The sequence below is a fragment of the Pristiophorus japonicus genome, chromosome 7 (genome assembly GCF_044704955.1).
Source record: "Pristiophorus japonicus isolate sPriJap1 chromosome 7, sPriJap1.hap1, whole genome shotgun sequence".
Classification (NCBI taxonomy): Eukaryota; Metazoa; Chordata; class Chondrichthyes; family Pristiophoridae; genus Pristiophorus; species Pristiophorus japonicus.
The window spans coordinates 190535090-190679268 of record NC_091983.1 but is presented as its reverse complement, the minus strand read 5'-3'; the positions used below and the strand labels follow the sequence as shown (position 1 = coordinate 190679268).

The 144179-nt window shown below is 46.9% G+C and overlaps 1 pseudogene; it reads right to left on the bottom strand.

Moving 5' to 3' along the window:
• Nucleotides 1–74232: 74232 nt before the first annotated feature.
• On the bottom strand, nucleotides 74233–74467 carry LOC139267516 (U2 spliceosomal RNA; annotated as a pseudogene).
• Nucleotides 74468–144179: the final 69712 nt, after the last annotated feature.

Sequence of the window (144179 nt, the reverse complement as noted above, 5' to 3'; positions counted from 1 at the left end):
GTTAAGTGGCCTTCCAGCCCAAATAATTGCCCACCCTGAGCTAGAGTGCTCTCATCCTGAGACAGCCCATGAGGGAGTAGGCAGAATGGATAGGTGGATGCTGGAGGTTTAGGGCAACACTGAAAATGGCACTTCATTTTAAGCATCAGGCTATTATTCCACGTGGAATTTTGCCTTAATGAAGTATCTAGGGTTAGATGTGGACTAGCTGGGGACAGAGAGAGTGAAGCAGGTTCCTGGAAGGTGAGTGCTTTGTGTAGTAACATGGTTTACTGTAAGATTGTTTTATCTTTGTAAAGGGCTCTAATTCTTCAGCTGTTGTTGAAACCTTTTGCAGATTTGCAGACTGAAACTACTGTATATTCAGAAGATTTATGTGCGTGGGTACAGTTCTAATATTTCACTGACTCATGATATGAAAATATATTAGAAGCATTCCTCAAGTTAAGGTATGGTAATGACTATTAATTCAAATTTTAGAGTTGAATGCTCAGTGACATACATTGTGTTATGTATTTTGCATCAAATCATATTTGCATTGTTGGTTATTCAGCTTTTTATCTTTCGCTGTACAATTAAAACCTAATTCTGGAACTGATTTGATGCATTATTTAGCTGACGTTAGGTGCTGTTCATTTTATGAGTCTGTGCTCCTGACATGGAGCATTGCAGTCAGAAGTGTTTATTGGAAATTCAGTCAGAGGCCAGCCGGCCCCACGGGAATTTACATGTATTAAAATGAACAGAGAGTCTTGTGAGAGCTACTGACATGACAATACAGTCCACTGGGTAAAGCTCCATGACGGAAGCATAAATTTGTAAAATTTACTTTTAGTTGTAAAATTAACCTTAGATGTTAAATATCGGAATGCCATGTTGGGTTCCACGACGAAGACCGCTTACTTCCATTGACAACCATCGCCTGCCTATAAATGTATAAAAATGTGAAGTTATACACTTTCATAGGAAAAATAGAAAAGCAAAGTATTTTTAAAGGCAGCGACTGCTGCCAACGAAGTTGAAGTAGTTGCACATGTGCAGTCTCAGTGTTATTTTGGTTGCTTGCTTCGGGACTCATGGGCTCTAGGGGAAAAAGTCTCACGGCAAAAGTGCTGGGGATGGAGGGGGCCTTTGGAACTCAAAGGCACTGAGAAAAATCATCGCCATCACCTGCCAGAATAATGCGCAGAATGCTTCTGAACAGCTTCCGGCCCTTGGCAGCAGTCATTCTCTTTTTTTAAAAAGAGAGATTGGGAAATGTTGGTGTTCAGAGGGACCTGGGTGTCCTTGCACACGAATCACTGAAAGTTAACAAGCAGGTACAGCAAGCAATTAAGAAAGAAAATGGGATGTTGGCCTTTATTACAAGAGGATTTGAGTAAGAGAGTAAAGACATCTTATTGCAATTATATAGGGCCCTGGTGAGACCACACCTGGAGTATTGTGTACAGTTTTGGTCTCCTTACCTAAGGAAGGATATACTTGCCATAGAGGGAGAGCAACGACTGATTCCTGGGATGGGGGGGATTGTCCTAAGAGGAGAAATTGAGTAGACTAGGTCTATATTCTCTAGTGTTTAGAAGAATGTGAGGTGATCTCATTGAAACATACAAAATGTTTTTACAGGACTTGACAGGGTAGATGCAGGGAGGATGTTTCCCCTGGCTGGGGAGTCTAGAACCAGGGGTCACAGTCTCAGGATAAGGATCGGCCTATAAGGACTGAGATGAGGAGAAACGTCTTCACTCAGAGGGTGGTGAATCTTTGGAATTCTCTACACCAGAGGACTGTAGAGGTTCAGTCATTGAGTATATTCAAGACAGAGATCGATAGATTTTTGGATATTAAGAGACTCAGGGATATGGGGATAGTGCAGGAAAGTGTTGTTGAGGTAGAAGATCAGCCATGATCTTATAGAGTGGCAGAGCAGGCTCGAGGAGCTGCTTGGCCTACTCCTGCTCCTATATCTTATGTTCTTATGACACTAAGATCCTCACCCATGCCTACAGCATCTCCCTGCTTGATTTCTCCAATACTCTCTTGTCAAACTCCCAAGCTCTACCTTACACAAATCCCAACACAATCAGCACTCTGCATCCAATCCCAGACCAAATCCCACATCCTTATCACTCCTGTTCTTATCAACATTCATTGCACCCTCCCACCCCTCGTCCCTCTCCACCACCCAACAGCAAATCAACATTAAAACCCTCATCTTCATTTTGGAATCCTTCTATGACCTCGCCTCATCCTTCCTATGGAATCTTCTCCAACTCTATGTCTTCACTTTGTTCTCTGGGTTACTGTGTTTATCCCTGCCATTCTCCATTCCATCACTGGAGGCAGCACCCTTCCACTATCGCACCCTGGCAATTCTCGAATGAAATGCCTCTGCCTTTTGCTATCTCTCTCCCCACCTTCGGAAGCTTCCTCAAAATCCATCTCTTGACTGTCCTTTTGGCTACTTCCCTTACCCCCTTCTTCCTGCTCAGGGCTCCCGAATTACCTTTCGGACACCTAGCAAGTTATAAGAACCTAAGATGTAGGAGCAGGAGTAGGCCATTCAGCCCCTCGAGCCTGCTCTGCCATTCTATAAGATCATGGCTGATCTTCTATCTCAACGCCACTTTCCTGCACTATCCCCATATCCCTTGATCCCCTTAATATTCAAGAATCTATCGATCTCTGCACACTCCACTAATAGACACTTATATCAAGAGAAAATCAGTTAGGCTTTAGAGTGTGTAGGTGTCTCTGGAAATATCGCTATTGTTGAGTGCAATTCACACAATTGGAGAGGTGTTGTAAAGAAACAGAAATCCTATCAAAATCGTGTGATTTCTGTTTTTCAGTTTCATAAATTTGCCAATAAACCACAACAGCAGTAGCACCAAAAAAATGAACTTACAGCACGAAGGAGCAGGCCACTCATCTACCATGCCATGAAATGTGCAGATATGTTCAGCAGAAACTTTCACAATGGCTTATATAAATGAACAACAACGTACTGGTATCATTTGGCGGAGAATTCCTTTTGAAGACTCAGAATAATAGATTCATTAACTGGCCCACTATTCCCAATTGCTTGAGGCAGAGTGCAGTGCAGCCATATACATGACTAAAGCGTGTCACAAGCATTTTGTCCTGACATTAATACATCTACAACAGCGCCTTCCTTTAAGTTATTTCCACAGACACCATGGGCTCTATTTTCGCCACCATTGGGCGCCGTTTTATTGGCGTCTGCTGATTTTTTTGGAGCAATGATGATTTTGCAATTTTCCTCAAGGTTTGAATGCCGGTGGCGACGGTCAGAGACGTTTTTTGTTCGCAACATTTTTTGGCGCAGGTCTGGTTGAAAACTGATTTCCACGCCGTTTTTGGCCGTTTAACTGATTTTGGCCGTCCACAATTTTTTTCTGAAGTGCACACTGCAAAAAAAAAGCTGTTAATTTAAGGAATTGGCGCGGTACACATGAGGGCAGGAGCGAGGCAATAAGAATACAAAATAAAATATATATTTTTTTCACAGGGAACTTTTTTTGGAGCAAGGGAAGATGATTTCCGGGCCGAAAGGACTTCTCGCGGGGCAATCCTGGGTCATAAGACTGCACCCTCCTGCTGGACCCGCTACAATCCTGGGCTGAATGCCGCCCACCCCCTCTCCCCCATACCTCCCTGTGAGTTGAAGTTCGGGAGTGGGAGGGCCATTCGGCTCGGGATTGCAACGGGTTCAGCCTGGGGGTTGGTGGGGGGAGTGGTGGTAGCGAGTCCAGCCGGAGAGGCAGGGGCGGAGAGGGGGGGGGGGGGGGGGGGGGGGGGAAGAGGTCCTTTGTGGCCCTTTCGGCAGTGGTGGGGTAGCAGTCCTTTCAGGGGAGCGGGCTTCAGCTTGTTTCAGCATCTCTGGTTGCCCTGGCAACTTCAGCTTTTCGCGCATGCCCAGGGAGCTTTTAGCGCAGACTTGAAGCTCCGCCCCCTAGACCAACTTCAGAGAATGCTGCGGCAAATTCAAATATTTTTTTGGCGAAAGTCCTGATTTTTTTTTCTGCCGCAAACGTACACAAAAAAATCGGACGTTAACAAGCGCGGGCGCCAAAAATCCAGCAAGTGGAAAATAGGGGCCCTACACACTCTAAAGCCTAGCTGGGTTTCTATTCTATTGATAAGCTTGTCTATTAGTGGAGTGTGCGGAGATATTATCAACGCATGTTGAAATATTAAAAACCGTACAACAATACATCCTGTCCCACACATTGGGCCCAAGTTTCCACATGATTCGCGCCTGATTTTTAGGAGCAACTGGTGGAGAACGGACTATTTTAGAAATCGCAATTCTCCACATTTTTTTTTCTGCAGTTCTAGTCAGGTAGAACAGTTCTAGTTTAGAACAGAATTTTTTCTTCAAAAGGGGGCATGTCCGGCCACTGACGCCTGATTTGAAAGTTTCCACAGTGAAAATGTACTCCAAACTAAAGTAGAATGGCGCCAGTGAAGATTTTTGTAGAACTGAAAAAACCTGTTCTACACATTAAAAAGTCAGGCGCAGGTTACAAATTAGGCGCCCAGAATGAGGTGGGGGGGAAGGGAACTCATTACATTTGACAATAAATCCTTATTTATACTTCTACAAATATTATACAAATAAATCCAACCTGAATAAACATTTATAAGCCAAGAAAAGATTAAATAAACCATCTTCCTACCTGTGTGAAAGTGCTTCAGCCAGAGAGAATTCTGCAGCTGTTCGTGCCGCTGAGCGAGGGAGGGAGAGAGAGAAAGAGGGGAGGGAGGGAGAGGGAGAGAGGGGAGGGAGGGAGAGAGAGAGAGAGAAAGGGGAGGGGGAGGGAGAGAGGGAGAGAGAGAGAGAGAGAGAGGGGAGGGGAGGGAGGGGAGGCGGAGGGGAGGGGTGGGGGTCGGGGGAGCGGGTGTCGGGGGGGAGGGAGTGGGTGTCGGGTCGGGGGGGGGGAGCGGGCCTCGGGTCGGGGCGGGGTGGGAGAGCGGGTCTCGGGTCTCTGTCGGGGCAGGGGGGAGCGGGTCTCGGGTCGGGGTGGGGGGGAGGAGCGGGTCTCGGGTGTCGGGTCGGGTCGGGGCGGGGGGGGGGGGAGCGGGTCTCGGGTGTCAGGTCGGGGCGGGGGGGGGGGGAGCGGGTGTCGGGTCGGGGGGGGGGGGGGAGGAGCGGGTCTCGGGTGTCAGGTCGGGGCGGGGGGGGGGAGGAGCGGGTCTCGGGTGTCGGGTCGGGGGGGGGGGGGGGGGAGGAGCGGGTGTCGGGTCTCGGTCGGGGGGGGGGGGAGCGGGTGTCGGGTCTGGTCGGCGGTGGGGGGGAGCGAGTGTCGGGTCTGGTCGGGCGGGGACTAGGAGCTGGCCGTGGGAGGAGCCTCATTGACGCAGCCCCAGTGAGGCCATTGGGCCAGGGCTAGGGGCTGCGTGCTTCGGGTCCCTCCCACACAGTTCGACGCCTGGAGCTACTGCACTTGCGTGCCGACTGTAGCGCGCATGTGCAGAGGTCCCGGCACTGTTTTCAGCGCCAGGACCTGGCTCTGCCCCACCCACAGCTCGTGCTGGCTGCGCCGAGGGCCACAGGACCTGTAAGTCGGTGGAGACTACCGAGGATTTTTTTAGGCGCCGTTTTAGGCGCGAAAAACGGGCGCCCAGCTCGGAGGGGCGCCCGTTTTTTTTCTTGTGGAAACTTGGGCCCAATGATTGTACAGTTCAGTTTGGTTAGTATATCTCACCAGTGCCTGGCTTTGTACTTCAGGAGAGGATGTCATGTAACAAGTTAGGATGGATGGGTTTGGTCGCTCTTGAATTTAGGACTCGATGAAGATCCATCACAGGGGAAAGGAGGGGCGAGCACATCGAGCCCCACCCTCTACAGCGTCACAACTTATCAGCCACTTGCACTGACATCGACAGCAGAAACTGAGAAGTCCTTAACCCTGAGACAGAAATGGTGATTACCAGGACTGGAAGATAAGAAATGTTATGTATACAATAAAAGTTCAAACTGAGTACAGTTTAACTAAGCAAGGTACAACTTTGCTTTGCTTTATTTTGGCCCAAAGTGTCTGACTCACAAAATGGCTGGCCTTTTATAGCAGAGCAGCACCATGTGCGTGCTGCTCAGTGGCCTCCAACAATAACACCATCTGGTGGCTACAAACAGCATGTACCAGCATGACAATACACTCCTGTGAGATCTTATCACAGTCTTTCACAGGTTGAGACGGTCCGGTGCTTTACGCTCCCGGGTTGACCATCTTAGTTCGATTCCGGCCTTGGGTAAATGTGCGGAGTCTGTTGTGGCTAGTGGCTGGATGGCTGACTTGTTGGGGGTGGTAGTGGCCATGTCAGGAATTGCAAGTCCAATTTATATTGAACAAGTCCGTGATGGAAATTCCAGGTTCACTGATGACCCTTGAGTCCACTGAAGGCTGCTGGTAGGTTGCTTGGTCGTCGACGGTTTCTTCGTCCGACTGCTCTGGCTCATCTGTGTCCCTTGGGTTTGTTTGATCCATGTGTTTCCTGCAAGTTTGCCCATTCTTGAGCTTAATAACAAATACTCTGTTGCCCTCCTTGGCCATGACTGTACCAGCGATCCATTTGGGACCCTGACCATAATTCAACACATATACAGGATCATTAACAGAAATCTCCCGTGACACAGTTGCGTGATTGTGGTACCCTTGTTGACTCTGTCTTCTGTATTCAACATGATTACTTAAATCCAGGTGTACAAGAGATAACTTGGTCTTAAGAACTCTTTTCATCATAAGTTCAGCAGGCGAGACCCCTGTGAGTGTGTGGGGTCTTGTCCTGTAACTCAGCAGTATGCAAGACAAGCGGGTCTGCAGTGACCCTTGGGTTACTCTCCTCATGCTTTGCTTGATAATTTGTACTGCACGTTCTGCTTGCCCATTGGACGCAGGCTTGAACGGTGCTGACCTTACATGTTTTATGCCGTTAAGTTTTACAAACTCCTGAAATTCCTGACTGGTGAAGCACGACCCATTGTTGCTCACCACTTTTTCAGGCAGACCACGTGTCGCGAACATGACATTGAGATTCTCTATAGTTTCCGTGGACGTACTGGATGACATGTTTATGCATTCTATCCACTTCGAATAAGCATCCACCACCACTAGAAACATCTTGCCCAGGAAGGGACCTGCAAAATCTACATGGATCCTGGACCAAGGTTTGGATGGCCATGACCACAGACTCAGCGGCGATTCCGCTGGTGCTTTGTTGAGCTGCATGCAAGTGTTGCACTGATGCACGTGTGCTTCCAGCTCAGAATCAATTTCTGGCCACCAGATGTGGGACCTGGCGATGGCCTTCACCATCACTCTACCAGGATGTGTGCTGTGAAACTCACGCACAAACTTCTCTCTCCCTTTCTGAGGCATTACAACTCGATTGCCCCACAATATGCAATCTGCTTGAATAGACAGTTCGTCCTTGCGACGAATGTACAGTTTGGCCTCCTCGCACATTTGCTGACCAATCCCCTTTGAGGATGCAACCCTTTACCACCGATAATATCGGGTCCTGGCTGGTTCAGGTCTTAATTTGTTGAGTTGTGATAGGGGTACCTTCACTCTCAAAAGCATCCATGATTAACATTAAATCTGCCGGTTGTGGCATTTCCATCTCCGGTGTGGGCAACGGCAACCGGCTCAAAGCATCGGCATAATTCTCTGTGCCAGGTCTGTGGCAAATGACATAATCATAGGCAGATAATGTCAGCGCCCATCTTTGGACGAAGTGTTGGTATTGATACCTTTGCTCTCGGAAAACAACGAAATGACCGGCTTGTGATCAGTCTCTAATTTGAACCTCAGACTGAACAGGTATTGATGCATCTTTTTAACACTGTACACACACGCTAAAGCTTCTTTTTCTACCATACTGTAGGCTCTTTCTGCTTTAGACAAATTTTTGGATGCATACGCGACAGGTTAAAGTTTCTCCGACTCATTGGCTTGTTGTAACATGCAACCAATTCCATAAGACGATGCATCACAGGCCAAAACTAAACATTTACATGGGCCATAATGTACCAGCAGCTTGTTCGAGCAAAGCAGATTGGTGGCTTTCTCGAAAGCTCTGTCTTGCAATGCACCCCAGACCCAGTTGTTGCCTTTTCTCAATAGCATGTGCAGTGGTTCAAGTAAGGTGTTCAATTTAGGTAGGAAGTTACCAAAGTAGTTGAGTAGACCCAGGAATGAATGCAGCTCCGTCACGTTCTGTGGCTTGGGTGCATTCTTGATGACTTTGGTTTTCACGTCAGTAAGTCTGATGACATCAGCAGCGATTTTTCTCCCGAGGAATTCGACCTCCGGTGCCATGAAGACGCACTTCGAGCGTTTAAGTCTGAGTCCCACTTTGTCCAAACGCAATAGAACCTCTTCCAGATTGTTCAGATGTTCCTTGGAGTCACAACCGATGATCAGGATGTCATCTTGGAACATGATGGTTCTGGGAACGGACTTCAGTAGACTTTCCATATTCTCTGGAATATTGCTGCAGCCGAGCGAATTCCAAACAGGCACCGGTGGTAAATAAACAGTCCTTTTGTGCGTGTTAATGCACGTAAGTCTCTTCGACGTCTCGACCAACTCCTGCGTCATATAGGCCGATGTCAAGTCCAGGTTTGTGAATGACTTCCCTCTGGCTAGCATCGCAAACAAGTCATCAGTCTTCGGTAATGGGTACTGATCTTGTTTTGAAACCCTGATTGTTGTAGCCTTGTAGTCTCCACAGATTCTGACTGTGCCATCACTTTTCAGCACAGGAACAATGGGGCTGGCCCATTCATTAAATTCAACCGGTGATATGATCCCTTCACGCTGGAGTCTGTCCAGTTCATTTTCGACCTTCGCCCTCATCATATACGGCACTGCCCGAGCTTTATGATGGACGGGTCTTGCATCTGAGCCTACATGGATCTGCACCTTGGCTCCCGTGAAGTTGCTGATACCCGGTTCGAACAGCGAGGGGAACTTGCTCAATACTTGGGCACATATATCTTCCTCCGACGACAACACCTTTATATCGTTCCAGTCGCATCTGATTTTCTCCAACCAGCTCCTGCCGAACAACGTTGGGCCATTGCCTGGAACAATCCACAGCGGTAACTCGTGAGCCACACCGTTATATGACACATTAATTTGTGCACTGCCAATCACCGTTATCAGTTCTTTGGTGTACGTGTGCAGCTTCGTGTTAACAGGGTTCAGCCACAGTCTTAGTATCCCACAGCTTATTAAATGCCCTCTCGTTCATGATCAATTGACTCGCCCCTGTGTCCAGTTCCATCGATACCGGTATCCCGTTAAACTTCACGTTAATCAAAATTGGTTTACTCTTGGTTATTAAAGAGTACAGTCCATACACTTCCTCCTCTGGCATCTCGGATTGCGTATCCGGATCCGCGTTAGTCTGACTCTCATCCTCCACGTGTCGCAGCTTGCTCATCTGCGGACACTTGCGCTGGAGATGCCCCATTCTCAGACAGCCTTTGCAACTATATTGCTTAAATCGACACTGCTGGTGCCGATGATTTCCTCCACAATGCCAACACGGAGGAGTCGGATACATTCCCTCTGGTGGACTTTGGCCAGCCACAGGTTTTGCGAACGCAGCTGGATAGGCCCTGCCATGTGCCACTCTGTCGAACGCCGAATCAATTGCATTTACAGTATTTGCCGAGGTTCGGTTCTTCACTGATATTTGCTTTAAACTCCTGTCCGTCGTCATACATGATTGAGCGATCTGGATGGCCCTTTTTAAATCCAACTCCTCCACCACCAGAAGTTTGCGCAGGATCACCTCGTGGTTGATACTGATAATCAAGAAGTCCCGCAGCATGTCTGCCAACACCGTCCCGAACTTGCACGGTCCCACTAGACGTCTCAGGTCGGCAACGAATTCCGTTGCGCTCTGGCCCTCCGATCAAACGTCTGTATAAAACCTGTATCTCGAGATGATGATGCCGTTGTCTGGCTTGAGGTGCTCCCTTATCAAGTACACAACTCCTCGTATGTTTTCTCTGTTGGATCACTAGGTATGAGTAGATTCTTTATCAGACTGTCGATCTTGGAACTGCACACAGTGAGGAACACTGCCCAGCGCTGATCGTCGACCCTCTTCATTTTGTTGGCCACGAAGTACTAGTTCAAACGGCTCACAAAGTCTGCCCAATCTTCTCCCTCCATGAATCACTCTAAAAATCCAATTGTGCTCATTTTGCAAACAAAGGTTCTTGTATTCTCGTCGCCAAATGTTATGTATGCAATAAAGATTCCAACTGAGTACTGTTTAACTAAGCAAGGTACAACCTTGCTTTGCTTTATTTAGGCCCAAAATGTCTGACTCACAAAATGGCTGGCCTTTTATACCAGAGCAGCACCATGTGCGTGCTGCTCAGTTGCCTCCAACAATGACACCCTCTGGTGGCTACAAACAGCATGTACATACATGACAGGAAATAAAATACGTTTTATGAATGAATGAATATAAATTAACATCACTTTTTTTTTGGAATATCTGTAACACATCCAGCATGAAAACAAACCAATTAATTCTAAGCTGGCACAGATCGGAAAATCTGATAGAGCGGGGGGAGCTGATTAATCTTGACCATGAAAAGATTAAATATAAATTGCTCTCCTTCCCATAATGGATCAAGAGCTTCCCAATTCCGAGCCCGCTTCGCAGTGGAGACTGGGAATGCTGCCAGCCGCATGCATCAATTTTCTATTAGTGTGGTATACAATAGCGCCGAGGGACTCATCTGTTCCCTTCGTCAGATCAAAGCACTGTCGGCAGCTCAGCGAGGACTTGGCCTGGTTTCAATGCTACGAGATGACTGCTGGTTGCCACTGCTGTCACAGGGGAATGAAGTGAAGACTGCGGAACTTACTGGCACATCAGAACCTATCAGAGAGCCCGTCTCGCTACCAGCTACCAGCAGTTGCATTTTAAAGTTATTAGTTAATCACATGCATGCGCGCATTAATTTCCCCCAGTCTTTTTAGGAACTGTAGCTTTACTAAATTATGTTAAAAACAAAATAATGAAATCGTTTATGACAGACTGGTAAGAGTCTATGCTACTTCAAGACAAAAGTTTCCCTGGGACTGTACAGACACGAATACACTTCACAAAGTCCGCCTGGCTTCTGAATCCATATCTCAAATCACAGCAATACTCCTGATAAGGAACGCACCACCTCAAGCACTGATTACAATGCACGACAATCATTCACTTTAGGCTTTTTCAAAATCTAAAAAGAACCACAAGTGTTTTCCCTCTGTGCAGCTTGTAATCAGCTGAGTTAAGGCCAGGCCAACACTATTTTTGTCATGTATTCAACTATCATTGTAACCCATGTATAAGCTGACCTAAGTTGTACAACTTGAGAACATTGACCACAAGGGGCGAACTTGTAGGAGACACTCCTAACCTGGACTTTCAGATATAAAAGGGGATCTCTACCCACCTTCATCACTTGAGGTCTTGGTAATAAGGGTAACGGGTCACAGAGTGACCTTCTCTCAAGTATGGGCCTCGTGTGCATTTATACTGTATAGTAAGGTCATATCATTGGCGAAGAGAAACTGGGATTTAAACCATGCGAGCATGGCCACTAGCAGCACAGAAGAGAGGTACTGTGTTGGTGATGATTGGGACGACTTGATTGAGAGACTACAACAAAGTTTTGTCACTAAGGAATGGTTGGGACAGGATTCGGCCGACATACACAGGGCTCATCTCCTGACGGTTTGTGGATCCAGGACGTACTCCCTGATGAAGGACCTTCTAGCGCCAGAGAAGCCGGCAGACAAGACGTTCGAAGAGCTCAGTAAGTTGATTGGGGAACGCCTTAAACCGGCGAGCAGCATGCACATGGCGAGACACCGGTTTTACACGCACTGGCGGCGAGAAGGGCAAAGTATTCCTGACTTTGTGGCAGATCTCCGGCGACTGGCGAGCCTATATAAGTTCCCAGATGCATGCAGAGCAGAGATGCTGCGAGACTTTTTTATTGAGGGCATCGGGCATGCTGGGGAATTCAGGAAACTGATTGAGACCAAAGACTTGACCTTGGAAGCGGCGGCTCTGATAGCCCAGACATTTATCTCAGGGGAGGAAAAGATCAGAATGATGTATGACAAAAATCTTGGCTCAAATGCGGCAAACGACCAGGGAGTCAACATTATTAACGCGGCGCGCAGTTCTCTAGGCAGACAAGGACAATCGGACATAGAAACATAGAAACATAGAAAATAGGTGCAGGAGTAGGCCATTCGGCCCTTCGAGCCTGCACCGCCATTCAATGAGTTCATGGCTGAACATGCAACTTCAGTACCCCATTCCTGCTTTCTCGCCATACCCCTTGATCCCCCTAGTAGTAAGGACTACATCGAACTGCTTTTTGAATATATTTAGTGAATTGGCCTCAACATCTTTCTGTGGTAGAGAATTCCACAGGTTCACCACTCTCTGGGTGAAGAAGTTTCTCCTCATCTCGGTCCTAAATGGCTTACCCCTTATCCTTAGACTGTGACCCCTGGTTCTGGACTTCCCCAACATCAGGAATATTCTTCCTGCATCTAACCTGTCCAAACCCGTCAGAATTTTAAACGTTTCTATGAAATCCCCTCTTATTCTTCTGAATTCCAGTGAATACAAGCCCAGTTGATCCAGTCTTTCTTGATATGTCAGTCCCGCCATCCCGGAAATCAGCCTGGTGAACCTTCACTGCACTCCCTCAATAGCAAAAATGTCCTTCCTCAAGTTAGGAGACCAAAACTGTACACAATACTCCAGGTGTGGCCTCACCAAGGCCCTGTACAACTGTAGTAACACCTCCCTGCCCCTGTACTCAAATTCCCTCGCTATGAAGGCCAACATGCCATTTGCTTTCTTAACCGCTTGCTTTATTGCATGCCAACCTTCAATGACTGATGTACCATGACACCCAGGTCTTGTTGCACCTCCACTTTTCCTAATCTGTCACCATTCAGATAATATTCTGTAGTCGAACCCAAAGGGGGAATTCAACAGAGACAATGGCTAGCTGAACATCGATTCATATCATCGCAATGGAAAATGTGGCCAGTAATGGAGCCATCAACACCTGTTAATGGTGCGCTTAAGGACAGTTACAGAGACAGTCAGAGACGATCAACTCGTAATGGACCTTTTGTTTCCAACAAAGTAGCCGCCAGCTCATGCTGGAGGTGTGGAGGCAAATACCCAGCCAGAGCTTACAGGTATCAGCAATATACCTGCAGAAACTGCAACGTCAGCGGTCACTTTGCGCGTATTTGCAGGAAGCCTGCAGACAGGTTGATGTACGAAGAGGACGGGCTCGATGTAAGCCCTACAAGGCCAAATGAATTCTGGGGGAATCGCTGGAAGCTGAAGGTCAGCGAGTTCATGTGGAGCACAGATACAGTTCATATACCATGACGCCACGATAATGATGAAAGTGCTCCTCAATGGCATCCCATTATTAATGGAGCTGGACACGGGGGCCAGCCAGTCCCTGATGAGTATCAAACAGTTCGAAAGGTTGTGGGTGTCCAAGGTCAGGCCAAAATTATTGCCGATTGACGCACTGCTATGGACATATACAAAGGAGATCATTCCGGTGCGAGGCAGTGCCACAGTAGTCGTCACCCAACATAAGAACATAAGAACATAAGAATTAGGAACAGGAGTAGGCCATCGAGCCCCTCAAGCCTGCTCCGCCATTCAACAAGATCATGGCTGATCTGGCCGTGGACTCAGCTCCACTTACCCGCCTGCTCCCCGTAACCCTTAATTCCCTTATTGATTAAAAATTTATCGATCTGTGATTTGAATACATTCAATGAGCCAGCCTCAACTGCTTCCTTGGGCAGAGAATTCCACAGATTCACAACCCTCTGGGAGAAGAAATTCCTTCTCGACTCGGTTTTGAATTGGCTCCCCCGTATTTTGAGGCTGTGCCCCCTAGTTCTAGTCTCCCCGACCAGTGGAAACAACCTCTCTGCCTCTATCTTGTCTATCCCTTTCATTATTTTAAATGTTTCTATAAGATCACCCTTCATCCTTCTGAACTCCAATGAGTAAAGACCCAGTCTACTCAATCTATCGTCGCTCATCTCCGGAATCAGCCTCGTGAATCATCTCTGTACCCCCTCCAAAGCTAGTATATCCTTCCTTAAGGTGACCAAAACTGCACGCAGTACTCCAGGTGTGGCCTCACCAATACCTGCACAGTTGCAGCAGGACCTCCCTGCTTTTGTACTCCATCCCTCTCGCAATGAAGGCCAACATTCCATTCGCCTTCCTGATTACCTGCTGCACCTGCAAACTAACTTTTTGGGATTCATGCACAAGGACTCCCAGGTCCCTCTGCACCGCAGCATGTTATAATTTCTCCCCATTCAAATAATATTCCCTTTTACTGTTTTTTTTCCAAGATGGATGACCTCACATTTTCTGACATTGTATTCCATCTGCCAAACCTTAGCCCATTCGCTTAACCTATCTAAATCTCTTTGCAGCCTCTCTGTGTCCTTTACACAACCTGCTTTCCCACTAATCTTTGTGTCATCTGCAAATTTTGTTGCACTACACTCTGTCCCCTCTTCCAGGTCATCTATGCATATTGTAAACAGTTGTGGTCCCAGCACTGATCCCTGTGGTACACCACTAACCACCGATTTCCAACCCGAAAAGGACCCATTTATCCCGACTCTCTGCTTTCTGTTCGCCAGCCAATTCTCTATCCATGATAATACATTTCCTCTGACTCCGTGTATCTTTATCTTCTGCAGTAACCTTTTGTGTGGCACCTTATCGAATGCCTTTTGGAAATCTAAATACACTACATCCATCGGTACACCTCTATCCACCATGCTTGTTATATCCTCAAAGAATTCCAGTAAATTAGTTAAACTTGATTTCCCCTTCATGAATCCATGTTGCGTCTGCTTGATTGCACTATTCCTATCTAGATGTCCCGCTATTTCTTCCTTAATGATAGCTTCAAGCATTTTCCCCACTACAGATGTTAAACTAACTGTCCTATAGTTACCTGCCTTTTGTCTGCCCCCTTTTTTAAACAGAGGCGTTACATTAGCTGCTTTCCAATCCGCTGGTACCTCCCCAGAGTCCAGAGAATTTTGGTAGATTATAACAAATGCATCTGCTATAACTTCCGCCATCTCTTTTAATACCCTAGGATGCATTTCATCAGGACCAGGGGGCTTGTCTGCCTTGAGCCCTATTAGCCTGACCAGCACTACCCCCCTAGTGATAGTGATTGTCTCAAGGTCCTCCCTTCCCACATTCCCGTGACCAGCAATTTTTGGCATGGTTTTTGTGTCTTCCACTGTGAAGATCGAAGCAAAATAATTGTTTAAGGTCTCAGCCATTTCCACATTTCCCATTATTAAATCCCCCTTCTCATCTTCTAAGGGACCAACATTTACTTTAGTCACTCTTTTCCGTTTTATATATCGGTAAAAGCTTTTACTATCTGTTTTTATGTTTTGCGCAAGTTTACTTTCGTAATCTATCTTTCCTTTCTTTATTGCTTTCTTAGTCAGTCTTTGCTGTCGTTTAAAATTTTCCCAATCTTCTAGTTTCCCACTAACCTTAGCCACCTTATACGCATTGGTTTTTAATTTGATGCTCTCCTTTATTTCCTTGGTTATCCATGGCTGGTTATCCCTTCTCTTACCGCCCTTCTTTTTCACTGGAATATATTTTTGTTGAGCACTATGAAAGAGCTCCTTAAAAGTCCTCCACTGTTCCTCAATTGTGCCACCGTTTAGTCTGTGTTTCCAGTCTACTTGAGCCAACTCTGCCCTCATCCCACTGTAGTTCCCTTTGTTTAAGCATAGTATGCTCGTTTGAGATACTACTTCCTCACCCTCAATCTGTATTACAAATTCAACCATACTGTGATCACTCATTCCGAGAGGATCTTTTACGAGGAGATCGTTTATTATTCCTGTCTCATTACACAGGACAAGATCTAAGATAGCTTGCTCCCTTGTAGGTTCTGTAACATACTGTTCTAAGAAACAATCCCGTATGCATTCTTGGAATTCCTCCTCAAGGATACCCCGTGCGATTTGATTTGACCAATCGATATGTAGGTTAAAATCCCCCATGATTACTGCCGTTCCTTTTTCACATGCCTCCATTATTCCATTGATTATTGTCTGCCTTACCGTGAAGTTATTATTTGGGGGCCTATAAACTACGCCCACCAGTGACTTTTTCCCCTTACTATCTCTAATCTCCACCCACAATGATTCAACATTTTGTTTATTAGAGCCAATATCGTCTCTCACAACTGCCCTGATATCATCCTTTATTAACAGAGCTACCCCACCTCCTTTCCCTTCTTGTCTATCTTTCCAAATTGTCAGATTCCCCTGTATGTTTAATTCCCAGTCTTGGCCACCCTGCAACCTCGTTCCTGTAATGGCCACCAAATCATACCCATTTGAAATGATTTGTGCCGTCAACTCATTTACTTTATTTCGAATGCTGCCTGCGTTTCGGTAGAGTGTTTTAATACTAGTTTTTAAACCATGATTTTTAGTTTTGACCCCTCCTGCAGCCCCTTTATATTCATACATATTGTCCCTTCCTATCACCATGTGGTCTACACTTACCCCAGTGCTACTCTGCTCTGTTGCCTCCTGCCTTTTGCATTCTTTCTTGGGGTCCAGTTCATCTGAGCTCTCACCCACTCTAACTAGCTCAGAGTCCTCTCCTGGGTTCCGAATACTCCTTGCATTAAGGTATCGAGCTTTCATGCTTGCCTTTTTATTACACTTTGACCCTTTAGAATTTTGCTGTATAGTGTCCCTTTTTTCTTTTTTGCCTTGGGTTTCTCTGCCCTCCACTTTTACTCATCTCCTTTCTATCTTTTGCTTCTGTCTCCATTTTGTTTCCCTCTTTCTCCCTGCATTGGTTCCCATCCCCCTGCCATATTAATTTAACTCCTCCCCAACAGCACTAGCAAACACTCCCCTGAGGACTTTGTTTCCGGTCCTGACCCACAAAGATTCGGACAACAGGTTGCCACTCTGGATTGTCCCGGGGAATAGTCCCGCACTACTGGGGAGGAGTTGGCTTGCTGTCATGAACTGGAAATGGGACGATGTCAATGCAATTTCTTCTGTGGAGTGAGTATCATGCTCACAGGTCCTGGACAAATTTGACTCATTATTTCAACCCGGAATCGTCACTTTCATGGGGGCCAAGGTAGTGATTCACCTAAACCCGGATGCCAGGCCAGTACACCACAAGGCCAGAGCGGTGCCGTACGTGATGCGGGAAAAGATAGAATGTGAATTGGACCGCCTGCTGAGGGAAGGCATCATCTCACCAGTCGAATTCAGTGACTGAGCGAGCCCGATTGTGCCGGTGCTCAAGGCGGATGGGTCGGTCAGGATATGTGGCGATTACAAGGCCACCATCAATCGGGTGTCACTCCACGACCAGTACCCGCTACCGAGAGCGGAGGACCTCTTTGCGACGCTATCCGGTGGCAAACATTTTTCAAAATTGGACCTGACCTCAGCTTACATGACCCAGGAGCTGGCGAGTGAGTCGAAGAAGCTGACCACCATCACGACACACAAGCGGTTGTTTGAGTATAACAGATGTCTGTTCGGGATTCGTTCGGCCGCCGTGATCTTTCAGCAAAATATGGAAAGCTTCCTCAAGTCAATTCCAAGGACGGTGGTTTTTCAAGACGACATCCTCATCACGGGTCGCGATACTGAAGAACACCTCCACAACCTGGACACAGACTGGACCAGGTAGGGCTGCGACTGAAAAAGGCGAAGTGCGTCTTCTTAGCTCCAGAGGTAGAATTCCTAGGGAGGAGGGTAGCAGCAGACGGGATCAGACCTACTGCGTCCAAAATGGAAGCGATCCAGAGAGCACCCAGACCCCGCAACACGACGGAGCTGCGTTCGTTCCTGGGGCTCCTGAACTATTTTGGTAACTTTCTTCCCAAATTGAGCATGCTGTTAGAGCCGCTACACGTGCTCCTACGCAAAGATCGTGATTGGGTCTGGGGGGACAGCCAGGAAAGGGTTTTTGATAGAGCACACAATTTGTTATGCTCCAACAAACTGTTAACGTTACATGACCATTGTAAGAAACTTGTTTTAACATGGGATGCGTCATCCTATGGGGTCGGGTGTGTGTTGCAGCATGTGAATGCCAATGGTCAGTTACAGCCGGTAGCTTATGCCTCCAGAAGTCTGTCCCAGGCAGAAAGGGGCTACGGGATGGTAGAAAAGGAAGCGCTAGCATGTGCATATACAGTAAAAAAAATGCACCAGTACCTGTTTGGCAGGAAATTTGAGCTGGAGACAGATCGCAAACCCCTAACATCCCTTTTGGCCGACCACAAGACCATAAATGTGAATGCATCGGCCCGCATACAGAGGTGGGCACTCACGTTAGCTGCCTATGACTACACAATTCGGCACAGACCGGGCACTGAAAACTGCGCAAATGCACTCAGCAGGCTCCCACAAGCCACCCCTGAGGGGGCAACTGAGCATGATGCTGAAATGGTCATGGCTGTTGAAGCTTTTGAAAGAAGAAGGCTGACCTGTGACAGCCCGTCAGATTAAAGTCTGGACAAATAAAGACCCGCTGCTGTATTTAGTTAAGAAATGTGTCCTGAATGGGGACTGGGCAGCCATGTACGGGGCATGCCCTGAGGAATTTAAGCCGTTTCATAGGCGCAAAGATGAACTTTTGATTCAGGCCGATTGCCTACTGTGGGAAAACTGAGTAGTCATGCCCCAGATGGGCAGAGAGGTGTTTATCAGAGAATTTCACAATGAGCACCCGGGCATTGTCGTGATGAAGGCAATTGCCAGGTCACACGTTTGGTGGCCAGGGATAGATGCAGACCTAGAACTTTGTGTTCGCAGGTGCAACACGTGTGCTGAGCTAGGGAACGCACCTAGGGAAGCCCCCCTTAGCCCCTGGCCCTGGTCCGCCAAGCCATGGTCACACATCCATGTGGACTACGCAGGTCCTTTCATGGGAAAAATGTTTTTGGTTGTAGTAGACGCCTACTCCAAATGGATTGAGTGTGCCATTTTAAATTCAAGCACATCCTCTGCCACGGTAGAAAGTCTAAGGGCAATGTTCGCCGCCCATGGTCTACCGGATGTCTTGGTCAGCGACAATGGCCCGTGCTTCACAAGCACTGAATTCCAGGACTTCACGGCAGGCAATGGAATCAACCATGTCCGAACGGCACCGTTCAAGCCGGCCTCAAACGGCCAGGCGGAACGAGCAGTGCAGATAAGCAAACAGGGGATGCTCAGAATCCAAGGGGGTTCCCTACAAAGCCGCTTATCATGCCTCCTGTTGGCCAAAGATCCTGACCACACTCGCTCACAGGGGTTCCACCCGCAGAACTGCTAATGAAAAGGATGCTCAAAACCAGGTTATCCCTTATACACCCTACCATGAAAGAAATTGTTGAGAGCAGGTGTCAGTCACAATGTGACTACCATGACAGGAATGCGAGGGCACGATATATTGCTATCAATGACCCTGTTTTTGTCCGTAATTATGCTGCAGGGCCCAAATGGCTTGCAGGGTCTGTGATTGCCAAAGAGGGGAATAGGGTTTTGGTAGTTAAACTTACCAATGAACAAATCTGCCACAAACACGTGGATCAAACTAAAAGGAGGTTCAGCAACCCCATAGAAGAAGCAGAGGAAGAACATGACGTAGAGTTTACTCCACCACAGGTGTCCGAAGTGGTGGAGAGCCCAGTCACTGTGGGCAGTCCTGGACAGGCCTGAGGCACCGCAAAGAGCAGATACTCAGGCCAGCGCCCAACATCCGGAGCCCCAACTCAGGCGCTCTACAAGGGACGTAAGCCACCAGAGAGACTTAATCTGTGATCCCAATAAGATTTTGGGGGGGGAGATGATGTCATGTATTCAACTATCATTGTAACCCATGTATAAGCTGACCTAAGTTGTACACCTTGAGAACACTGGCCACAAGGGGCGAACTTGTGGGAGATACTCCTAACCTGGACTTTCAGGTATAAAAGGGTAAGCTCCACCCACCTTCATCTCTTGAGGTCTTGTAATAAAGGTAACTGGTCACCGAGTGACCTTCTCTCAAGTATGGGCCTCGTGTTCATTTATACTGTATAGTAAGGACATATCAATCTTTCTGTCGGATGGATACAGCACAAAGTACATGAGGCCTTTGATTACCTGGGCAGGCCGGTGGGCTTTCTGCCCATTGGTCTTGTGAATGACTATGCTCCGGGTCTGTACACACAGCACATTGTGCGGCCAGAGGGCGCATCCACTGAACCTTTCCAGGATTGTCTAATTGTGTGAACCTTCTTGGCCTCAGTTCCTTTATATAATTGCAGCACCCGCTGAAATTTATTGACGTGCCGTTGGGAGTCACTGACAGAGGACATCACAGGACCGATTCCAGAGACCCGGGTGTCGGGAGGGCGCAGGGGCACGTTGAACTGGCAGAGCAGGCCCAGCACCCAATTTGTTTCAGCCCAGCATTTTCATTATGTTCCATTTCTAAATTATCACACATTTCCCACAGGAGCCTCACTAAGGCCCCAGCTTTCAATGCCAAGGTATTTAAATGATGACGCAGCATAATTCAGCTGTTTTTGTTCCCGTTTTTCTCTGTTTCTTTATGTTAGCAAGGGATGCACCATGGGGATGGACACTTGTTAATACCTTTTGGCAGTTTCCGAATTGTTTTCTGTACCTTTATATTGCAGTGTTTTTTTTTGCTCGACATGGTTTCCTTCTTTCTGAAACTTTAGAAACATAGAAACATAGAAAGTAGATGCAGGAGTAGGCTATTTGGCCCTTCGAGCCTGCACCACCATTCAATAAGATCATGGCTGATCATTCCCTCAGTACCCCTTTCCTGCTTTCTCCCCATACCCCTTGATCCCCTTAGCTGTAAGAGCCATATCTAACTATAAGAACATAAGATATAGGAACAGGAGTAGGCCCCTCCAGCTCGCTCACCATTTACTAAGATCATGGCTGATCTGATCATGGACTCAGCTCCACTTCCCTGCCCGCTCCCCATAACCCTTTATTCCCTTATCACTCAAAAATCCGTCCATCTCTGCCTTAACTATATTCAATGACCCAGCCTCCAGAGCTCTCTGGGGCAGAGAATTCCATAGATTTACAACTCTCTGAAAGAAGAAATTCCTCCTCATCTCACTTTTAAATGGGCGGCCCCTTATTCTGAGACTATGTCCCCTCGTTTTAGTTTCCCCTATGAGTGGAAATATCCTCTCTGCATCCACCTTGTCGAGCCCCCTCATTATCTTATATGTTGCGATAAGATCACCTCTCATTCTTCTGAACTCCAATGAGGATAAGGGGTGAGCCATTTAGGACCGAGATGAGGAGAAACTTCTTCACCCAGAGAGTGGTGAACCTGTGGAATTCTCTACCACAGAAAGTTGTTGAGGCCAATTCACTAAATATATTCAAAAAGCAGTTAGATGTAGTCCTTACTACTAGGGGGATCAAGGGGTATGGTGAGAAAGCAGGAATGGGGTATTGAAGTTGCATGTTCAGCCATGAACTCATTGAATGGCGGTGCAGGCTCGAAGGGCCGAATGGCCTACTCCTGCACCTATTTTCTATGTTTCTATGTTTCTATGTATAGGCCCAACGTACTCAATCTATCTTCATAAGTCAACCCCCTCATCTAGGGACTCAAGCTCTGAACAGCCTCCAATGCAAATACATCCTTCCTTAAATACATAAGAACATAAGAACATAAGAATTAGGAACAGGAGTAGGCCGTCTAGCTCCTCGAGCCTGCTCCACCATTCAACAAGATCATGGATGATCTGGCTGTGGACTCAGCTCCACTTACCCGCCAGCTCCCCATAACCCTTAATTCCCTTATTGGTTAAAAATCTATCTATCTGTGACTTGAATACATTCAATGAGCTAGCCTCTACTGCTTCCTTGGGCAGAGAATTCCACAGATTCACAACCCTCTGGGTGAAGAAATTCCTTCTCAACTCGGTTTTAAATTGGCTCCCCCGTATTTTGAGGCTGTGCCCCCTAGTTCTAGTCTCCCCGACCAGTGGAAACAACCTCTCTGCCTCTATCTTGTCTATCCCTTTCATTATTTTAAATGTTTCTATAAGATCACCCCTCATCCTTCTGAACTCCAACGAGTAAAGACCCAGTCTACTCAATCTATCATCATAAGGTAACCCACTCATCTCCGGAATCAGCCTTATGAATCGTCTCTGTACCCCCTCCAAAGCTAGTATATCCTTCCTTAAGTAAGGTGACCAAAACTGCATGCAGTACTCCAGGTGCGGCCTCACCAATACCCTATACAGTTGCAGAAGGACCTCCCTGCTTTTGTACTCCATCCCTCTCGCAATGAAGGCCAACACTCCATTCGCCTTCCTGATTACCTGCTGCACCTGCAAACTAACCTTTTGGGATTCATGCACAAGGAACCCCAGGTCCCTCTGCACCGCAGCATGTTGTAATTTCTCCCCATTCAAATAATATTCCCTTTTACTGTTTTTTTTCCCCAAGGTGGATGACCTCACACTTTCCAACATTGTATTCCATCTGCCAAACCTTAGCCCATTCGCTTAACCTATCTAAATCTCTTTGCAGCCTTTCTGTGTCCTTTACACAACCCGCTTTCCCACTAATCTTTGTGTCATCTGCAAATTTTGTTACACTACACTCTGTCCCCTCTTCCAGGTCATCTATGTATATTGTAAACAGTTGTGGTCCCAGCACCGATCCCTGTGGCACACCACTAACCACCGATTTCCAACCCGAAAAGGACCCATTTATCCCGACTCTCTGCTTTCTGTTCGCCAGCCAATTCTCTATCCATGTTAATACATTTCCTCCGACTCCGCGTACCTTTATCTTCTGCAGTAACCTTTTGTGTGGCACCTTATCGAATGCCTTTTGAAAATCTAAATACACCACATCCATCGGTACACCTCTATCCACCATACTCATTATATCCTCAAAGAATTCCAGTAAATTAGTTAAACATGGAGACCAAAACTGTACGCAGTACTCTAGGTGTGGCCTCACCAATACCCTGTACAGTTGCAGCAGGACTTCTCTGCTTTTATACTCTATCCCACTTGCAATAAAGGCCAACATTACATTTGTCTTCCTGATTACTTGCTGTACCTGCATACTAACTTTTTTGTGTTTCATGCACAAGGATACCCAGGTCCCTCTGCAATGCAGCATTTTGCAATTTTTCTCCATTTAAATTATAAGTTGCTTTTCTATTTTTTCTGCCAAAGTGGATAACCTCAAATGTTCCCTCATTATACTCCATCTGCCAAATTTTTGCCCACTCACTTAGCCTGTCCATATCTCTTTGCGGATTTCTCATGTCCTCCTCACAATTTGCTCTCCCATCTTTGTATCATCCGCAAACTTGGCTACATTACACTTGGTCCCTTCATCCAAGTCATTAATATAGATTGTAAATAGTTGAAGCCCCAGCACCGATCCCTGTGGCACTCCACTAGTTACTGTTTACTGTTTGCCAACCGGAGAATGACCCATTTATCTCGACTCTGTTTTCTGTTCGTTAGCCAATCCTCTATCCATACTAATATATTACCCCCAAACCCGTGAACTTTTATCTTGTGCAGAATCCTTTTATGTGACATCTTATCGAATGCCTTCTGGAAATCCAAATAAGGTTGCCCCTTATACAAACAGCTCGTTACATCCTCAAAGAACTCCAGCAAATTTGTCAAACATGATTTCCCTTTCATAAAACCAGCTGACTCTGTTTGATTGAATCACACTTTTCCAAATGTTGCTTCCTTAATAATGGACTCCAGCATTTTTCAAACAACAGATGTTAAGCTAACTGGTCTATAGTTTCTTGCTTTCTGTCTTCCTCCTTTTTTAAATAGGGTCGCTACATTTACGGTTTACCAATCTGCTGGGACCTCCCCAGAATCCAAGGAATTTTGATAGATTACAACCAATGCATCCACTATCTCTAATACCACTACTTTTAAGGCCCGAGGATGCAAGCCATCTGCTCCAGGGGACTTGTCGGCCTTTAGTCCCATTATTTTACCGAGTACTACTTCATTAGTGATAGTGATTGTATTCAGTTCCTACCTCCCTATAGCCCCTTGATTATCAATTATTGGGATGTTTTTAGTGTCTTCTACTGTGAAGACCAATACAAAATATTTGTTGAAAGTCTCTGCCATTTCCCTGTTCCCCATTATTAATTCCCCAGCCTCATCATCTTAGGGATCAACATGTACTTTAGCAACTCTTTTCTTTTTTATGTGCCTGTAGAAACTCTTACTATCTGTTTTTGTATTTCGTACTGGTTTGCTTTCATAATCTATCTTCCCACTCTTTATTATTTTTTTAGTTGTTCTTTGCTGGCTTTTAAAAGTTTCCCAATCCTCTGGCCTCCCAATATTAATATATTAATATTTTGGAGAAAATAATTGGCAGCCTTTTTAACTCTTTAAGAGAACGTTTTTCTTAAAGCACCTAAAATGGCAGTGTTTCATTGCTGTTGTAGTACAAGGGAGATCAGCAGGCCCCAGTCCTTTGGCCCAGTTCCCTGTCGATGACCCAGGACAACTGCCGCACCTTGTTACAGGCCAGCGGGACTGAGCTTTGTCAACTGCAGCAAGGAGATGTGCAGCAAGCGTTTAACATCAGGGTAGCAGTACTTCATCATCATCATAGGCAGTTCCTTGGAATCGAGGAAGACTTGCTTCCACTCTTAGCATGAGTTCTCAGGTGGCTGTACAGTCCAGTACGAGAACCACAGTCTCTGTCACAGATGGGACAGATAGTGGTTGAAGGAAAGGGTGGCTGGGGAATCTGGTTTGCCGCATGCTCCTTCCGCTGCCTGCGTTTGAGTTCTGAATGCTCTTGGCGACGAGACTCCAGGAGCTCAGCGCCCTCCCGAATGCACTTCCTCCACTTAGGGCGGTCTTTGGCCAGAGACTCCCAGGTATCAGTGGGGATGTCGCACTTTATCAGGGAGGCTTTGAGGGTGTCCTTGTAACAGTTCCTCTGCCCACCTTTGGCTCGTTTGGCATGGGCGAGTTCCGAGTAGAGCGCTTGCTTTGGAAGTCTCGTGTCTGGCATGCGAACTATGTGGCCTGCCCAATGGAGTTGATCAAGTGCGCTCAGTGCTTCAATGCTGGGGATGTTGGCCTGGACGAGGACGCGAACGTTGGTGCGTCTGTCCTCCCAGGTGATTTATAGAATCTTGCGGAGACATCATTGGTGGTATTTCTCTAGCGACTTGAGGTGCCTACTGTACATGGTCCATGTCCCTGAGCCATACAGGAGGGTGGGTATCACTACAGCCCTGTAGACCACGAGCTTGGTGACATCGGGGTGAGCTTGGTGAGCTTGGCAGTACCAATGGCCGACAGGATCACCACTGCCCTCAATTCTTACACCATAATATGGTAGAATTCTTCATTAAGATGGAGAGTGACACAGTTAATTCAGAGACTAGGGTCCTGAACTTAAAGAAAGGTAACTTCGATGGTATGAGACGTGAATTGGCTAGGATAGACTGGCAAATGATACTTAAAGGGTTGACAGTGGATAGGCAATGGCAGAAATTTAAAGATTACATGGATGAACTTCAACAATTGTACATCCCTGTCTGGCGTAAAAATAAAACGGGGAAGGTGGCTCAACTGTGGCTAACAAGGGAAATTAGGGATAGTGTTAAAACCAAGGAAGAGGCATAAAAATTAGCCAGAAAAATCAGTAAACCTGAGGACTGGAAGAAATTTAGAATTCAGCAGAGGAGGACAAAGAGTTTAATTAGGAGGGGGAAAATAGAGTATGAGAGTAAGCTTGCAGGGAACATAAAAACTGACTGCAAAAGCTTCTATAGATATGTGAAGAGAAAAAGATTAGTAAGACAAATGTAGGTTCTTTGCAGTCAGAATCAGGTGAATTTATAATGGGGAACAAAGAAATGGCAGACCAATTGAACAAATACTTTGGTTCTGTCTTCACTAAGGAAGACACAAATAACCTTCCGGAAATACTAGGGGACCAAGGGTCTAGCGAGAAGGAGGAACTGAAAGAAATCCTTATTAGTCAGGAAATTGTGTTAGGGAAATTGATGGGATTGAAGGCCGATAAATCCCAGGGCCTGATAGTCTGCATCCCAGAGTACTTAAGGAAGTGGCCCTAGAAATAGTGGATGCATTGGTGGTCATTGTCCAGCATTCTATAGGCTCTGGATCAGTTCCTATGGATTGGAGGGTAGTTAATGTAATCCCACTTTTTAAAAAAGAAGGGAGAGAGAAAGTGGAATTATAGATCAGTTAGCCTGACATCGGTAGTGGGGAAAATGTTGGAATCAATTATTAAAGATGTAATAACAGCGCATTTGAAAAGCAGTGACAGGACTGGTCCAAGTCAGCATGGATTTTGAAAGGAAAATCATGCTTGACAAATCTTCGAGAATTTTTTGAGGATGAAACTAGTGGAGTGGACAAGGGAGAACCAGTGGATGTGGTGTATTTGGACTTTCAAAAGGCTTTTGACAATGTCCCACACAAGAGATTAGTGTACAAAATTAAAGCACATGGAATTGCGGGTAATATATTGAAGTGGATAGAGAACTAGTTGACAGACAGGAAGCAAAGAGTGGGAATAAATGGGTCCTTTTTAGAATGACAGGCTGTGACTAGTGGGCAACCGCAAGGTTCAGTGCTGGGACCCCAGCTATTTACAATATACATTAATGATTTAGACGAAGGAATTGAATGCAATATCTCCAAGTTTTCTGATGACACTAAGCTGGGTGGCAGTGTGAGCTGTGCGGAGGATGCTAAGAGGCTGCAGGATGACTTGGACAGGTTAGGTGAGTGGGCAAATTAATGGCAGATGCAGTATATTGTAGATAAATGTGAGGTTATCCACTTTGGTGGCAAAAACAGGAAGGCAGAATATTATCTGAATGGTGACAGATTAGGAAAAGGGGAGGTGCAATGAGACCTGGGTGTCATAGTACATCAGCCATTGAAAGTTGGCATGCAGGTACAGCAGGCGGTGAAGAAGGCAAATGGCATGTTGGCCTTCATAGCGAGAGGATTTCAGTACAGGAGCAGGGAGGTCTTACTGCAATTGTACAGGGCCGTGGTGAGGCCACACCTTGAATATTGTGTACAGTTTTGGTCTCCTAATCTGAGGAAGGACATTCTTCCAATGAGGGAGTGCAGCGAAGGTTCACCAGACTGATTCCCGGGATGGCAGGACTGACATATGAAGAAAGACTGGATCGACTAGGCTTATATTCAATGGAATTTAGAAGAATGAGAGGGGATCTCATAGAAACATATAAAATTCTGAGGAGATTGGACAGGTTAGATGCAGGAAGAATGTTCCCGATGTTAGGGAAGTCCAGAACCAGGGGTCACTGTCTAAGGATAAAGGGTAAGGCATTTAAGACCGAGATGAAGAGAAACTTCTTCACTCAGAGAATTGTGAACGTGTGGAATTCTCTACTACAGAAAGTTGTTGAGGCCAGTTTGTTAGATATATTCAAAAATACGTTAGATGTGGCCCTTACGGCTAAAGGGATCAAGGGGTATGGAGAGAAAGCAGGAATGGGATACTGAAGTTGCATGATCAGCCATGATCATATTGAATGGTGGTGCAGGCTCGAAGGGCCGAATGGCCTACTCCTGCAGCTATTTTCTATGTTTCTATGTTTCTATGGATCACTATTGGCTAGCACTGCAATATCAGACATTGGATGGATCAAACAAGGTGATTGATGTGTTGGTTAGTATGGCGAGCATGACCATTGCATTGCTACACTTGCCAAAGTGGAGGCAGGTGACTAATGCATCCAACTGAATTACAGGGTTACTGAGCAGTAATATCTGGAGTGCTATGTAGCATCAACTCCTCCTTCCACCTCTCCCCAGTTTCTCTTTTGCAGACAAATTGGTGCACACTACAGTACTGAAGGGGTGTGTCAGGTTTAATTACACTTCTAATCATTCACACATAGGGTGTTTCAGTATATTTCAAGAGTAACCCATCAGATTGGCAGTGCATTACAGACCCTCGTATTAAAGTAAGGTCGCTGCACAGGTTGCCGTCTGTTTACTTCACTGTTCACTGACAGATGATCCGTTTTAAACTTGAGCTGAAACCTACACCTCTTTTGGATATCATGGGTATTGGATTCAATGCTTCGCTAGCTCTGCAGTTAGCAGAGAGGGGGGCGGGGGATCAATAAAAGGCTTGCTCATGATGCCAGGTGGCACATCTAGCTGACCATCTGGTCCTGCCAGTGCCCAACATTACTGTACCAAGCAGAGCTACCTGGAATGACTGAACAGATCTGCCTAGCAAGACTGAGCCTTAGCAGGGAGGCTGTGATAGAGCTGTGCTAGTTCCTTCAGGAAGACCTGCAGACACAATCTGCCAACTCCCGGTGGCTGTCAGGGTCAATACAAGGTTTAGATTTTGTGTCTGGCTTCTTCTAGCCTAGTCATGGGAGTATCTACAGATCCACCCAAGTTGCTGTCAACAGATATGTCAAGGAGGTCATGAATGCCTTTTTCAGCAGAGCCAACAACTCCATCACTGCCACTACTGACCAAGAATAGCAACGCGATAGGACAACACAATTCCTGAGATCTGTTGGCTTTCTCAGTCTCCGCGGGGTCATCCATTTCATCTGTGTTGCTAACTGGATTGCTGCGCACAATATGGAAACAGGCGATTCAGCCCAACCAGTTCATGTAGCTGTTTATCGTGCACATGGGTAATGTTGTGACTTATATGAATTGAAAGGATTTTTATTCTCTCAATATTCAGCTGGCATGTGACCACCAGCACTGAATCAGGTAGGCAAGTGCCTGTTTCTCCAGCCGCCTTCACTTTAAGACAATCATCTTTACCATACTTACCTGAAAGGAAAGGAAGAGTGGAAGGATGGCTCCCGGGAGGCCAAGACTACCCTCTGCAGACATGGCTTGTGCCAAATGCAGATGGAAGCAGAGCTCAGGTACAGTGAAGCTCATTCCAGAAGTAGAATGATTATCAAGAATCCCACTGAGATCTTAAATAAGCGCTTCAGATGGCCCAAATGATCATGAAGTGCCATAAAATACAACATTCTTTGCCTCTCCCTCTCTGGTTGTCTGCTGCAACTTCTTGCTACAAAGAGGCATCACCATTCAGGAAAAGCCAACACACAGCAAGGAATGAAAGTGATAAGGGGCAGGGTACTGAAGTTGCATGTTCAGCCATGAACTAATTGAATGGCGGTGCAGGCTCGAAGGGCCGAATGGCCTACTCCTGCACCTATTTTCTATGTTTCTATGTTTCTATGTTGCCAAATCAGCAGTGTAGCAAAGAAGGCTGCTGCACCAGTTACTAATTCAAGGGATAGATTTTGACACTGTGTAATAGTGTGTAATGGGTGATAGCGAGTCGGTGGCCTGTTTTACATCTCTCCCGGTTTTTATTTCCATTTGGTTAACAATGCTATTTATATAGCACCTTTAATGTAAGATGCTTCACAGGAGTATTATGAAACAAAACAGTTGACACTGAGCCACATAAGGAGAAATTAGGGCTGGTGACCAAAAGCTTGGTCAAAGAGGTGGGTTTTAAGAAGCGTCTTGAAGGAGGAAAGAGCAGTAGAGAGGCGAAGAGGTGTAGGCCGGGAGTTCCAGAGCTTGGGGCCTAGGCAAATGAAGACACAGCCACCAATGGTTGAGCGATTATAATCAGGGATTCTCAAGAGGGCTGAATTAGTGGAGTGTAGACATCTCCGGGGGGCTTGTGGGGCTGCAGAAAATTACAGAGATAGGGAGGGGCGAGATTATAGAGGAATTTGAAAACAAGGATGAGAATTTTGAAATCGAGGCCAATGTAAGTCAGCAAGCATAGGGGTGATGGGTGAGCAGGATTTGGTGCGAGTTAGGACAGGGCAGCCGAGTTGTGGATCACCTCTAGTTTATGTAGGGTAGAATGTGGGAGGACAGCCAGGAGTGCATTGGAATAGTCAAGTCTAGAGATAACAAAGGCTTGGCTGCGGGTTTCAGCTGGAGATGAGCTGAGGCTAGGGTAGAGTTGGCCGATGTTACGGAGGTGGAAATAGGTGGTCTTAGTTATGCTGCGGATATGTGGTCAAAAGTTCATTTCATGGTCAAATATGACACCAAGATTATGAACAGTCTGGTTCAGCTTCAGACAGAAGTTGGGGAGAGAGTTGGAATCAGTGGCTAGGGAACGAAGTTTGTGGCGGGGACTGAAAACAATGGCTTTGGTCTTCCAATATTCAATTGGAGAAAATTTCTGCTCATCCAGAACTGGATGTTGGACAAGCAGTCTGACAATTTAGAGACCGAGAAGGGGTCGAGAGAAGTGGTAGGAGCTAAAGCTGGGTGTTATCAGTGTACATGTGGAAACTGATGATGTGTTCTCGGAAGATGTCGCTAAGGGGCAACATGTAGATGAGAAATAAGAGGGGCCCGAGGATAGATCCTTGGGGGACACCAGAGGTAACGATGTGGGGGTGGGAAGAGAAGCCGTTGCAGGTGATTCACTGGCTACAATTAGACAGATAAGAATGGAACCACACAAGTGCAGTCCCACCCAGCTGGACGACAGTGGAGAGGCATTGGAGAAGGTTAGAGTGTCAAAGGCTGCAGACAAGTCAAGAAGGACTAGGAGGGATCGTTTGCCATTGTCATAATCACAAAGATGTCGTTTGTGACTTTGATGAGAGCCATTTCGGTACTGGGACAGGTGCGGAAACCGGATTGGAGGTTTAAGTGCAATCCTGAGAATAATATGATTATTCAGTATGGTTCTGTTGTTACACTAATTTCAAAGCAGGTTTGCTAAGGTCTGTATCCTTTTCCAAACTATAAGGGGCATCAGCTTCCCTCTCAACAAGGAGCACCACTCCTACCACTTTATCGCCAGCACTCTGTGCCCCCAGACCGTAGCTTGGTACTTTCCTTAAATTGTGTGATCTTTGCACACCATCCGCAAGTCCGTTCAGTTTTTCTCATCATCTGGGTTATGTATTCCCGTACATGCCTCCTTCCCTGTTTATTGGGGGCCCTTTGAGTTTGAAGTACATTGTCTGGTACGGTAGCATAGTGGTTATGTTACTCGACACGATGAACGACAGACCTTGACTAATAATCCAGAAGACATGAGTTCAAATCCCACCACGACAGCTGGGGAATTTAAATTCAGTTAATTAAATGAATCCATAACTTTAAAAAAAAAGCTAGTATCATGGTGACCACGAAAGTATCGGATTGTTGTAAAAACCCAACTGGTTCACTAATGTCCTTTAGGGAAGGAAATCTGCTGCCTTTACCCGGTCTGACCTATATGTGACTCCAGACCCACAGCAATGTGGTTGACTCTTAACTGCCCTCTGAAATGGCCTAGCAAGCGTACCAAACCACTGCGACAAAGTCAGCACTATGGGAGTAACCTCACCACAAGGACTGCAGCGGTTCAAATAGGTGGCTCATCAGCACCATCTCAAGGGCAATTAGGAATGGGCATTAGATGCTGGCCTTGCCAGCGATGGCCACATCCTGTGAACAAATGAAAAATGGGAGTAACTTTGCACTGCGCTTTTTCTGCCATTCGTCTGTGAAGCTCTGCCCCTAGATGCCTCCCGCCCGAACCGGAAGTGCTGGACCAGAAGTGCTGCCCCGCTCTCATTCCATGCAACTGAGAGCGATGGTGGGGGGCTGAGAGCAGCGGCAGGCAGTGAAGCGACGGGGGGGGGGGGGCGAGAGGGCCCGCGGGGGGCCGAGAGCAGTGGTGGGCAGAGAAGGTGGGGGGCTGAGAGGGGGTGGAAAAGAGAGAGAGAGACTGGGGAGGGAGAGAGTGAATGGGGGAGGGAGAGAGAGACTGGGGTGGGGGAGGGAGAGAGAGACTGGGGGTGGGAGAGAGAGAATGGGGAAGGGAGAGAGAGACTGGGGGAGGGAGAGAGAGAATGGGGAAGGGAGAGGGAGACTGGGGGGAGAGAGAGAGTCTGGGGGAGAGAGTGACTGGGGGAGGGAGAGGAAGAGAGAGACTGGGAGAGGGGGAGGGAGAGAGAGACTGCAGGGAGAGGGAGAGAGGGAGGCTGGGAGTGAGGGAGAGTGAGGCTGGGGGAGAGAGAGAGACAGGGAGGTGGGGGAGAGACATGGGTGGGGGGGGGGGGATTGGACGGGAGAGAGGGAACTCAGGGAAGACGGATCACATTCTTCAAACCCCCTGCAAGGGACATCGTTGGAGATACTTCCAAGTCACTGTGTTCTGTGACTTGGAGGGTAATGTAGAGGTGATGGTGTTCCCATGTGCCTGCTGCCCTTGCCCTTCTAGGTGGTAGAGATCACGGATTTGGGAGGTGCTATCGGAGAAGCCTTGGCGAGTTGCTACAGTACATCTTAAAGATGGTGCACATTGGTTTAACATCTCATCCGAAAGTAGGCACCTCCAACAGTGCAGCACTCCCTCAACACAGCATTGGACTGGAGTGTCAGCCTAGATTTTCTTGTGCTCCGCTCTCTGGAGCCGGTACCGAGCTCGATGCCAGGTGGTCCGTCCGGTTTTATTCTTCTTATTGTTTTCTGTAGTGGTTTGTTACAACTGACTAGCTTGCTAGGTCATTTCAGAGAGCAGTTAAGAGTCAACCACATTGCTGTGGGTCTGGAGTCACATATAGGTCAGACCGGGTAAGGGTAGCAGATTTCCTTCCCTAAAGGACATTAGTGAACCAGGTGGGTTTTTACAATAATCCGGTAGTTTCATGGTCATAGCTTTTTTATTCCAGATTTATTTAATTAACTGAATTTAAATTCCCCAGCTGTTGTGGATTTGGACACTTCTGTCTGGATTATCAGTCCAGGCTCTGGATTACTACACCAGTAACATCACCACCATACTACCCTTGCCCTTGTATTGCCCAGCTTTGGTTCTGACGAGTTAGCCGATATATGACGCTTCTACTTCATGAAATGTGATTTGCAAGTTAATTTGGTTACTTGCATCATCAAAGCAAATTTCCTGGAAGTTATCGTAATAAAATTGACAACAAAGGTTAAGTACATTTTTTTAAATTTTCCTGGGATATGGGCGTTGCTGGCATTTCCTGGGATATGGCCCGAATTGCCCTCGAGAAGGTGGTGGTGAGCCACCGCAGCTCAAGTGGTGAAACAACATTGGGAAGACTGAAGCCATTATCTTTGACTCCCGCCACAAATTCAGTTCCCGGGATTTCCCAGTTAGCCTTCTAAGGTGTGGAACTGCAGTGCCCCTCCCCCCTCTTTACAAAGGTCATGATGCTGAGGCGCTGGAGGCAGGAAGTTCCCACTTCCCGGTCAGAAGGAAACTTGCCTATTATTGTAGGTCAGTGCACTGAGAGAGATGAGATAGATCGGCATCCAGGTGGGCAAAGGTGGTTTCCATAGTTGCATTGCTGGCCAGCTTCCCTAGAAAAAAAGGAATTAAAAAAAATAATTGTATCAGCCCCTTTGAACAAGGGACGAAGGATTTGGCAGGGGAGGGGGACAGAGGGGAAGGGCCCCTGCCGCTCCCCCCAGTGGAGGGCAGGTGCCGGGTTTTCTGGCTGCATGAAGCAGACAGGTGCCGGAGAGCTGTCTGTAGAGGCATGGAGTAGCGTTGGAAGGTATTGGTCGGTAAAATCCCCACATAGCCGACAGGACCTGGCCTGCGGATTTTAAGGGCCAGGGAGGTTAAAGCCTTTAAAGGTTGTTAACTGGGAATGGAAAGAGCAGGGCAGGTCTGGAGGTTCCTGAAAAGTGAGAGTGTTGTATGGTACCCTAAGACCTTTGGTAAAGTGCTTTGATTCTCCAACTGTTGTTCAAACATGATGCAGCAGTCAGTTGTCCTCAAGTACAGTATATACAGAAGATTTGTATACAAGGGCACAGTTCTAACATATCAAGATATTAAAAATACATTAGCTGCTTTCCTCAGATTATGGTAATATTAATTACAATTTTAAATTAAATTCTCAGTGGCATACACTGTGTTGCTATTTTGCATCAAAGCATATGTACATTGCTGATTATTAATGTTTTTTTTATTTTGCTATAAAATCAAAGTCCAACTGAGGAACTGTTGTGGTGTCCTATTTAGCTGAGACTAGGTGGGGTTATTTACTACTGACAGCAACGGAAACCTCAAAAGGCAAAAAGGCCAGAGTTTTCAGCAAAAGCAAATAATGCATGGAGCAACATGCAGAGACTGTGGCTTCCTGTGTCTCCCTTCTGAATATGAGCATCAGGCTGGCCAGTTTCCAATCTCCTGGTATCTCCCCAGTGTCGATTGTCAGAGCCTCAATAATCGTCACTCTAGTCTCTCTCAGTGCCCTGTGATAAATACTCTCTGTTCCCTGGAGTTTATTTATCTCAAACCCATTTAGACTGCCTGGGGCTTCCATCTCATGGTAACGGTGTTGATTATATTCAGGATGTTACCAATGTTTCCCCCTGATGTTTTTTAGTGCGTGGTCCCTTTAACTGATGCATGGCCCATTCAAATTTTCGGGCATGTGCATTTTCTTTCCTGTGGAGGCTGGTGAGTGGCCAGCGGGTACCTCCAGTCCGCCACATGACTGCGCTTGCTGGGACATTGGACCTTACTGTTTATCGAGAGCCTGGTTCTCATGTCATTTCCTAGTGAATACGTGGAGGAAGTGTTCATTCATAATATTACTACTTTGTGCTCATCCTGTGTTTCAAATACATTTGGGTCTTTTATGTTTCCACCACTTCTCTCGCAGCCCTGTTACTTTTGTACCATTGGAGAGGAATTTTTCCTGTTCCCCTGAATCTCAGCTGTTATGCCTTTTCCAGGTTTTTCGTTGCCCCCTGATCATCCTTTGAACATGTTTCTTGATTTTCTTGTATTTATTCCAGTAAGCCCCTTCTCCTTTCTCCCTGCAGGATTCGTACAGACCATTTTTCCTCATTATCTCATTTTTAATATAGTTTGGTAATCCATTTTTTATATTTGTTTAAGTTGGTGTTATCAGCAAGGCCAGCATTTAATGCCCATCCCTAATTGCCCGAATTAAAGATCAGCCACCTATTTGAACCGTTGTTCTTTGTAGCAATTGTGTACAACTGAGTGGCTTGCTAGATCATTTCAGAGGCAGTTAAGAGTCAAACACATTGCTGTGGGTCTGGAGTCACATATAGGTCAGACCCAGTAACGACAGCAAATTTCCTTCCCTAAAGGACAGTAGTGAACCAGATGGGTTTTTACGACAATCCAGACAGTAAGGGGCCGAAATTGCGTATCACCCCGTTTGGGGGGCGGTAACCGTGGCGGGGCGGGACTTCCAGTGCCATGTGCAGAAGTCCCACTCCAGAAGCGAAATTAGCGTTACCACCCCCGAGAGGCAGTGGAGCATAATCGTCTGTACACTGGCAATAATGGACTCCATGGTGTGCGCAGAGCTGTGTACAATGCAGGACACAGACTCCTCCATGCCCCTTACCACTGCCGACAGGCTCTCGGGCACCCTTACCATTGCACCTATCATGTCGGAGTGCATGGCCATTGCCCTTTGTGTGAACATATCCCCATCGAGGTCCTCATCTGAGTCTTGTGCAGCAGAGCTCGCGTGCGAACTTGCCCTCTGTGGAGATTGCGCCCGATGTTCTATTTCCCTTTGACCATGCTGCAGCCCGCTAGGCCCCGGTGCATCACCCAGTGCAGACCCCTGTACTAACCTAAACTCTAAGGACTGCGTGGTGCCAGTATCTGAGCTGGTGCCTGCGGTTGAGAGAAGCAGTGACACAGTGCTTGGCTCCTCCTCCTCCTCACCCTCCTCATCCTTATCCCCCTCTTCTTCCCTGTGACTCATTTGGGGGGGGCTCAGGGAAATGCTGGTCATCTGCTACATGGTTATCTGAAAGCATAAATGGCACATGAGTTGTGTTAAGGTGAGGGCAGGGGGGGCAGGACTGGAGCGAGGAAGGCAGGCGGTATGAGGAGCTGGAAAGTGATGAGGTCTTCTGGTTTAACAGGGAAGTGAGATGTGAAGAGGAGACAAAGATATCATTGTTCTTCCCAGCGGGCTCGACGTCTCCGCCGTACACGGCGCCCACCACCTGCGAGAAAATGAACCCCGTACTCGCTCCTCCAGGTCAGTCAGCTGGCGCAGTTCAGCTCTCCCGCCCAACCCCCCCCCCCCCACCATGTCCGCTACTGCTGCTTTTTGTTATGTGCCATCTTGGCCTGCAAAAGAAAGGAAGCTGTGTGAGTAAGAGTCCAGTTATGTATGTGGAAGATATGCCTGATGTAGTTGAATAGCTAAGAATGTAAGCAAAATGTGAAATGAGGATGTAACTGTGGGTTGCCTGTTGGGTTAAGTGCTGGTTTGCAGAGTGTGCACAGACAGAGGATCAGAGGCTGGTATGTAAGAGTTGTACAAACATGTACTCACCTTGACCACCCGACTGAGATCATTGAATTTCTTCCGGCACTGTGTTGGGCTTCTGTTGACCATGGTGTTGGCCGACACCTCCGTGACCACCTTTGCCCACATGGCCCTAAAAACCTGCGGCGTTGGCCTTCTTCCAGATGGTGGGAACAGCGCATCCCTCCTTCTCTCCGCTGCCCCTACCTATGTCTCCAATGCCAGGTCACTGAACCGAGTGGCCCTTCTAAGAGGAATTGGAGCAGCCACCTTCTTTCCAGCTCTCAGCGAACTCCAGCAATGTTGAAAATGACTGGGTGCTGCCTGAAACGACATCCCCTTTAAGAACTGGAATGAGCAGGAGGCTGATTATCATTGAATGAAAGTCACCTGAAATTGAGTGCAACTCTGGTAACAGTGCCAATGCAACGGTACCCCACGGAGGCCATTAGCACCTCAGATATCGTCTCCCTTCATTTCTGAGGTGGGTGCCCAATTTTCCACGATTTTGTAGCCCATCTCACCAGGTGCTAAATGTTCAACAGGTTAAAAATTAACACCCCAAATGGAGAGCTACCAAATTTTGCCCCCATACCTTTAAAGTTGTTCATCTACTGAAGTGCTGCTGAACAACCTCCTCCAATTTAGGCATTTTAAAGTTATATACCTGGCTGTTGGACTTGTGAACTTCTGATCTCCAGATCATGTTCTGTGGTTGCAGTTCCCCAGGAGTGCTGAGACATTCAATGCATGGATATTTTCTGGGTCATTTATGAAACCCAGATAGAGACAGACTGGGAAATTTTCATGTGTGGCATATATTGTGTGTGCGACTTTGGGTGGGCATTGGGGGAGGGGTGTGTGGTGGGTGGGGAGCGGGGGGTGACCGCTCCACCTGCACAATGACCATAGGAAGCCCAATCAATTTTCATGATCAGGCCGCATTTGAATTAGATTGCCGATCTGACAGCACTCTTTTGGAGGGCGAGAAAGCTGATGGGACTGTTGCTTCCCTAAAGCCAATCTGCACCTCATAAAGGGGAGGTGGTGTTTTCATTGGCAATGTATATAAGCTGTGCTTCTGGAGCAGCAGGCACAATGTTAACGGCCAGGGTCCCATGAGCTTTGAATACTGCCATGGAGGTGCTCATTAAAACAAGTCAGAGATCGGACGGAGATGCTGCTTCCCTCAGATGGCAGATAAATGCCATGCAAAATAAGTTGGCAGGTATTGAGAGAGGTGACTCTGCAGGTCAGTGGTGGCAGCATCATTCCCAGGACCTGGCCGCGGTGCTGGAACAAATCTTGCTGATTCCGAATACTCGGAAGGTGCCAATCACTGAGGCCAGACACACGGCTACAGAGCTGAGAGGTATGCAAGTGCTCCTATCATTCATAACACTACCACAGACACTAGACCCTGCTGGAAGACAGGCCTTCCTTAGGGCCTCCTCTGAGCCATGTAATTGCTGGCAATTCTGGAGCTGGACAGGAGCGGTGCTCTTTAAATGTCCAGGATTGGGGAAAGTAGAGGGGGAAAGTCGCAGCTTCCCTTGGGAAATAGAGTCTCTGCACGCATTAATCCGATGAGAAAGCAAGCTATGTGCCCCTGACTGAAGATGTGGATGTGGAGTACCAGCAGGTTAGCAATAGACACCTGTGGGTGCAGCTTGGTCTGCCTGGGATCCTTTGTAGGGCCTCCTTTTCTTCTTCCAAAAAGCTCACGTGCAGAGAGATTCCTGCTGGGAAATCCATTGTGGTGTCACAGAAAAACATAGGCCACAGCACAACAATTGCCACAGAGGGTTGGCATTCCAATGGCCTTAAAACTGTCCAATGAATCTTCTTTGTATAAACATGTGTATATTGCTTTATGTAGGCATACATTGTGATAGGGGTAACTGAGATGGAACTAATGTGAATTCTGACAGATAATGTCGTTCCACCAGTGCCGCCTCATTTTGTGATGCCTGCACAGAAGGAGTGGGACACATGGATGGGGATGAATCCAAGAAGCTCCTGCCTCCAATTCCAGTGGGAATTTGAATGCTGCACAACAGGATGGGGACTAACAGAACTAGGTTCCTCCCCCAAATCCATCCCCAGCTGCCCTGAACACAACATTTTTACGTCGAAAAAAGGCAAATAAATTTGGGGCTCAGGGTTAATGAAGGGCAAATTATGACAAAGGGTGTTCTTTATATAACAGGTGTAATGGGTTGTTAGGAATAATGATTGAGGTGCTGTAGTGTGAAGTTGGTTTGGTATTCTGCAAGGATGAGATCAAATAGTCTGAAGGACCTTCTTGGTCAAACCTATCTTGGAATCGCAGATTCCACGGCTAATCAGATTGACCATCATCTAAATGAATGGCGGAACAGACTCGAGGAGCCAAATGGCTTACTCCTGTTCCTATGTTACTAATAGTTACTTCAGCAGAACTGAAATATTCAAAATCTTTTAGCTCAATGGTAGGTTTATATATGTGACCAGTTGGCTCTGAAGAAGAGAACATCTTGGCAACATTGCAGCATACTCTTTATCAAATAAACTGGAAGTCACTTTGAAACATTTATTGATTTATTTGCCATAAAACCTACTTGCTAACCACTCAAAGAAAAAGCTCTACTCAGAAATCTGTTGGAAGAGATCTTTCTTCCCTGGGATTTGTTTTCAGTAAGACTAGCACAGCATCCATTAGAAAATGCAGCGGGTTGCTCTCCACTGCTGGCAAGCAGTCCCTCAGGAAAATCCAGATACTTTTTGCAAAGAATGGTAACCCTTGCACCTGTTCTTCCTTCATATGCGCCTCATGCTGTAACCTCTAAAGATCCAAATCCATCATATGCTGTGGTGCTAAACCACTGTTACAGGACACTTAAAACCTAAGTTAAATGCGAGGCTTCCAGTTTCATTATAATATTTAAATGGCCAACCCGTTCCTGGGAGGAGGTTGGCTGCCTGCCCCCCCCATCCTGTCTTTGTTAAACCCGGAAATGATCGTTTTGGAGGCAGGTTGGGGTTGGGTTTGAGATTTTAAAAATGTTAACATCTCACCTGACCCCAACCCACTTTTGTGGGTTAAAATGACCCCCTTGATCACCTGTTTTAATGTCTCCTTCCTTGTCTCTGTGTCACTTTTTGTCTGATTACGCTCCTGTGACGTGCCTTGGGACATTTTACTATGTTAAAGACGCTATATAAATGAAAGTTGTTGTTGTTGATCACGTTATGTAATGGTTCAACGCTATGTAAAAATTGCAGTAAGATTATAAGTAACACCTAAGCATGCACTTGGAAAAAGTCAAGAGAGATCTTAGGCAGTGCATGTCCCATACACTTTAGATTCTACTAATGTCTTTCATGGATATCTGTATGCAGGTACAGCAAGTAATCAGGAAGGCAAATGGAATGTTGGCCTTTATTGCAAGGGGGATAGAGTATAAAAGCAGAGAAGTCCTGCTACAACTGTACAGGGTATTGGTGAGACCATACCTGGAGTACTGCGTACAGTTTTGGTCTCCGTATTTAAGGAAGGATATACTTGCATTGGACGCTGTCCAGAGAAGGTTCACTAGGTTGATTCCAGAGATGAGGGGGTTGACTTATGAAGATAGGTTGAGTAGGTTGGGTCTATACTCATTGGAGTTCAAAAGAATGAGAGGTGATCTTATCGAACCATATAAGATAATGAGAGAGCTCGACAAGAAGGATGCAGAGAGGATGTTTCCACTCATGGGGGAAACTAAAATTAGGAGGCATAGTCTCAGAATAAGGGGCCTTCCATTTAAAACTATGAGGAGGAATTTCTTCTCTCAGAGGGTTTTAAATCTATGGAATTCTCTGCCCCAGAGAGCTGTGGAGGCTGGATCTTTGAATATATTTAAGATGGAGATCGACAAATTTTTGAGCAATAAGGGAATAAAGGGTTGTGGGGATCGGGCAGGGATTGAGTCCATGATCAGATCAGCCATGATCTTATTAAATGGCTGGACAGGCTCGAGGGGTCAAATGGCCTACTCCTGCTCTTATTTCTTGTGTTCTTGTGTAATACTCTACCACCATACCTACTGATGCATTTAAAAGCGACTGAGCTATGTACAGTGTCTGGGATCTGATGGCCCAGGGAGACATATTTCCATTTAAATTTTTCTGACAGTTTGGAGAGCACTGTCACAACTGATATAAGATCCTTGTCAAACACAAGTTCAGGTGCTGACAGGTAAATCAATAATACTTCCAAACAGTAAATTGATATATTCAGTCAGTGCATCTCCAGGGTATGCCTCAGAGTTCCTCTTACAGACAGATAGCAATCATATCTACTTTTCAAGTTAAAATATCCCAAGCAAGGTGCACTCCTTTGAAGATAAAATATGTGCATTGATATTAAACTTTGAGCATATTGTTTGGAGCTGTCAAGTTTTTGTTGCTGTCAATTTGCTAATTTTGTTTTTTTCTTTCCACATTCGAACCCTTGAAGTTCAATGATGGTGCCATCCCATTACTCAGTACTAAACAGTATAATTGCACACTACAGTGAATAAAAATTACAGGCACTTTTAACTCTGATTTACCCCAAATTTAGTCATTTTAACTTTCAAAATACTTTCCTACCAGACAGGGTTAGAAGAGAAATAACCTTTTGCCTTTTTGTAACCTTTCCTATAGACTGTAAAATTCATCTGATGATGTGGCTGCGAGCAGGAGATAACTCAGGATGTGATTTCAATATGGATGCCAACTGGTAACAAACTAAGGACATGCCATAAGGATCAAAGAAGCAGCATCAAAGGAATTGCCCCTGAAAAGGTGCCGAGGTCAGCCAGGTCCAAACTAACTGTCATGTACGTATGCTTGGGGTTACTAGCCACCAGGTGGCGCCACTGTTGGAGGTCATTGGGCTGTACACACGTGTGTGCGGCCCGGGTATAAAAGGCAAGCCATCATGTAATGTAATCACTTTGGGCCCTAATAAGGCAGAGCCAGGTTTGTACCTGTGTTAGTTTACAGTATTCAGTCTATCGAGTTATTACATACATAACATTTGGCGAAGAGGTAACTAAAGAACCTTCGCATGCAAAAATGAGCACAATTGGACTTCTGGAGAGATTTGTGGAGGGAGAGGACTGGGTAGATTTTGTAGCTCACCTGGACCAGTACTTCATGGCCAACAAAATGGGAGGAACCCACTGACACAGTTAGGCGCAGGGCGGTCTTCATCACTGTTTGTGGTCTGAAAATCTATGGACTCAAAGAATCTTCTCTCACCTGCAAGTCCAACAGACAAGGACTATGAGGAATTGTGTGCTCTGGTACATGACCATTTCAAAGCAGAAGGAGGCATCATCATCTCACGATATCGATTCTACACGCACATTCGTTCTGAGGGCCAGGATGTGTCGGAATTCGTTGCCGACCTATGACGCCTAGCTAGACTGTATAAGTTTGAAAACGCGTTGGGAGACATGCTGTGGGACTTCTTTGTAGTCGGTATCAACCATGAGGTGATCCTGCGTAAGCTACTGGCGGCGGAGACACTGTATTTGAGCAAGGCCATCACGATTGCCGAGGCATGCATGACAACTGACAAAAACTTAAAACAGATATCATTGAAAAATCGGAACTCGGCAAGTACTGTAAACAAGATTGTATCGTCGTTTGGCAAAGCTGCATAAGGCAGGGCCTACTCGACTGCGTATGCGAAACCTATGGCTGCCCAAAGTCCGCCAACGGGAATGAATCCGATTTCACCATGTTGGTGTTGTGGGGGCAATCATCGGCCTCATCAGTGTCAGTTTAAACAGTACATTTGCAAAGACTGTTCGAGACTGGGGCATCTCCAGCGCATGTGTCCGCAAATGAGCAAGCGTGCTGTGACACACCATGTGGAGGATGATGACCAGTATAGCGCGGATCCGGATATGCAATCCGAGATACCAGAGGAGGAAGTGTATGGAATGTATTCGTTCCTAATAAAGAGCCAACAGATAATGATTAATGTGAAACTGAACGATGTGACGGTACCTATGGAATTGGACACGGTGTGAGTCAATCAATAATGAGCCAGAGGACATTCGACAAGCTATGGGATTCTAAGACTGTGAGGCCTAAGATGTGTCCAGTTAATGCCAAGTTGCGTACGTACACTAAAGAATTAATAACGGTGATTGGCAGTGCAGTTCATGATTTACCGTTATGGATTGTTCCAGGCAATGGTCCAACGCTGTTCGGCAGGAATTGGCTCGAAAAAATCAAATGGAATTGGAACGATATCAAAGCGCTGTCGTCAGAGGATGATACTCCATGTGCTCAAGTGCTGAGCAAGTTCCTCTCGCTGTTTGAACCAGGCATCGGCAATTTCACGGGAGCCAAGGTGCAGATCCACGTGGACTCGGATGCAAGACCCGTCCATCATAAAGCTCGGGCAGTTCCTTACATGATGAGGGAGAAAGTCAAAATCGAATTGGACAGACTGCAGTGTGAAGGGGTCATATCACCGGTCGAATTTAACAAATAGGCCAGCCCCATTGTTCCTGTGTTGAAGAATGATGGCACTGTCAGGACTTGTGGAGACTGCAAGGTTACGATCAACCGAGTTTCGAAACAGGATCAATACCTGTTTGCAAAGCTAGCTGGGGGGAAATCGTTCACCAAACTGGATCTGATGTTGGCCTACATGACACAGGAGCTGGTCGAGACGTCGAAGAAACTTACGTGCATCAACACTCAAAGGACTGTTTATCTACAACAGGTGTCCTTTCGGAATTCGCTCGGCTGCAGCCATATTTCAGAGGAACATGGACAGTCTACTGAAGTCCGTCCCTAGAACCGTCATGTTCCAAGATGACATCCTGGTCACAGGTTGTGACACCGCCGAACATCTGAACAACCTGGAAGAGGTTCTACATCATCTGGACAAAGTGGGACTCAGACTGAAACGTTCGAATTCCTGGGGAGGAAAATTGCTGCTGACGGACTCGAAAACCAAGGCCATAAAAAATGCACCCAGGCCTCAGAATGTGACAGAGCTGCGTTCGTTCCTGGGTCTACTCAATTACTTCGGTAATTTCCTACTTAGATTGAGCACTTCATTAGAGCCACTGCACATGCTGCTAAGAAAAGGCGACAACTGGGTTTGGGGTGCGTCTCAAGATAGAGCTTTTGAGAAAGTTACGAATATGCTTTGCTCTAACAAGCTGCTGATACATTATGATCCATGTAAGTGTCTAGTATTGGCCTGTGATGCTTCGTCATATGGAGTTGGTTGCGTGCTCCAACAAGTTAATGAGTCGGGTAAACTACAATCTGTTGCGTATGCTTTTAAAAGTTTGTCAAAGGTGGAAAGAGCCTACAGCATGGTAGAAAAAAAAGCATTAGCCTATGAGAATGGGGTTAAAAAGATGCATCAGTACTTGTTTGGTCTTCGGTTTGAACTGCAAACAGATCACAAGCCACTCATTTCATTGTTTTCGGAAAGCAAAGATATAAATACCAATGCATCGTCCCGCATCCAGAGGTGGGCGCTGACATTATCTGCCTATGATTATGTCATTTGCCATAGACCTGGCACCGAGAATTGTGCCGATGCACTGAGCCGTCTGCCGTTGCCTACACCGGAGATGGAGACGCCACAACCTGCAGATTTACTGTTAGTTATGGTTGCTTTTGAGAGTGAAGGAACCACTGTCACGGCTCAACAAGTTAAGACCTGGACAAGCCAGATCGCGATATTATCGGTTGTGAAACATTGTGTCCTTAGTGGTGATTGGTCTGCCATACCCAAGCAAATCGGTGATGAGACCAAATCTTACAACCGTCGCAAAGACGAACTATCCATTCAGTCAGATTGTTTACTGTGGGGTGATCGCGTTGTTATGCCTAAGAAAGTCAGAGAGAACATTGTACATGATCTACATAGTCTTAGGATACGGAGTAGGCCACTTAGGACTGAGATGAGGAGAAACTTCTTCACACAGAAAGTTGTTAACCTGTGGAATTCCCTGCCGCAGAGAGTTATTGCTGCCAGTTCATTGGATATATTCAAGAGGGAGTTAGAAATGGCCCTTACGGCTAAGGGGATCAAGGGGTATGGAGAGAAAGCAGGAAAGGGGTACTGAGGGAATGATCAGCCATGATCTTATTGAATGGCGGTGCAGACTCAAAGGGCCGAATGGCCTACTCCTGCACCTATTTTCTATGTTTCTATGTTTCTATGGCACTTATCCCGGTATTGTCATGATGAAAGCCATTGCCCGGTGTCATGTATGGTGGCCTGGAATTGACACTGATCTGGAATTATGTGTGCATCAGTTCAACACTTGCATGCAGCTAAGTAAAGTACCAGCGGAATCGCCGCTGAGTCTGTGGTCGTGCCCATCCAAACCATGGTCCAGGATCCACATCAATTTTGCAGGTCCCTTCCTGGGAAAGATGTTTTTAGTTGTGGTGGATGCATATTCCAAGTGGATAGAGTGTATAATCAAGTCATCCAGTAAATCCACAGCTACCATTGAGAGCCTTTGTGTCATGTTTGCTACTCATGGTCTGCCCGACATCGTTGTAAGCGACAATGGACCTTGCTTTACTAGACTGGAGTTTCAAGAGTTAATGAAACTCAATGGTATCAAACACGTGAGGTCAGCGCCATTCAAACCCACATCTAATGGTCAAGCAGAGCGAGCTGTCCAAACCATCAAGCAGAGTATGAAACGTGTAACTCAAGGTTCACTGCAAACTCACTTGTCGTGCATATTTTTTAGTTACAGGACAAGACCCCACACACTTACCAGGGTCCCCCTACTGAACTATTGATAAAGAGAGGTCTCAAGACCAAGCTCGCTCTTGTCCACCCTGACTTAAACGATCATGTTGAATACAGACGTCAAAGTCAGCAGTGGTATCATGATCACGCTGCTGTGTCACACGACATTTCTATCAATGATCCTGTGTATGTACTAAATTATGGTCAAGGTCCTAAGTGGATCGCCGGTCCTGTTACGGCCAAGGAGGGTAACAGAATGTTCATCGTTAAGCTCAAGAATGGGCAGACATGCAGGAAACATGTTTATCAGATAAAGCTGCGGCACACAGATGAACCAGAACAGTCTGAGGAAGACACAATCAGTGACCAGCCAACCTACCCTCAGTCATCAGAGGACTCTGCTGTCATCAGTGAATCTGGACTTTCAATCACTGACATGGTCAATGAATCTGGACTTTCAATCCCTGACATGGTCATTGCCACTCCCATCAGATCGGCTACCCAGCCCCCAGTCATAACAGACTCAGAACGCTGGAGTTGAACTGAGATGTTCAACTCTGGAGCGGAAAGCCCCGGACCATCTCAATTTGTAAAAAGACTGTTACTAATATCTTAAAGGGGGATATCGTCATGGGGTTAATAGCCACCAGGTGGCGCCACTGTCGGAGATCATTGGGCTGTGTGCGCGGCCCAGGTATAAAAGGCAAGCCATCATGTAATATAATCACTTTGGGCCCTAATAAAGCAGAGCCAGGATAGTACCTGTGTTAGTTTACAGTATTCAGTCTATCGAGTTATTACATACATAACACTATTAATTTTTAAACAAACACTTCAGTGTGAGGTTTGTTTTCTCCATAACACACTGTTAGTGATTGTCCCTAATGAGGAATTGTTGGCACATATTGTGCTCAAATCATGCCACATGCTAATGCATTCGTGTGAAATTAGTCTCTGCTATTTTTATAATGGTGTTAACCTTTTTAAAATAACATGTTCATGACTTTGTTAAATAGCAGAGAAAGGAATTTCAATGAACCACTAACTCATTTGTTGCTAATATTGCCTAGAGTCCCAGTCATCCACTGTCATGAATAGATAAGGAAGTGAGAAGTAGGTGACTCAGAAAGGGAAGTCTGGGCAGAGCAAGATCCATCAGCGTAGCTGACTGGAATACGGCGATCACATGATAGAATTACATAAATATATGCTACCACGGTGGTTATGTTACTGGACTAATAATCCAGAGGCCTGGACTAATGATCTGGAGACATGGGTTCAAATCCCACCACGGTAGCTGGGGAATTTAAATTCAGTTAATTAAATAAATCTGGAATAAAAAGCTAGTGTCACTAATGGTGATCATGCAATTACCGGATTGTCGTACAAACCCATTTGGTTCATTAATGTCCTTTCGGGAAGAAAACCTGCCGGCTTTACCCGGTCTGGCCTATATGTGACTGCAGATCACCGCAATGTGGTTGACTCTTAACTGCCCTCTGAAATGGCCTAGCAAGTCACTCAGTATGTACCAAACCGCTACAAAGAAGAAAACCAGACGGATAAGCCGGCATCGACCTAGACACCAGACATGACAAAGGCACACCCAGCCCAGTCAACCCAGCAAGGTCCTCCTCACTAACTTCTGGGGACTTGTGCCAACATTGGGAGAGCTGTCCCACAGACTAGTCAAGCAACAGCCCGACATAGTCATACTCACAGAATCATACCTTTCAGCCAATGTCCCAGACTCCTCCATCACCATCCCTGGTATGTCCTGTACCATCGCTGAGACAGACCCACCAGAGGTGGTGACACAGGGGTAAACAGTCAGGAGGAAGTGGCCCTGGGAGTCCTCAACATTGACTCCGGACCCCATGAAGTCTCATGCCATCAGGTCAAACATAGGCAAGGAAACCCTCCTGCTGATTACCACCTACCGCCCTCCCTCAGCTGATGAATCAGTACTCCTCCATGTTGAACACCACTTGGAAGAAGCACTGAGGGTAGCAAGGGATCAGAACATACTCCTCTTGGGGGACTTCAATGTCTATCACTAAGAGTGGCTCGGTAGCACCACTACTGACTGAGCTGGCCGAGTCCTGAAGGACATGACTGCCAGAGTGACACGTGGCAGGTTGTGAGAGAACCAACACGAAGGAAAAACCTACTTGACCTTGTTCAACCAATCTACCTGTCGCAGATGCCTCTGTCCATGACAGCATTGGTAGCAGTGATCACCGCATAGTCATTGTGGAGACAAAGTCCCATCTTCACACCGAGGACACCCTCCATCGTGTTGTTTGACACTAACGCCATGCTAAATGGGATAGATTCAGAACAGATCAAGCAGCTCAAAACTGGGCATCCATGAGGCGCTGTGGGCCATCAGCAGCAGCAGAATTGTATTCCACAACAATCTGTAACCTCATGGCCCGGCATTTCCTTCACTCTACAATTACCATCAAGCCAGCAGACCAACCCTGGTTCAATGAGGAGTGCAGAAGTTGAAACATGATGAAGCTACAACATGGTGTAAACAGCGGAAATAGCATGTTATTGACAGTGCTAAATGAATCCACAACCAACAAATCAGATCAAAGCTCTACAGTCCTGTCACATCGAGTCTTGAATGATGGTGGGCATTTACACAACTAACGGGAGAAAAAGGTTGCATGAACATCCCCATCATCAATGATGGTGGAGCCCAGGAAATGAGTGCAAAAGCCAAGTCTGAAGCGTTTGCAACCATCTTCAGCCAGAAGTGCCGAGTGGATGATCCATCTCGGCCTCCTCCTGAGGTTCCCACAATCACAAAAACCAGTCTTCAGCCAATTCGATGCACTCCATGTAATATCAAGAAATGGCTGAGCGCATTGGATACAGCAAAGGATATAGGCCCTAACAACATCCCAGATGATGTGCTGAAGACTTGTGCTCCAGAACTAGCCGCGCCACCAGCCAAGCTGTTATCCCACAACTACAACACTGGCATCTAAGTGACACAGTGGAAATCTGCCCAGGTATGTTCTGTCCACAAAAAGCAGGACAATCTAATCTGCCATTTACTGCACCATCAGTCTATTCTCAATCATCAGCAAAGTGATGGAAGGTGTCATCGACAGTAGGTACAACGTCCAAAATTCGGACTCCTCGGGACCGAATCCATGCCAGTTTTTGAGTTTTTCCAGATTTCAGACAAGAAAATCAATTGTCTGAAATCCGGAATCCTCGACAAAGTCCATGCCGGGTTTTGAGCGGCGAGATGAGAAATCCGTCAAAGCCGGATTTTGGGCTTTGCCTCAAAAATCTCCGGTTTTCAGACAATCCCGGTTTCCGGAGTTCCGGATTCGGGACGTTGCACCTGTACTATCAAACAGCACTTACTCACCAAAGCCTGCTCATCGATGCTTAGTTTGGGTTCCGCCAGGACCACTCGGCTGCAGACCTCATTGCAGCCTTGGTCCAAACATGGACAAAAGAGCTGAATTCCAGAGGGGAAGTGAGAGTGACTGCCCTTGCCTTCAAGGCAACATTTGACCAAGTGTGGCATCAAGGAGCCTTAGTAAAATTGAAATCAGTGGGAATCAGGGGGAAAACTCTCCACTGGCTGGAGTCATACCTAGCACAAAGGAAGATTGTTGTGGTTGTTGGAGTCCAATCATCTCAGCCCCAGGCCATCGCTGCAGGAGATCCTCAAAGCAGTGTCCTAGGCCCAACCATCTTCAGCTGCTTCATCAATGATTCTTACCTCCATCATAAGGTCAGAAGCGGGGATGTTTGCTGATGATTGCGCAATGTTCAATTCCATTCGCAACTCCTCAGATAATGAGCCAGTCTATGCCCGCATGCAGCAAGACCTGGATGACATTCAGGTTTGTGCTGATAAGTGGCAAGTAACATTCGTGCCACACAAGTGCCAGGCAATGACATCTCCAAGAGGAGAATCTCTAACCACTGCCCCTTGACATTCAACAGTATTACATTGTTGAATCCCCCACCATCAACATCCTGGGGTCACCATTGACTAGAAACGTAACTGGACCAGCCACATAAATATTGTGGCAACAAGAGGTCAGACGCTGGGTATTTTGTAGCAAGTATCTCACCTCCGAACTCACCAAAGCTTTTCTACCATCTACAAGTCACATGTCAGGAGTCTGATAGAATATTCTCCACTTGCCTGGCTGAGTGCAGCTCCAACAATATTCAAGAATCTCAACATCAGCCAGGACAAAGCAGCCTGCATGATTGGCACCCCATCCACCACCTTAAACATTCACTCCCTCCACAACTGGCATACCATGGCTGCAGTGTGTACCATCTAAAAGATGCACTGCAGCAAATCACCAAGGTTTCTTCGACAGCACCTCCCAAACCCGCGACCTCTACCACCTCGAAGGACGCGGACGAGGACAGCAAGCGCACGGGAACACCATCACCTTCAAGTTCCCCTCCAAATCACACATCATCCTGACTTGGTAGTATAGCACCGTTCCTTCATCGTTGCTGGTTCAAAGTCCTGGAATTCTCTCCCTAACAGCCCTGTAGAAGTACCTTTACCACACGGACTGCAACGGTTCAAGAAGGCAGCTCATCACCATCTTCTCAAGGGCAATTAGGGCAATATTTATTGGCCATGCCAGCAATGCCCACATCCCATGAACGAATAAAAAAATAATATTGAGAGATATATATATATATGGCCTACCCTGCCACCTTTTAAGAGACAAGTCTTTTGATGCTGTTTATGATATATTTCTGGAGCACAGTGAAAGTGTCTCTTTAACATCTGGGTCTCACTACATTTACCTAGATATTTTATAGGAAAGGTCCCACTCTGCTGAGGGATGGAAGGTCTATTTACAGGAGTGGGTGGTCACAAGGAGAATATCTTGTGCAAAAATTTTAAAATGTAATAAAAATGCAAGGGACATACAAATATCTGGAGAAAAAATTCCCGTATATAATTTAAATTTCTACTGCTAAGAGGGATACAGTGAGATATAGAAAGCAGTTAAGTAACTTCGAAGCTGAAGATGGCCCACTGTAAAGTTTTGCAAAGCAAAGGCTAAAGTGAATCCATGTTATAATTAAAAATATATTTTTGTAGGAAGGTAAGTGTTCCTAATTTTCCGTCTCTAGAACAAAGAGGAGATCAGTTTGATGCAGTCATCTGATTGTAATAACCTATTAATTTAATAATGTATATAATAATGCCATTCAGCAATTAGGAATATTAATGTAATTAGGCTAATATAATATAGATGTTAAAAATACATTACTAGTCACATGGCAATGTATCTAAAAATTCATTATCCACTTTTATCTGCAGTCTATCCTGTTTGCTTATGCAAAAATAATTCAATACGATGAGGGTTAAAAATACATTCTAGGATGATACAGAGTCCCAGTTCATATATATTCATAGATTTATTTTGTTTCTACATGAATGTTTTATTTACACCTAAAACAACTTCTGATTTCTCTGAAGAATGCTCCAACAGTATATCTAAGGCACAAGTGGGATGATATTGAAATTGATTAAGCATGCAATTTTGTGCACCCCATTCTGGGAAGATTACCAAAGTCAGGGAAAGACTTGCTACTAGCATTGAAATTTAGTGGAGAAAGGCTCGAAACTTGAGTTTGTTGCTAAACAGAAAATGTTAAAGAGCTTTGCAAAAACACCAAAAATTTTGAAAGGTAAATAGTTGCACTGATGTGCGAATCAGTAACATGGAGGCATAGATTGAGGATTATCATTGAGAAAGAAAGAAAGACTTGGATTTTATAGTGCATTTCACAACCATCAGACATCTCAAAGTGCTTTAGAACATAAGAACATAAGAAATAAGAGCGGGAGTAGGCCATACGGCCCCTCGAGCCTGCTCCGCCATTTAATATGATCATGGCTGAGCCATTCATGGGCTCAGGTCCACTTCCCTGCCCGCTCCCCATAATCCCTTATTCCCTTATCGTTTAAGAAACTGTCTATTTCTGTCTTAAATTTATTTAATGTCCCAGCTTCCATAGCTCTCTGAGGCAGTGAGTTCCACAGATTTACAACACTCTGAGAGAAGAAATTTCTCCTCATCTCAGTTATTCTAAGATTATGCCCTCTAGTTCTAGTCTCCCCTATCAGTGGAAACATCCCCTCTGCATCCACCTTGTCGAGCCCCCTCATAATCTTATATGTTTCGATAAGATCACCTCTCATTCTTCTGAATTCCAACGAGTAGCGGCCCAACCTCCTCAGCCTTTCCTCGAAAGTCAACCCCCTCATCTCCAGAATCAACCTAGTGAACCTTCTCTGAACTGCTTCCAAAGCAAGTATATCCTTTCGTAAATATGGAAACCAAAACTGCACGCAGTATTCCAGGTGTGGCCTCACCAATACCCTGTATAGCTGTAACAAGACTTCCCTGCTTTTATACTCCATCCCCTTTGCAATAAAGGCCAAGATTCCATTGGCCTTCCTGATCACTTGCTGTACCTACATACTAAACTTTTGTGTTTCATGCACAAGTACCCCCAGGTCCCACTGTACTGCAGCACTTTGCAATCTTTCTCCATTTAAATAATAACTTGCTCTTTGATTTTTTTTCTGCCAAAGTGCATGACCTCACACTTTCCAATATTATACTCCAACTGCCAAATTTTTGCCCACTCACTTAGCCTGTCCATGTCCTTTTGCAGATTTTTTGTGTCCTCCTCATACATTGGTTTTCTTCCCATCTTTGTATTGTCAGCAAACTTGGCTACGTTACACTCAGTCCCTTCTTCCAAGTCGTTGATATAGATTGTAAATAGTTGGGGTCCCAGCACCAATCCCTGCGGCACCCCACTAGATACTGATTGCCAACCCAAGAAACATAGAAACGTAGAAACATAAAAATAAGTGCAGGAGTAGGCCATTCAGCCCTTCGAATGTGGTTTAATTTTGCACACCAATCTCTTGTGTGGCACCTTGTCAAAAGCCTTTTGTAAGTCCAAATACACCACATCCACTGGTTCTCCCTTGTCCACTCCACCAGTTACATCCTCAAAAAATTCTAGAAGATTTGTCAAGCATGATTTCCCTTCCATAAATTCATGCTGACTTGGACTGATCCCGTCACTGCTTTCCAAATGTGCTGCTATTTCATCTTTAATAATTGATTCCAACATTTTCCCCACTACCCCCAAGAATGAACCATTTATCTTGACTCTCAGTTTTCTGTTAGTTAGCCAATCCTCTATCCATGCTAATATATTACCCCCAACCCCGTGAACTTTTATCTTGTGCAGTAACCTTTTATGTGGCACCTGGTCAAATGCCTTCTGGAAGTCCAAATACACCACATCTACTGGTTCCCCTTTATCCATCCTGTTCGTTACATCCTCAAAGAATTCCAGCAAATTTGTCAAACATGACTTCTCAATGAAATACTTTTGAAGTGTAGTCACTGTTGTAATGTGGGAAGCACGACAGGCAATTGGGGGTATGATTAAGAAATTTGCAGATGACACTAAAATAGGCTGTGTGGTTGATAATGACGAAGAAAGCTGTGGATTGCAGGAGGATATCAATGTACTGGTCAGGTAGGCGGAACAGTAGCAAATGGAATAAAATCTGGATAAGTGTGAGGTACTGCATTTGGGGAGGTCTAACAAAGCAAGGGAATACACATTAAATGATATGACACTGAAAAGTGTAGAGGAACAAAGGGGCCTTGGAGTGCATGTCCACAGATCCCTGAAGGTAGCAGGCCAGGTAGATAAGGTGGTTAAGAAGGCATATGAAATACTTGCCTTTATTAATCAAGGTATGGAATACAGGAGCAAGGAGGTTATGCCTGAACTGTATAAAACATTGGTTAGGCTGCAGCTGGAGTACTGTATGCAGTTCTGGTCACCACAATACAGGAAAGATGTGATTGCACTGGAAAGGGCGCAGAGGAGATTTATAAGAATGTTGTCTGGACTAGAGAATTTTGGCTATGAGGAAAGATTGGAGATGCTGGGTCTGTTTTCTTTGGCACAAAGGAGGCTGAGGGTAGACCTGATTGAGGTGTATAAAATTATGAGGGACCTGGCTAGAGTGGATAGGAAGGACCTGTTTCCCTTGTCAGAGGGGTCAACAACCAGGGGCATAGATTTAAAGTAATTTGGAGGAGATATGAGGTGAAATTTCTTCACCCAGAAGGTAGTGGAGGTCTGGAACACTCTGCCTGAAAGGTGGTAGAGGCAGAAACCCTCAACACATTTAAAAAATACTTGGATGTGCACTTAAAGTGCCATATCCTACAGGGCTAGGGACCAAGAGCTCGAAAGTGGGATTAGGCTGGATAGCTCTTGGTCGGCCGCACGGACACGATGGGCCGAAATGGCTTCCTTCTGTGTTGTAAATTTCTACGATTCTATGATTTGCACACAAGCAACCTCCCACAAACAGCAATGACCAGATAATCTTCTTTTTTGTTACGTTGATAGAGGGATAAATATTGGCCAGGTCACCGGGGATAACTCCCCTGCTCTTCTTTGAAATACTGCCATGGGATTTTTTATGTCCACTTGAGAGAGCAGATGGGGCCTCAGTTTAACATCACATCTGAAAGACGGATGAACAGTGGGGAAAGTTTGGAGAATTGTTTTCACACTACAAATGGCTATTGAAGCAGATTTCTAATATCAATTTAAATAGAATTAGATAAGCACTTCAAAAGAATATAGAAGGATATAGGAAACAGGATGGGAAATGGGATTACAACAACAATTTGTATATTTATATAGCGCCTTTAACGCAATGAAATATCCCAAGGCACTTCAAAGGAGTATTATGCGATAAAAATTTGACAGTGAGCCGCATACGTAGAAATTAGCGTAGGTGACCAAAAGCTTGGTCAAAGAGGTATGTTTTAAGGAGTGTCTTGGAGGAGGAAAGAGAGGTAGAGAGGCAGAGAGGTTTAGGCAGGGAGTTCCAGAGCTTGGGGTCTAGGCAACAGAAGGCACGGCCATCAATGGTTGAGTGATTACAATCAGGAATGCTCTGGAGGGCAGAATTAAAGGAGCGATAACATCTCGGGAGGTTGTGGGGATGGAGGAGATTACAGAGATTGGGAGGGGTGAGGCCATGAAGGGATTTGAAAATAAGGATGAGAATTTTGAAATCGAGGCATTGTTTAACCAGAAACCAATGTAGGTCATCAAGCACAGGGGTGATGGGTGAGCGGGACTTGGTGCGAGTTAGGACATGGGCAGTCGAGTTTTGGATCATCTCTAGTTTATGCAGGGTAGAATGAGGGAGGTCAGCCAGGAGTGCGTAGGAACAAATAGAAAGCTCCAGTGGAAGAGCTAACATCAGCACAGGCACAATTATTCTGTTATTTCTTTGATTCTAAGGAGTAGGATGGAAAATATGAAGAGGTGGAAAGGCCAGCATTGACACCACAGGATGCCGTCCAACCTGTAAGGGGCTTAACAAAGCTGTAAAAAGGGAAAGTCTAGCAATTAAGACATGTCTTATAGGTTTCTCCACTCCCAGGTCCGTTAAGAATTAGGTTGTTTTTGCTTGAAGCTGTGTTGGCTTCTCTATCTTGAGGCTGCAGGAGATGGGGTGAACCCTGATTTCTCAGATCACTGACCCATGCATTGGATATTATACTGACCAGCTTCAACCAGACACACATGCACATTATATCCTTGTCTTGTGGTGCACAGGTTGGCTGGGCATATTTATCTGAGCAAGTGTGCTATCTCTCTCTCATCTCTTGATAAGAGTAGAAAAAGAAAGACCTGCATTTATATAGCGCCTTTCACATCCTCAGGACATCCCAAACTACCAATGAAGTACCTTTGAATTGTAGTCACTTGTGTAGTATAGGAAACATGCTCACAGCAAGCTCCCACAAACAGCAATGTGGTAATGACCAGAAATCTGTTTTAGTGATGTTGGTTATAATCTGTGGCCTGCTACCTTCCAATTCGCTCAGGTCTGTTGCTAGTCAGTCATGTTCTCTGATGCCAGGCTGGTAGAACTGTTTGGGGAGCCTTGGATGCCACTGAAACTGATGCTGTGGAACATCCTCATATTCATTCCTCCGTTCAAGAAGCATTTGGCTTTTGTTCAAAGTTAATCGGTAATGTGTAAAAATGTAAATATTCTTTTTCTTGTTTGATAAAACTATTGCTTCTCATTGTAGATATATAGGGCTGGAAATTCCAATATCGCCCAGTTTGGGACGATAACTATTGAAAACTCGAAAAAGTAGTGCCAGGGGACAATGATTTTCTGCTCCCGGAAAATTCAGCTTTAACGCTCCAAGAGGGAAGTGGAACACTAAATCAAGCGCTAACCTCTCCTCTTAGGGCGCTAAATTGCGAGAGCCATTATCATAGGCACTCCTTCGAAATCGAGGAAGACTTGCTTCCAATCTAAAAGTGAGTTCTCAGATGACTGAACAGTCCAATACGGGAATTACAGCCTCTGTCACAGGTGGGACAGAGAGTCGTTGAGGGAAAGGGTGGGTGGGACTGGTTTGCAGCACACTCCTTCCGCTGTCTGCGCTTAGTTTCTGCACGCTCTCGGCGTTGAGACTCGAGGTGCTCAGCGCCCTCCCTGATGCACTTCCTCCACTTAGGGCGGTCTTTGGCCAGGGACTCTCAGGTGTCGGTGGGGATGTTGCACTTTATCAAGGAGGCTTTGAGGGTGTCCTTGAAACGTTTACACTGCCCAGCTGGAGATCGCTTGCCGTGTAGGAGTTTCGAGCAGAGCGCTTGCTTTGGAGTCTTGTGTCAGGCATACGGACAATGTGGCCTGCTCAGCGAAGCTGATCGAGTATGGTCAGTGCTGGGGATGTTGGTGTGATGGAGAATACTGACGTTGATGCTCCCAAGGGATTTGCAGGATCTTGCGGAGACATTGTTGGTGGTATTTCTCCAGTGATTTGAGGTGTCTGCTGTATATGGTCCATGTCTCTGAGCCATACAGGAGGGCGTGTATCACTACAGCCCTGTAGACCTGTAAGCTTGATGCTAGATTTGAGGGCCTGATCATCGAACGCTCTCTTCCTCAAGCGACCGAAGGCTGCACTGGTGCACTGGAGGTGGTGTTGGACCTCGTCGTCGATGTCTGCCCTTGTTGATTGTAGGCTCCCAAGGTATGGAAAGTGGTCCACATTGTCCAAGGCTGCACCGTGGATCGGTAGCAGCAGAGCTCTGAACACCGTGCAGTGCAGTGCTGCCGGCATTGGAGGATCCTTCCCTCGTTTAAAGGGAAGGGCCAATGATGGTGCATACATAGTTCTGCTCAGTTCTGTGCTGCCAGACAAGCTGCACAACTGCCATTACAGCTGCAAACACTCTGAGTGTGGAGGGCAGTAATGAAGCCTCAATGTCTTTCAGCAGGCACCAGACGGTTTGGCCTACTTGAGAACCACTGCCTTTAATTAGCATTCCCCAAGTGACCAACCGAGGTGACAGCGCCTTCTCTTCCTGCCATTGTTGACGCCCGGCGATACAGCAGGGGGCGGGAGCCACTTTCACATCCGGGACAGTAATGGCGCTGTGCACTTTATGATGTCACGATCTACAAGGCGCTAGAGACCGGGACAGTAAGTATTAGCTCCAGCGCGAAACCGCAGGGAAGTTGACGGGCGTCGCTGAATTAGCCGCGTTCCCTTAGGGTCCCATTACCACCCCCCAGGAGCTAACAGAAGGTGCAAAGCAACCAAATTTCTTCCCCCGAGGGTTTTGCCTATACCCTACACTTTCACTTTCTGGAGTGTTGTGACAAAATTGCTGTAGATTTGGGTCTAAAAGCAAAATTGAGTAAAGTTCCCTCAATGTTGTGATGGCAGACCTTATTGTACTGTTGGCCCATGTTGAGATGGGGTTAGGTGTGGGTTTTACGAGCAGAGGTGATAAAAGACAGTTTAAGAGCCAGTCATGTTGTGGCATACAAAGAAATTTCTATAGTATATGTCTTGTGATCAATGCCCTATTTTAACATCGTGGCGGAGGTGCGGCGAATGTTTGTGGCGGAAGAGCGCCGAGAGATCGTGGTGGAGGTGCGGCGAATGAGGGTACGGGGCCCAGAAGAGCCGAGGGTCCAGGGGCAGCACGGGTCTGCCCACACTGCGATATGTGTGTGCGCTAGGTCCGTGCAGCAGAGCAGGTCTCCAGTCATCCTGGTTCAACCCTTGCCGCTGGATAAAGGCCTAGCTCTGTCGCGTCCGTGTGGTGGCTGATGTGCAACGGTCACCACATGTTAAAAAAATCCACGCACAGGCATCTTCCACCCCCTCAACTGGAGTTCAGGACTGGAGCATCGGGTCCTTCATTAAAACATCTGTGAACTCATGTGGAAGCAAGTCATCCTCGTTCGAGGGACCGCCTCTGATGATACAAAGTAGAAGTTGATGGCATTTAATTATTAATTGGAGTCATAAATAATGCATTTGTTCTTTATTTAATCAAGGTTACAGAGCTAAGAAGCATGTGTCGCACTAGAGAAATAAGTGAATTAAGAATGAAGGAAACATCCACAATAATTCTTCTTAATAGTTTGTTTATTTGTCCAACAGTATTTATTACAGTTCTGGAGCTGCTCAGCAGAGGATTTCGCTCTTCTGTATCTCTCCCCGTGCATCATAGTCAGATTTAAATCTACTTTCAAAGTAGGCCAGTGGTCTATTATTGTTGTGTTATGATAATGCAGTGGTCCTCCTATGCTCAAAAATATTCTTGTGTCACTGAGAAAGCAGTGAGTGTGGCTGTTTAAGGGTCTTCTTCTTAGCCAGTCCCTCAGAGTCAAGGATAACTTGCTCCACAGTAATATGCGTTCTCGGGTAACTGATGAGTCCAATGCGAGACCTACAGTCTCTATCACAGGTGCAGCAGACGTTGGTTGGAGGGACGGGTGGCTGGGGTGCTTGGGTTGTCGTGCGCTCATTCCGCTATTTGCTCTTGGCTTCCGCGTGCTCCCAGCGAAGAGACTCCAGGTGTTCAGCGTCTTCCCACATGCTTCTTCTCCACTTTGAGCGGTCTTGGGCCAGGGATACCCAGGTGTTGGTGGGGATGTTGGACTTTTTCAAGGAGGCTTTGAGGGTGCCCTTGAAGCGTTTTCACTACCCACCTGGGACTTGTTTGCCGTAATGGAGCTCTGATTAGAGCACTTGCTTTTGGGAGTCTAGTATCGGACATGTGGATGATATGGTTCGTTCATCGGAGCTGATCGAGCGTGGTCAATGCTTCGATGCTGGGGATGTTGGCCTGTCGATCACCCTGGCATGCCCACTGAGAACATGAAATACTGTGATTGGTGTACTTCTGTCACAAATAATGTCACTCCACTGCCTGCCTTACATTTCCCAAAACTAAACAAAACGCTCCAGGTTAATTCCCCAATCATACGATTTCATCCAGCTTTCAGTCACTCCTATGTCTATTTCCTCCCTATGTACCAGCATTTCTAGTTCACCCATTTTATTCTCTATACTTCTTGCATTCATATAAGCACAATTCAGGTTATCTTTTAATATCCTTACTCCCTCATTCCTAACTATTCTTAACCTACACACTGATTGCCTTGTTAAACAATGTTAAGAAGGGGTTCGATAGGATAGATGTGGTGAAACTTTGTGGCTGAATCCAGAACAAACGTGCATAAATATAAGACAGCGACGAACAGATCAAATAATGAATTTAAGAGATATTTCTATTCTGTGAGTAGTGCTGAGAATGTGGCACTCGCTGCCACGTGTAATGGTGGATGCAGGTAACATTGATGTATTTAAGGGGAGGTTTGAGGCATACACGAGGGACAGGGGGGAGGAGGGAAGAAGTAATTAGAATAGCAGAAGGCTTGTGTGGACCATAGACCGTTTGGGACAAATGGCTTGTTTCTGTATGGATTGCTTTTGAGTTGACAGCCCATTTGGGGCTATGTTAGCATTTTAGAAGCGCTGCCCTGTGGATTCTAAGTAATTCCACGGAGGGATTTTCTCACTGACCACACAAGCCATTGTTATGGGCTCTCTGTGTGAATTTGACAATCTAGTGCAGTTTTGAGCTGCAGGACCAGCATCACTAAAAAGTGCATTGATGCTGCCAAAATCCATTTCATTGACTCATAGAAATTACAACACAAAAGAGGCCATTCAGCCCCTTGTGCCTGTACTGTTACTAGCCTTTAATCACCCATTTCAACTTCATTTTCCTGCTCTTGCTCCTTTATGTTATATATGTAAACTTGTATTTACTCTGTACAGCCACCAGAGGGCTCATCCTCTGGCGTCCCAAGGGATCCCATAATCCTTTGGGAGCATAGGTATTTAAGGAGGCTTCACAGGTTGGAGAGGCACTCTGGACACCTGCAGTAAAAGACTAAGGTCACACTTTACTTTGAGCTCACAGTGTTCAGTCTGACTCTTTCTCCATACACAACAACAGGCGACGAGATACATAGAAACATAGAAACATAGAAATTAGGTGCAGGAGCAGGCCATTTGGCCCCTCGAGCCTGCACTGCCATTCAATAAGATCATGGTTGATCATTTAACCTCAGTACCCCTTTCTTGCTTTCTCTCCATACCCCTTGATCCCTTTGGCTGTAGGGGCCATATCTAACTTCCTTTTGAATATATCTAACGAATTGGCCTCCATAACTTGCTGCGGTAGAGAATTCCACAGGTTAACCACTCTCTGAGTGAAGAAGTTTCTCCTCATCTTGGTCCTAAATGGCTTACCCCTTATTCTTCGACTGTAACCCCTGGTTCTGGAACTCTCCAGCAACGGGAACATTCTTCCTGCCTCTAACCTGTCCAATCCCATCAGAATTTTATATGTTTCAATGAGAACCCCTCTCATTCTTCTAAACTCCAGTGGATACAAGCTCAGTTGATCCAATCTCTCCTCATACGTCAGTCCAGCCATCACGGGAATCAATCTGGTGAACCTTCGCTGTACTCCCTCAATAGCAAGAACATCCTTCCTCAGATTAGGAGACCAAAACTGAACACAATATTACAGGTGTGCCCTCACCAAGGCACTATACAAGTACAGTAAGACCTCCCTGCTCCTATACTCAAATCCCCTTGCTATGAAGGCCAACATACCATTTGCCATCTTCATTGCCTGCTGTACCTGCATGCCAAACTTCAATGAAGATGTACCATGACACCTAAGTCCCATTGCACCTCCCCTTTTCCTAATCTGCCGCCATTCAGCTAATATTCTGTCTTCCTCTTTTTGCCCCCAAAGTGGATAACCTCACATTTATCCACATTATACTGCATCTGCCATGCATTTGCCCACTCACCTAACCTGTCCAAGTCACCTTGCAGCCACTTAGCATCCTCCTCACAGCTCATACCGCCACCCAGCTTAGTGTCATCTGCAAACTTGGAGGTATTACATTCAATTCCTTCATCTAAATCATTGATGTATATTGTAAATAGCTGTGGTCCCAGCACTGAACCCTGCGGCACCCCACTGGTCACTGCCTGCCATTCTGAAAAGGACCCGTTTATTCCGACTCTCTGCTTCCTGTCTGCCAACCAGTTCTCCATCCATGTCAATACATTACCCCCATACCAAGTGCTTTAATTTTGCACACTAATCTCTTGTGTGGGACCTTGTCAAAAGCCTTTTGAAAGTCCAAATACACCACATCCACTGGTTCTCCCTTGTCCACTCTACTAGTTACATCCTCAAAAAATTCTACACAGATAGCGAACCAAAAGATGCAGAGAACAGTGGGCATCCTGGAGGAATTTTCGGAAGGAGATGATTGGGAAACTTTTGCGGTGCGACTCGACCAATACTTCGTGGCCAACGAGCTAGATGGGGAAGAGAGCGCTGCCAAACGAAGGGCGATCCTCCTCACCGTCTGTGGGGCACCAATGTATGGCCTCATGAAGAATCTACTCACTCCAGCGAAATCCATGGAGAAATCATACGATGATTTGTGCACACTGGTCCGAGAGCATATGAACCCGAAGGAAAGCATTCTAATAGCGAGGTATCGGTTCTACACCTACAAAAGGTCTGAAGGCCAGGAATTGGTGAGCAAAGACGCCTTGCAGGACATTGCGAATTTGAAGGACATTTGGAGCACATTTTTGGAGACTTTTTCATACTTGGCACTGGCCACGAAACCATACTTCGCAAACTTTTGTCTGTAGAGACCCCAACCTTGAGTAAGGCCATAGCGATAGCCTAGGCGTTCATTGCCACCAGTGACAAGACAAAGCAAATCTCTCAGCACAAAAATGCTGCTACAAGTACTGTGAACAAAGTGATGTTGTTTTCAAATTGTAACGTACAGGGCAGGTCACACATACCTGCAGCTGCACGTCCACAGATGTCTCAGAATCCACCATCAAGGGTGATGAATGCAAAGCCATGAACTCCTTGATGGCGCTGCGGGGATGATCATCGTTTCCATTTATGCCGATTCAAAGAGTACGTTTGCAAGGGCTGTGGAACAATGGGACATCTCCAACGAATGTGCAGGCGAGCTGCAAAGCCTGTTAAACCTGCAAACCACCATGTCGCAGAGGAGGATAGATCCACAGAGGATCACGATGAACCAGAGCCTCAGATCGAGGAGGCCTAGGTACATGGGGTGCACACATTCAACACAAATTGTCCCCCGATAATGCTGAATGTTGAACTAAATGGACTCCCAGCGCGAGCCAGTCCATCATGGGCAAAAAGACGTTCGCAAGGTTGTGATGCAACAAGGCCTCAAGGCCAGTATTAACTCCAGTTCGCACGAAACTAAGAACTTACACGAAATAACTGATTCCTGTCATCGGCAGTGCTACCGTAAAGGTCTCCTACGATGGAGCGGTGCACAAGCTATCACTCTGGGTGGTACCGGGCGATGGTCCCACGCTGTTCAGCAGGAGCTGGCTGGGAAAGATACGCTGGAACTGGGACGACTTCCGAGCGCTATCGCCCGCTGATGGCACTTCATGTGCCCAGGTCTTAAACAAATTTCCTTCGCTGTTCGAACCAGGCATCGGGAAATTCCAAGGAGCAAAAGTGCAGATCCATCTAATTCCGGGGGCGCGACCCATCCATCACAAGGCGAGAGCAGTACTGTACATGATGAGAGAAAGGGTAGAGATCGAGATAGACTGGCTCCAAAGAGAGGGCAATTTCCCCGATCGAGTTCAATGAATGGGCCAGTCCTATCGTTCCAGTCCTCAAGGGAGACGGCACCGTCAGAATCTGTGGCGATTACAAAGTAACTATCAATCGGTTCTCCCTGCAGGATAAATACCCAGTACCAAAGGCCGACGACCTCTTTGCAATGCTGGCGGGAGGAAAGATGTTCACAAAGCTGGATCTGGCTTCAGCCGACATGATGCAGGAACTGGAGGAATCATCGAAGGCCCTTATTGTGTTCCTAACACAGATGAGGCTGCACACAGGGCGGTTAAAGTAATAGTGACCTCAGTCTTTAATAAGACACACCAGAGTGAGGAACAGGCCTTAGGGGCTGGCTTATATTCAGTGCTCCCAAGGAATGCTGGGATCCCTTGGGACTTCAGGGGATGAGCTCCCTGGTGGTGGAACATGGGAGTGCATGCTTTACAGATACAAAACATCACTCCCCCACAAAGTCAAAGTGAAAACTATTTACAAGGTGAGGCAGTCGGGGCCCTTTCTTTCCCTGGTGGACCGCCTCGGTACAAATGTCTGTTCTGGTGTGTTGGCTGTGCCCTCACTGGGCTGGTGTGTTGTTGGCCCTGCAGGGCTGCTAGGTGAGCCTGGCCTTGCTGGGCTGTTGGGCGTGATGGATTCGATTTCCTGGTCCGGCGTGGTGTCGTTGATCCTTTGGGTGTGTGTTGTGGGCTCGAAAAAGGTGGTGTCTGCTGTGGGTTGTTCAGGGCAGTCTGTGAACTGCAGCCTCATTTGGTCCAGGTGCTTTCTGCAAATGTATCCATTGTCTAGTTTGACTACAAACACCCTATTCCCTTCTTTAGCTAACACCGTGCCCGTGATCCATTTGGGACCATGTCCATAGTTTGGCACATACACAGGGTCATTCAGATCAATTTCCCGTGACACAGTGTCGCGACCATCATTTACATTTTGTTGCTGCCGCCTGCTCTCTATCTGATCATGCAGGTTGGGGTGAACCAGCGAGAGTCTGGTTTTAAGTGTTCTTTTCATGAGTAGCACAGCTGGGAGCATCCCTGTGCGCGAGTGGGGTCTCGTGCGGTAGCTGAGCAGTACTCGGGACAGGCGGGTTTGGAGTGAGCCTTCTGTGACTCGTTTAAGACTCTGTTTGATGGTTTGTACTGCCCGCTCTGCTGCCCATTGGAGGCTGGTTTAAACGGGGCCGAGGTGACATGTTTGATCCCATTACGGGTCATGAATTCTTTAAATTGGGCACTGGTGAAACATGGCCCGTTGTCACTGACCAGTATGTCAGGCAGGCCATGGGTGGCAAACATGGCCCTCAGGCTTTCAATGGTGGCGGTGGCGGTGCTTCCCGACATTATTTCACATTCAATCCATTTTGAGAAAGCATCCACCACCACCAGGAACATTTTACCGAGAAACGGGCCCACATAGTCGACATGGATCCTCGACCATGGTCTGGAGGGCCAGGACCACAAACTTAGTGGTGCCTCTCTGGGCATGTTACTCAACTGAGCACATATGCTGCAATGCCGTACACAGGACTCTAAGTCAGAGTCGATACCGGGCCACCACACGTGGGATCTGGCTATCGCTTTCATCATTACTATGCCCGGGTGTGTGCTGTGGAGATCCGAGATGAACGTCTCCCTGCCCTTTTTTGGTAGCACTATGCGGTTACCCCACAACAGGCAGTTGGCCTGAATGGACAGCTCGTCCTTTCGCCACTGGAACGGCTTGATTGGCTCGTGCATTTCAACGGGGATGCTGGCCCAGCTCCCATGCAGTACACAGTTTTTTACTAGGGACAGCAGAGGATCTTGGCTGGTCCAAGTCCTAATCTGGCGGGCCGTGACAGGTGATTTATCATTTTCAAACGCTTCCATGACCATCAACAAGTCTGCGGGCTGCGCCACCATCAACAAGTTTGCAGGCTGCGCTATTTCCACATCTGTGGTGGGCAATGGTAGCCGACTGAGAGCATCCGCACAGTTCTCGGTACCTGGCCTGTGGCGGATGGTATAGTTATACGCTGATAGCGCGAGTGTCCACCTTTGTATGCGGACTGAGGCATTAGCATTTATCCCCTTGTTTTCAGCGAACAGGGATGTGAAGGGCTTGTGATCGGTTTCCAGCTGAAATTTGAGGCCAAACAGGTACTGATGCATTTTCTTTACCCCGAACACACACACTAATGCCTCTTTCTCAATCATGCTGTAGGCCCTCTCGGCCTTAGACATGCTCCTGGAAGCACAGGCGACAGGTTGCAACTTCCCCGAAACGTTAGCTTGTTGTAATACACACTCGACTCCGTACGACGATGCGTCACATGCTAGCACAAGTTCTTGTACGGGTTATACAATACAAGCAGCTTGTTGGAGCATAAAATGTTTCTGGCTTTCTCAAAAGCAATGACTTGTTTTTTTTCCCCATGCCCAGTTCTCACTTTTGGGCAATAACACATGTAGGGGCTCTAAGAGGGTGCTTAACCCCGGTAGGAAGTTACCACAATCGTTGAGGAGTCCCAGGAACGACCGCAGCTCCATGACATTCTGTGGCCTGGGCGTGTTCCTGATAGCCTCTGTCTTGGCGTCTGTGGGCTGAATGCCGTCCGCCACGATCTTTCTCCTCAAAAACTCCACTTCTGTTGCCATGAAGATGCATTTCGACCTCTTCAGCTGCAGCCCTAAGCGATCCATTATGGAATCAATTATTAAGGATATCATAGCAGCGCATTTAGAAAGAGGTGACATGATAGGTCCAAGTCAGCATGGATTTGTGAAAGGGAAATCATGCTTGACAAATCTTCTGGAATTTTTTGAGGGTGTTTCCAGTAGAGTGGACAAGGGAGAACCAGTTGATGTGGTATATTTGGACTTTCAGAAGGCTTTCGACAAGGTCCCACACAAGAGATTAATGTGCAAAGTTAAAGCACATGGGATTGGTGGTAGTGTGCTGACATGGATTGAGAACTGGTTGTCAGACAGGAAGCAAAGAGTAGGAGTAAATGGGCACTTTTCAGAATGGCAGGCAGTGACTAGTGGGGTACCGCAAGTTCTGTGCTGGGGCCCCAGCTGTTTACATTGTACATTAATGATTTAGACGAGGGGATTAAATGTAGTATCTCCAAATTTGCGGATGACACTAAGTTGGGTGGCAGTGTGAGCTGTGAGGAGGATGCTATGAGGCTGCAGAGTGACTTGGATAGGTTAGGTGAGTGGGCAAATGCATGGCAGATGAAGTATAATGTGGATAAATGTGAGGTTATCCACTTTGGTGGTAAAACCAGAGAGACAGACTATTATCTGAATGTTGACAGATTAGGAAAAGGGGAGGTGCAACGAGACCTGGGTGTCATGGTACATCAGTCACTGAAGGTTGGCATGCAGGTACAGCAGGCAGTTAAGAAAGCAAATGGCATGTTGGCCTTCATAGCAGGGAGGTATTGCTACAGTTGTACAGGGCCTTGGTGAGGCCACACCTGGAGTATTGTGTACAGTTTTGGTCTCTGAACTTGAGGAAGGACATTCTTGCTATTGAGGGAGTGCAGCGAAGGTTCACCAGACTGATTCCCGGGATGGCGGGTCTGACATATCAAGAAAGACTGGACCAACTAGGCTTGTATTCACTGGAGTTTGGAAGAATGAGAGGGGATCTCATAGAAACGTATAAAATTCTGATGGGTTTAGACAGGTTAGATGCAGGAAGAATGTTCCCAATGTTGGGGAAGTCCAGAACCAGGGGTCACAGTCTAAGGATAAGGGGTAAGCCATTTAGGACCAAGATGAGGAGAAACTTCTTCACCCAGAGAGTGGTGAACCTGTGGAATTCTCTACCATAGTGCAAGGAAGGTAGTGCAGGGGTCCCCTGCGGTCATCCCCCTGCAAAACAGATACAACGCTTTGGGTACTTTTGAGGGGGATGACTCATCAGGGGAGAGTAGTAGCAGCCAGGTTCATGGCACCGTGGCGGGCTCTGCTGTACAGGAGGGCAGGAAAAAGAGTAAGAGAGCAATAGTGATAGGGGATTCGATTGTAAAGGGAATAGATAGGCGTTTCTGCGGCCGCAACTGAGACTCCAGGATGGTATGTTGCCTCCCTGGTGCAAGGGTCAAGGATGTCTTGGAGCGGGTGCAGGACATTCTGAAAAGGGAGGGTGAACAGCCAGTTGTCGTAGTGCATATAGGTACTAACGATATAGGTAAAAAATGGGATGAGGTTCTACGAGACGAATTTAGGGAGCTAGGAGTTAAATTAAAAAGTAGGACCTCAAAAGTAGTAATCTCAGGATTGCTACCAGTGCCACGTGCTAGTCAGAGTAGGAATCGCAGGATAGCTCAGATGAATACGTGGCTTGAGCAGTGGTGCAGAAGGGAGGGATTCAAATTCCTGGGACATTGGAACCGGTTCTGGGGCAGGTGGGACCAGTACAAACCGGACGGTCTGCACCTGGGCAGGACCGGAACCAATGTCCTAGGGGGAGTGTTTGCTCGTGCTGTTTGGGAGGAGTTAAACTAATATGGCAGGGAGATGGGAACCTATGCAGGGAGACAGAGGGGAATGAAATAGAGACAGAAGCAAAAGATAGAAAGGAGAATAGTAAAAGTGGAGGGCAGAGAAGCCCAAGGCCAAAAAACAAAAAGAGCCACTTTACAGCAGAATTCTAAAGGGTCAAAGTGTTTTAAAAAGTCAAGCCTGAAGGCACTGCGCCTCAATGCGACAAGTATTTGGAATAAGGTGGATGAATTAACTGCGCAGATAGCAGTTAACGTGTATGATGTGATTGGCATCACGGAGACATGGCTCCAGGGTGACCAAGACTGGGAACTCAACATCCAGGGGTATTCAGCATTTCAGAAGGATAGACAGAAAGGAAAAGGAGGTGGGGTAGCGTTGCTGGTTAAAGAGGAAATCAATGCAATTGTAAGGAAGGACATTAGCTTGGATGATGTGGAATCGGTATGGGTGGAGTTACGGAATACCAAAGGGCAGAAAACGCTAGTGGGAGTTGTGTACAGGCCACCAAATAGTAGTAGTGAGGTTGGGGACAGCATCAAACAAGAAATAAGGGATTTGTGCAATAAAGATACAGCAGTAATCATGGGCGACTTTAATCTACATATTAATTGGGCTAACCTAACTGGTAGCAATGCGGTGGAGGAGGATTTTCTGGAGTTTTTGGGGATGGATTTCTAGACTAATATGTCGAGGAACCAACCAGAGTGCTGGTCATCCTAGACTGGGTGATGTGTAATGAGAAGGGACTAATTAGCAATCTTGTTGTGCGAGGCCCCTTGGGGAAGAGTGACCATAATATGGTAGAATTCTTTATTAAGATGGAGAGTGACAAAGTTAATTCAGAAACTAGGGTCCTGAACTTAAGGAAAGGTAACTTTGATGGTATGAGGCGCGAATTGTCGAGATTAGACTGGCAAATGATACTTAAAGGGTTGATGGTGGATAGGCAATGGCAAACCTTTAAAGATCATATGGACGAACTTCAACAATTGTACATCCCTGTCTGGAGTAAAAATAAAACGGGGAAGGTATCTCAACCGTGGCTAACAAGGGAAATTAAGGATAGTGTTAAATCCAAGAAAGAGGCATATAAATTAGCCAAAAAAAGTAGCAAGCTGGAAGATTGGGAGAAATTTAGAATACAGCAGAAGAGGACAAAGGGTTTAATTAAGGGGGGGGAGGGGAAATAGAGTACGAGAGGAAGCTTGCCGGAAACATTAAAAATGACTGCAAAAGCTTCTATAGATATGTCAAGAGAAAAAAATTAGTGAAGACAAACGTTAGTCCCTTGCAGTCGGATTCAGGTGAATTTATAATGGGGAACAAAGAAATGGCAGACCAATTGAACAAATATTTTGGTTCTGTTTTCACAAAGGAAGACACAAATAACCTTCCCAATGTACTAGAGGTCCAAAGGTCTAGTGAGAAGGAGGAACTGAAGGATACCCTTATTAGGCGGGAAATTGTGTTCGGGAAATTGACGGGATTGAAGGCGGATAAATCCCCAGGACCTGATAGTCTACATCCCAGAGTACTTAAGGAAGTGGCCCTAGAAATAGTGGATGCATTGGTGATAATTTTTCAACAGTCTATCGACTCTGGATCAGTTCCTATGGACTGGAGAGTTGCTAATGTAACGCCACTTTTTAAAAAAGGGTGAGAGAGAAAACGGGTAATTATAGACCAGTTAGCCTGACATCAGTAGTGGGGAAAATGTTGGAATCAATCATTAAGGATGAAATAGCAGCACATTTGGAAAGCAGTGATAGAATTGGTCCAAGTCAGCATGGATTTATGAAGGGGAAATCATGCTTGACAAATCTTCTGGAATTTTTTGAGGATGTAACTAGTATAGTGGACAGGGGAGAACCAGTGGATGTGGTGTATTTGGACTTTCAAAAGGCGTTTGACAAGGTCCCACACAAGAGATTGTTGTGCAAAATCAAAGCACATGGTATTGGGAGTAATGTACTGACGTGGATAGCGAACTGGTTGGCAGATTGGAAGCAGAGAGTCGGGATTAATGGGTCCTTTTCAGAATGGCAGGCAGTGACTAGTGGAGTGCCGCAGGGCTCAGTGCTGGGACCCCAGCTCTTTACAATATATATTAATGATTTAGATGATGGAATTGAGTGTAATATCTCCAAGTTTGCAGATGACACTAAGCTGGGTGGCGGTGTGAGCTGTGAGGAGGACGCTAAGAGGCTGCAGGGTGATTTGGACAGGTTAGGCGAGTGGGCAAATATATGGCAGATGCAGTATAATGTGGATAAATGTGAGGTTATCCACTTTGGAGGCAAAAGCACGAAGGCCGAATATTATCTGAATGGGGGCAGATTAGGAAAAGAGGAGGTGCAGCAAGAGCTGGGTGTCATAATTCATCAGTCATTGAAGGTTGGCATGTAGGTACAGCAGTCGGTGAAGAAGGCAAATGGTATATTGGCCTTCACAACAAGGGGATTTGAGTATAGGAGCAGGGAAGTCTTACTGCAGTTGTACAGTGCCTTGGTGAGGCCCCACCTGGAATATTGTGTTCAGTTTTGGTCTCCTAATCTGAGGAAGGACGTTCTTGCTATTGAGGGAGTGCAGCGAAGGTTCACCAGACTGATTCCTGGGATGGCTGGACTGACATATGAGGAGAGACTGGATCGACTGGGCCTGTATTCACTGGAGTTTAGAAGGATGAGAGGGGATCTCATAGAAACATATAAAATTCTGACTGGACTGGACAGGTTAGATGCAGGAAGAATGTTTCCGATGTTGGGGAAGTCCAGGACCAGGAGACATAGAAACATAGAAACATAGAAAATAGGTGCAGGAGTAGGCCATTCGGCCCTTCTAGCCTGCACCGCCATTCAATGAGTTCATGGCTGAACATTCAACTTCAGTACCCCATTCCTGCTTTCTCGCCATAGCCGTTGATCCCCCTAGTAGTAAGGACCTCATCTAACTCCTTTTTGAATATATTTAGTGAATTGGCCTCAACAACTTTCTGTGGTAGAGAATTCCACAGGTTCACCACTCTCTGGGTGAAGAAGTTCCTCCGCATCTCGGTCCTAAATGGCTTACCCCTTATCCTTAGACTGTGACCTCTGGTTCTGGACTTCCCCAACATTGGAAACATTCTTCCTGCATCTAACCTGTCTAACCCCGTCAGAATTTTAAATGTTTCTATGAGGTCCCCTCTCATTCTTCTGAACTCCAGTGAATACAAGCCCAGTTGATCCAGTCTTTCTTGATAGGTCAGTCCCGCCATCCCGGGAATCAGTCTGGTGAACCTTCGCTGCACTCCCTCAATAGCAAGAATGTCCTTCCTCAGGTTAGGAGACCAAAACTGTACACAATACTCCAGGTGTGGCCTCACCAATGCCCTGTACAACTGTAGCAACACCTCCCTGCCCCTGTACTCAAATCCCCTTGCTATGAAGGCCAACATGCCATTTGCTTTCTTAACCGCCTGCTGCACCTGCATGCCAACCTTCAATGACTGATGTACCATGACACCCAGGTCTCTTTGCACCTCCCCTTTTCCTAATCTGTCACCATTCAGATAATAGTCTGTCTCTCTGTTTTTACCACCAAAGTGGATAACCTCACATTTATCCACATTATACTTTATCTGCCATGCATTTGCCCACTCACCTAACCTATCCAAGTCGCTCTGCAGCCTCACAGCATCCTCCTCGCAGCTCACACTGCCACCCAACTTAGTGTCATAGTCTAAGGATAAGGGGTAAGTCATTTAGAACTGAGATGAGGGGAAACTTCTTCACTCAGAGGGTTGTTAACCTGTGGAATTCCCTACTGCAGAGAGTTGTTGATGCCAGTTCATTGGATATATTCAAGAGGGAGTTAGATATGGCCCTTGCGGCTAAAGGGATCAAGGGGTATGGAGAGAAAGCAGGAACGGGGTACTGAAGGAATGATCAGCCATGATCTTATTGAATGGTGGTGCAGGTTTGAAGGGCTGGATGGCCTACTCCTGCACCTATTTTCTATGTTTCTATGTTTCCTCAAAGCCCCTTTCACCCTCACATCCAATACCATGCAAGAAGCTTATAGATTCCTTCATCTCAAAGAGTGAGAGCACCTGAGCATCTGCGACTGGTGCCATTGCTTCCTCCTCTCACCAACCTACTTCTCAACCTCGCTAACAACAACAACTTGCATTGATATAGCGTAGTGAATTTATATTAACCTAGTGAAACATCCCAAGGCGCTTCACAGGCGTATTCTGAGACAAGACAATTGACACTGAGCCGCATAAGGAGAAATTAGGGCTGGTTACCAAAAGCTTGGTCAAAGATGTAGGAAAGGAGAAAAGAGAGGTCGAGAGGTGGAGAGGTTTAGGCAGGGAGTCTCAGAGCTTAGGGCCTAGGCAACAGAAGGCATGGCCACCAATGGAGATTACAGAGATAGGGAGGGGCGATGCCATGGAGGAATTTGTAAACAAGGATGAGAATTTTGAAATCGAGGCGTTGCTTAACCAGAAGCCAATGTAGGCCAGCGAGCACAGGGATGATGGGTGAGCAAGACTTGGTCCCTCCCCAAGATCATCTCTTCTCTTGCAGCAATCTCCTGCCCCTTTGATCCCCTTCTCGCTCAACTCCTGACTGATCAACTACTTTTCCTTCTTCCAATGCTCACCAGCTGTTGCTGTTGACTCTATCCATTCTCTGGCTGGCTCAGGCTGAACCAGACTGCATACAACTTCAAAAATCATTGTGACCCAAAGCTGAGCTTCGAGCCCAATATCCTATCCACTTCCACAAATGCTTGCCTCTGCCCAACATCATTGCTTGCCTCCGCACCTACCTTTCCCCTACTATCACCGAAATCCATATCCACATCTTTGTGATCTCATCTTTCAACATCCTCCTTGTGGCCTCCCAACCTCCACTCTCCATAAACTTCATAATATCATCCAAAACCCGGCTATCTGCATCCTCTCCTCCAACCTTGCAGATATACAGTGGCTTCCTGTCCCTTAATGGATCAAATTTTAAATGCCCCACTTTACCTTTGCATCATTTTCCAACCTTACATTCCTTCCCTGATACTCTAGTCCTCTACTTGTGGTCTCATGTACATCCCCCTCCACATTCCAGTCCTTGGTAAGAGAGCTTCAGTTGCCTCGACCCTACTCTTTGGAACTCCCTCCCAAACCCTGTCCCTCCTCTAATACAAAAGTAAAATACTGTGGATGCTGGAAATCTGAAATAAATACTCAACAGGTCAGGCAGCGCCTGTGGAGAGTGAAACAGAGTTTCAGGTCGATGATCCTTCGTCAGAGTTCTGAAACGTTAACTCTGGTTCTCTCTCCACAGATGCTGCCTGACCTGCTGAGTATTTACAGCATTTTATGTTTTTATGCCTGTTCCTCCTCTACTGCACTCCCTACCTTTATATGCCTTCTCAAAATACATCTCATCCAAGTTCTCAGTCACCTCTCCTAATTCTCCCACAAAGCCTCAACACTTGCACTTTTTCTCCTCTGTGAGCACTTTGAGACATTTTTCTACGTTAAAGGCACTATATAAACGTTGGAAGGGTTGCAAATATTTTAAGGATGTAAATAAAAATAGTTGTAGCGACTTTAATACAGCTTCGCAGGTTGAAGTTCCTTTCATGGGATTGCACCGCAGTAAGATTATGTTAATTTGTAAACTAAATCCTTTTACAAGACACATCGACAGTGAGCTGAGCTGCAGTGCTTTCTATGTTCACAATGAAACACTGTCTCACTATCACATCTGCTCCTCTCCTGCACCACAGGGAAACCCAGAAACAGGTGGGAAGTTGATCGATTCTGGTTTAAATGCTGATTTAACTCTTGCAAATAAACTGGGGATAAAATCTGCGGCCCTTTTCTGGCACAGTTCCATTGTAACTCCGTTGGGAATGTGGAAGGGCCGGTTATTAGGCTGGGATTTGGATACGTTGACTCTCAGTTTCATATTGGGAATTTCACAGGGTCTTGCCAGAGGCTGAGGCACTGCCCATCCCTGAGGAGGTGAGGATCAGGGCTGGCAGCATTGGCTCCCCACTCCGAGGGTTCCCATGCTCTTGGCTTCCCTCAGCGGGAGTTATTGTCAGCTTAAAGCATTGACCGTTGTCACACTTACAGCATGATACAGTATCCCCAAATGAGTGGACATAAGGAACTGCTCTTAGGCCTTTGCGAATGCGACTCTGCAATAAGCTCCTCCGAAGGCAGGATGAATATTCCTGATGACATTTGCTGCAATTTGTCCTCACTCCTAAGGAACGATCCTGGTCCCTGCTTGACTCGCACTATGACAGCGAGATTAGGAACTTAACTTGTAGGGCATCACACCTGTGCACTTGTGTCTTAAAACTCCAATCATTAGATCTCCAGTGCAAAGTCCGAACATATACTGAATACTGGTGAGGGCAATGGTTCCTCTGGGGAGTATAGCCAGAGCCAAGTCCATGACACCACGGGTGGCTCAGCTGTATGGGGGGATGAGGAGGAAGATCGTAAAAGCAATGGCCTAGAAATCCCGGCCTCCCGGGTCTGTACTGAGTGTGTATGGACCTGGGAAGGCATTGCAAAAGCCGGTCTTCAATGCACAATGCACTGCGCTGAAAATCGGCTTTTCAGATCTGTCAAGTTCTGGCTTGACAGATCCAACGCAACATGGCAACCAGGACATTCGCATGGGCAAGATTGCAGGATTTACCCATATCTTGCCCAGCGGGTGTCCTGAAAACTCTCGCGCCTGATAAAAGCAGGCACATAGCTTACTTTTACAGGTGTAAGAGTTTTAAAACATACAAAAACATAGTAAAATAAAATTTTAAAAACACATTTTAATGTTCAAAACCCTGCCCACTAAAGTAAGTTACGAATGAGAAAATACTGTTCCTGGATTGGCTGCCCAGTGCCATGTGACTCCAGCTCCAGCATACGGATGTCCCGATGTGCACGAGTTCCGATGCGCAGGGAGAGGAGGCCTCAGGACCGGGATCGCTGGAGGGTGCAGCAGGATAAGGTAGGTGCGCATCTTTTTTACCTTTTTCTGTCGAGCGCCGCGGGAAGCTGAGGACCAAGATTTCAGGGCCAATAGTTTTTTTTTTATTCGTTCATGGGATGTGGACATCGCTGGAAAGACCAGCATTTATTTTCTTTTTTTTTTTTTTGAAATTCGTAGCCAATCGTTCCAATTCTTTGTCAAACGCCAGAGGTCACCTTGCACATGCCAAGGATCACTCTGCGCCAATGCTCTTAGCCAAAAGGCCTAGAGCCACTGCACCGTTCCTGGAAGTACTGCAATACCAGGTTCGTGCCATGGAGGTGGATGGGTCAAGCCACCCACACACCTCCGTGGAGGTGGATGGGTCAAGCCACCCCACCCACCTCCTGTTTCCAAAAAAGCAAGCATATACCTTCCTGACCAGGGAGAAACCACCCGGAGGTCATGGTGGCTGGTCAGAAACGGTACTACACTTGATCTTAGCCAAAAGGCCGAGAAGCTGGAAAGACCAGCATTTTTTTTTTTTTTTATAAATTCGTAGCCAATCGTTTCCAATTCTTTGTCAAGTCACAAACGCCAGAGGTCACCCTGCACCAGTCAAGGATCACTCTGCGCCAATGCTCTTAGCCAAAAGGCCTAGAGCCACTGCACCGTTCTCGGCCTTTTGGCTAAGATCTGCATAACTAACCTGACCAGCCACCATGACCTCCGGGTGGTTTCTCCCTGGTCAGGAAGGTATATGCTTACATTTTTGTAAACAGGAGGTGGGTGGGATGGCTTGACCCATCCACCTCCACGGAGGTGTGTGGGGGACCTGACCCATCCACCTCCATGGCACGAACCTGGTATTGCTGGAAAGACCAGCATTTATGGCCCATGTCTAATTGCCCTTGAGAAGATGGTGGTGAGCCGCCTTCTTGAACTGCTGTAGTCCATGTGGTGAAGGTCCTCCCACAGTGCGGTTAGGGAGGGAGTTCCAGGATTTTGACCCAGCGATGAAGGAACGGTGATATAATTCCAAGTCAGAATGGTGTGTGACTTGGAGGGGAACGGGCAGGTGGTGGTGTTCCCATGCGCTTGCTGCCCTTGACCTTCTAGGTGGTAGAGGTCGTGGGTTTGGGAGGTGCTGCTGAAGAAGCCTTGGTGAGTTGCAGCAGTGCATCTCGTAGATGGCAAACACTGCAACCATGGTACGCCGGTGATGGAGGGAGTGAATGTTTAAGGTGGTGGATGGGGTGCCAATCAAGCGGGTTACTTTGTCCTGGATGGTGTCGAACTTCTTAAGTGTTGTTGGAGCTGCACTCATCCAGGCAAGTGGAGAGTATTCCCTCACACTCCTGACTTGTGCCTTGTAGATGGTGGAAAGGCTTTGGAGAGTCAGGAGGAGAGATATTCGCCACAGAATACCCAGCCTCTGACCTGCTCTTGTAGTCACAGTATTTATGTGGCTGGTCCAGTTAAGTTTCTGGTCAATGGTGACCCCCCCAGGATATTGATGGTGGAGGATTTGAACATAAGAACAGAAGAACATAAGAAATAGGAACAGGAGTAGGCCATACGACCCCTCGAGCCTGCTCCACCATTTAATAAGATCATGGCTGATCTGATCATCGACTCAGCTCCACTTCCCTGCCCACTCCCCATAACCCCTTATCCACTTATCGCTTAAAAAACTGTCTATTTCTGTCTTAATTTATTCAATGTCCCAGCTTCCACAGCTCTCTGAGGCAGCGAATTCCAAAATTTACAACCCTCTGAGAGAAGAAATTTCTCCTCATCTCTGTTTTAAATAGGCAGCCCCTTATTCTAAGATCATGCCCACTAGTTCTAGTCTCCCCCATCAGTGGAAACATCCTCTCTGCATCCACCTTGTCAAGCCCCCTCATAATCTTATATGTTTCGATAAGATCACCTCTCATTCTTCTTAATTCCAATGAGTAGAGGTGATGGTAATGCCATTGAATGTCAAGGGACGAGGATTAGACTCTTGTTTGTTGGAGATAGTCATTGCCTGGTACTTGTGTGGCACGAATGTTACTTGCCACTTATCAGTCCAAGCCTGAACGTCGTCCACGTCTTGCTGCATGCGAGCAATTAGGCTTATAGAGCTGTGCTTGGTCTCCAGTTGTCTTGGACGCCCTTGCCACTGGACCAAGTCCTTTCTCAGCTAAGCCCGTGTGGCTGCCGGTGTGCAGCGACCACCTCACATTAAAAGAACTCACGCACAGGCATCTTCCACTTCGTCAGTATGAAGTTCGGGACCTGGACACGTGAGGACCTTCATGGATAATTCCAACAGCAACAGGCTGGAATGCCGCACCATCATAGTTGCCCAGGAACTCAGACGTTTTGACATTGACATCGCCGCCCTAAGCGAGACCCGGCAGGCAGGGCAAGTGACAGCTCAAGGAACATGGTGGAGGTTACACCTTCTTCTGGAAAGGGAAACCAGAGCCAGAACGCCACCTTCATGGAATCGGCTTTGCCGTCAAGAATGAGCTGGTCGACCGCCTCAAAGACTCCCCCTGTGGGGTTAATGAATACCTCATGACTCTTCGTATTACCCTATCCCGGAACCAATGCGCCACAGTTAACAGTGCATACGCCCCTACAATCGATGCAACAGATGAGGCTAAAGAGGGTTTTTCTTCCAACCTTGAGACATCCTTGTCCCGCGTCCTCATGGGCGATAAATTGATCCTGCTGGGTGACTTTAATGCCAGGGTCAGCAAAGATACAGCCCGATGGGGAGGCATGATTGGCAGACAGAAGGTAGGGAAAGCCAACTTCAGTGGTACCCTACTCCTGACAAAATGTCTAGAACATGAACTCCTCATCACCAACACCCTGTTCCGCCAGAGGGACAAATACAAGGATCGGGACAACACCCTTGCTCCAAACACTGGCACTTGCTCGACTATAAGAACATAAGAACATAAGAATTAGGAATAGGAATAGGCCATCTAGCCCCTCGAGCCTGCTCCACGACTCAAAAAGATCATGGCTGATCTGGCCGTGGACTCAGCTCCACTTACCCACACGCTCCCCATAACCCTTAATTCCCTTATTGGTTAAAAATCTATCTATCTGTGATTTGAATACATTCAATGAGCTAGCCTCAACTGCTTCCCTGGGCAGAGAATTCCACAGATTCACAACCCTCTGGGAGAAGAAATTCCTTCTCAACTCGGTTTTAAATTGGCTCCCCCGTATTTTGAGGCTGTGCCCCCTAGTTCTAGTCTCCCCTACCAGTGGAAACAACCTCTCTGTCTCTATCTAGTCTATCCCTTTCATTATTTTAAATGTTTCTATAAGATCACCCCTCATCCTTCTGAACTCCAATGAGTAAAGACCCAGTCTACTCAATCTATCATCATAAGGTAACCCCCTCATCTCCGGAATCAGCCTAGTGAATCGTCTCTGTACCCCCTCCAAAGCTAGAATATCCTTCCTTAAGTAAGGTGACCAAAACTGCACGCAGTACTCCAGGTGCGGCCTCACCAATACCCTGTACAGTTGCAGCAGGACCACCCTGCTTTTGTACTCCATCCCTCTCGCAATGAAGGCCAACATTCCATTCGCCTTCCTGATGACCTGCTGCACCTGCAAACTAACTTTTTGGGATTCATGCACAAGGACCCCCAGGTCCCTCTGCACCGCAGCATGTTGTAATTTCTCCCCATTCAAATAATATTCCCTTTTACTGTTTTTTTTCCCAAGGTGGATGACCTCACATTTTCCGACATTGTATTCCATCTGCCAAACCTTAGCCCATTCGCTTAACCTATCTAAATTTCTTTGCAGCCTTTCTGTGTCCTCTACATAACCCGCTTTCCCACTAATCTTTGTGTCATCTGCAAATTTTGTTACACTACACTCTGTCCCCACTTCCAGGGCATCTATGTATATTGTAAACAGTTGTGGTCCCAGCATCGATCCCTGTGGCACACCACTAACCACTGATTTCCAACCCAAAAAGGACCAATTTATCCCGACTCTCTGCTTTCTGTTAGCCAGCCAATTCTCTATCCATGCTAATACATTTCCTCTGACTCCGCATACCTTTATCTTCTGCAGTAAACTTTTGTGTGGCACCTTATCGAATGCCTTTTGGAAATCTAAATACACCACACCCATCAGTACACCTCTATCCACCATACTCGTTATATCCTCAAAGAATTCCAGTAAATTAGTTAAACATGATTTCCCCTTCATGAATCCATGTTGCGTCTGCTTGATTGCACTACTCCTATCTAGATGTCCCGCTATTTCTTCCTTAAGGATAGCTTCAAGCATTTTCCCCACTACAGATGTTAAACTAACCGGCCTATAGTTACCTGCTTTTGTCTGCCCCCTTTTTTAAACAGAGGCGTTACATTAGCTGCTTTCCAATCCGCTGGTACCTCCCCAGAGTCCAGATAATTTTGGTAGATTATAACGAATGCATCTGCTATAACTTCCGCCATCTCTTTTAATACCCTGGGATGCATTTCATCAGGACCAGGGGACTTGTCTACCTTGAGTCCCATTAGCCTGTCCAGCATTACCTCCCTAGTGATAGTGATTGTCTCAAGGTCCTCCCTTCCCACATTCCCGTGACCAACAATTTTTGGCATGGTTTTTGTGTCTTCCACTGTGAAGACTGAAGCAAAATAATTGTTTAATGTCTCAGCCATTTCCACATTTCCCATTATTAAATCCCCCTTCTCATCTTCTAAGGGACCAACATTTACTTTAGTCACTCTTTTCCGTTTTATATATCGGTAAAAGCTTTTACTATCTGTTTTTATGTTTTGCGCAAGTTTACTTTCGTAATCTATCTTTCCTTTCTTTATTGCTTTCTCAGTCATTCTTTGCTGTCATTTAAAATTTACCCAATCTTCTAGTTTCCCACTAACCTTGGCCACCTTATACGCATTGGTTTTTAATTTGATGCTCTCCTTTATTTCCTTGGTTATCCACGGCTGGTTATCCCTTCTCTTACCGCCCTTCTTTTTCACTGGAATATATTTTTGTTGAGCACTATGAAAGAGCTCCTTAAAAGTCCTCCACTGTTCCTCAATTGTGCCACAGTTTAGTCTGTGTTTCCAGTCTCCTTTAGCCAACTCTGCCCTCATCCCACTGCAGTCCCCTTTGTTTAAGCATAGTACGCTCATTTAGAAACATAGAAACATAGAAAATAGGTGCAGTAGTAGGCCATTCAGCCCTTCTAGCCTGCACCGCCATTCAATGAGTTCATGGCTGAACCTGCAACTTCAGTACCCCCTTCCTGCTTTCTCGCCATACCCCTTGATCCCCCTAGTAGTAAGGACATCATCTAACTCCCTTTTGAATATATTTAATGAATTAGCCTCAACTACTTTCTGTGGTAGAGAATTCCACAGGTTCACCACTCTCTGGGTGAAGAAGTTTCTCCTCATCTCGGTCCTAAATGGCTTACCCCTTATCCTTAGACTGTGACCCCTGGTTCTGGACTTCCCCAACATTGGGAACATTCTTCCTGCATCTAACCTGTCTAAACCCGTCAGAATTTTAAACGTTTCTATGAGATCCCCTCTCATCCTTCTAAACTCCAGTGAATACAAGCCCAGTTGATCCAGTCTTTCTTGATAAGTCAGTCCCACCATCCCGGGAATCAGTCTGGTGAATCTTCGCTGCACTCCCTCAATAGCAAGAATGTCCTTCCTCAAGTTAGGAGACCAAAACTGTACACAATACTCCAGGTGTGGCCTCACCAAGGCCCTGTACAACTGTAGCAACACCTCCCTGTCCCTGTACTCAAATCCCCTTGCTATGAAGGCCAACATGCCATTTGCTTTCTTAACCGCCTGCTGTACCTGCATGCCAACCTTCAAAGACTGATGTACCATGACACCCAGGGTCTCGTTGCACCTCCCCTTTTCCTAATCTGTCACCATTCAGATAATAGTCTGTCTCTCTGTTTTTACCACCAAAGTGGATAACCTCACATTTATCCACATTATACTTCATCTGTCATGCATTTGCCCACTCACCTAACCTATCCAAGTCACTCTGCAGCCTCATAGCATCCTCCTCGCAGCTCACACTGCCACCCAACTTAGTGTCATCCGCAAATTTGGAGATACTACATTTAATCCCCTCGTCTAAATCATTAATGTACAATGTAAACAGCTGGGGCCCCAGCACAGAACCTTGAGGTACCCCACTAGTCACTGCCTGCCATTCTGAAAAGTACTCATTTACTCCTACTCTTTGCTTCCTGTCTGACAACCAGTTCTCAATCCACGTCAGCACACTACCCCCAATCCCATGTGCTTTAACTTTGCACATTAATCTCTTGTGTGGGACCTTGTCGAAAGCCTTCTGAAAGTCCAAATACACCACATCAACTGGTTCTCCCTTGTCCACTTTACTGGAAACATCCTCAAAAAATTCCAGAAGATTTGTCAAGCATGATTTCCCTTTCACAAATCCATGCTGACTTGGACCTATCATGTCACCTTTTTCCAAATGCGCTGCTATGACATCCTTAATAATTGATTCCATCATTTTACCCACTACTGAGATCAGGCTGACCGGTCTATAATACCCTGTTTTCTCTCTCCCTCCTTTTTTAAAGAGTGGGGTTACATTGGCTACCCTCCACTCGATAGGAACTGATCCAGAGTCAATGGAATGTTGGAAAATGACTGTCAATGCATCCGTTATTTCCAAGGCCACCTCCGTAAGTACTCTGGGATGCAGTCCATCAGGCCCTGGGGATTTATCGGCCTTCAATCCCATCAATTTCCCCAACACAATTTCCCGACTAATAAGGATTTCCCTCAGTTCCTCCTCCTTACTAGACCCTCTGACCCCTTTTATATCCGGAAGGTTGTTTGTGTCCTCCTTCGTGAATATCGAACCAAAGTACTTGTTCAATTGGTTTGCCATTTCTTTGTACCCCGTTATTACTTCCCCTGATTCTGACTGTAGGGGACCTACGTTTGTCTTTACTAACCTTTTTCTCTTTAAATATCTATAGAAACTTTTGCAATCCGCCTTAATGTTCCCTGCAAGCTTCCTCTCGTACTCCATTTTCCCTGCTCTAATCAAACCCTTTGTCCTCCTCTGCTGAGTTCTAAATTTCTCCCAGTCCCCGGGTTTGCTGCTATTGCTGGCCAATTTGTATGCCACTTTCTTGGCTTTAATACTATCCCTGATTTCCCTTGATAGCCACGGTTGAGCCACCTTCCCTTTTTTATTTTTACGCCAGACAGGAATGTACAATTGTTGTTGTTCATCCATGCGGTCTCAAAATGTCTGCCATTGCCCATCCACAGTCAACCCCTTAAGTATCATTCGCCAATCTATCCTAGCCAATTCACGCTTCATACCTTCAAAGTTACCCTTCTTTAAGTTCTGGACCATGGTCTCTGAATTAACTGTTTCATTCTCCATCCTAATGCAGAATTCCACCATATTATGGTCACTCTTCCCCAAGGGGCCTCGCACAATGAGATTGCTAATTAATCCTCTCTCATTACACAACACCCAGTCTAAGATGGCCTCCCCCCTAGTTGGTTCCTCGACATATTGGTCTAGAAAACCATCCCTTATGCACTCCAGGAAATCCTCCTCCACCGTATTGCTTCCAGTTTGGCTAGCCCAATCTATGTGCATATTAAAGTCACCCATTATAACTGTTGCACCTTTATTGCATGCACCTCTAATTTCCTGTTTGATGCCCTCCCCAACATCACTACTACTGTTTAGAGGTCTGTACACAACTCCTACTAACGTTTTTTGCCCTTTGGTGTTCTGCAGCTCTACCCATATAGATTCCACATCATCCAAGCTAATGTCTTTCCTAACTATTGCATTAATCTCCTCTTTAACCAGCAATGCTACCCCACCTCCTTTTCCTTTTATTCTATCCTTCCTGAATGTTGAATACTCCTGGATGTTGAGTTCCCAGCCCTGATCATCCTCGAGCCACGTCTCCGTAATCCCAATCACATCTATTTGCACAGTTAATTCATCCACCTTATTGCGGATACTCCTTGCATTAAGACACAAAGCCTTCAGGCTTGTTTTTTTTAACACCCTTTGTCCTTTTAGAATTTTGCTGTACAGTGGCCCTTTTTGTTCTTTGCCTTGGGTTTCTCTGCCCTCCACTTTTCCTCATCTCCTTTCTGTCTTTTGCTTTTGCCTCCTTTTTGTTTCCCTCTGTCTCCCTGCATTGGTTCCCATCCCCCTGCCATATTAGTTTAATTCCTCCCCAACAACACTTGCAAACACTCCCCCTGGGACATTGGTTCCGGTCCTGCCCAGGTGCAGACCGTCCGGTTTGTACTGGTCCCACCTCCCCCAGAACCGGTTCCAATGCCCGAGGAATTTGAATCCCTCCCTGCTGCACCACTGTTCAAGCCACGTATTCATCTGCGCTATCCTGCGATTCCTACTCTGACTAGCACGCGGCACTGGTAGCAATCCCGAGATTACTACTTTTGAGGTCCTACTTTTTAATTTAGCTCCTAGCTCCTTAAATTCGTTTCGTAGGACCTCATCCCTTTTTTACCTTTGTCGTTAAGACACTACTTCCTCACCCTCAATCTGTATTACAAATTCAACCATACTGTGATCACTCATTCCGAGAGGATCTTTTACTCGGAGATCGTTTATTATTCCTGTCTCATTACACAGGATCAAATCTAAGATAGCTTGCTCCCTTGTAGGTTCTGTAACATACTGTTCTAAGAAACAATCCCGTATGCATTCTATGAATTCCTCCTCCAGGCTACCCCGTGCGATTTGATTTGAACAATCGATATGTAGGTTAAAATCCCCCATGATTACTGCCGTTCCTTTTTCACATGCCTCCATTATTCCCTTGATTATTGTCCGCCCCACCATGAAGTTATTATTTGGGGGCCTATAAACTACGCCTACCAGTGACTTTTTCCCCTTACTATCTCTAATCTCCACCCACAATGATTCAACATTTTGTTTATTAGAGCCAATATCATTTCTCACAACTGCCCTGATATCATCCTTTATTAACAGAGCTACCCCACCTCCTTTCCCATCTTGTCTATCTTTTCGAATTGTCAGATATCCTTATATGTTTAATTCCCAGTCTTGGCCACCCTGCAACCACGTTTCTGTAATGGCCACCAAATCATATCCATTTGTAATGATTTGTGCCGTCAACTCATTTACTTTGTTTCGAATGCTGCGTGCGTTTAGGTAGAGTGTTTTAATACTAGTTTTTAAACCATGATTTTTAGTTTCGACCCCTCCTGCAGCCCCTTTATATTCATACATATTGTCCCTTCCTATCACCTTGTGGTTTACACTTACCCCAGTGCGACTCTGCTCTGTTGCCTCCTGCCTTTTGCATTCTTTCTTGGGGTTCTGTTCATCTGCGCTCTCACCCACTCTAACTAGCTCAGAGCCCTCTCCTGGGTTCCCATCCCCCTGCCAAGCTAGTTTAAAGCCCTCCCAACTGCACTATCAAAACCACCCGCGAGAACATTGGTCCCGTTTCTTTTGAGGTGTAACCTGTCCGACTTGTACAGGTCCCACGTACCCCAGAAGCGGTCTCAATTGTTCAGGAAACTAAAGCCCTCCCTCCTACACCAATGTCCCAGCCACGTATTTATCTGATTAGCCTTCCTATTTTTACCCTCACTAGTACGTGGCACTGGAAGTAATCCCGAGATTACCACCTTTGAGGTTCTGGCTTTCAATCTTACTCCTAGCTCCCTAAACTCCACTTTCAGGACCTCACCCCTCTTTCTACCTATGTCGTTGGTACCAATGTGGACCACAACCTTTGGCTGTTTCCCTTCCCTCCCCAGAATGCCCTGCAGTCGCTCAGTGACATCATTGACCCTTGCACCAGGGAGGCAACACAACATCCTAATGTCACTTTTGCTGCCGCAGAAGCGCCTATCTGCTCCCCGAACTATTGAATCTCCTATCACTATAGCCCTTCCCGTCTTCTTCCTCCCCCCCTGTGCAGCTGGCCCTGGCTGCATTCCCCAGAGGCATCACCGCCCTCGCCAGTAGTCAGAATAGAGTACCGGTTGGAGAGCGGGATAGCCTCAGGGGACTCCTGCACTACCTGCCTCGCCATACTCTTGTATGCGACGGTCACCCATTCCCTATCCTCCTGTATCCTTTTAATCTGTGGGGTGACCAACGCCTGAAACGAGCTATCCACGTACCTCTCGTTCTCTCGGATGCTCCTCAGTGCCTCCAGTCCTCGCTCAAGCTCCGAGACTCGGCGCTCGAGTTGGAGGAGCTGGAGACACTTCCTGCACATGTGGTCATCCCCGTTGCGGGAAGCATCCAGGAATTCCCACATGGCACAGGTGTTGCATTCCATTTGAATGAGCTGCCCTGCCATCCCACTAATTACCCTTAAATTACCCAGCAAAAACACTGACTCCCACTACACACACTAAACAGCTATTTAGTAATTTATCCTGCTTGACTATGTCATCGTCCGAGCCAGGGATCGCAAGGATGTGCGCATCACCCGCTCCATGACAGCAGCTGACGACTGCTGGACGGGCCACCGCCTAATCTGATTCATCATCAACATTAACATTGCCCCAAAGCAGAGGGGACAGCAGAAGATTTTCCGCAAAAAAGTTAATGCCGGGGCATTTAGAGACCCAGCTAAGAGAGCCCTATACAGCCAGCGCCTCACAGCCAATCTGGCGTGCCTTGATGAGCCTGAGATGCTAAATGCCCACAGCACTTGGTCTGCCCTCCAGGCCTCTATAACCAGTGCCTGTGAAGAGACACTTGGTCACTCAACCAGAAAACATCAGGACTGGTTTGATGAAAATGATCAGGAGATCAAAGAACTAATAGATCGCAAGCACAAAGCATTTCTGAGCCTCAAGCAACAACCCAACTCGGGAGCTGCAAAACAACATTACGGATGGCTCAAAGCTCAGGTCCAACATAAAAACCCGGGACCTAAAGAACAGGTGGTGGATAAAGAAAGCACAGGAGATACAACAACTGGCCGACAGCCACGATATGCGAGGATTCTTCACTGCAGTCAAGGCTACCTATGGTCTAAACTCCCAAGGCCCCACCCCACTCCTTGCCAAGAACGGGGAAACACTCATCAAGGACACTGAGGCTGTCATGGCCTGATGGAAGGAGCACTTTGAAGATCTCTAATCGAGACTCTGCCTTTGACTCGAGTGTTCTCGTCTCCATCCCGCCACCAACTCAGTGAAACTCCAACGTTACACAAGGTAGGCAAAGCCATAAAACAGCTCAAGAATAACAAGGCTACGGGTGAGGATGGAATCCCTGCTGAGGCGCTAATGTATGGTGGAGAGGCGCTGTTGGCGCGGATACATGACCTCATCTCTCTCATCTGGAGGGAGGAGAGCATGCCGGGAGATCTCAGAGATGCGGTGATTGTGACTATTTTTTTAAAAAGGGGACAAGTCCGACTGCGGCAACTACAGGGGAATCTCACTGCTTTCAACCACTGGGAAAGTAGTCGCTAGAGTTCTCCTCAATCGTCTTCTCCCTGGACCGAGGAGCTCCTCCCGGAATCACAGTGCGGATTTCGTCCCCTATGGGCACAACAGACATGATCTTTGCAGCGTGACAGTTTCAGGAAAAGTGCAGGAAGCAGCGCCAGACCTTATACATGGCCTTCTTCGATCTTACAAAGGCCTTTGACACTGTCAACCGTGAGGGTCTATGGAGCGACTTCCTCCATTTCGGATGCCCCCAAAAGTTTGTCAACATCCTTCATCTGCTTCACGACGACACGCAGGCTGTGATCCTTACCAACGGATCCATTACAGACCCAATTCACGTCCGGACCAGGGTCAAACAGGGCTGCGTCATCGCTCCAACCCTCTTCTCAATCTTCCTCGCCGCCATGCTCCACTTCACAATCAACAAGTTCCCCGCTGGAGTGGAACTAAACTACAGAACCAGTGGGAAGCTGTTTAACCTACGTCGCCTCCAGGCCAGGTCCAAGATCACCCCAACCTCTGTCGTTGAGCTACAGTATGCGGGCGACGCCTGCGTCAGTGCACATTCTGAGGCTGAACTCCAGGATATAGTCAATTTCACTGAGGCATATGAAAGCATGGGCCTTACGCTTAAGATCCGTAAGACAAATGTCCTCCACCAGCCTGTCCCCGCCGCACAGCACTGCCCTCCAATCATCAAGATTCACGGCGCAGCCCTCGACAACGTGGGCCATTTCCCATATCTCGGGAGCCTCTTATCAACAAAGGCAGACATTGATGCGGAGATTCAACATCGCCTCCAGTGCACCAGTGCAGCCTTCGGCGTCTGAGGGAAAGAGTGTTTGAAGACCAGGCCCTCAAATCTACCACCAAGCTCATGGTCTACAGGGCTGTAGTAAGACCCACCGTCCTGTATGGATCTGAGGCATGGACGATATATAGAAGGCACCTCAAGTCGCTGGAGATATATCACCAACGATGTCTCCGCAAGATACTGCAAATCCCCTGGGACAACAGGCGCACCAACATCAGTGTCCTCGTCCAGGCTAACATCCCCAGTATTGAAGCACTGACCACACACCATCATCTTCGCTGGGCATGCCACATAGTTCACATGCCAGATACGAGACTCCCTAAGCAAATGCTTTATGCGGAACTCCTTCAAGGTAAACGAGCCAAAGGTGGGCAGCGGAAACGTTATAAGGACACCCTCAAAGCCTCGCTTGTAAAGTGCGACATCACCACTGACATAGAAACATAGAAACATAGAAAATAGGTGCAGGAGTAGGCCATTTGGCCCTTCGAGCCTGCACCGCCATTCAATAAGATCATGGCTGATCATTCCTTCAGTACCCCTTTCCTGCTTTTTCTCCATACCCCTTGATCCCCTTAGCCGTAAGGGCCATATCTAACGCCCTCTTAAATATATCCAATGAACTGGCATCAACAACTCTCTGTAGAAGAGAATTCCACAGGTTAACAACTCTCTGAATGAAGAAGTTTCTCCTCATCTCAGTCCTAAATGGCCTACCCCTTATCCTAAGGCTATATCCCCTGGTTCTGGACTTCCCAAACATCGGGAACATTCTTCCTGCATCTAACCTGTCCAGTCCCGACAGAATCTTATACGTTTCTATGAGATCCCCTCTCATTCTTCTAAACTCTAGTGAATAAAGGCCCAGTTGATCCAGTCTCTCCTCATATGACAGTCCAGCTATCCCTGGAATAAGTCTGGTGAACGTTCGCTGCACTCCCTCAATAGCAAGAACGTCCTTCTTCAGATTAGGAGACCAAAACTGAACACAATATTCCAGGTGAGGCCTTGTACAACTGCAGTAAGACCTCCCTGCTCCGATACTCAAATCCCCTAGCTATGAAGGCCAACATACCATTTGCCTTCTTTACCGCCTGCTGTACCTGCATGCCCACTTTCAGTGACTGATGAACCATGACACCCAGGTCTCATTGCACCTCCCCTTTTCCTAATCTGTCGCCATTCAGATAATATTCTGCCTTTGTGTTTTTGCCCCCAAAATGGATAACCTCACATTTATCCACATTATACTGCATCTGCCATGCATTTGCCCACTCATCTAACCTATCCAAGTCACCCTGCAGCCTCTTAGTGTCCTCCTCACAGCTCACACCACCATTCAGTTTAGTGTCATCTGCAAACTTGGAGATATTATACTCAATTCCTTCATCTAAATCGTTAATGTATATTGTAAAGAGCTGGGGTCCCAGCACTGAGCCCTGCGGCTCTTCACTAGTCACTGCCTGCCATTCTGAAAAAGACCCGTTTATCCCAACTCTCTGCTTCCTGTCTGCCAACCAGATTTCCATCCATGTCAGTACATTACCCCCAATACCATGCGCTTTGATTTTGCACACCAATCTCTTGTGCGGGACCTTGTCAAAAGCCTTTTTGAAAGTCCAAATACACCACATCCTCTGGCTCTCCCTTGTCCACTCTGCTAGTTACATCCTCAAAAAATTCCAGAAGATTCGTCAAGCATGATTTCTCTTTCATAAATCCATGTTGACTTGGTCCGATCCTGTTACTGCTTTCCAAATGCGCTGCTATTTCCTCCTTAGTGATTGATTCCAACATTTTCTCCACTACTGATGTCAGGCTAACCAGTCTATAATTACCCGTTTTCGCTTTCCCTCCTTTTTTAAAAAGTGAGGTTACATTAGCTACCCTCCAGTCCATAGGAACAGATCCAGAGTCGATAGACTGTTGGAAAATGATCACCAATACATCCACTATTTCTAGAGCCACTTCCTTAAGTACTCTGGGATGCAGACTATCAGGCCCCAGGCCTTCAATTCCATCAATTTCCCTAACACAATATCCTTCAGTTCCTCCTTCTCACCAGACCCACTGTCCCTTAGTACATTCGGAAGGTTATTTGTATCTTCCTTCGTGAAGACAGAACCGAAGTATTTGTTCAATTGGTCTGCCATTTCTTTGTTCCCCATTATAAATTCACCTGAATCCGACTGCAAGGGATCTATGTTTGTCTTCACTCATCTTTTTCCCTTCACCTATTTATAGAAGCTTTTGCAGTCAGTTTTTATGTTCCTTGCTAGCTTCCTCCCGTACTCTATTTTCCCCCTCTTAATTAAACCCTTAGTCCTCCTCTGTTGAATTCTAAATTTCTCCCAGTCCTCAGGTTTGTTGCTTTTTTTAGCCAATTTATATGCCTCTTCCTTGGCTTTAACACTATCCTTAATTTCCCTTGTTAGCCATGGTTGAGCCACCTTCCCCGTTTTATTTTTACTCCAGACAGGGATGTACAATTGCTGAAGTTCATCCATGTGATCTTTAAATGTTTGCCATTGCTTATCCACCATCAACCGTTTAAGTATCATTTGCCAGTCTTTTCTAGCCAATTCACGCCTCATACCGTCGAAGTTATCTTTCCTTAAGTTCAGGACCCTAGTTTCCGAATTAACTTTGTCACTCTCCATCTTAATAAGGAATTCTACCATGTTATGGGGAACACTTGGGAGACCCTGGCCGAAGACCGCCCGTGCATCCGAGCCTCAACGCAAAGAGCATGAAGAGGTCAAGTGCAGGCAGCGGAAGGAACGCACGGCAACCAGTCCCACCCAACCTTTCCCTCGATGACTGTCTGTCCCACCTGTAACAGGGTCTATGGCTCTCGTAATGGACTATTTAGCCATCAAAGAACTCACTTTGGGAGTGGAAGCAAGTCTTCCTCGATTCCGAGGGACTGCCTATGATGATGATGATGCATGCGAGCATGGACTGCTTCATTATCTGGGATTTGTGAATGGCACTGAACACTGTGCAGTCACCAGCGAATATCCCCACGAAGGAATTGAGAGTAATATCTCCAAGTTTGCAGATGACACTAAGCTGGGTGGCAGTGTGAGCTGTGAAGAGGATGCTAAGAGGCTGCAGGGTGACTTGGACAAGTTAGGTAATTGGTGAGTGGGCAAATGCATGGCAGATGCGGTATAACGTGGATAAATGTGAGGTTATCAACTTTGGTGGTAAAAACAGGAGGGATGATTATTATCTGGATGGTGACAGATTGGTAAAGGGGCAGGTGCAACGAGACCTGGGTGTCATAGTACATCAGTCATTGAAAGTTGGCATGCAGGTGCAGCAGGCGGTGAAGAAGGCAAATGGCATGTTGGCCTTCATAGCGAGTGGATTTGAGTATAGGAGCAGGGAGGTTTTACTACAGTTGTACAGGGCCTTGGTAAGGCCACACCTTCAATATCGTGTACAGTTTTGGTCTCCTAATCTGAGGAAGGACATTCTTGCTATTGAGGGAGTGCAGCGAAGGTTCACCAGACTGATTCCCGGGATGGCAGGACTGGCATATGAAGAAAGACTGGATCGACTAGGCTTGTATTCAATGGAATTTAGAAGAATGAGAGGGGATCTCATAGAAACATATAAAATTCTGACGGGACTGGACAGGTTAGATGCAGGAAGAATGTTTCCGATGTTGGGGAAGTCCAGAACCAGAGGTCACAGTCTAAGAATAAGGAGTAAGCCATTTAGGATCGAGATGAGGAGAAACTTCTTCACTAAGAGAGTTGTGGACATGTGGAATTCTCTACCACAGAAAGTTGTTGGGGCCAGTTCGTTAGATATTTTCAAAAGGGAGTTAGATGTGGCCCTCACGGCTAAAGGGATCAAGGGGTATAGAGAGAAATCAGGAATGGGGTACTGAAATGCATGATCAGCCATGATCATATTGAACAGTGGTGCAGGCTCGAAGGGCTGAATGGCCTACTTCTGCACCTATTTTCTATGTTTCTATGTTTCTTCTACCTTATGATGGAGGGAAGGTAATTGATGAAGCAGCTGAAGATGGTTGGGCCTAGGACACTGCCCTGAGGAACTCCTGCAGCAATGTCCTGAGGCTGTGATGATTGACCTCCAACCACCACAACCATCTTGCTTTGTGCTAGGTATGACTCCAGCAGGTGTAGAGATTTCCCCCTGATTCCCATTGACTTCAGTGTTACTAGGGGCCCTTGATGCCACACTCGGTCAAATGTTGCCTTGATGTCAAGGGCAGTCACTCTCGCCTCACCTCTGGAATTCAGCTCTTTTGTCCATGTTTGGACCAAGGCTGTAATGAGGTCTGGAGCCAAGTGCCCCTGGAGGAACCCAAACTGGGCATCGATGAGCAGGTTATTGGTGAGCAAATGACACCGTCCATCACTTTGCTGTTGATTGAGTTGTGGCTGTCATTGGCCGGATTGGATTTTTCCTGCTTTTTGTGGACACGACATATCTGGACAGTTTTCCACATTGTCAGATAAATGCCAGTGTTGTAGCTGTACTGGAACAACTTGGCTAGAGGTGCAGCTAGTTCTGGAGCACAAGTCTTCAGCAGAACAGCGTGGATGTTGTCGGGTCCCATAGCCTTTGCTGTATCCAGTGTGCTCAGCTGTTTCTTGATATCATTTGAAGTGAATCGAATTGGCTGAAGACTGGCTTCTGTGATGCTGGTGACCTCAGGAGGAGGCCGATATGGATCATCCACTCGGCTCTTCTGGCTGAAGATGGTTGCAAATGCTTCAGCCTTTGTCTTTTGCACTGACGTGCTGGGTTCCGCCATCATTGAGGATGGGGATATTCATGGAGCCTCCTCCTCCCGTTAGTTGTTTAACTGTCCACCACCATTCACGACTGCATGTGGCAGGACTGCAGAGCTTTGATCTGATCCGTTGGTTGTGGGATCATTTAGCCCTGTCTATAGCATGTTGCGTTGTAGCTTCCCCAGGTTGGCACCTCCTTTTTAGGTACACCTGGTGCTGCTCCTGGCATGCTCTTCTACACTCCTCATTGAACCAGGTTGGTCTTCTGGCTCTCCTAATTTAGGCACAAGACCCCAGATGTTAGTGAGGAGGACTTTGCAGGGTCATCTGGGTTGGTTGTGCTGAGATCGATGCCAGGTAGTCTGTCCAGTTTTATTCTTATTCTTGTTTCTTGTAGCAGTTTTTTTTACAACCGAGTGCCTTGCTCGGCTATTTCAGAGGGCAGTTAAGAGTCAACCACATCGCCTCCCTGATGCCAGGGTCAAGGATATCACTGAGTGGCTGCAGAACATTCTGAGGTGGGAAGTTGAACAGCCAGAGGTCATGATCCATATCGGTACCAGCCACATAGGTAGAAAGAGGGATGCGGTCCTGCAGACAGATTTTATGGAGCTAAGAAAGTTTTAAAAAGCAGGACCTCAAAGGTAATAATCTCCGATTACTCCCAGTGCGACTTGCTAGTGAGTATAGGAACAGGAGGATAAGAGCAGATGAATGTGCGACTGGAGGGATGGTGCAGGAGGGAGGGCTTCAGATTGCTGAGACATTGGGACCAGTTCTGGGGGAGGTGGGACCTGTGCAGGCTGGACAGGTTGCGCCTCAACAGAGTCAGAACCAATATCCTTGCGGGGAGATTTGCTAGTGCTGTTGGGGAGGGTGTGAACTAATTTGGTAGAGGGATGGGCACCAGGATGTAGCATTAGAAAGCAGAAACAAAGTGCGCGAAGGATGGGAGGAGACAGGTAGCACTAGAGTAAGAGTTTCCGGGTTCCAGTGATGGGGTGCAGCGAGGCACACCCAGGGCCCCACCGTCCCAGGCTGCGATTTCCAGTGGTGGGGTGCGAGTCACACCGTGGGGAGGAGGGAAAGGAGAGCTCGACCGCGTACTCCTGAGGTGCAGGATCTAACAGATGTGGTTCAGATGATGTCATTGAGTGCGGAGAGCATTGGCCTTACGCGATCACTCCTGGACACCATCAGTGGGGTAGCGGGACTATCGGGAGAAGTAACAACGCTCTCACGAGAAATGGGAACGATATCCGAGAACAACAGTGAGGGAATAGTGGCCAACATTCAAATCACTAGTCACAGAAGGGGCTGGCACCTCCATGAGCGGCACCTCCTCCATATTAAGTACAACAGGGGGAGCTTCATCCAGCTTCATTCATCCCCCTCCCCCCCATGTTCTTGGTCTGGAGGGTTGGATTGGAAGATGTTCTCCTCTTCAGGTTCATCCTCGTCTGAATCTTCTTCTGCCTCATCAGTTTGGCCTCAAGTTCTGCAAAATATAACAGGTTAGCAGCAGAGGAGGGGGGCAGGGTGGGCTGCATGAGTAGGCTCACACATCGCAGGCCAGGCAGCAGGTTGACTTGAAGGACCACAATGAATTTGCAGGACTTACCCTCTCCCTCGAGTGTGGGCCCAGCTTGTGCAGTACTGATTGCTTTTTTCCAGGCAGCACCCATCAAAGCAGCGACCCTCTCTTCCAAGGGTGTCAGTGGGTGCAGATTTGCTGGGCCTCCTCCTGTTCGAGTTCATTCCCTTTTGTTGTGGGCCACCTTCCACTGCAAAGATGAAAATACAACTTTTTAGAGAGGGTGTCTTTCTGCTGGGTGGGACATATGCAGTTGGTCACATTTACAATTGCATTGAATAAATTAAAATATTACTTACACTAATTACTTGACCAAGGTCCTGCCATTTCTTTTTACACTGGCTTCCAGATCTCGTGGTTTTGACCACTGCGCAGTAATCTTCTGCAACTTGGTCCCAGCGTTCTTCATTTCTTTTGATGGAACTTTTATGTGACCTCTGCTGGTATCCAGCTCCTGCCATCTGGTCTCAATCACACTCACATCTTCCAGCAAGAAATTCTTGGTCCTTGGTCCGCGTTGCATCTTGTACTGCTGCAGCTGCGATTTTTCCAATGCTCTCACACAGCACTCCTTCTCACACACACACAACTGGCTCTTTAAAAATGGCCGATTGTCAAATCCGAGCTGCACTGCGTATGCGCGTCCATTGGAACGATGTCAAAAAGGTCACTTTTTCCCCCCGCGCATGCGCAGAAGGTACGGCATGGTTTTTTGGCACAGACAGCAGGCTCCCCCCGCCCCCCCCCCCCCCCCCCCCCCCGAGGAGACTGGACATGCTAGGGGCTCCAAATTCGATTTATAGATCGGGGAAACTTTGGAAAAATATTTATGGCGCATTTCTGGCCTAGAAAACCCGGCGTAACTCTGGCAATACGCCAGAAAACGGGCTTGGGGAAAATTGAACCCCCATGTGTGTAAATGCACGAAGCCTAATAAATAAGGTTGGTGAGCTGCCGGCACAAAGAGCCACATGGAAATATGATGTTCTGGCGATAACGGAGACCCGCCTCAAAAAGAGTCAGGATTGTGCATTCAATATTCCTGGATATAAAGGGGGAGAAATTTGGGAGCACTCCACTCGGGGCGCTAACTTTTAAAAGTTGAAAAAGATTAGCTAATGATTGTCAACTTAAAAAAAAATTCAGGGTTTGCCCTCCTCGAAGAAGGTAGGGCGCTAAATTCAGTACCTCAACAGGCAGCAGGTAGGTGCTGCACAGTGGGCCGTGCTGCGTTGCTGCGTTGGAAGGTTCCTTCCCTCCCTTAAAAGGGAAGGGCCATCGCTGTGGGCGCTGCAAGGCAAAAAACGACTGTTATGTATTTAACCCTTTGCAACCTGTATCACACCACCACCAGAGGGCCTACCTGTTGAAGTCCCAAGGAATCCCAGCATCCCTTGGGGGCACGGTATTTAAGCAGGCCACCCAGGCTGTACCTGCACTCTGGAGTCTGATTAAAGGAGCTAAGGTCACACTTGCTCATTGTCCACAGTACTCAGTTTCATCCTTTATTATGAGTGTACCATCTACCTGGTCCCCGACTGCAGCCGCGATCCAGCCCGATCAGCCTGATGTGACTGCAGCAGAGTGCCGGCCTGATCGATCGCTGGTGAAGACAAATGTAAAAGAAAGAGAAAGAGCATTGCAGAATTTTTTTTTTTACTTACCTTCACCAAGTCGCCTTTAAGTGTGGCCCCTGAAGCACCCGGCCTCCCGGCGAACACCTCCAGCAGCTGTCGGTGTTTGCAACCGGCGATGCTGCAGGGGCAAGAACCGACGTTAGGGTCCGGGCTGTTACCGCGTTAATGTGCACGGCCCGCCCGGTTGGTAACTGCTTTGCACCCCGTGGGTGATAACAGGAGGCGCTGAGGAGGCCCATTTCTCGGCCCTGGTGTTCAGGAAAGATAGGGAAGGAAAAAAAAATGAGGTGGGGAGGCAATATTGGTCAAGGAGAATCTTACAGTGCTGGAGAGAGAGGATGTCCTGGAGGGGTCAAGGACAGAATCTATATGGTCAGAGTTAAGAAATAATAGAAGTGCTGTTGCACTACTAGGTGTATTTTATAGGCCATCAACTAGTGGGAAGGATATAGAGAAACAAATTTGCAGGGAAATTACAAAGAGGTGCAAGAACTATAGAGTAATGATAATGGGGGACTTCAACTATCCTAATATATACTGGGATAGTAATAGTGCAAAGGGCAGAGAGCATCCGCCGACTTCCGGTCCAATGGCTGTCACGATCGAAATTCACTTTGGGGATTTTTCTGCCGGTCCCCACTTCAGCCCCGCTGCAACCCACCGTCCTAAACGTGTCATCAAAGCACGCACCGCCGATCGCCCACACCTCCATCGCACCCCCGCGACATTTATGTGAACAAATCCACGATCCGCCGCTCGGTGCCCCCGACAGCTTTTTCTGTCGGTGCACTTTGTATTCTGCATGTGAGCCATGGCTGCGCGGCAGCCCTTCAAGGGGAGGGTGCACTGCCGTGGCAGCCATGTTTTTTTTTTTTTGCCGGCCCACTTCCTGGTCGGCCGGACAATTATGGCCCCGGGTTCGGCTGGGCCACCAACAGGCAGCCTGGCACCCGCTCTTGGGTGCCAGGCCACTGGCCCAGCTGAAACCCTCCCTGGGTGGCCCAGTGGGCCGAACCTAAACAATCGCTGCTTCTCTCCCCTTTAAATGAGGGGAGAGACGTGGGGACGCGCACGCACGCTGATGTCATCACCGCTCCGCCGCTCCCCAGGGAGTGCTAACGGGGCACAAACGACTTTTCACCCGGACAAGGCCGTAATAACGATTCCCACGAAATTCCGCGGGAGTTTAGCAGTGGCGGTAACCAGGAACACCCCATTCCATTGCACTGGCGATGACAACATCATCACCGTGCGCAGCGACACATTTTTGTCCCGTAGCAAAAATTCAGTAGCGCCCCCTGAGGCTGAACGGGGCGATATCAGCAACAGCTTCGGGGGGGGCACGTACCGTGCTGTTGGCCACTCACAGGGCGAACTTTTAAGGGCAGGTGGCAATTTGAAATTAAAAAATGGCTCACTTACTGCTGAATGTTGAATCACGTGATCCGTACTGCGATCTTCCAGCCCAGCACTCCTCTTGTTGCCATGGCACCCCGCTCACCACAGAGTCAGCGGCTTGGCCCTCTCCTTTAATGAAGGGGACGGCCCTGTCTACGTGGCAGCGTTACGCGTCCCACCCACATAACGCTGCGTCCCTCCCTGAACCCTTCCGCCCCGCTCCCGACCCACAGTGCAAGTGGAGAGTGATGTTTTGCGCTGCACTTGCTCTCAGGGATGGTAACCTGAATTTAAGTCGTGGGGTGGGACTTCCACATCTGACGCAGGAAATCCCGCCTCACGGCTGTTACTGCCCCCCAAATGGGGCGCTACGTAATTTCCCCCGCCCCCGGATGTGGGTGTACAGGGCACCATTTCAAAATTTGCAGATGACACACAACTTGGAACTTATAGTGAACAGTGAGGAGGATAGTGATTGACTTCAAGAAGATATAGACAGCTGGTGAAATGGGCGGACACATGGCAGATGAAATTTAAGGCAGAAAAGTGCCAAATGATACATTTTGATTAAACGAATGAGGAGAGGCACCATAAGTTAAAGGGTACAATCCTAAAATGGGTCCATGAACAGAGAGACCTGGGCGTATATGTGCACAAATCGTTGAAGGTGACAGGACAGGTTGAGAAGGAGGTGACAGGGATCCCGGGCTTTATAAATAGAAGCATAGAGTACAAAAGCAAGGAAGTTAAGATGAACCGGTATAAAACAGTGGTTCGGCCTCAACTCGAGTATTGTGTCCAATTCTGGGCACTGCACTTTAGGAAGGAGGTGAAGGCCTTAGGGAGCGTGCAGAAAAGATTTACGGGAATGGTTCCAGGGATGAGGTAATTCAGTTACATGGATAGACTGAAGAAGCTGAGGTTGTTTTCCTCACAGCAGAGAAGGTTGAGAGGAGATTTGATAGGAGATAATCAAAATCATGAGGGGTCTAGACAGAGTAGTTAGAGAGAAACTGTTCCCATTGGCGGAAGGTTCGTGAACCAGAGGACACAGATTTAAGGTGATTGGCAGAAGAACTAAAGATGACATGAGGAAAAACTTTTTTACGCAGCGAGTGGTTAGGATTCGGAATGCACTGCCTGAAAAGATGGTGGAGGCAGATTCAATTGTGGCTTTCAAAAGGGAATTGGTAAGTATCTGAAGGAAAAAAATTGTAGGGCTTCAGGGAAGGGCAGGGGAGTGGGACTAACTGAGAGTGGGACTTGCAGAGAGCCAGCACGGGTTCAATGGGCTGAGTGGCCTCCTGTGCTGTAACCATTCTATGATTCTAACATGCTGGCCTGAAATCGGATGATGCAAAGTTGAGCTTATTGTTCCTCATGCAGGTGTTCCAAGAGCAAGTCCCATAGAAATAATATTCCTTTGGCATTTTCCAAATGTGTTTTTATTTTTTGCATTTCAGCGATTACATTATAGCAAAACTCCGGGCTGTAAATGAGTTGTAGATTTTCAAGTACTTATTCTGATAGATTAATTTAAAGAAAATGATGCAGAAAATCCTATACTGAGTGTTAGCATAGAAGCTAAAATGTGAAAAATGGAAGATAACTCTCATGGGGCTAGAACCTTCACTTTTTTTGCATGTTTAAGGTCCACTTAATGTCTATTTTACTGCTGAAATTATGTATAACGCCCATATAGCGCCCATTTTGGCACAAAATTGAAACTGACGGGCTTTTTTAGGAGACTTATCACCCAGCGTTATTTTCCCAATGGGCTTAACGCCGAGATTCAATATGAACACCCGCCCACTGTTTTTTGTCATAAAGAGCATATTTACCCAAACTAGCGACCATGGAGATCGTCCATCGTCAATTTCACCACCTTTCACACATATCGCCCAGAATATTGCTCACTCAAAAAAAAAAGGCTCACAAAAAAGTGGAATTAACCAGGACGAATGCCAGTGGTGTGGCTGGCATTTGTTAAATCCCACTCTTATGTGAAGAGCTGATATCGGAAAGATTTGCCTGAAAGAGCGTTGATATGAGTGACAACGCTGACACACTGCTGCGTGTGTGCAGCTCAGACATCAATGGTGCCCATCACCTTGGTGCCAGTTAAAGTTTACGTTGATTGTCTTTAACCATTTCATGGTAAGGAATCACCAGTGTGTAATGGTCCAGCTATCTGAGACAATGCGCAACAAGGTTATGTTCAATAACAAAAGTTTATTACCAACATTGATCTGAAATCATAAGTATCATAGCCAATAACATCCAACCCCCGCCCACACTCCACTTTTTCCACCATTGACATAAATAACATGTTGAACATGGCCACCAACACAGAATACAAAGGCAAAGCAGAAGCGTGGTCACCAGCCCCCATACATTGCAACAAATTGCATACACCCAAATGGAGATATAACACAGCCATCACCTGCGCACATGCACCTACTTTCCTTCCCTCCTCCCCTTCTTCTTCTCACCTCTATCCCTTCCCCTCCTTGCTCCATGGTACCTGGCCGAGGAGCTCCTCAGGCGGTGCCTCATTGGGGGGATGAAGGCAGATGCGGTCGTTGCATGGGTACGGGAGCGGGGGCTGCCGAGGGGGAAAAATTCTCTGATATAGAAGTAGGAACTTGGTCCTAGCTCTTATCTGTTGTTCGCAGTGGTGGTGCGGAACCTAGGGGTGGAGTGCCGCGCTCGGGGACCCCTGGGAGGCCTGTGGCAGCAGCGTTCCTGGCTATTGCATCCAGGGACTCCGCCATGAGCAGAATGAACTCGGTCATGGTGGCTAGCTGTCGGGATATGCCCCCCAATGCCTCGATGAGCTGGTCACCAATGTCCACAGTCCTCCTGGACAACTGTACCATCTCTCCGCTGTCATGTCGCGCTGGTGGAACAGACCTGCCGTGTCCACGAGGCCTCCGCGGGTTCACTGCTGTCCTGAGGACAAATGGGATGCCCTGTGGGGAGGTGCTAGGGGCTGGCACCTCCAGAGTGGAGGCGGGAATGACCGGAGAACCACTCGATGGCCTTGGGGTGGAATGGGTTCTGGAGTGTGTTGATGCAGATTCTTCGAAGTCCGCGCTTTCATCTGTCGAGAACAGACCAAGCGGATTGACGGGCGAGAATTGGAGCTCCTCAGCATCAGATGTAGTAGGATTGTCCACCAACTCCTGCCCCGCGCCCCCACCTTCTGGCCTCTGTGGCCTTGCCTGGGGCCACGCTGCTGGCTGAGCTGCAAGACACAAATGAGGTTATTAGAGGAGAATGGGTTGTTAGGGTGACAAGGTGAGTGCAGCGGTACACACAGCATATGCACGACAAAAGCACACCGCTCTCAAAATCATCGCAGACATCACATTTCATGACCATCAACACATTGTGTATTGCAATGATTTTCATTAGGCCAGCATTATTTCTGTGACACTTTTAGAAATCATCTATCATATATGATTGTTCGGATATGAGTGGGTGTGGCATCTATTGACTTTACATCATGCAATGGTGTAAGCTTTACTCACGTGGCATCACGTCAGGGTCTGCAGATGCGTCCGTGGCTGTCCAGGAGTGCTTCCCCACGAGTGTGAGCACTCGCTCCTCCATCTCAGTGATGTTGCTGGGGACTGATGGCCCCCCACCTGTTTGCCTCTGCACGGACCTCATTGTCGATAGCTTCTTCTGTAAAAGGTGACAGGATGACATGGCATGAGATCATTGCATGATATCATTAATAGGTACTGTCACAGTGACTGATACAACACATAACCGACAGATGTAATCATGATTATTATGATTATTATCATTCTTGACCTAAAGATGCACACCGTGACCGCAGGCTTTGAGTAAAACATGCTGATAGTCACTCATGACTGTTACAAATCAAATGATATAAATACATAAGTACATGTAAATAAATGTAATACTTACTCTTGCGGATTCCACAAGGTTGTTCCATCGTTTGCGGCATTGGTTGCCGACGAGACCACCTTTGCTATCTCGGTCCCTATCCTCTGGTAGGCCTTTGGGGTGGGCTTCCCACACCCTCCCTGTGTCAAATCACCCCAGCGTAACTCGGCCTCCTGTAGGAGGAAGACATTTGCCTCATCCGAGAACCTCCTGGTTCTTTTGCAGCCTCCAATGTGCTCCTCTCCCACCTCACTGTTCTCTCCAGCATCAGTCTCCACAACGTGCTGTGATGCCTCCTCCTCTCCCTCCATTATAGGGCAAATTCGGTCAAATATGTGGCTGGTAACAGCTAATTTTTGTTTGCCTACATGCTGTGAAGCTCTAAAGTCTCCCTCCTTCCTCCCAAAGCAGCCACACCACACCAAGACATGCCTTCAGTCTCTCTGAGCTCCCTCTCTCACTGTCTCCTCTTCTGCACTTGACCTCCTGAATCTCGGGAATCGAGTGTTGCCATGCCGTTGCTAAGGACAGCTACACTTTACGGCAGAAGGTCAAAAAAATTTAACACTATCGCCCCTTTAGTATCGCTCACGGTAACGCCCATTTTCAAAAATGTAAACTAGGTGTTTTGAGAATGGACAAGAAGCCGGTGATCTGAAAACCCTTTTTTACCGCCCACACCAGAAATAATGTCTATTTTTGGGTGATAAGCACAAAAGTGGAGGTTCTAGCCCATTAACTCTTGTTACATGGCCATGTGGAGCCAAAGCGTTTATGGTATTTCTGGAAGAAAATATAATAGCTTGTTAAAAAAAAAACCTTCCCTGTTTTGGTTCTTATTGCATGAATGAAGGTGATGCAGCTTGTAATGCTTGTATTTTACTTTGTGGGTGTCTCAGTAATTGGAAATATAGGAATTCATAGATTTGAATCTTTTCTCTTCAGGGACATTCAGAAGAAAGATGATAGTACCAGAGAGTGAAAAACTTTCCAGTTCCAGCACCTAGTGGGAACATCAAGAAAGAAAGGCGTGCATTTTTATACATAGAAACATAGAAACATAGAAAATAGGTGCAGGAGTAGGCCATTCGGCCCTTCTAGCCTGAACCGCCATTCAATGAGTTCATGGCTGAACATGCAACCTCAGTACCCCATTCCTGCTTTCTCGCCATACCCCTTGATCCCCCTAGTAGTAAGGACTACATCTAACTCCTTTTTGAATATATTTAGTGAATTGGCCTCAACTACTTTCTGTGGTAGAGAATTCCACAGATTCACCACTCTCTGGGTGAAGAAGTTTCTCCTCATCTCGGTCCTAAATGGCTTACCCCTTATCCTTAGACTGTGACCCCTGGTTCTGGACTTCCCCAACATTGGGAACATTCTTCCTGCATCTAACCTGTCTAAACCCATCAGAATTTTAAACGTTTCTATGAGGTCCCCTCTCATTCTTCTGAACTCCAGTGAATACAAGCCCAGTTGATCCAGTCTTTCTTGATAGGTCAGTCCCGCCATCCCGGAAATCAGTCTGGTGAATCTTCGCTGCACTCCCTCAATAGCAAGAATGTCCTTCCTCAGGTTAGGAGACCAAAACTGTACACAATACTCCAGGTGTGGCCTCACCAAGGCCCTGTACAACTGTAGCAACACCTCCCTACCCCTGTACTCAAATCCCCTCGCTATGAAGGCCAACATGCCATTTGTTTTCTTAACCGCCTGCTGTACCTACATGCCAACCTTCAATGACTGATGTACCATGACACCCAGGTCTCGTTGCACCTCCCCTTTTCCTAATCTGTCACCATTCAGATAATAGTCTGTCTCTCTGTTTTTACCACCAAAGTGGATAACCTCACATTTATCCACATTATACTTCATCTGCCATGCATTTGCCCACTCACCTAACCTATCCAAGTCGCTCTGCAGCCTCATAGCATCCTCCTCGCAGCTCACACTGCCACCCAACTTAGTGTCATCCGCAAATTTGGAGATACTACATTTAATCCCCTCGTCTAAATCATTAATGTACAATGTAAACAGCTGGGGCCCCAGCACAGAACCTTGAGGTACCCCACTAGTCACTGCCTGCCATTCTGAAAAGTACCCATTTACTTCTACTCTTTGCTTCCTGTCTGACAACCAGTTCTCAATCCACGTCAGCACACTACCCCCAATCCCATGTGCTTTAACTTTGCACTTTAATCTCTTGTGTGGGACCTTGTCGAAAGCCTTCTGAAAGTCCAAATATACCACGTCAACTGGTTCTCCCTTGTCCACTCTACTGGAAACATCCTCAAAAAATTCCAGAAGATTTGTCAAGCATGATTTCCCTTTCACAAATCCATGCTGACTTGGACCTATCATGTCACCTCTTTCCAAATGCGCTGCTATGACATCCTTAATAATTGATTCCATCATTTTACCCACTACTGATGTCAGGCTGACCGGTCTATAATTCCCTGTTTTCTCTCTCCCTCCTTTTTTAAAAAGTGGGGTTACATTGGCTACCCTCCACTCGATAGGAAATGATCCAGAGTCAATGAAATGTTGGAAAATGACTGTCAATGCATCCGCTATTTCTAAGGCCACCTCCTTAAGTACTCTGGGATGCAGTCCATCAGGCCCTGGGGATTTATTGGCCTTTAATCCCATCAATTTCCCCAACACAATTTCCCGACTCATAAGGATTTCCCTCAGTTCCTCCTCCTTACTAGACCCTCTGACCCCTTTTATATCCGGAAGGTTGTTAGTGTCCTCCTTAGTGAATACTGAACCAAAGTACTTGTTCAATTGGTCCGCCATTTCTTTGTTCCCCGTTATGACTTCCCCTGATTCTGACTGCAGGGAACCTACGTTTGTCTTCACTAACCTTTTTCTCTTTACATATTTATAGAAACTTTTGCAATCCGTCTTAATGTTCCCTGCAAGCTTCTTCTCGTACTCCCATTTTCCCTGCCCTAATCAAACCCTTTGTCCTCCTCTGCTGAGTTCTAAATTTCTCCCAGTCTCCGGGTTCGCTGCTAATTCTGGCCAATTTGTATGTCACTTCCTTGGCTTTAATACTATCCCTGATTTCCCTTGATAGCCACGGTTGAGCCACCTTCCCTTTTTTATTTTTACGCCAGACAGGAATGTACAATTGTTGTTGTTCATCCATGCGGTCTCAAAATGTCTGCCATTGCCCATCCACAGTCAACCCCTTAAGTATCATTCGCCAATCTATCCTAGCCAATTCACGCCTCATACCTTCAAAGTTACCCTTCTTTAAGTTCTGGACCATGGTCTCTGAATTAACTGTTTCATTCTCCATCCTAATGCAGAATTCCACCATATTATGGTCACTCTTCCCCAAGGGGCCTCGCACAACGAGATTGCTAATTAATCCTCTCTCATTACACAACACCCAGTCTAAGATGGCCTCCCACCTAGTTGGTTCCTCGACATATTGGTCTAGAAAACCATCCCTTATGCACTCCAGGAAATCCTCTTCCACCGTATTGCTTCCAGTTTGGTTAGCCCAATCTATATGCATATTAAAGTCACCCATTATAACTGCTGCACCCTTATTGCATGCACCCCTAATTTCCTGTTTGATGCCCTCACCAACATCACTACTACTGTTTGGAGGTCTGTACACAACTCCCACTAACTTTTTTTGCCCTTTGGTGTTCTGCAGCTCTACCCATATAGATTCCACATCATCCAAGCTAACTATATTCCTAACTATTGCATTAATCTCCTCTTTAACCAACAATGCTGCCCCACCTCCTTTTCCTTTTATTCTATCCTTCCTGAATGTTGAATACCCCTGGATGTTGAGTTCCCAGCCCTGATCATCCTGGAGCCACGTCTCCGTAATCCCAATCACATCATATTTGTTAACATCTATTTGCACAGTTAATTCATCCACCTTATTACGGATACTCCTTGCATTAAGACACAAAGCCTTCAGGCTTGTTTTTTTAACACCCTTTGTCCTTTTAGAATTTTGCTGTACAGTGGCCCTTTTTGTTCTTTGCCTTGGGTTTCTCTGCCCTCCACTTTTCCTCATCTCCTTTCTGTCTTTTGCTTTTGCCTCAATACACCTTTCAGAGCATTTTAAAAAGCTTCACAAACAATGAATTATTTCAAAGTACTCTGACTGTTGTTATGTAGGTAAATGCAGCAGTGATTTTGCTCGGGGCTATTCAGTTCATCGGAAATTCTGGAGATACTTAGCAGGTCAGGCAACTCCTGTCAATGGAAGACAAATCAGTTGATGTTTCAGGTATAGACCCTTCCTTAGAAATGAAAGATATTATAGATAAAACTGGCTTGGTTATTTGAAAAGAAAAGTCAGTGGTAATAAATAAACTCTTATTTGGTGGCTTCACAGAAACCTAACTGCGATATTAATATACATCTTTTGAAAAGTGAGGATAATGGGACCCGGCAGTATCCAATTTAGAAATTAATAAATCATGTTTGGTATGATGATGCACAGCCTCTGTTTCCTATTTAGTATTGAGATTATATTCAAATCCTACACTAGTTCATCCCTGAGACCATCAATCTCTATCTTAGTCCCTGGCTCAATCCACTCTTAGTAGCCTCCAGCCTTCAAATCTCTCCATGGGTTCACTCTATTCTGTCTCTGTCACCTTTTCCAGTCCTACATCCTTTCCTGACTTTGGTATAGTGTTCCTCCCACTCTCCACTTCATCATTGGTAGCAGAGCCTTCAGCCATGTTGCCCCGACACTCTGAAGTTCTCTTCCTAAAACCCATTGTCTTGCTACATTTCTCCTCACCATCAACAACCTTTTCAAAACCCAACCTGCTCAACTACATCTCCAGTTGCCTTTCCTAACTGCAGTCCCAATCCCTACCGAGTTTCTGATTCACCTTAAGAAACACCTTTGGCATGTTCAGCTACATTAAAGATAAGTTGATACTGTTGGTGATGTTGTCATGTCATTGGAACTCTTTGATTGTTACTCAGAGAGCAGACAGATATGAGGGAAGAGTGAGTTCACGACAATACTTGCATCAACTCTGGTTCCTGAATCCAGTCTTGTAATAAGTCCCATTCACTTCTCACTACTGTCCTCCCAGTTCCACTGGCTTCCCATTCCCCAGTGCAGTGGCTCCAAAATCCGTATCTTCGTTGACAAATACTTGTGCAACTAGCAACATCTTATCTTTAAAACCTTTTCCAGCTCAACATTCTAGTTTGCACCTTCTGGCCTTCCAATTCTGGTCTAAGTTACTCCGCCCCACTTCCTTCCACCCTACAATTGGAGATAGAACCTTCAGCCATCGTGCCTTGCATTCTGGAATCACTTCTTTAATATATAACTAGGAATGTATATTGATTGATATTTGGCGCATTGATGCCAGTTTTATTGCTAGAATGAGGATTCACAAAGAAAGATCAACCCTAAGGTGTAAATCATGTACTCTTATGACACAACGCAGTTGTTTTCATACTCTATTTATTTGTTACAGTTCCCTGGACGGGCATTAGGACCCTGCGGCAGCTATTCACAGTTGCTGTAATCATACTGGTTCATGCCGGTTTGGGACTCCATTTTGGGTTTTTGTATAAAGTACATGGTTTAAGTTACATTTCTCCTGGCTCAGTTTGTCAGTTATTTACGCGTACACAACCATCGCCTTTCAAATATTTAATTAAAACATTAAACATGTCAGTGGTTTACATAAGGATCCTTGAGTCTGCAAGTGCAGCTCAGCAAGAATGACGATTATTTGTTTAGCTAAGCCTCAAGCAGCTGCTGTTCATTTTCAAGTTGCTAGTGTTAAATGACAGAAGACAACATCAAATGCTCAGCTGGGTTGTCACCTGGGTGATAATCACGTTATCACCTTCACTGGGTTGAAGAACGCTGCTGGTGCTCTATGTATCAGTAAAGGCAACAACACCCGAGATTTAGCACTTTGGGGGAAAAATTTGTGTGGTTTGTGCCACACATTAGTGTCAGGAGATGGCGTTGAAATGCCACTGACAGCTGTAATGACAGCTGATGCCGGTTCCAGCGCCGCATGCCATATTGGTGGTGCCGGTAACGCTGCCGGTAAATCCTAGCACCAGGGAGCTCGCCATCATGGAGATGGTGACATCAGTGAGTGTGAAACGCTCACTGGACGCCCGATCTCCAACATTGGATTTAGACACTTACCTTAATGGCAGCTCAGAACAACAACAGGGAGAGCCGGCGTCTGCAAGCAGGAAGTAGGCTGCAGCAGTGACATTTAAAAGCACCATCCCCAATCGCTGTACCTGACCGGGTTTGGCAGTTTCAGTGCCTGTTTTCTACTTCCTGCAACTGAAACAGCTCTCTTTAGTTATTTCAAGATTTTTTGGCCACAGGGAGTGTTCATTCAAGAGCAGAATTCACTCATTATTTGTTAAAGGCTTCTGCTCACAGCACTTCCTCACAGTCTTGGGACTGAGGGATTGTGAGATTACCTCAGGAAGATGACGAGGCAGAGGAGGACAAGGAGGAAGAAGACGAGGAGGAGGAGGATGAGGAGGAGGAGGGGGTGGACGAGGGAGGAGGAGGAAGACAAGGAGGAAGAAGACGAGGAGGAGGAGGATGAGGAGGAGGAGGGGGAGAAGGATGAGGGAAGAGGAGAAGGATGAGGGTGAGGAGGAGGACAAGGAGGAAGATGATGAGGAGGAGGAGGATGATGATGGGGACGAGGACGAGGAGGAACAGGAGGGAGGGCGGAAGCAGCGAGACAATCAGCCTTCTGGCCGTCCGTGTCCGGCTTATTAGACTCCGAGTCACATGAAAGAAACCCCAGATCCCCATAGCTCACCACACTTCCTGTCTCACGTCATATCACAGCATTCTCCTGAGCACAAAGATGAAATGAGAGAGACCACAAAATATTCCAAACACCATTAATAAATGTATCTATAAACACATCACACATATGACATGAATTCTAATAACTAATGACCCTTGTGCCTGCCACAGTTGAATCGCTGTAATTGTGTGCAAGATAATTGTGTGTGAGATGTGGGTGTGAGTGTCGGTAGGTACAGATTGTTGGTGGGTGAGTGCTGGGGGTGTGATGCATTGAACAGTGTGTGAAGCTTGTGGTACAGATGGTGGTATGTGGCATTTGTTGAAGGCTTCTGTTATGTAATGATGCGTGTATCGTCCCAGTACCTTAAATGTAATGTAAGTACTATGCCACACCACAGAGGGCGCTGCGGTGGGAAACCCTGGTAGTACCTGTAACAAAGGCTATATAAGGCTGTCCACCACACCTGGGAGGCACTCTGGAGCTGAACAATAAAGGACGAAGGTCACAGCAGTTAGACTTACACCAGACCGTGTGGAGTCAGTGATTTGTGTGCTACATACACCACATTGGCAACGAGGAAGCGGACGAACTCCACGCAACCATGGCTACTCTGGGCTCGCTAAAGGATTTTACCGTGGGCAATGATTGGGAGGCCTTTACGGAAAGGCTCGAGTACTACTTCACAGAAAATGACCTGACGGAGGACACATACGCAATGAGAGATAAGCGTAAGGCGATATTGCTCTCCAGTTGTGGAGATGAGGTTTACTGTCTCGTCAGGAATTTGCTGGCACCTGGGAGCGCCAGGGACAAGTCATACGAGGAGCTGACTGAACTCATTCGTGACCAGTTGAAACCGAAGGAGAGCATCCTCACGGACAGATACACATTTTACCATCACTGCAGACCTGAGGACCAGGATGTCACCAAATATGCTGCGGACCTCAGGAGACTCGCGGCGCCGTGTGATTTTGGGGCACAACTTGACGAGGCTTTGCGGGACGTTTTCGTTATGGGGATTGGCCACGAGGGCCTCCTTCACAAGCTGCTAGGCACGGAACCCACAGTCACCCTGACAAAGGTCATCACCATCAGCCGGGCACATATGACCTCGACTTGCAGCACCAAGCAAATAATCCACAGTCTCGAACCCGGCAGGCACTGTCCACAGGATAGCGCCCACCACGGACAAAACTGCAGAACGTGGCTCTGCCCGGGGCAGAGAGCACGGACCTCGGGGTCCTGGAGCTCAGAGTCCGCTGAGGGGGGCTAATCAAGCAGCACCATGCTGGCGCTGTGGAGGAAGCCATGGGGCTCACCGGTGCAGGTTTGCGGAGTATATGTGCAATACCTGCCACGTTAAATGCCACCTTCAGCGTATGTGTAAAAGAAATCAGACTCACCGTGTGGCTGAGGAGATGGGAGATGATCCACTGTTCAGCGAGGAGCAGGTAGAAGATGAGGTGCTTGGACTGTATACGTGTACCGACGATTCGCCCCCAGTGATAAGGGAAGTAAAAATCAACGGAGTCCCAGTGAGTATGGAAGTGGACACGGGCTCAGGTCTGTCGTTGATGAGTCGGAGAACTTTTGATAAACTGTGGATTAACCCAGCTACACGACCCAAGCTGGTCCTGGTCACGGCGAAGCTGCGTACCTACACCAGGGAACTAATACCTGTTCTCGGCAGAGCGATGGTGCAGGTATCCCACGGGGACGAGACGCACACTTTACCTCTGTGGGTCGTTGCAGGTGATGGGCCGACGCTCCTCGGCCGGAGGTGGATGGGGAAGGTCCGTGGGAGCTGGGAAGACTTCATTCCTCCACAGGCTGCTGCTCCCCGGGGTGCTGCCGTGCCCCGGGTCCCCAGAGAGCAGCGCCGACCGAGCTGGAGCTGCAGCCTCAATCCACCCACAGGCAAGTCCCAGGCCCGGGCCTCACACAGAGACCCTGCAGCCTTAATCCCCACAGGCAAGTCCCAGGTCCGGATCTCACACAGAGACCCTGCAGCCTCAGCCCCCACAGGCAAGCCCCAGGCCCGGATCTCACACAGAGACCCTGCAGCCCCAGCCCCCACAGGCAAGTCCCAGGCCCGGATCTCACACACAGATCCTGCAGCCCCAGCCCCCAGAGGCAAGTCCCAGGCCCGGACCTCACACAGAGACCCTGCAGCGTAATCCCCACAGGCAAGTCCCAGGCCCGGACCTCACACAGAGACCCTGCAGCCCCCGCCCCCACAGGCAAGTCCCAGCCCCGGACCTCACACAGAGACCCTGCAGCCCCCGCCCCCACAGGCAAGTCCCAGCCCCGGACCTCACACAGAGACCCTGCAGCCCCCGCCCCCACAGGCAAGTCCCAGCCCCGGACCTCACACAGAGACCCTGCAGCCCCCGCCCCCACAGGCAAGCAGCCCTGCACAGAGGGGCCTAGTGGGGGGGGGGGAGTGAGCTGGCGGGGCGCTGCGGGCGGGGTGCTGAGGGATCCAGGGGCCGGCGGTTCGGAAGGGCCCCGCAGAGGAAGAGGCCGTTGGGCGGGCCCCGCCGAGGAGCTGGTAGCGTCGGGCGGCGGCAGCTTCAGGGGAGGCCGCTACGGAGGCCGCGGGGGATGCAGCAAGTGAGCCGCTGGACAGGCCACGACGGCCGCAGGAGAGGCGACAAGTCAGGTGGCAGAGGAGGGGAGCGGAGGCTGCGACGGCGGAGGGCATTCGGAGCGGCGGAGAAGAAGATGGCGGCGGCATCGTGTCGGAGCTGCAGAGCATCAAAGATGGCGGCACCCAAGAAGAAGCCTCGTGGAATCATCCTGCATCAAAGATGGCGCCTTAAAGAGGAAATGCACCCGGGAGTCTTAAAAGGGCCTTACAAAGAGGTGGTTCCCACAAAGGACTTCTGTTTGGCAGAGCGAGTCTAAAATGAGCTATGTTAATGTGAGATAGTTAAATTATAATAAGAATTACTTTTTTTATGCTGAATGGCCACTGTATTTGTGTAAAATAATGGATGAAGTACAATTAATGATAACGGTTAACAAGGAAATCAAGGTTCCGCTACCAGTCAATAACCAGTTAATGTACCAGATAATATGTACCATACTAACGCACTGTCTATGCCCACCTGCCTTCCGTTGGACAAGTGTGATGTTATGTAATGATGTGTGTATCGTTGTCCTGCGTCCAAATGGGGGGGGGGGGGGGAAGGTGATGTAATGTAATGATGCGTGTATCGTCCCAGTACCTTAAATGTAATGTAAGTACTATGCCACACCACAGAGGGCGCTGCGGTTGGAAACCCTGGTAGTACCTGTAATAAGGACTATATAAGGCTGACCACCACACCTGGGAGGCACTCTGGAGCTGAACAATAAAGGATGAAGGTCACAGCAGTTAGACTTACACCAGACCGTGTGGAGTCAGTGATTTGTGTGCTACATACACCACAGCTTCACTCACCTTGACCACCTGTGTGACCTCGTTAAACTTCCTCCTGCACTGGGTGTGGGTCCTGCAGAGCACAGTGCTGTCCATGACGTGGTGTGCCACCTCCCTCCACATCGTCCGGCAGACTTGTGGCGAGGACCTCCTGCCAGTTTGCTACAGAACCGCCCGGCTTCTCTCCATCGCTAAAACCCTGCAAAGCTTCCTTGGAAAACCCTTGATCTCCTTCTCCTTGTCCTTCGAATGGTTGTTGAGGCAGCTGTACACCCAACAATGCTGAGAATGAGGTGCTGCAGCATCAATGAACCTTCCCTTTAAGCAGTGAAAAAAGTCTGTGGCGATCATTACTTGTGTTTGGACTATTCCCGATATTGCACGGCCACCGATGGTGGAGTGATTATAATCAGGGATGGTCAGGAGGGCAGGATTGGAGGAGTGCAGAGATATGAAGAAAGACTGGATCGACTAGGCTTATATTCACTGGAATTTAGAAGAATGAGAGGGGATCTCGTAGAAGCACATAAAATTCTGACAGGACTGGACAGGTTAGATGCAGGAAGAATGTTCCCGATGTTCGGGAAGTCCAGAACCAGGGGACACAGTCTAAGGATAAGGGGTAAGCCATTTAGGACCGAGATGAGGAGAAACTTCTTCACTCAGAGAATTGTGAACCTGTGGAATTCTCTACCACAGAAATTTGTTGAGGCCAGTTCATTAGATATATTCAAAAGGGAGTTAGATATGGCCCTTATGGCTAAAGGGATCAGGGGGTATGAAGAGAAAGCAGGAATGGGGTACTGAAGTTGCATGATCAGCCATGATCATATTGAATGGCGGTGCAGGCTCAAAGGGCCGAATGGCCTACTCCTGCACCTATTTTCTATGTTTCTATGTTTCTATGTTTCTATTGGTCCAGCTTTTCAGTGTAATGCGAATGAGCTTGGATTTTAGACTAGATTTATGGCTCCATTTATTTTAAAGAGGTGTAAGGACGAATTTTGCGTGCAGTCGAGACGGTTTTCACCTGGCACTAATTCACCATTTTTAGCCTAAGCACTGACCATTCCTTGGCTAAAACAAGTTGGGAAAGCAAATTGTGAGGAGGCTGCAGGGATATGGTTAGGCTCAGTGAGTGGGAAAAAATTTGGCAGATATAGTATAATGTGGGAAAATGTGAGGGTATTCACTTTGGTACGAAAAAATAAAAAAGCAAATTACTATTTAAATGGGGAGAGATTACAAAATGCTGCAGTACAGAGAGGTCTGGGGGCTCCTTGTACATGAAACACAAAAAGTTAGCATGCAGGTACAGCAAGTAATCAGGAAGGCAAATGGAATGTTGGTCTTTATTGCAAGGGAGATGGAGTATAAAAGTAGGGAAGTCCTGCTCCAACTGTACAGGGCGTTGGTAAGACCATACCTGGAGTACTGCGTACAGTTTTAGTCTCCTTATTTGAGGAAGGATATACTTACATTGGAGGCAGTTCAGAGAAGGTTCACGAGGTTGATTCCTGAGATGAAGGAGATGTCATATGAAGAAAGTATTGAGCAGGTTGGGCCTATACTCACTGGAGTTTAGAAGAATGAGGGGTGATTTTATTGAAACAGATAAGATTCTGAGGGGTCTTGACAGGGTAGATGCAGAGAGGATGTTTCCCCCCGTGGAGGAATCTAGAATTAAGGGGCACAGTTTCAGAATACGGGGTCGCCCATTTCAGACAGAAATGAGGAGGAATTTCTTCTCTCAGAGGGTCGTGAATCTTTGGAATTCTCTACGCCAAAGATCTGTGGAGGCTGGGTCTTTAAATTTATTTAAGGTGGAGATAAACAGATTTTTGAATGATAACGGAGTAAAGGGTTATGGGCAGCCGGCGGGGAAGTGGAGTTGAGTCCATGATCAGCCATGATCTTATTGAATGGAGGAGCAGGCTCAAGGGGCCAAATGGCCTACTCCTGCTCCTATTTCTTATGTTCTTATGAATTTCTAGCCCTAGGGGGCAAAATTGGGTTCCTTTGTATCTCCCATTAGCTCCTCCGGGAGCGCTAACGGAGCGCAAATGGTTTTGCGACCGGGTGCGGCTAGATCAGCGATTACCGCTAAATTTGACGGGAGGTTTTGCAGCTGCTGTACGGCGTTTCATCCAGATCTCCTTCGTCCAGAGTGCATGACGTCATCACCTTGTGCCCCGGACCCGAAATTGTATACCGCCCCCTGCAGTATCGGCAGGCGAAAAACACCAACAGTGCATCAGCCGGCCGGCCGCTTCGGGGCAATGCTTAAAGGCGAGGTGGCCGAGGTAAGTAAAAAAAAAAAATAATGACCTTCTCTCTTGTTGCTTTTTTTGCGGGTTCCTGCCCACAATCGATCAGCCTAGCACTCTGCTTGATTGCTGGGCTGATCAGGCGAGATCGCGGCTGCCGTCGTAATCCAGGTAAGTTGGGTTTCCTTTGTAGATCCTGCAGCGATGGACCTTTGCTTCAAGGGAGGGGAGGAGGCTTTCAACTCGGCAGTGCTGCACAGCGCAGTGTGCAGCGCTGCTCCACTCACTGCCTGCTGAAGATTGCACTCCAGGAAGGAGGTGGAGCACCTGATTTAATGCTCCACTTCCTTCTTGGAGCGCAAATGTCGAATTGCCTGTTAACCTGTTAACAATCCATACACAATGCCTGCCCCATCTATGGTGGGGTTGGGGGGGGGGGCCGCGGAAGGATGCACTTGCGCTGGGGTAAGGCACTTTGGCTTGGGGAGGGATGCACTTGGACTGGAGTAAGGCACTTTGGCTGGGTGTCATGTATGTATGCTTGGGGTTTCTAGCCACCAGGGGGCACCCCTGTCGGAGGTCATTGAGCTGTACGCACGTGTGTGTGGGCCAGGTATATAAAGCAAGCCACCATGTAATGTGGGCACTTTGGGCCCAAATAAAGTTGAGCCAGGTTTGCACCTGAGTGAGTTTACAGTATTCAGTCTATTGAGTTATTACATATATAACATTTGGCGACGAGGTAATTCAAGAACCTTCGCATGCAAAATGAGCACCATTGTAATTCTGGAGAGATTCGTGGAGGGAGAGGACTGGTCGGATTTTAGCGATCGCCCGGACCAGTACTTCATGGCCAACAAAATGGAGGAAGCTACTGACACAGTTAGGTGCAGGGCAGTTTTCCTCACTGTTTGCGGTCCGAAAATCTATGGCCTCATAAAGAATCTTCTCTTGCCTGCTCGTCCAACAGACAAGGACTATGAGGAATTGTGTGCTCTGGTACGTGACCATCTCAAACCAAAAGAAGGCATCATCATCTTATGCTATCGATTCTACACGCACCTTCATTCTGAGGGCCAGGATGTGTCGGAATTCATCACCGACCTAAGACGTCTTGCTGGGCCATGTAAGTTCGAAGACACTTTGGGAGACATGTTATGAGATTTCTTCGTAATAGGAATCAACAAGGTGATTCTCCGGAAGTTATTGGCTGCAGAGACGCTAGATTTGAGCAAGGCCATCGCGATTGCCCAGGCATGCATGATGACGGATGATAATTTAAGGCAGATATCATCGAAGAGTCGGAGCTCCACACCAAGTACTGTAAACAACATTGTATCATCGTATGGCAGAGCTGCTTATGGCAGGGCCTACTCAACTGTATATGCGAAACCTGTAGCTGCTCAAAGTCCGCCAATGGGTACAAATCCGATTTCACCCTGTCGGTGTTGTGGGGGCAATCATCGGCAGCATCAGTGTCGTTTTAAACATTACATCTGTAAAGGCTGTTCGAAAGTGGGGCATCTTCAGCGAATGTGTCCACAACTGAGCAAGCGTGCTGCGACTCACCACGTGGATGAAGACGAACAGTACAGCACAGACCTGGATATGCAACCCGAGATACCCGAGGAGCAAGTGTATGGACTGTATTCATTCCTGACATAGAGCCAACCGATAATGGTTAATGTGAAACTAAATGGCGTGCCGGTATCGATGGAATTGGACACCTGTGTAAATCAGTCGATAATGAGCCAAAGGATGTAAATGTAGATTCTTTTCTCTCAATCTGGTTCAGTAAAATTACTGAGTTGAATACCTCTTGTGCTTTGAACAAAGCAGTCTTTATTTTACCGGCCGGCAAGACTTATCAGACAGAAGATATACTTTCTCGATCGAGCGTACACACTCCCTACGGATAAGTGACGTTACATTGTCAAGGCACGATGGTTATACATTTTCGGCAAAAGATAACAAGATAGGGCTAGAGTGACATCCCAGCTCAGCCCATCTCTTTTGATCCCTCCTTCCCTTTGTCCACTCATAAGCTGACCCAAGCATGGTCCGATTTTAAACAAAGACCTTCTGTCAATGTTTCAGGTTAATAACATGATTTAATAAGACCTTGAGGTTTTTCTGCAAGCTGTGGGTTTTGTTTCAATATGTGTTAGTGTTGTAACATTTCGCAGTCTCGAGTCTGAGATGTCATGGCTATTCCTCCATGAATTGTTTGTTAGCTTATACTGTCCCTATACAATTCCCACGTTCTCAACTTCAATGTCTCTATACATTTTTAAACATTCACATTCCCCCCTTTTATCATTCCATGATAACACTTAGGATCATTCTAGGAGTAAAATGTATAGGGAATGTGAACACACCCAACATCTAGAAAAGTTCCCATTTTGCGCATAAACATAAGACATGTAGCTCTCGTCTCTGTCTCCCCTCCCATGCGCCGAAACTGTCATATATCAACACTATTATACAGACTGTGGCATACAGACAGTTTCATCTTATGGCTCAGGATTCAGATAAATAGTCCAATTATTTTGCTGATTAAAAGAGTTCAGTTTTCCCGTCTCTCTTCTCAGGTCACCGTCGGTGTAGCTGGCTGTCTATCACTACGGGTAAAAGTTCAAACTGGTCCACGTTCCAATTAGGATGCCAACGGCCTTGTTCAGCTATGGAGAAGAGGAAGTCTGGAACAGAAACAGGAGTTAGAATAACCAGTAAAATAGGTTCGTTAGAGGGTGGTGAGCTTGCAGTGGTGCAGGTGAACCCAGGCACTTTTCCCCTCAACCTTGGCTGCAGTGGGGGTAGTGAGTAACACCTGAAAAGGCCCCTCCCATTGTGGCTCTAATCCCTTCCGAATCCATACTTCCCTGGTGCCACGAGGGACAATTCGGGTAAAACTGGGAGGTCGAGGTGAGCATCTTGAACCTGGTTGTGAGCTAGTCGCAGAGCCTGAGTCAGAGAAAGAACATAGGTGGTCATCAGTCGAGCTGAGATACCATATCTAGGAACAATTTCCCTCATTAACACCTTAACAACAGTTTGAGCCTTATTGTCCAGGGTAGGGTAGGCTTCAATCCATCTGCTCAACACATCTACTATTACTAACACATATTTGTAACACTGAACTTTTTGCAACTCAATGTAGTCCAACTGAAATGTCTCAAAGGGACCTTCAGGTAGGGGCGTTTTACCCCAATCACAGGGGACTCCTTCCCTGGATTATGTTGCTGGCGAGCGCCTGGAGTCTAGGGTGCCACCAAGTAGCCAAAAGTGTATCACTCGTGGTTCTTGCTCCACAATGAGTAGCAAAATGCATACAATCAATAACCCATAGAGCCAACTCGTCAGACATGCAAGTCTGTTCCGCGGGAGTGGTCCAGAGTTTAGAAACATTGTCATTAATGTTTACACTGTACATTAATGATTTACACGAGGGGATTAAATGTAGTATCTCCAAATTTGCGGATGACACTAAGTTGGGTGGCAGTGTGAGCTGCGAGGAGGATGCTATGAGGCTGCAGAGCGACTTGGATAGGTTAGGTGAGTGGGCAAATGCATGGCAGATGAAGTATAATGTGGATAAATGTGAGGTTATCCACTTTGGTGGTAAAAACAGAGAGACAGACTATTATCTGAATGGTGACAGATTAGGAAAAGGGGAGGTGCAAAGAGACCTGGGTGTCATGGTACATCAGTCATTGAAGGTTGGCATGCAGGTACAGCAGGCGGTTAAGAAAGCAAATGTCATGTTGGCCTTCATAGCGAGGGGATTTGAGTACAGGGGCAGGGAGGTGTTGCTACAGTTGTACAGGGCCTTGGTGAGGCCACACCTGGAGTACTGTGTACAGTTTTGGTCTCCTAACCTGAGGAAGGACATTCTTGCTATTGAGGGCGTGCAGCGAAGGTTCACCAGACTGATTCCCGGGATGGCGGGACTGACCTATCAAGAAAGACTGGATCAACTGGGCTTGTATTCACTGGAGTTCAGAAGAATGAGAGGGTACCTCATAGAAACGTTTAAAATTCTGATGGGGTTAGACAGGTTAGATGCAGGAAGAATGTTCCCAATGTTGGGGAAGTCCAGAACCAGGGGTCACAGTCTAAGGATAAGGGGTAAGCCATTTAGGACCGAGATGAGAGAGTGGTGAACCTGTGGAATTCTCTACCACAGAAAGTTGTTGAGGCCAATTCACTAAATATATTCAAAAAGGAGTTAGATGAAGTCCTTACTACTAGGGGAATCAAGGGGTATGGTGAGAAAGCAGGAATGGGGTACTGAAGTTGCATGTTCAGCCATGAACTCATTGAATGGCGGTGCAGGCTAGAAGGGCCGAATGGCCTACTCCTGCACCTATTTTCTATGTTTCTATGTTAAGTACATCCATAATATTTCCACAACAGTTTATCTTTTTCAGGAGCGTCCTCCTGTGCTTTTATACCATCTTGGATGGTTGGCATTGGTTTTTCCGAGGCTAACTTATCCTTCGCAGGATTTTTAGTCTGACACATAATTTTGGGCACTACCATCTGTTGGTCACGAGAGGCCTGTTTGGCCTCTTGGTCAGCACAACGATTCCCTATATCAACCAGAGAATTTCCGGTAGTGTGGGCGGTACATTTGACAATGGCAATGCGTTTGAGGAACATGAGGGTTTGCAACAAATCAGATACTAGCTGTTTATGAGATATCTCATTCCCCTGTGAGGTTAGGAATCCCCTATTTTTCCATAATTGTCCGAAATCATGGGCCACCCCAAAGGCATACCTAGAGTCGGTATAGGCAGTTTCAAAAGCGGCAGATTCCAAGACCTGATTCTCCTGGTTTACTATGGCGTATCCTGAGATTCGTGTACCTTCTGGATTAATTCCGTCAACATACATAATACAGTCTGGATCTTCAATTGGTACATCAACAAAATCTTCCCTGACTGATGTGGCCTCTTAAATTAAAGATAAACAATCATGACTGGGTTCTTCCTCATCTTGGGGTGGCTCAGTAAGAAAACAGGCCGGATTAATTGCAGTACAGTGCCGAAAGGTCAGCTTAGGATTGTTTAGTAAGTAGATCTCATATCTGCTTTGCCTGGCCATGGTAAGGTGTTGAGTCTGCAGTTGGCCCAGGAGGGCAGCTACGGAGTGAGATGTGTTAAGACAACGGTAGCACAGTCTTTCAGAATTGTACAATACAGTTGAAAGGGCCGGTCATAGAGGGGCCGGCCCAAAGCCGGAGCTTGCAGCAGGGCTGTCTTTAGTTCCTTAAAGGCTTGGACGTCTACGGTTTCTATTTGTATACGGGGTGAAGTGCTTAGTCATCAGGGCAACATTAGGGATCCAGGATCTGCAGTAATTGATCATCCCCAAACAGTGTCGCATTTGTTTAGCCGTGCTAGGGACTGGAAACTGGCAAATTGGTTCGACTCGGCTAGCCTCCAAAGCTCAGTGGATACTCGGTATTGCCTGTGATAACCCACTTGGGAGGGGTCCTCTGCCCACACATGAGGATCCACATAGTCAGGTATGTCAGAGCCAGTATGATGCTGCAGAGTCGTTAAGACCTTCTCGGGGTCCCCGTGGAATTTGCACATCCCGGCTGGTAGGGTCAGCCTCGTCTATAGCCTGGCGCACCATAACTCCCAAATCTTTAGCGTGGTGGGGAGGTAATACTTCACGAGTAATATGTGGTGCCACCGTTGGGGGCTGTCCATTTCCACAAAATCTACCTTCCCTTCCGGTCCAGTCACTCTAGCCCTTAATAGAATTTCCTTCACTTCCCCTTCGTGATCCTGATAAAAGTTCTGCAGGTCCTGATTCTTTCCACTGGAATCATATGCTAGGGTCACGTGATAGGGTGCCTGCGGCAGGTCCAGAGACCACCACTGAGGGGTTCTAGTGGTATAATACTGCCGCTTAAGGGTTCCCTGTTTTACAATAATCCCATCATCTCCACACTCCAAATGCAACTGGAATTTGCAGAGGAGGTCTCTAGCCATCAAGTTACAGTCCAGATTGGTTGTGATAACAACTCGATGTTCCACCGATTCTTCTTGGTAACCCATTTTAACCGGTTCTGACACTGGGAATGTCGAGATTTGTCCCAGGAATCCTGAAAGTTCCTGTGTTTCAGTAGAGGCAGGGAGTTTAAGCTTTGATTGTACAGAAGACATGAAGGCTCCCGTATCTATCAAAAAGGGTTGCCACTCATTCAGAATTTTTAACAATATCATTGGTTCGTCGTCCGGGGAGGATCCCTGCACAATCAAGCTGCGTAGTCAATCGGGGGACAATTGACCAAAGGGGTTGTTCTGGGAGAAGTTAGTGTAAGATCCTCCTCTCCCCCCTTGCCCCCTCCTCTTCCTCCTCTTCCTTTTCCATGCTGACGGTAGGGGCAATTTTTATTCCAATGTCCTTCCTGCCCACAATTAAAACAGCCAATTCCTCTTACCCAGTCCCGGCCTCTTTCCATACCATGCCGGGGACAATAGGGAGGTTTATTAGCAGGGCTCGGGCCGTTTGGTTGTTTAGTATAACCAAATCCTTGCTTATCCATCCAATCCTGTATGCAACACTGCGGTTCTATTGATCCTTCCTCCCGAGATGGCTCTTCCTTTCTAGTCACGTATTCAGTCGTGACCCGGGTTGGGGGCGCACCTCCCCCGTCCCCTTTCTTTTGTTGCCAATAATATCTAACTGCCCTTTCCATTTGTCCGGATAGCGTGAGCAATCAAATAGTTGTTCGAAGATCACATAGACATCTATAGTGGGGTGGTCTGCAGCTTGTTGTGCATCAGGGTTTGGCATTGGTCTGACAGGGAATTGGTGTCAGGATTTTGGGATCTTGGAAATCATTCCTAGGTCGGAGGATGTTTCGGAGCTGTCTGACTGCTTGACAGTTCTGCGTCTCGATCGGCGGGGGTGTTTGCTATGTCTTTCACAACTTGGACTGGTAGATTGACTAGAAGATTTACGGGACTGTCTGCGATATCGAGATATAGTTCTGCCCTTTTGAGTGTGAGATCTTGTCCTTTCGGCTATACTGCTTGTGAACTGGGGATCCGAATCACTATCAGAGGATGAGGAGTCAGTTTGGGTTTGTTGCTTTGGTGGTATGGGGTTATTTTTAACTCCTCTTGCCGGAGTGTAAGGTGGAGGGTGTTTGGAAGAGGACTGGAGCAAGGGGCCAGGGGGTTCCGGAGGCGCCGTTGGGCGTTGAGTCAGTGACCACTCATCAATTTCATCATCAGCCTTGGTTAACACAAAGCCAGCCATTTTACTACGTAGTCGGTCAATACCTTTCTCAGAGGTCCCAGAGGATCTCTTAGTAAGTTTCTCGTGCGCACATTCTTTTTTTAAGACGTCTACAGTTTTAACATGTGTTCCCTCTGTCAATGAGAGTCCCAATTTAATAGCATTTATTTGCCAACTTGACAGAAGTGATGCATCTTTTAATTTCTGACACTCCCTGTGCTTTTTTTCTACCTCTACACTTCTAGTGCCACCTAGAGGCCACTGGTCATCTCCTAATAATTTGTTCAGGTCTCCTGATAATTTTCTAAAGTCTTCAGCTCTCTCAGGGAATTCCTCACATAACTTTTGTAGCGGACTATCCGCATCCGTTGTTTTATCCAACTGATTACCCATTTTCACGCTGTCCCTCGTATTACCGTGTCGTTACGCGTTCACGTCGTCGTGCAATTTGAACAAACTTAAAACAAACAGACTTTACTAAAACTAACACAAAGCCACGTCGCCCCGCGGCTCATGTCGCCGCGCGATTCCAACTTGAACAGACTTAACAAACTTACTAAACTAACACAAAGCCACGTCGCCCCGTGGCTCGCGTCGCCACGCGATTCCAACTTGAACAGACTTAACAAACTTACTAAACTAACACAAAGCCGCATCGCCCCGCGGCTTGCGTCGCCGCGCGATTCCAACTTGAAACAGACTTAACAAACTTACTAAACTAACACAAAGCCGCGTCGCCCCGCGGCTCACGTCACCGCGCGATTCCAACTTGAAGTAAACAGACTTAACAAACTTACAATAAACGGACTTACAAAAATCAGCACTGACATGATATTATTTTGTGGTTCGCGTCGCTGCGCGTTCGCGTCGGCCCACGTTCACTCGGGCGTGCGCTCGCGCCGCCGCACGTCTCGCGTCACCACGCGTTCCACGCTGCTGCGCGTCTGCGTCAGCCCTCCTTTACTCGGCCGCACGCTCGCACCGCCGCACGTCTCGCGTCGCTACGCGTTTGCGCCGCTGCGCGTCTGCGTCAGCCCTACCTTCACTCGGCCGCATGCTCGCGCCGCTGCACGTCTCGCGTCACCACGCGTTAGCGCCGCTGCGCATCTGCGTCAGCCCTCCTCCACTCGGCTGCATGCTCGCGCCGCTGCACGTCTCGCGTCACCACGCGTTAGCGCCGCTGCGCGTCTGCGTCAGCCCTCCTCCACTCGGCCGCACGCTCGCGCCGCTGCACGTCTCGCGTCGCTGCGCGTTCGCGCCGCTGCGCCTTCGCGTCGGCCCTACCTTCCGAGTTGCTGCATGATTTAAATTCAATCAGTGCCTAGACGGGCCAAGTGATATACAAGGTCGACGTCACACCTGGTTTGAACACCTATCCTCTATTTAATTCCCCATAAACCTTAATTAATTCCCTGTGAGCCTAATTTTCTAAATTTGATTTCTTATGAGCCTTACTTAATTTCTTTTAGTCTCCAAATTTCCCTATCCTTTCGCGTCACTGCGCAGTTTAAATCCAATCAGTCAATGAAAGCCCTAATTTAATGGAGTTTAAAGACCCATCCATCACAAAGCTCGGGCTGTTCCGTACATGATGAGGGAGAAGGTCGAAACTGAGCTGGACAGTCTCCAACATGAAGGGGTCATATCACTGGTCGGATTTAATGAATGGGCCAACCCCATTGTTCCTGTGTTGAAGAGTGATGGCACTGTCAGAATTTGTGGAGCCTACAAGGTTACGATCAACCTATTTTCGAAACAGGATCAGTACCCGTTATCGAAGGCTGATGATCTGTTTGCAACGCTAGCCGGTGGGAAGTCGTTCACTAAACTGGATCTGACGTCGGTCTATATGATACACGAGCTTGTCGACACGTCGAAGAAACTTATATGCAACAACACTCATAAAGGACTGTTTATCTACAACAAATGTCCTTTTGGAATTCGCTCAGCTGTAGCCATATTTCAGAGGAGCATGGAGAATCTTCTGAAGTCCGTCCCAAGAACCGTTGTGTTTCAAGATGACATTCTGGTCACAGGTTGTGACACTGCTGAACATCTGAACAACCTTGAAGAGGTTCTACATCGTCTGGACAAAGGAGGACTCAGGCTGAAACTTTCGAAGTGCGTCTTCATGGCACCGGAAGTCGAATTTCAGGGGAGGAAGATTGCTGCTGATGGCATCAGGCCTACGGACTCAAAAATCAAGGCCATAAAAAATGCACCCAGGCCTCAGAATGTGACGGAGCTGTGTGCGTTCCTTGGTCTACTCAACTACTTCGGTAATTTCTTACCGAGATTGAGCACTTCATTAGAGCCACTGCACATGCTGCTCAGAAAAGGCGACAACTGGGTTTGGGGTATGTCTCAAGATAGAGCTTTCGAGAACGCTACAAATCTGCTTTGCTCTAACAAGTTGTTGGTACATTATGATCAGTGTAAGCGTCGAGTATTGGCCTGTGATGCTTCATCATATGGGGTTGGCTGCATGCTCCAACAAGCTAATGAGTCGGGTAAACTACAACCTGTTGCGTATGCTTCAAAAAGTTTGTCAAAGGCGGAAAGAGCCTACAGCATAGTAGAAAAAGAAGCTTTAGCCTGCGTGTATGGGGTTAAAAAGATGCATCAGTACCTGTTTGGTCTTCGTTTTGAACTCGGAACGGACAAACCACTCATTTCATTGTTTTCGGAAAACAATAATATCAATACCCATGCAGCGTCCCACATCCAGAGGTGGGCACTGACATTATCTGCCTGTGATTATGTCATTCGCCATAGACCTGGCACCGAGAATTGTGCCAATGCACTGAGCCATCTGCCTTTGCCCACACCGGAGGTGGAGATGCCACAACCTGCAGACCTACTGTTCGTTATGGATGCTTTTTGATAGTGAAGGAACCCCTGTCACTGCTCAACAAGTTAGGACCTGGACCAGACAGGACCCAATTTTATCGGTTGTAAAATGTTGTGTCCTTAGTGGTGATTGGTCTGCTATACCTATGGATATGTGTGATGAAACCAAACTTTACAACCGTTGCAAAGTCGAATTATCCATTCAGTCAGATTGTTTACTGTGGAGTAATCGTGTTGTTATGCCTAAGAAAGGCAGAGAGAAATTTGTATGTGATTTACACAGCACTTATCCCGGTATTGTCATGATGAAAGCCATTGACAGGTCTCACATATGGTGGCCTGGAATTGACTCTGATCTGGAATCATGTGTGCATCAGTGCAACACTTGCATGCAGCTAAGCAAAGTACCAACGGAATCTCCGCTGAGTCTGTGGTCGTGGCCATCCAAACCATGGTTGAGGATCCACATCGACTTTGCAGGTCCTTTCCTGGGTAAGATGTTCTTTGTTGTGGTGGATGCATATTCCAAGTGGATAGAGTGTATAATCATGTCATCCTGTACATCCACAGCTACCATTGAGAGCCTTCGTGTCATGTTTGCTGCTCATGGTCTGTCTGACATCGTTGTGAGCGAAAACGGATCTTGCTTCACAAGTCTGGAGTTGCAAGAATTCATGAAACTCAATGGTATTAAACATGTGAGGTCTGCACCATTCAAACCTGCTCCTAATGGTCAAGCAGAGCGTGCTGTCCAAACAATCAAGCAGAGTATGAAACGTGTATCTCAGGGTTCACTGCAGACTCGCTTGTTATGCATATTGTTTAGTTACAGGACAAGACACGACATGCTTACCGGGGTCTCCCCTGCTGAACTATTGATGAAGAGACATCTCAAGACCAAGCTCTCACTCGTCCATCCTGACTTGAACGATCGTGTTGAAAAATCAACAGTGGCTGCTGTGTCACGTGACATCTCTGTTAACGATCCTGTGTATGTGCTAAATTATGGTCAAGGTTCCAAGTGGCTTGCCGGTACTGTTACAGCCAAGGAGGGTAACAGAGTGTTTATTGTCATGCTCAAAAATGGGCAAACATGCAGGAAACATGTTGATCAGATAAAGCTGCGGCACACGGATGAACTGGAACAAGTTGAGGAAGATATGATCAGTGACCAACCAACCTATATTCATTCATCAGAGGACTCCGCCATCATCGATGAATCTGGACTTCCAATCTCTGACATGGTCATTGCCACTCCCATCAGATTGGCTACCCAGCCCCCAGTCAAAACTGATTCAGAATGCTCGCCCAGAACTGGAGTTGAACTGAGTCGATCAATTCGTAAGCGGAAAGCGCCGAACCGTCTTAACTTGTAAAAAGACTGAAATTAAGATCTTGAAGGGGATGTTGTCATGTGTGTATGCAGGGGGCGCCCATGTCGGAGGTCATTGGGCTTTACGCACGTGTGTGCGGGCCAGGTATATAAAGCAAGCCACCTTGTAATGTGGGCACTTTGGGACGAATAAAGTTGAGCCAGGTTTGCACCTGAGTGAGTTTACAGTATTCAGTCCATCGAGTTATTACATACATAACACTGGGGGAGGCACTTTGGCTGGGGAGGAATGCACTTGGACTGGGCCTTGCTGGGGAGCTCTGTCCTCTGTTGTTTCAGGGAGTCAAAGTGGATCGAGTTAAAATTTGTAAAGTCAGTGAAACAGGTTTATTGGGTATGAAATGAATAGTGACAGTGTCATGGCTTCTGGATATCATCCACTCCAACGATATCCCTTGAAGGGGGTTGGAAGAACGTGATCCGTCTTCCCTGGGATGGGTGGTTCCAGTTACACATTCCTGTGAGCACGTCAGGGTATGGTTTATCCTCCAAGGAGACCAATCATAGACAAAAGGTAGCCCATGGTGGCCATTTTTGCAGTACAAATAAGCATGTCCGAATTTTAGAAATATAGAAACATAGAAAATAGGTGCAGGAGTAGGCCATTCGGCCCTTCGAGCCTGCACCACCATTCAATAACATCATGGCTGATCATTCCCTCAGTACCCCTTTCCTGCTTTCTCTCCATACCCCTTGATCCCTTTAGATGTAAGAGCCATATCCAACTCCCTCTTGAATATATCTAACAAACTGGCATCAACAACTCTGCGGAAGAGAGTTTCACAGGTTAACAACTCTCAGAGTGAAGAAGTTTCTCCTCATCTCGGTCCTAAATGGCTTACCCTTTATCCTTAGACTGTGACCCCTGGTTCTGGACTTCCCCAACATCGGGAACATTCTTCCTGCATCTAACCTGTCCAATCCCGTCAGAATTTTATATGTTTCTATAAGATCCCCTCTCATTCTTCTAAATTCCAGTGAATATAAGCCTAGTCAATCCAGTCTTTCTTCATAGGTCAGTCCTGCCATCCCGGGAATCAATCTGGTGAACCTTCGCTGCACTCCCTCAATAGCAAGAACGTCCTTCCTCAGATTAGGAGACCAAAACTGAACACAATATTCCAGGTGAGGCCTCACCAAGGCCCTGTACAGCTGCAGCAAGAACTCCCTGCTCCTATACTCAAATCCCCTAGCTATGAAGGCCAACATGCCATTTGCTTTCTTTACCACCTGCTGTACCTGCATGCCAACTTTCAATGACTGATGTACCATGCCGCCCAGGTCTCTTTGCACCTCCCCTTTTTCCTAATCTGCCGCCATTCAGATAATATTCTGCCTTCGTCTTTTTGCCACCAAAGTGGATAACCTCACATTTATCCACATTATACTGCATCTGCCATGCATTTGCCCACTCACCTAACCTGTCCAAGTCACCCTGCAGCCTCTTAGCATCCTCCTCACAGCTCACACCGCCGCCCAGCTTAGTGTCATCTGCAAACTTGAAGATATTACTCTAAATTCCTTCATCTAAATCATTGATGTATATTGTAAATAGCTGGGGTCTCAGCACTGAGCCCTGCAGCACCCCACTAGTCACTGCCTGCCATTCTGAAAAGGACCCATTTATCCCGACTCTCTGCTTCCTGTCTGCCAACTAGTTCTCTATCCACGTCAATACATTACCCCCAATACCATGTGCTTTAATTTTGCACACCAATCTCTTGTGTGGGATCCTGTCAAAAGCCTTTTGAAAGTCCAAATACAACACATCCACTGATTCTCCCTTGTCCACTCTATTAGTTACATCCTCAAAAAATTCTAGAAGATTTTTCAAGCATGATTTCCCTTTCATAAATCCATGCTGACTTGGACCGATCCTGTCACTGCTTTCCAAATGCGCTGCTATTTCATCTTTAATAATTGATTCCCACATTTTCCCCACTACTGATGTCAGGTTAACCAGTCTATAATTTCCCATTTTCACTCTCCTTCCTTTCTTAAAAGATGGTCTTACATTAGCTACCCTCCAGTCCATAGGAACTGATCCAGAGTCGATAGACTGTTGGAAAATGATCACCAATGCATCCACTATTTCTAGGGCCACTTCCTTAAGTACTCTGGGATGCAGACTATCAGGCCCTGGGGATTTATCGACCTTCAATCCCATCAATTTCCCTATCACAATTTCCTGAATAATAAGGATTTCCTTCAGTTCCTCCTTCTCGCTAGACCCTCGGTCCCCTAGTATTTCCAGAAGGTTATTTGTGTCTTCCTTCGTGAAGACAGAACCAAAGTATTTGTTCAATTGATCTACCATTTCTTTGTTCCCCATTATAAATTCCCCAAAATAGATTCTGACTGCAAGGGATACGTTTGTCTTCACTAATCTTTTTCTCTTCACATAGCTATAGACGTTTTTGCAGTCAGTTTTTATGTTCCCAGCAAGCTTCCTCTCATACGCTATTTTCCCCCTCCTAATTAAACCCTTTGTCCTCCTCTGCTGAATTCTAAATTTCTCCCATTCCTCAGGTTTGCTGCTTTTTCTGGCCAATTTATATGCCCCTTCCTTGGATTTAACACTATCCTTAATTTCCCTTGTTAGTCATGGTTGGGCCACCTTACCCGTTTTATTTTTACTCCAGACAGGGATGTACAATTGTTGAAGTTTATCCATGTGATCTTTAAATGTCTGCCATTGCCTATCCACCGTCAACTCTTTAAGTATCATTCACCAGTCTACTCTAGCCAATTCACGTCTCATACCATTGAAGTTACCTTTCCTTAAGTTCAGGACCCTAGTCTCTGAATTAACTGTGTCACTCTCCATCTTAATAAAGAATTCTACCATATTATGGTCACTCTTCCCCAAGGGGCCTCGCACAACAAGATTGCTAATTAGTCCCTTCTCATTACACATCACCCAGTCTAGGATGGCCAGCCCTCTAGTTGGTTCCTCGACATATTGGTCTAGAAAACCATCCCTAATACACTCCAGGAAATCCTCTTCCACCGTACTGCTACCAGTTTGGTTAGCCCAATCTATATGTAGATTAAAGTCGCCCATGATAACTGCTGTACCTTTATTGCACATATCCCTAATTTCTTGTTTGATGCTGTCCCCAATCTCACTACTACTGTTTGGTGGTCTGTACACAACTCCCACTAGCGTTTTCTGCCCTTTGGTACTTCACAGCTCTACCCATATAGATTCCACATCATCCAAGCTAATGTCCTTCCTTACTATTGCGTTAATCTCCTCTTTAACCAGCAACACTACCCCACCTCCTTTTCCTTTCTGTCTATCCTTCCTGAATGTTGAATACCACTGGATGTTGAGTTCCCAGTCTTGGTCACCCTGGAGCCATGTCTCCGTAATCCCAGTTATATCATATTCGTTAATAGCTGCCTGCGCAGTTAATTTGTCCACCTTATTACGAATACTCCTCTCATTGAGGCGCAGAGCCTTCAGGCTTGTCTTTTTAACACACTTTGTCCTTTTAGACTTTTGCTGTAATGTGGCCCTTTTTGATTTTTGCCTTGGGTTTCTCTGCCCTCCACTTTTACTTTTCTTCTTTCTGTCTTTTGCTTCTGCCCCCATTTTACTTCCCTCTGTCTCTGTGCATAGGTTCCCATCCCCCTGCCATATTAGTTTAACCCCTCCAAAACAGCACTAGCAAACACTCCCCCTAGGACATCGGTTCCGGTCCTGCCCAGGTGCAGACTGTCCGGTTTGTACTGGTTCCACCTCCCCCAGAACCGGTTCCAATGTCCCAAGAATTTGGATCCCTCCCTCCTGCACCATTCCTCAAGCCACGTATTCATCTGAGCTATCCTGCAATTCCTACTCTGACTAGCATGTGGCACTGGTAGCAATCCTGAGATTACTACCTTTGAGGTCCTACTTTTTAATTTAACTCCTAGCTCCCTAAATTCAGCTTGTAGGACCTCATCCCGTTTTTTACTTATATGCACCACGCCAACTGGCTGTTTACCCTCCCCCTCCAGAATGCCCTGCAGCCGCTCCAAGACATCCTTGACCCTTGCACCAGGGAGGCAACATACCATCCTGGAGTCTCGATTGCAGCCACAGAACGCCTATCTATTCCCCTTACAATAGAATCCCCTACCACTATAGCTCTCCCACTCTTTTTCCTGCCCTCCTGTGCAGCAGAGCCACCCATGGTGCCATGAACGTGGCTGCTGCTGCCTTCCCCTGATGAGTGATACCCCCCAACAGTATGTGTTTTGGAGGGGGATGACCGCAGGGGACCCCTGCACTACCTTCCTTTCACTGCTCTTCCTGCTGATCACCCATTCCCTATCTGCCTGAATAACCTTTGCCTGCGGTGTGACCAACTCACTAAACGTGCTATTCACAACATCCTCAGCATCGCGGATGTTCCAGAGTGAATCCGCCCGCAGCTCCAGTGCTGCAATGCGGTCTGTCAGGTGCTGCAGCAGGATACACTTTCTGTACATGTAGTCGTCCGGGACACCGGAAGCATCCCTGGCTTCTCACATAGCACAGGAGGCCCATGACACGTTTCTGGGCTCTCCTGCCATGACTTAACCCTTAGATTAACTTAATTTGGCAACAATGTCAAAGGTTACCTTCTGATAAGGAAACAAAAAGAAAAAAAGATTAAATACTCAACAATCCACCAGCCAATCACTTACCCGCTTTTCTGTGAAGTCACCCTTCAATTTCTTTCTACTTCTTTGTTTACCTTCTGCCCCTGCACCTGCACCAGCTGGCCTCTTGACTGCCGCTGCTCGAACTCCCACTGCCTCCCGAACTCACGGGCCTTTTTATATACCACCCGACTGCCGCTGTTCGAACTCCCGCTGCCTCCCGAACTCGTGGGCCTTTTTTAGGCCTCCCGACTGCCACTGTTTGAACTCCCCACTTGCCATTTTATTGGAGATGGGACAGGGGACCATCAGCCAACCCTCTCTGTTAGTGCGAATGTTTTCTCAGAAGAATCACTCAACACTCAGAGTCGGTTCCAACGCCGCCGCGGCCTTTATTAACGCTAGCGGGGAGGAAATCACAAGACTGAGTCCAGGCTTCTCTCCACAGAACAAAGGGTTACATGCACTTTTATATGTTTCACCACAGTTACAAACAGTTTACTACAGTTACACAGCCCATCACGGCTGGACACAAGCCAATCACAATGATTATAGATTACATATAGGTTCTTTTAACCCAATAGAATTCCCCTGGTGCCTCAGGAACCATATGTTCGGTTATTGTCAGCTCGGGCTGATTGATGACTTTGTTACAGGAGATAGGTTCTCTTCCTATTTCTTTCCTCTTGGGGAATTAATTGATTTATGACCTTGTTTACAGGAGATGGGTTCTCTCCTCATTATTCTTATCCTGCATCCAAGGCATTCCTATAGTGGGCCTCACAGGGTTATTGCTCTGTCATTGAACATTCAACAGTTCACAGCTTGACTACTTGATTTCCCATCATGCCTGGGCAGCCATTTTATGTGTGGCCACTTTAAACTTATATGCGTTTAGATATATCTAGCAGGTGCCTAATGCCTAGTGTTCTGGTATATTCTAAAGGTGCCTACCTCCTACAACACTCTCCCAGGTGGCAGGTTGTCTATTTAAATATTATAATGAGGCTGGAGTCATCTGCTTTAACCTCCATTTTGAATTTAACCAAAGCTGGCCGGATTTTGCGGGCCTTGTAAAAACCTGCCAGCTAATGCAAGGTGAGGACTGCTGGGTCCAGGAGATAGGTTTCCTTAAAATTACCTCCTGTATCCAGTGTCCCTGCCTACCCCACCCACTGCAATCGGAGACCCACCACGATGCCTCCAATCACCCCCCCTCCCCAGGCCTCCACCCTCCCCACGAGGTCCCCCAAATCCCCGCTCCTCTGGCCCCCGATCCTTCTCCGACTACCACCTCCCCCCCGATCCTTCTCTGACCCCCCCCCCGCCCCCCACACCATGCTGGTCCGGGCACCCAATCCTCATCCGACCCCTGACCCCCTTACTGGTCCCGGCCTCCGATCCTTACCCAACCCCTGAGCCCCTTGCTGGTCCCGGCCTCCGATCCTTCTTCGACCACCCCCCTGCTCCTTCGGTCCACCCCGTGATTCTCGAGCGGCCCCTTCGCTCCCACATGATCCCTCCCTCATACCTCACTGGACCACTGGCTGAAAGCTTGTTTTGGCACCGCCGGGCGGGCCGATGATTTTCGGAGGGGAATGTCGTCATCGGAGGTTAGATCGGTGGTGCGCACGGTGATGATGCGCATACTGCAAATTGGAAGCAGCGGAGCTGTGGGGGAGTGACCGGGGCACCACCCGGAAAACCCGGCATGGCAATTGGGCTTTCACCAAAAGTTCCACCAAAAGTTGGCGGCCATTCCACTCCGCTGTGTGGCCACCGATTTGCGGTGGTAACAGGCCTTAAGGAAAGGGGCAATTTCAGCCCAATGTCTCCTCATCTCTCCCCAATTCCTTTCTCCCAAATTATCTTAAATTTGTCTCCTCTGGTTACCGATCCACCTTGCAGTGAAAACAGTCTCTCCCTATTGACTAACCCTTCATAATTTTCTACACCTCTATCAAATCTCCCATAACCTTTTCTGTTCTAAGGAGAACAATCCCAACTTCTCTTGACTCTCCATATAATTGAAGTCCTTTATTCTTGGTATCATTCTAGTATACCTCCTCGCAGCTTCTCTTATTAATTGAGATTTTTGTTGATTACGCCCTTACAAAGTATATTGGGCTATTTTTCTATGTTAAGGATGCTATACAAGTGTCATTTGATTTTGTTGAAGTGTTATCTTGTAGGCAAAGTAGTGTGGGTTAGCAAACCCTGGGAAAACAATCCAGGAGGGCGCTGAGCACCTCAAGTCTCATCGTCAGGAGGATCAGAAAACAAGCGCAGGCAGCGGAAGGAGCTTGCGGCAAACCAGTCCCACCCACCCTATCCTTCAACCACTGTCTGTCCCACCTGTGACAGAGACTGTAATTCCCATATTGGACTGTTTAGTCACCTGAGAACTCATTTTTAGAGTGGAAGCAAGCTTTCCTCGATTTCAAGGGACTGCCTATGATGATGATGATCTTGCAGATTACAGTGCAATCACGCACGCGCGCAGCTTAGGGGGAGCATTAGTGGTTACTAACAATGTTTGTTGACTCTTGATTACATGTAAACCTACACCACTTCAGAAGATGATTAGTGTCAGTCATGTCAGACACTTTTCCAAAAGACTACACTACCAAAGTGGTTTGTTCACAGGTACAGTCATTTGCAGATACAAGCAGTAACAGACAATTATTGATGTTAGTCCAAATAACACAGCACCTTTAAATACATTCAAGTAGTCAAATCACTCATTTGAGTTCCTTTGATTGGCTTTCTTTGCACATCTTGCAAAAAAAAAGATGGTGTAGTTAGTAACTACTAATGCTCCCCCTAAGCTGCGCGCGTGCGTGACCGCACTGTAATCTGCAAGGTCATCATCATCATAGGCAGTCCCTCGAAATCGAGGAAAGCTTGCTTCCACTCTAAAAATGAGTTCTCAGGTGACTAAACAGTCCAATACGGGAATTACAGTCTCTGTCACAGGTGGGACAGACAGTCGTTGAAGGAAAGGGTGGGTGGGACTGGTTTGCCGCACGCTCCTTCTGCGCTTGTTTTCTGATTCTCCTGACGATGAGACTCGAGGTGCTCAGCGCCCTCCCGGATGCACTTCCTCCACTTAGGACAGTCTTTGGCCAGGGATTCCCAAGTGTTGGTGGGGATATTGCACTTTATCAAGGAGGCTTTAAGCGTGCCCTTGAAACATTTTCGCTGCCCACCTGGGGCTCGCTTACCGTGTAGGAGTTCTGAGTAGAGCAGTTGCTTTGGGAGTCTTGTGTCGGGCATGCGGACAATGTGGCCTGCCCAGCGGAGCTGGTCGAGTGTGGTCAGTGCTTCGATGCTGGGGATGTTGGCCTGATTGAGAACACTGACACTGGTGCATCTGTCCTCCCAGGGGATTTGCAGGATTTTGCGGCGACATCGTTGGTGGTATTTCTCCAGCGATTTGGGGTGTCTACTATATATGGTCCACGTCTCTGAGCCATAAGGGTACCCTGCAAGCCACTCACAAGCTTTTCCATCTGTAATACCACACATGCACAAGAAATACAAAGGCTGCTCACAATGAAGACATTTTAGAGGGAACAGATTCCGACCAAATAAATCTTTCTCAGAATTACCTTCCCGATGCACCTTTCCTCTACTTCCTGCTTTGGCTAGATAACGCTGTAGATAATTAGTACAGCAAAAGTGCTATATTCTGATACCCATAAAACCATTTGAAATGAAGTATCACCTTTCAAAGGTTAGTCTCTCAGACTGAGGCACTTTGCTCGAACAATGGACAATGATGCACAGAAAAGCAGGTTGATAGGCACCTGTGGTTTTTGACAAGTCCTATCTATGTTAGGGATATTCTGATTAGATTAGTCATCAATTATTAACCCAGATGCATGTTTAACTATGAAAATCTCTTCCTGGGGAACAAAGGTTCCCACTCTTCCTGTCTGGCCCAAGGCTTACATAGTCGCTTTAAATATAATTAAACACTGTTATGCTTTGCGATTCTTTACTTTTTTACTGCTCGTTTTATTGACTTTTGTATTGCAGAGTATTCTAGTACATGAGTCCTAGCTCCCTAAGTACAGGAAAGTATTTTCAGTTGCCTATATATATATAATCTAAGTAGATTGTTTAGCGTGTCCAGGGATCAGAGAACTCTCTTCGGTTTTATCATGTGCCTTGACCTGATCCTCTTTGTTTTTGGAAGGTGGCAAAATAACACAACACCAGACGTTAAAGATGAGTTAGAAATAGCCAACCTTCGACCCCTCCATCCCTGCAAACTACCTCCCTTTTCTCTCCAAAGTCCTTGAACGTGTTGTCGCCTCCCAAATCCATGCCCATCTTTCCCGCAATTCCATGTTTGAATCCCTCCAATCTGGTCTCTGCGCCTGCCACAGTACTGAACCAAACTGTGACTGTGACAAAGACAAACGATCCCGCCTGGTCTTTCTTGACTTTTCTGCAGCCTTTGACACGGTTGACCACTCTATCCTTCTCCAATGCCTCTCCACTGTCATCCAGCTGGGTCGGACTGCACTCGCCTGGTTGCATTCTTATCTATCTAATTGTAGCCAGAGAATCACCTGCAATGGCTTCTCTTCCCGATCCGCATCGTTGCCTTTCTCCGCATCTGGTGTCCCCCAAGGATCTATCCTTAGCTCCCCCCCCAACTCCTAATTCTCATCAACATGTTGCCCTTTGATGACAACAGCGTCAGTTTCCAAATGTACGTTGATGACATCTAGCTCTACCTCACTACCACCTCTCTCGACCCCTTCACAGTCTCCAAATTGTCAGACTGCTTGTCTGACATCTAGGTCTGGATGAGCAGAAATTTTCTCCGATTGAATATTGGGTAGACCGAAACCATTGCTTTCGGTCCCCGCCAAAAACTCCATTCCCTACCCACTGACTCCATCCCTCTCCCCAACTTCTGTCTGAGGCTGAACCAGACTGTTTGCAATCTTGACCCTGAAATGAGCTTTCGATTACATCTCCACAGCATAACTAAGACCGCCTATTTCCACCTCCGTAACATCGCCTGTCTCCACCCTTGCCTCAGTTCATCCGCTGCTGAAGCCCTCATCCATGCCTTTGTTACTTCTAGACTTTCAATGCACTTCTGGCTGGCCTCCCACATTCTACCCTACATAACCTAGAGGTGATCCAAACCTTGGCTGCCCATATCCTAACTCGCACCAAGTCCTACTCACCCATCATCCCAGTGCTCGCTGACCTACTTTGGCTCCTGGTTAAGCAATGCCTCAATTTCAATATTCTCATCCTTGTGTTCAAATCCCTCAAAGGCCTCGGCCCCTCCCTATCTCTGTAATCTCCTCCAACTTTCTGAGATGTCTACGCTCCTCTAAATCTGCCCTCTTGAGCATCCCTGATTATAATCGCTCAACCATTGGTGGCCGTGCTGTCTGTTGCCAAGGCCCTAAGCTCTGGAACTCCCTGCCTAAACCTCTCTGCCTCGCTACCTCTCTTTCCTCCTTCAAGATGCTCCTTAAAACATACGTCTTTGACCAAGCTTTTGGTCACCTGCCCTAATTTCTACTTATGCGGCTCGGTGTCGAATTTTTAATCTGATAATACTCCTGTGAAGCGCCTCGGGATGTTTCACTACGTTAAAGGTGCTATATAAATACAAGTTGTTGTTGTTGTTGAATTAGGTGTTAAATATGAAAAAAATCATTAAATAATAAAACCAACAAACAGTAACAGTAATACAACATATGTTTTACAGTAGTTATTAAGCTCCTTGAGTAGTAGAAAACAATAAATAGTTCATGACTGCTGCACTGAACTATGGTGTCAGCAATATTCTTATGTAAAGGATCTTTTCTTTTCATAATACAGGACTCTTTAGCCTGACGATCTCTTTTGAAAGGCTTCACACAGACTCACTACTTTCATAAATATTTTCAAAAATGACTAGCATCAAGGTAGATTTAAAGAATTGTCTGTTAAAGGCAAAAGAAGCCTCCAATCAAAAACCCAATTGGCCAAATCCCACAGAATATTTGTATTTGAAATAGGTGGTTTAAAAAAAAATCAACTCATTTAATAACGCATTCAATAATATGTTAGAGTGGGATGTAATTTCTTTGACATTAACCCCTTATGTGCCATGACAGAATTAAAGAATTAACGAAGCCATTACCACGACATACCTTCATTTTTATCTCAATAACAACATAGGTATGGTCTATGGGATTCTCTGTGGGATTCCTGGTTTGGATAATGTTGTCTACTGCAGAATCACTAAAAGTAACAACGCAGGTTAATAAGAACATGAAAAACCAAACCAAGTACTGGGGTTCATTTCTAGAGGGATAGAATGGAAAAGCAGGGAAGTTATGTTAAACTTATATAGAACCTTGGTTAGACCACACTTGGACAGTTCTGGTCTCCATAAATTGATATTGAGGGTGCAAAAAAGATTCACAAGGGTGGTCCAAGACTGAGAGGTTGTACTCATCAGGAAAGACTGAACAGACTGGGGTTCTTTTCTTTAGAAAAGAGAAGGCTGAGGGGTGACCTGATAGAGCTCTTTAAGATAATGTTTGGTAAAGCTTTGATAGGGTAGATGTGGAGAAAATGTTTCCACTTGTGTAGGAGAGCAAAACTAGAGGCCATAAATATAAAATAGTCACTAATAAATCCAATAGGGCATTCAGTGGTAAGGCCACACCTAGAGTACTGCGTACAGTTTTGGTCTCCGTATTTAAGGAAGGATATACTTGCATTGGAGGCTGTTCAGAGAAGGTTCACTAGGTTGATTCCGGAGAGGAGGGGATTGACTTATGAGGATAGGTTGAGTAGGTTAGGCTGATACACATTGGAGTTCAGAAGAATGAGAAGTGATCTTATCGAAACATATAAGATAATGAGGGGGCTCGACAGGGTGGATGCAAAAAGGATATTTCCACTCATAGGAGAAACTAAAACTAGCGGACATAGTCTCAGAATAAGGGGCCACCTATTTAAAACTGAGGTAAGGAGGAATTTCTTCTCTCAAAGGGTTGTAAATCTATGGAATTCTCTGCCCCAGAGAGTTGTGGAGACTGGGTCATTGAATGTATTTTAGGTGGAGATAGATAGATTTTTGCACGATAAGGGAGTAAAGGGAAGGGAAGTGGAGCTGAATCAACGATCAGATCAGCCATGATCTTATTGAATGGTGGAGCAGGCTCGAGGGGCCAAATGGCCTACTCCTGTTCCTATTTGTTATGTTCTTATGTTCTGTACCCAGAGAGTGGTAATAATGTGGAACTCACTACCACAGGGAGTAGTTGGGTTAATAGCATAGATGCATTTAAGGGGAAGCTAGATATGCACATGAATTTGAAAGGAATAGAAGGATATGTTGACAGGGTTAGATGAAGAGAAGTGGAAGGAATTTTGTGTGGAGCATAAACACCGGCATGGACCAGTTGGGCCTAGTGGCCTATTTCTGTGCTATGGACTCATGTAACCACCTAGGCTGCACGCAGGTAACCAATTTTGTAGTGCTTATAAATCCCATAAAAATGTATTAAAACATAGAGGGGGCAATTTTAGTCTTCATGTTGCCCTGGAAATGGGTGCAGACTGGATGTAATGGTATGGTGAAGATCAACTCAGATGAATTTTACCACTCACGTTTCCAGTGGTGTTTGGGGTGAGTAATGGAAGCTGCCATCCAAAACAGGCAGGAGCTTCATAATAATGTGGAAATGATCTGGAAGGGATGTCATGTAGATGTCAACATGATGCCCTTATCTAATCTGTGTCCAGGGTTGCAAGGCATTGAGCCACATATGGAATTAAGTTTGAAGAACTGAATTTGTGCAAAGTGTAATTATTAATGGTGGGAGCCAGTTACAAGTGAAATCCCATAAGTATGGGAGTTAGGGCTGTTGCTCGTTACCCTCTTTATTAATGACGCACAGTTATCGACTAGTCTTTCATTATCCACCAACTTTGTAACCTCTTCAAAAACTTCCATCAAATTGGTGAGACAGGCCCCCCTTTTTCAAAGCCATGCTGCAATTCTCTCATGTCCTCTGCTCTTTCTAGATGATCATAAAACACATATCTAATAATATTAGAGTGAGCGCAGGAACAACAGACCTGAGAATTTATATACACAAATCTTTGAAGGTGGCAGGATATGTTGAAAGGGCAGTTAAAAAATCATACGGGATCCTTGGCCTTATAAAGAGAGGCTATTGAGTACAAAAGCAAGCAAGTTATGCTGAACCTTTATAAATCATTGCTTAAGCCTCAGTTGGAACATTGAGTCCAATTCTGGCCACCAAACTTTAAGAAGAATGCCAAGGCTTTAGAGAGGGTTCAGAGGAAATTTACTAGGGTGGTTCCAGGGATGAAGGACTCCAGTTATGTGTAGAGGCTGGAGAAGCTGAGTTTGTTCTGCTTAGAGCAGAGAAGGTTAAGGGGAGATTTAATAGAGATATTCAAAAATATGAGGCTTTAAAAAAAAATGCTACTAATTGTTATGATCTGGAATGGAAGGGTGATGGAAGCAGATACAATAATGACACTGTAACTGGAAGCATAATCATCACGATACCAGGGATGAGGGACTTTAGTTATGTGGAAAGCTGATTGACAAGGATAGGCATGGTGGGTGTGTGGGACTTGCTCGGGTATGGGATACAGGCAGTAGACTTTTAGATGAGCTGAAGAGGCGTGAAGCTAGGATGCTGCCAGTAGCAGTGCCAGCCCTTAAACACAGGCAACCTTGCAGCAGACGGCATGGCTCTGCAACTTGTTGTCTGCTGACATATAGCCTGTATAGCCATTTTAGCCATTTTGCATAGTCTTTGCTAGGTAAGTGCCTGTAAATGGCGGTGGGAAAGTAATGGCGGCAAGGTGCAATCTTCCTTTGGAGCTGCCTGATTTACCTGGCATTCGTCACTGCTCCACTTCTTCTTCTATGTCCAAGAAATACAAATGAAGAGGGTTCCCAAGCTCATTGTTTCAATATCACGGATATACCAAAACACAGGCAGTGACCGAACGGTTAGCACTATGCTAGGACGACGCTTGCGTCTGCGCGCATTCAGAGGCTGAACTCCAAGTCATCGTCAACATCTTCACCGAGGCGTATGAAAGCATGGACCTTACACTAAACATCCATAAGACAAAGGTCCTCCACCAACCTGACCCCGCCATACAGCACTGCCCCCCAGTCATCAAGATCCATGGTGCAGCTCTGGACAACGGCGACCACTTTCCATCTCTGGGGAACCTATTATCAACAAGGGCAGACATCGACGACGAGGTTCAACATTGCCTCCTATGCGCCAGCGCAGCCTTCAACCGCCTGAGGAAGAGAGTTTTCGAGGATCAGGCCCTCAAATCTGGCACCAAGCTTATGATCTACAGGGTTGTAGTGATACCCACCCTCCTGTATGGCTCAGAGACGTGGACCATATACAGTAGACACCTCAAATCGCTGGAGAAATATCACCAACGATGGCTCTGCAAGATCCTGCAAATCCCCTGGGAGGACAGACGCACCAACATCAGTGTTCTCGCTCAAGCCAACAGCCCCAGCATCGAAGCACTGACCACACTCGACCAGCTCCGTTGGGCGGGCCACATTGTCTGCATGCCAAACACAAGACTCCCAAAGCAACTGCTCTACTCGGAATTCCTACACGGCAAGCGAGCCCCAGAGGAAACGTTTCAGGGACACCCTCAAAGCCTCCTTGATAAAATGCAACATCGCCACTGACACCTGGGAGTCCCTGGCCAAAGACCGCCCTAAGTGGAGGAAGAGCATCCGGGAGGGCGCTGAGCACCTAGAGTCTCATCGCCGAGTGCATGCAGAAAACAAGCGCAGGCAGCGGAAGGAGCGTGCGGCAAACCAGACTCCCCACCCACCCTGTACTATGCACTGACAGTCGCCAAATGCCTGGCATCACCGGACAACATCCGAAAATTGCAGCCCTGGTCGATGTGAGATTAGAACGTGTAGCGGATCCAGTTTCCAAATGCAATAGTCTTTTTGTCGCAGTCGCAAAACTCGGCAATTCTGAACAGGCTTTGCCGTCTGCACAATGGCCATGAAATACACGAAGGATAGGTAGGAAAGAAAGACCAGCACTTACACGGCGGCACCTGAACGCAGCTCTCAGAACCATTCCAAAGCACTTCACACATGATGAGCTACTTTTGATGGGCAGTGAAAAAGAAAGGATGGCCTCTATTATAGGGAACTGCAGATGGTGGAGGAAGAAGGTTGATGTGTGCGTGGAATTGATTCCCTGAATTACCTGAAAGCCATGCCGATGCTATAGGGAACAAAGCACAAATGTATGATTGAGAACTTCTCTACAACCATACAGGCTTCCCTAAGTGTCTGAAATAATACTGAGCTATTTCCGACTGCCGGCCTGCACATCTGTCACAGCGTCAATTCTCAAAGCTCAGCAACCTTTTGAAGGGTAAAAGATTTTGACAAGAGATAACGTTATATATATTGATGATGTCGGAATTTCATCAGGATGAATCAGATTGCTTCACCGAAAAAATGTTTAAATGTAATGGTTTTGTGAAGTTGTTGCTTATTTAAACATTAGTTTATCATTGAATCATATCATCCTAAAATGGTTACAGCACAGAAGGAGGCCATTCGGCTGGTCGAGCCATGCCGGCTCGCTGCAACAGCACTTCAAGCTCGTCCCACTCCCCGCCCTTTCCCTGTAGCCCTGCAATTTTTTTCTTTCAGGAATTGGATGAGTACCTGAAAGCCATGATTGAATCTGCCTCCACCACCCTTTCTGGCAGTGAATTCCAGATCCTAACCACTCGCAGCATAAAAAGGTTTTTCCTCATGTCGCCTATTGGTTCTTCTGCTTGGTGGAGAATCTTTGTCTTATGGATATTTAGTGTAAGTGCATCTCAGAGATGCAGTAATTGTGACCATCTTTAAAAAAGTGGACAAGCCTGACTGCGGCAACTACAGAGGGATCTCCCTGTTATCAGTCACTGGGAAAGTCGTCTCTAGAATCCTCCTTAACCATCTTCTCCCTGTGGCTGAGGAGCTCCTCCCGGAGTCACAGTGCGGATTTCGTCCCCTATGGGGTACAACGGACATGATTTTAACATGTGACAGCTGCAAGAAAAATGCAGGGAACAGCGCCAGCCCTTATACATGGCCTTCTTCGACCTTACAAAGGCCTTCGACACTGTCAACTGCGAGGGTCTATGGAGCGTCCTCCTTCGTTTCGGCTGCTCCCAAAAGTTCATCACCATCCTCCACCTGCTCCACGATGACATACAAGCTGTGATCCTGACCAACGGATCCATTACAGACCCAATCCACCTCCGGACCGGGGTCAAGCAGGGCTGTGTCATCGCGCCAACCCTCATCTCAATCTTCCTCACTGCAATGCTCCACCTCACACTCAACAAGCTCCCCGCTGGAGTGGAACTAAACTACAGAATCAGTGGGAACCTGTTCAACCTTCATCGTCTCCAGGCCAGATCCAAGACCGTCCCAACCTCTGTCGTCAAACTGCAGTACACGGACGACACATGCGTCTGCGCACATTCAGAAACTGAACTCCAAGTCATAGTCAGCACCTTCACTGAGGCATTCGAAAGCATGGGCCTTACATTAAACATCCGTAAGACAAAGGTCCTCCACCAGCCCGTCCCCGCCGCACAGCACTGTCCCCCAGTCATCAAGATCCACTGATCGGCCCTGGACAACGTGGACCACTTTCCATACCTCAGGAGCTTATTATCAACAAGGGTAGACATCGACGACGAGATTCAACACCGCCTCCAGTGCACCAGCGCAGTCTTCGGCTGCCTGAGGAAAAGAGTGTTTGCAGATCAGGCCCTCAACTCTGCCGCCAAGCTCATGGTCTACAGGGCTGCAGTGATACCTGACCTTCTGTATGGCTCAGAGATGTGGACCATACAGTAGATACCTCAAATCGCTGGAGAAATACCACCAACGATGTCGCCGCAAGATCCTGTAAATCCCCTGGGAGGACAGATGTACCAACATTAGCGTCCTTGATCAGGCCAACATCCCCAGCATCGAAGCACTGACCACACTCGACTAACTCCGTTGGGCGGGCCACATTGTTCGCATGCCTGACTCAAGACTCCCAAAGCAAGCGCTCTACTTGGAACTCCTACATGGCAAGTGAGCCCACGGTGAACAGAGGAAACATTTCAAGAACACCCTCAAAGCCTCCTTGATAAAGTGCAACATCCCCATCGATACCTGGGAGTCCCTGGCCAAAGACCATCCTAAGTGGAGGAAGTGCATCCGGGAGGGTGCTGAGTACCTCGAGTCTCATTGCTGAGAGCATGCAGAAACCAAGTGCAGGCAGCAGAAGGAGTGTGTGGCAAACCAGTCCCACCCACCCTTTCCCTCAATGACTGTCTGTCCCACCTGTGACAGAGACTGTAATTCCCATATTGGATTGTTCAGTCACCTAAGAACTTACTTTTAAAGTGGAAGCTCTTCTGCCAATCACCTTAAATCGGTGTCTTCTGGTTCCACCAATGAGAACAGTTTCTCTCTACTCTGTTCAATGTTGATATGATTGCTTTCATGTGTTTCTTGTTTTTCACGATATATAGTGCACTAGCTTTACTGATAAGAAAGCGTACCTAGACTTAAGGCAATTGGCCCACAGCTTTTACTAAATATCCAACAGCCATTTCATCATTTGATCAAAAATAAAATGAGCAGAGTTTAACAAAATTCTCTACCGATTTCCACTGCCCCTCCTTATCAGCCCCTATTGAGCAGGTCCCATTATTCTGCTGGCATGTTTCACGTTCTCAGACTGCTGTACTTTTATAGATAATCCCAAACAATCCTGGCAAAGGATCCAGGAGCTCCAATGTCCTCCAGGAAAATGCATGTGTGAAAGGGTAAAGGGACTTTAGTTTTATAATGTGCAATAAGGAACTGAGCTGTCTAAGGTATGGCTACCCATGGCTTACTCTGACCCAAAGAGCTCCACCTACTAGTCTCAGCACAGAGCCACCAAAATGTGAGGTAAAGTGAGAGCTGTTAATGAAAAAGTGCTTTTCCCCGAAACTCCCCCCTCCCTGCAGCAACAGCTGATCTGGCGGTAGGGTTGTGGGGAGGGAATAAAGACATGTTAATTTGCAACACCTAAAGCTCTGATTGGGCCCCCTTGATGACAAATCCTGATTGCTGATTGGTCCCCTTGGAGGATAAGACACACCCAGCAGTTTCTCTTTGAAAGTGTAATTTGAGCCATCTGACTGCCAACTCCAGACAAACTGAGTTGACTTGGAACAGACCGGGTTAAGACCTTCTCCCAGCTCCCAACTCACGGGTTAAGACTGTTATAAATGTAAACTTGCATTTACTCTGGTCCGCCACAAGAGGGCTCATCCCCTGGAGTCCCAAGGGATCCCATAATCCCTTGGAGCACAGGTATTTAAGGAGGCCTCACAGATTGGAGAGGCACTCTGGAGACCTGCAATAAAAGACTACGGTCACACTTTACTTTGAGCTCACAGTGTTCAGTCTGACTCTTTCTCCATACATAACAACTGGCGATGCGATACAGATAGCAAACCCAAAGATGCAGAGAACAGTGGGCATCCTGGAGAAATTCTCTGAGGGGGATGATTGGGAAACTTTTGTGGAGTGACTCGACCAATACTCCGTGGCCAACGAGCTAGATGGGGACGAGAATGCTGCCAAACAAAGAGCGATCCTCCTCACCGTCTATGGGGCACCAATGTATGGCCTCATGAAAAACCTGCTCAGTCCAGCAAAACCCATGGGGAAACCGTAAGACGATTTGTGCACACTGATCCGAGAACATTTGAACCCAAAGGAAAGCGTTCTGATGGTGAGGTACCGGTTCTACACCTACAAAAGGTCCGAAGGCTAGGAAGTGGCGAGTTATGTCGCTGAGCTAAGACGCCTTGGAGGACAATGCGAATTTGAATGACTTTTGGAGCACATACTCAGAGACTTTTTCATACTTGGCATTGGCCACGAAACCATACTTCGCAAACTTTTGTCTGTAGAGACCCTAACCTTGAGTAAGGCCATAGCGATAGCCCAGGCGTTCATTGCCACCAGTGACAATACGAAGCAAATCTCTCGGCACACAAGTGCTGCTACAAGTACTGTCAACAAAGTGATGTTGTTTTCGAATCATAACGTACAGGGCAGGTCACACATACCTGCAGCTGCACGTCCACAGATGTCTCAGAGACCACCATCAAGAGTGAGGAATGCAAGGCCATTAACACCTTGTTGGCGCTGCGGAGATGATCGTTTCCATTCATGCCGATTCAAAGAGTATGTTTGCAAGGGCTGTGGAACAATGGGACATCTCCAACATATGTGCAGGCGACTGCAAATCCTGTTAAACCTGCAAACCACCATGTTGCAGAGGAGGACAGATCCACAGAGGATCACGATGAACCATAGCCTCAGACCGAGGAGGCAGAGGTACATGGGGCGCACACATTCACCATGATTTGTCCCCCGATAATGCTGAATGTGGAACTAAATGTACTCCCGGTGTCAATAGAGCTGGACACGGGCGCGAGCCAGTCCATCATGGGGAAAAAGACTTTCGAAAGATTGTGGTGCAACAAGGCCTCAAGGCCAGTCTTAACTCCAGTTCGCACGAAACTAAGAACTTACACAAAAGAACTGATTCCTGTAATCGGCAGTGCTACTGTTAAGGTCTCCTACGATGGAGCGGTGCACAAGCTACCACTCTGGGTGGTACCAGACGATGGTCCCACGCTGCTCGGCAGGAGCTGGCTGGGAAAGATACGCTGGAACTGGGACGACGTCCGAGCGCTATCGCCCGGTGACGACATTTCGTGTGCCCAGGACTTATACAAATTTCCTTCGCTGTTCGAACCAGGCATCGAGAAATTCCCAGGAGCAAAAGTGCAGATAGAAACATAGAAATATAGAAACATAGAAAATAGGTGCAGAGGTAGGCCATTTGGCTCTTCAAGCCTGCACCGCCATTCAATCAGTTCATGGCTGAGCATGCAACTTCAGTAACCCATTCCTGCTTTCTCGCCATACCCCTTGATCCCCCTAGTAGTAAGGACTACATCTAACTCCTTTTTGAATATATTTAGTGAATTGGCCTCAACAACTTTCTGTGGTAGAGAATTCCACAGGTTCACCACTCTCTGGGTGAAGAAGTTTCTCCTCATCTCGGTCCTAAATGGCTTACCCCTTATCCTTAGACTGTGACCCCTGGTTCTGGACTTCCCAACATTGGGAACATTCTTCCTGCATCTAACCTGTCTAAACCCATCAGAATTTTAAACGTTTCTATGAGATCCCCTCTCATTCTTCTGAACTCCAGTGAATACAAGCCCAGTTGATCCAGTCTTTCTTGATATGTCAGTCCCGCCATCCCGGGAATCAGTCTGGTGAACCTTCGCTGCACTCCCTCAATAGCAAGAATGTCCTTCCTCAAGTTAGGAGACCAAAACTGTACACAATACTCCAGGTGTGGCCTCACCAAGGCCCTGTACAACTGTAGTAACACCTCCCTGCCCCTGTACTCAAATCCCCTCGCTATGAAGGCCAACATGCCATTTGCTTTCTTAACCGCCTGCTGTACCTGCATGCCAACCTTCAGTGACTGATGTACCATGACACCCAGGTCTCGTTGCACCTTCCCTTTTCCTAATCTGTCAGCATTCAGATAATAGTCTGTCTCTCTGTTTTTACCACCAAAGTGGATAACCTCACATTTATCCACATCATACTTCATCTGCCATGCATTTGCCCACTCACCTGACCTATCCAAGTCACTCTGCAGCATCATAGCATCCTCCTCGCAGCTCACACTGCCACCCAACTTAGTGTCATCCGCAAATTTGGAGATATTACATTTAATCCCCTCGTCTAAATCATTAATGTACAATGTAAACAGCTGGGGCC